Genomic DNA, 139,800 nt, shown 5'->3' with positions numbered 1-139,800 from the left:
TACATTCCTCCTTGTACCGCTGCTGCTGTTGCTGCTGCCCGTTTCCACGCTGCTTGGTCCGGGTTAGGTGGGTGGTTCTGTGACGGCAGTCTAGCTCTTCCTCCTCCTCAGACGAGGAGAGGCGAGAAGGATCGGAGGACCAATGTGCAGCGTGGTAAGTTTCCATAATTTAATGACATGAAAACTAGACAAGAATACAAAACAACAAACGTACTAACCGTCACAGTCCCGTGTGGCACAAACACTGACACAGGAGACAACCACCCACAAAATCCCAACACAAAACAAGCCACCTATATATGATTCTCAATCAGGGACAACGATTGACAGCTGCCTCTGATTGAGAACCATATTAGGCTGAACACAGAAACAGACAAACTAGACACACAACATAGAATGCCCACCCAGCTCACGTCCTGACTAAAACAAGCACAACACATAAGAACTCTGGTCAGGACGTTACAGTTTGTAGTAACATCTTTGTTGTTGTCATGTCACAAAAACGGCAGTGGCAGGGGGGTTGATGGCTTTGAATTTAAACAACAGGCTCTAGGACAGCCAAAAACAGTGTTCCTCTAGGAATCTCCTCCACACACTCATTTGTTAGCTTTAACCTCCATTCTACAGTGTATTAGTGCTAAGAGTAAGCTAGTTGAGGCATTTTATTCAATTTATTCTACCGAGTCTCCTACTATCGGTTGATACAGTGTCTCTCAGGGGTGTAATTCACAGGTGTGTGTGTGTGTGTGTGTGTGTGTGTGTGTGTGTGTGTGTGTGTGTGTGTGTGTGTGTGTGTGTGTGTGTGTGTGTGTGTGTGTGTGTGTGTGTACAGTACTAAACCTTTTTTGTCAATCAATATAATTTATATCAACCTTTTACATTTAATCACTCTCTTCCAGAGGCTGAGTGGCCGTTCGGGCAAAGGCCAGATGAGCAGAATTATATTTATTTGGCTAATAATGGAGGCCTGGAGGAAGAAAATAAGACCAGTATATTAAAAGTGCCAATTTCTGGTCCCAGTCCGTCCCTGACCTCTTCTCTAAAAGAAACCACAACCGGAAACCCAGGGCTTCAATCTATATTCATTATGTTTGTTTTGTGGTGGGCACATAAACCGAGGACTGAAAACCAACAATTGAACAAGACTTTTACATGCATATATTCCAATTTGTAAGTCGCTCTGGATAAGAGCGTCTGCTAAATGACTTAAATGTAAATGTATATTCTGCATAAATATGGATTTATTGTCTCTGTGGTCAAATTTTACAACTTGAAATGGAATCAGTATAGTTATAGATATATTGGAATACTGTACTTCCAACCATGTTATATGGCAATAATACAACGATAAAAGGGGAAGTTAGTTATAAAAAATATTCGCTAGTAATACATTTTTTTTTTACATTGAACCTTTTATTTAACTAGGCAAGTCAGATAAGAACAAATTCTTATTTTCAATGACAGCCTACCGGGGGTGGGTTAACTGCCTTGTTCAGGGGCAGAACGGCAGATTTTGACCTTGTCAGCTCAGGGATTTGATCCAGCAACCTTTCAGTTACTGGCCCAAATCTCTAACCACCTGCCACCCCAACATAGTTGTTTAACTTTAAGGCCTTAAAAAGGCCATCTGTGATTGGTACATCTATATGCATTTTTAATTAATGATAGTAGTCCTTATTGTTTTGTTAAACCAAATTAATCACAAATTATTTTTTTTGTCTTCAAAGGGTAAAGGATGGAATCAGCTCACATGCGGTAAATACTGACTTATGATTTGGTAATCCTTCAGTAAAACTATATGGGTCATGATATTTCGTAACATACAGTACATAAAACCTGTCTTACAGAAATATGAATATTTATTACAAGCAAATGTAGATCATATTTAGAGTAAAGTCATTCAGAACTATGAATATACACTTTTAGAACACCTATTCATTCAAGAGTTTTTCTTTATTTTTACTATTTTCTACATTGTAGAATAATAGTGGAGACATCAAAACTATGAAATAACACATATGGAATCATGTAGTAACAAAAAAAGTTTTGAACAAAATATACATTTGAAGTCGGAGGTTTACATACACCTTAGCCAAATACATTTAAACTCAGTTTTTCACAATTCCTGACATTTAATCCGAGTAAGAATTCCCTGTCTTAGGTCAGTTAGGATCACCACTATATTTGAAGAATGTGAAATGTCAGAATAATAGTAGAGAGAATGATTTATTTCAGCTTTTATTTCTTTCATCACATTCCCAGTGGGTCAGAAGTTTACATACACTCAATTAGTATTTGGAAGCATTGCCTATAAATTGTTTAACTTGGGTCAAACATTTTGGGTAGCCTTCCACAAGCTTCCCACAATAAGTTTGGTGAATTTTGGCCCATTCCTCCTGACAGAGCTGGTGTAACTGAGTCAGGTTTGGAGGCCTCCTTGCTCGCACACGCTTTTCAGTTCTGCCCACAAATTTTCTATAGGATTGAGGTCAGGGCTTTGTGATGGCCACTCCAATACCTTGACTTTGTTGTCCTTAAGCCATTTGCAACAAATTTGGAAGTACGCTTGGGGTCATTGTCCATTTGGAAGACCCATTTGCGACCAAGCTTTAACTTCCTGACTGATGTCTTGAGATGTTGCTTCAATATATCCACATAATTTTCCTCCCTCATGATGCCATCTATTTTGTGAAGTGCACCAGTCCCTCCTGCAGCAAAGCACCCCCACAACATGATGCTGCTACCCGCGTGCTTCACGGTTGGGATGGTGTTCTTCAGCTTGCAAGACTCCCCCTTTTTCCTCCAAACATAACGATGGTCATTATGGCCAAACAGTCCTATTTTTGTTTCATCAGACCAGAGGACATTTCTCCAAAAAGTACGATCTTTGTCCCCATGTGCAGTTGCAAACCGTAGTCTGACTTTTTTATGGCGGTTTTGGAGCAGTGCCTTCTTCCTTGCTGAACGGCCTTTCAGGTTATGCCACTATAGGACTCATTTTACTGTGGATATAGATACTTTTGTAACTGTTTTCTCCAGCATCTTCACAAGGTCCTTTGCTGTTGTTCTGGGATTGATTTGCACTTTTCGCACCAAGTATGTTCATCTCTAGGAGACAGACCGTGTCTCCTTCCTGAGTGGTTGACGGCTGCGTGGTCCCATGGTGTTTATACTTGCGTACTATTGTTTGTACAGATGAACGTGGTACCTTCAGGAGTTTGGAAATTTCTCCTAAGGATGAACCAGACTTGTGGAGGTCTCCAATTTTTTCTGAGGTCTTGGCTGATTTCTTTTGATTTTCCCATGACGCAAAGAGGCACTGAGTTTGAAGGTAGGCCTTGAAATACATCCACAGGTACACCACCAATTGACACAAATGATGTCAATTAGCCTATCAGAAGTTTCTAAAGCCATGACAACATTTTTTTGAATTTTCCAAGCTGTTTAAAGGCACAGTCAACTTAGTGTATGGAAACTTCTGACCCACTGGAATTGTGATTAAGTGAAATAATCTGTCTGTAAACAACTGTTGGGAAAATGACTTGTGTCATGCACAAAGTAGATGTCCTAACTGACTTGCCTGAACTATAGTTTGTTAACAAGAAATTTGTGGTTGAAAAATGAGTTTTAATGACTCCAACCTAAGTGTATGTAAACTTCCGACTTCAACTGTATTTTATATTTGAGATTCTTCAAATAGCCACCATTTGCCTTGACGACAGCTTTGCACACTCTTGGCATTCACTCAACCAGCTTCACCTGGAATGCTTTCCCAACAGTCTTGAAGGAGTTCCCACATATGCTGAGCACTTTGTTGGCTGCTTTTCTTTCACTCTGCGGTCCGACTCATCCCAAACCATCTCAATTTGGTTGAGGTCGGGGGATTGTGGAGGCCAGGTCATTTGATGCAGCACTCCGTCACTCTCCTTCTTGGTAAAATAGCCCTTACACAGCCTGGAGGTGTGTTTGGTCATTGTCCATCCCAAATCAGATGGGATGGCGTGTCGTTGCAGAATGCTGTGGTAGCCATGCTGGTGAAGTGTGCCTTGAATTCTAAATAAATCAGTGTCACCAGCAAAGCACTCCCACACCATAACACCTTCTCCTCCATGCTTTATGGTGGGAAATACACATGCGGAGATTATCCGTTCACCCATATCTCTCACAAAGACACGGCGGTTGGAACCAAAATTCTCAAATTTGGACTCCAGACCAAAGGACAAATTTCCTCCGGTCTAATGTTCATTGCTAGTGTTTCTTGGCCCAAGCAAGTCTCTTCTTATTATTGGTGTTCTTTAGTATTGGATTCTTTGCGGCAATTTGACCATGAAGGCCTGATTCACGCAGTCTCCTCTGAACAGTTGATGTTGAGATGTGTCTGTTACTTGAACTCTGTGAAGCATTTATTTAGGCTGCCATTTCTGAGGCTGGTAACTCTCTAATGAACTTATCCTCTGCAGCAGAGGTAACTCTGCGTCTTCCATTCCTGTGGCGGTCCTCATGAGAGCCAGTTTCATCATAGCGCTTGATGGTTTTTGCGACTGCGCTTGAAAGTTCTTGACATTTTCTGGATTGACTGACAATTATGTCTTAAAGTAATGATGGACTGTCATTTCTCTTTGCTTATTTGAGCCGTTCTTGCCAATATATGGACTTGGTATTTTACCAAATAGGGCTATCTTCTGTATACCCCCCTACCTTGTCACAACACAGCTGATTGGCAGGAAAGAAATTCCACAAATTAACTTAACACGGCACACCTGTTAATTGAAATGCATTCCAGGTGACTGCCTCATGAAGCTGGTTGAAAGAATGCCAAGAATGTGCAAAGCTGTCATCAAGCCAAAGAGTGGCTATTTGAAGAATCTCAAATATAACATATGTTGTTTTTTAAACACTTTTTTAGTTACTACATGATTCCATATGTGTTATTTAATAGTTTTGATGTCTTCACTATTATTCTACAATGTAGAAAATAGTACAAATAAAGAAAAACCCTTGATTGAGTAGGTGTTCTAAAACTTTTGACCGGTAGTGTATGCAAATGTGATTAAGTAGTAATGCATTATTCAGCAATTAATGGTAGTAGTAGGCCTCCTACTGTAGCTACACACATGTAGCTTATCACATAGAGAGAGCAAAAGTGGTAGAGAGAGAGAACGAGAAGGAGAAAGAAAAGACAAGACCAGGTTTCCACAGGCCTGATGGAAACAGCTAATTAGTCAGTAAACTTTCCAAATGTTGACAAAACAAAATGCACTAGACAAGGTGGGATTTTTTCATTTTTTTTATTTTTTTATTTCTGTAAAATGTATTTTGCGAAAAAGGGCAGTGGAAATGCCTTTATGCACAAATGTTGATATAATAACCATCATATCGAAGTGAATTTGAAGTCCCGTGATGATATGCTGTGTGGTCCTCCCACTACGACTCGGGGAAAGCATGCAGTTTATTAGGCTACAGATTAAATAAATGATGATGAACTTCACAGGGTGGTGAAAGTGCACAGTGATGAGCTTGACGCTTCTTTCCAATAGATATAGAGAGTCTTATTCTGGTGACATGATGATCGATCTCATCATGTAGGCTATATCTGCAGTGTATCTGCGAGCTGTTACAGTGCACCTGCCAAGACCAGAGTGGGCACATTCGCTATATAACACATTTGTACCGACAAAACCATCAGCAGAGTTGAAAATGCGATGCAAACCCATTTTTTATTCAGTACATGGAAATTAAATTTTTACGTGCACTACATCATCACGCACAGGCTTTTATCTGCAACAGGTCAATTTGATGGAAACACCCCTCTGGTGGGAAAATGCGCATATTGCTTTTAAGCAGATTTTAGAATATTCACAATCTGTCGCCTATTAGATGGAAATTTAGCTAGTGATGAGAAAGAAAAGGAAAGAAAGATGGCGATAGAGAGAAATTGAGATATTTGACCCACCCTGGTTTTAAGGTGCTGGGTTTGGTTTTCATCTAGTAAGGCTGTGTTTCCATGACAACTAACCCAGCGAACAATAAGGCCTCTTCCTCTCTGTGCCTCTTGTCCCTGACGGCCAGATGTGACGAGGTGAGACTCCACTCCAACCCACACTGGTGTCAATCTTGTCAATACACAGTCCACAGATACACCAGCTGCTTTCCACAGACTGCCTTTCTAACAGGACTGACAATAACGTCTATACCTGTAATAGTCAATTACACTGTTCCCAGAAACATTTTTAAATTATATAACTACTAAGTAGACACCTCTTTTCACAGCCTGGTGAAAAGAGGTGTCTGCTCATATCGTCTCTTTTGTGGGAGAACGTTGGTTGTGATGATTCACAGTTGAGTTGAGCAGATCCTCTGTATGTACTGAGCCACTGATAGAGAATGATCGAATAGAATATGATGTTCGTTTTTTTTCTTCCAGATTGGATACAAAGCTGGTTGGGGATGGTAACCATGGAAACTATGTATGCCTCATTCGCCATCACCACTTCAGCTTCAGGTAATGATTAAACTATACTGAACAAAAATATAAACACAACATGGAACAATTTCAACGATTTTACTGAGTTACAGTTCACATAAGGAAATCAGTCAATTGAAATTAATTCATTAGGCCCTAATCTATGGATTTCACATGACTGGCCAGGGGCCCTCTGGGGAGCCAGGCACAGCCAATCAGAATATTTTTTTCCCCACAAAAGGGGTTTACAACAGACAGAAATACTCCTCAGTTTCATCAGCTGTTTGGGTGGCTGGTCTCAGACGATCCTGCAGATGAAGAAGCCGGATGTGGAGGTCCTGGGCTGGCGTGGTTACATGTGGTCTGCGGTTGTGAGGCCGGTTGGACGTACTGCCAAATGATCTAAAACGACGTTGGAGGTGGCTTATGGGAGAGAAATGAACATTATTTTTCTCTGGCAACTGTTCTGATGGATATTCCTGCAGTCAGCATGCCAATTGAACTCTCTCTCAAAACTTGAGACATCTGTGACAAAACTGCAGTGTGGCCTTTTATTTTCCCCAACACAAGGTGCACCTGTGTAATTATCATGCTGTTTAATCGGCTTCTTGATATGCCACACCTGTCAGGTGGATGGATTATCTTCGCAAAGGAGAAATGCTCACTAACAGGGATATAAACAAATTTGTGCACAAAATTGGAGAAATAAGCTTTTTGTGCGTATGGACACCAAAACAGTCGTGAAGAAGGCACAACCAAACCTATTCCCCCTCAGGAGACTGAAAAGATTTAGCATGGGTCCTCAGATCCTCAAAAGGTTTTACAGCTGCACCATCGAGAGCATCCTGACGGGTTGCAATACTGCCTGGTATGGCAACTGCTCGGCCTCCAACCGCATGGCCAAGTACATCACCGGGACCAAGCTTCCTGCCATCCAGAACCTCTATACCAGGCGGTGTCAGCGGAAGGCCCTAAAAATTGTCAAAGACTCCTGCCACCCTAGTCATAGACTGTTTTATCTACTACAGTACTGCATGGCAAGATACCGGAGCGCCAAGTCTAGGTCCAAGAGGCTTCTAACCAGCTTCTACCCCCTAGCCTAGTGGTTAGAGTGTTGGGCCAGTAACCGAAAGGTTGCTGGATCAAATCCCAGAGCTGACAAGGTACAAATCTGCAGTTAACCCACTGTTCCCCAGGCTCTGAAGATGTGGATGTCGATTATGGCAGCCCCCTGCACCTCTCTGATTCATAGGGGTTGGGTTAAATGACACATTTCAGTTGAATGCATTCAGTTGTACAACTGACTAGGGATCCAACATAAGACTACTGAACATCTAAACATCTAATACCCAGACTAATTGCATTGCCTCCCCCTCTACAATGCTGCTACTCTCTGTTATTATTTATGCGTAGTCACTTTAAAAACTCTACCTACATGTACATATCACCCCGCACATTGACTCTGTACCAGTACCCCCTAGATATAGCCTCTCTATTGTTATTTTACTGCTGCTCTTTAATTATTTGTTACTTTTGTCTCTTTTTTTGTATTTTCTTAACTGCATTGTTGGTTAAGGGCTTGTAAGTAAGCATTTTACTGTAAGGTCTACACCTGTTGTATTCAGAGCATGTGACAAATAAAATTTGATTTGAACATTTCTGGTATCTTTTATTTCAGCTCATGAAACATGGGACTAACACTTTAAAATGTTGGGTATACATTTTTGTTCAGTATAGATTTGTGACCTTGGAGCTCGCACAGGTCTCTGAAAAATTGTTCAATCGTTATATGTGGATTAATGGCATTTCTGAATAGACCCTCTATATGTCAAGTGTTCCCGAACAGTCCAAGTAGGCCTATATATACATGTATCATTTACGTATTTGTGATTACGATGATATTGAGTGGATATATTGAGTGTCATATTATTATAAAGATAACTGAGTTCCAGGGTTCAATCTGATTGTCTAGGATATTGTACAGTAGGAAAACATGTTTGATTTTATGTAGCTGTATGTCACACAATAAGCATGATTTTGTTGCGTAGGCAACATGGTTCCAAACAACCATTTTTGCAGCTCAAGAGGAATTGTTGTTGACTTCTCCCTGAAACCCAGTAGAGTAAATGTATTTATTGTAGCTGGGTTTCAAATTGTTTGATTGAATAGGGGCCTTAGGAAATAACGTCCATAAGACATGAATAATACCAGTGTTCACATTGTATACTCTTGTTTCAGTGGCAGGCTGGGTCTGGCTGGTGCCTCTGGCCTTCCTGCTTGCCCAGAATCCTTTGCCAGGATACTGTTCTGCTCCGCAGTAACGTAGCCAGAGTGCACCTGCTCACGAAGGAGTGAAATAGACAGGCTGTTTACAGGGTGAAAAACAAAACATTCTCACATTTGGAATGGAAGCCATGATGCGGAAGAGTGGTCATATTTGGGCTTACAGTAGGTGAGACTGGACTTGTGGACGTGTGTGTGTAGTTAGAATAAATAGTACAACATACATGCATTCAATGACTTTGTTTTGAACAGGCCTAAAATACTCAGGCCTAGATTCAACCAGTTCAGCTTTAACCCGGAATAACCGGTACCTGCAGATCATTGCTTTTATTTAGGCGAGATGACCGAGTTGTAACTGTGTTGGAGCGGTCAAATCAGTGAGCGGCTGCTCTATGGTCGTTGTCACGAAGCCACAGCCGTCCACCTCGAGCTAGAAGTTCAAAACGAGAAAGTGTGGGCTACTAAGAAATAATCACACTCACATTGAAAAGGATTGAACTAAATAATGAGGGATTTCTATCATCCTAGTAGAGGTTTAGATTACACCACACATTCCAGTGTTCAAACTTGTGAACACGGCAGCATGGGATTTATAATGCGACGCCAGGAGCCGCGCTAATCTGAATGAATCTAGCCCTCACATATGGTATTTACTCTAACGTTGTTAGATATTGTAAACTTCTAGTAAGGGAGCAATAATTGCTATAATGAACACATTGGGGAGCATATATTGCAGTAATGAATCCAGATAAGTCAATCAATAAAATATCAGTGGACCTCTTTCAGTGTCAGAAAAATACTTGGCCAGGCAAAAAAAATCCACAGGACTTCTGTTTTCAAATGTAATAAAATGGAGATGTATAAAGAAAATAGGAGGGTTTGGCCTCATGAATAGAAGCTGTGCTTTAATTAACCATACGGGCACAAAAAGAGAGAAGTGAAAGAAAAGTGAACGGGAACACTTCACTCAAAGGGCCCCTTTAATGTAAGCAGGTGTACTGCGTTATAATGCATTGTAAGACTTGTCATAAGCACCTATGACCCACCTTTGAGCCCTTATACTGTCTTATCTAAAAAGAAAAAGTTAAAGTGGAACTGACAGCGTTTTAACTACTTTGCAGATATGAAACAATAACAGTAAAAAATATCAAATTCCCAGTTTATGCTACAAAACCAACTTAATAAGAGGTTTTAAAAATAGGTTTGTCACACCCTGGCCTTAGTTATCTTTGTTTTCATTATTATTTTAGTTAGGTCAGGGTGTGACATGGTGAAGTATGTGTTTTTTTGTATTGTCTAGGGTGTTGTTTGGTTTAGGGGGTTTAGTAGAATAGATGGTTTAATGTTCAGTGTAGGTGTCTAGGAAAGTCTATGGTTGCCTGAATTGGGTCTCAATTAGAGACAGCTGGTTATTGTTGTCTCTGATTGGGAGCCATATTTAAGGCAGCCATAGGCTTTAGCTGTTTGTGGGTCATTGTCTATGTCTAGTCTATGTTGAACGTAAGTAGTTTGTGTGTGCACTTGCGTTTGTAGCTTCACGGTCGTTTGTTGTTTTTGTTAGTTTGTATAAGTGTTTCGTGTTACGTCTTCGTATAATAAAAAAGAAGATGTATTCATATCATGCTGCGCCTTGGTCCAATCTCTCATATCAAGACGATCGTGACAGAATGACCCACCAAACCCGGATCAAGCAGCATGACAAGCGGCAACAGGATCAAGGCATCAAGGATTCATGGACATGGGAGGAGATATTAGATGGAAAGGGACCTTGGGCACAACCGGGAGAATATCGCCTCCCTCGTGAAGAGCTGGAGGCAGCGAAAGCCGAGAGGAGGCGATATGAGGAGGCAGCACGGAGGCAAGGCTGGAAGCCCGCGAGTACTACCCAAAAATTTCTTGGGGGGGGGCTAAGAGGTAGTGGGCCGAGGGCAGGTAGGAGACCTGCGCCCACTTCCCAGGCTAACCGTGGAGAGCGGGAGTACGGGCGGACACCGTGTTACGCAATAGAGCGCACGGTGTCTCCTGTACGTGTTCATAGCCCGGTGCGGGTTATTCCACCTCCCCGCACTGGTAGGGCTAGATTGGGCATTGAGCCAGGTGCCATGATGCCGGCTCAACGCGTCTGGTCTCCAGTGCGTCTCCTCGGGCCGGCATACATGGCACCAGCCTTAAGCATGGTGTCCCCGGTTCGCCTACATAGCCCGGTGCGGGTTATTCCACCTCCCCGCACTGGTCGGGCGACGGGGAGCATTCAACCAGGTAAGGTTGGGCAGGCTCGGTGTTCAAGGGAACCAGTACGCCTGCACGGTCCGGTATTTCCAGCGCCACCTCCCTGCCCCAGTCCAGTTCCACCAGTGCCTACACCACGCACCAGGCTTCCAGTGTGTCTCCAGAGCCCTGTTCCTCCTCCACGCACTCGTCCTATGGTGCGTGTCTCCAGCCCGGTACCACCAATTCCGGCACAACGCACCAAGCCTCCTGTGCGTCTCCAGAGTCCTGTGCATCCTGTTGCTGCTCCCCGCATTAGCCCTGAGATGCGTGTCCCCAGCCCGGTACCACCAGTTCCGGCACCACGCACTAGGCCTAATGTGCGTCCCCAGGGTCCAGTATGTCCTGTTCCTTCTCCCCGCACTAGCCTGAAGGTGCGTGTCCTTAGCCCGGTGCCTCCAGTTCCGGCACCACGCACCAGGCCTACAGTGCGCCTATTCCGGCCAGAGCCATCCGTCTGCCCAGTGCCATCTGAGCCATCCGTTTCCCCAGCGCCATCTGAGCCATCCGTTTCCCCAGCGCCATCTGAGCCATCCGTTTCCCCAGCGCCATCTGAGCCATCCGTCTCCCCAGCGCCATCTGAGCCATCCGTCTCCCCAGCGCCATCTGAGCCATCCGTCTCCCCAGCGCCATCTGAGCCATCCGTCTGCCCAGTGCCGTCTGAGCCATCCGTCTGTCCCGAGCCATTAGAGCCGCCCGTCTGTCCCGAGCCGTCAGAGCCGTTAGTCAGTCAGGAGCCGCTAGAGCCATTCGTCAGTCAGGATCTGCCAGAGCCGCCAACCAGACAGGATCTGCCAGAGCCGCCAACCAGACAGGATCTGCCAGAGCCGCCAACCAGACAGGATCTGCCAGATCCGTCAGCCAGCCATGAGCAGCCAGATCCATCAGCCAGCCATGAGCAGCCAGATCCGTCAGCCAGCCATGAGCAGCCAGATCCGTCAGCCAGCCATGAGCAGCCAGATCCGTCAGCCAGCCATGAGCAGCCAGATCCGTCAGCCAGCCATGAGCAGCCAGATCCGTCAGCCAGCCATGAGCCGTCCAGCCAGGATCCGCCAGAGCCGTCCAGCCAAGATCCGCCAGAGCAGTCATCCAGCCAGGATCCGTCCCTCAGTCCGGAGCTGCCGTCCCTCAGTCCGGAGCTGCCCCTTATCCTGGTGCTGCCCCTTATCCTGGTGCTGCCCCTTATCCTGGTGCTGCCCATTAGTCCGGTGCTGCCCCTTAGTCCGGTGCTGCCCCTTAGTCCGGTGCTGCCCCTTAGTCCGGTGCTGCCCCTTAGTCCGGTGCTGCCCCTTAGTCCGGTGCTGCCCCTTAATCCAGTGGGGTTAATGTGGAGGGTGGCCATTTGGAGGAGGCTACGTAAGCGGGTAGTGACTATGGTGGGGTGGGGACCACGACCAGTGCCAGAGCCGCCACCGTGGACAGACGCCCACCCAGACCCTCCCCTAGACTTGATGCTGGTGCGCCCAGAGTTCGCACCTTAAGGGGGGGGTTATGTCACACCCTGGCCTTAGTTATCTTTGTTTTCATTATTATTTTAGTTAGGTCAGGGTGTGACATGGTGAAGTATGTGTTTTTTGTATTGTCTAGGGTGTTGTTTGGTTTAGGGGGTTTAGTAGAATAGATGGTTTAATGTTCAGTGTAGGTGTCTAGGAAAGTCTATGGTTGCCTGAATTGGGTCTCAATTAGAGACAGCTGGTTATTGTTGTCTCTGATTGGGAGCCATATTTAAGGCAGCCATAGGCTTTAGCTGTTTGTGGGTCATTGTCTATGTCTAGTCTATGTTGAACGTAAGTAGTTTGTGTGTGCACTTGCGTTTGTAGCTTCACGGTCGTTTGTTGTTTTTGTTAGTTTGTATAAGTGTTTCGTGTTACGTCTTCGTATAATAAAAAAGAAGATGTATTCATATCATGCTGCGCCTTGGTCCAATCTCTCATATCAAGACGATCGTGACAAGGTTCTATTTGACTCAACATTCCATGACGTACACCAAGGCATTGTTGGCAGAATAGACGGATGCAGTTCAATGCATGATTTATTAATATAATTCACCAATACATTTCTTGGTAGTCCAAAAAATATTGCTTTCAGGTTCTACATCACAGCTGGCCTGGTACATTGTTTGCTGCCTACACTGTTTCATTTTCAATTACTCAATATTTTGGACAAAAATGAACAAATGTAACTAAGGCTGGGAATGTCAATATGATCAAACTAGTAAGGGCATTGATCACAAGTCAGTCATAATGTGGTTAATAGACTAGCATATCTATTTATGTAGCAAGCTAAAAACACAGAGCCTAACGTTAGCTAGAGCTAGCTGCTAGGAGGATGTCATGTCATTGGAGGAGTGGGTGAGGGACTTTTTTTCCCCCCCAATATCGCTTTTTGGTGGGTATACACAGCTAGAGATGCAGGCGTCATTTGGTTAACTAGCAAGAACTTGAAAGACTGTTATGCAGTTAGCATATCTCCTGCGTTAGTAAATTCACTCTGGCTATCTACTCCGATTTCAGAGCACTCTTGTCTGTGCGATTTTTAAAATGTATTTTTATTTAATCTTTATTTAACGAGGCAAGTCAGTTAAGAACAAATTCTTATTTACAATGACGGCCTACCAAAAGGCCTCCTGCGGGGGCAGGGGGGCTGGGATTAAAATTTAAATACATTAAATAAAAATATAGGACAAAACACACATCACGACAAGAGAGACAACACTACATAAAGAGAGACCTAAGACAACAACACAGCATGGTAGCAACACAATATGGCAGAGGCACATGGTAGCAGCACAAAACAGGGTACAAACATTATTGGGCATAGACAACAGCAGAAAAGGCAAGGAAGAGACAATGAATTTAGAAACGCGCAACACCTGTTGAATATGACTGGTGACAGTAAATGTAGGCAAAAAAATGTATAGTTAGTCACGAACTCTCTAGATAACATGTAAACAGTCTAGCTAACCAGCTCTGCTAGGGCGAGTAAAATGTTCAGAGTGAGGTGTTCTCTCATTTGTCTGGCAGTAGCAAGTTAGCAAGCTAGACAACTTTAGCCAGTTAGCTTGGGTGCAGGCAAGCTGCAGAAGGACGAGTAGGCTACACTTCCCCATCGTTAATCAGTGTAATTTTGATGGCCAACTAGCTGAAAAAGTTTGAGGGTTTATCTAATGTTCCTTCGTTTTTAGCTCTTGCTTTGACTGGCATTCGTTGTCGATCTTGTTGTGTGTTACTGAGGGAGAGGGAGCCTACCTTTTTATTGTTGTTTGATTAATAGGACTGTAAAGTTCCCAAATGTTATTGACATGTTTGTGTAACAGTATAACTTTTAGTACGTCCCCTCGCCCCGACCTCGGGCGCGAACCAGGGACCCTCTGCACACATCAACAACGGTCACCCACGAAGCATCGTTACCCATCGCTCCACAAAAGCCACGGCCCTTGCAGAGCAAGGTGCAACACTACTTCTAGGTTTCAAAGCAAGTGACGTAACTGATTGAAACGCTAGTAGCGCGTACCCGCTAACTAGCTAGCCATTTCACATCCGTTACACTCACCCCCCTTTCAACCTCCTCCTTTTCGGCAGCAACCAGTGATCCGGGTCAACAGCATCAATGTAACAGTATAACTTTATACCGTCCCCTCGCCCCGACACGGGCGCGAACCAGGGACCCTCTGCACACATCAACAACGGTCACCCACGAAGCATCGTTACCCATCGCTCCACAAAAGCCACGGCCCTTGCAGAGCAAGGTGCAACACTACTTCTAGGTTTCAAAGCAAGTGACGTAACTGATTGAAACGCTAGTAGCGCGTACCCGCTAACTAGCTAGCCATTTCACATCCGTTACATTTGCATAAATGTTACTGACATATTTGCATAAATCCATTCAGGTGTATTTTGTGGCTTTTGGTAAATGCGTTCTAATGATCTAAAGTCGCACTGTTGCAACTCCCTGTAAACACACATTCCAGTTCAAAGTGAATGATGGCAAGCCTGTGTGGCAAATGGTTTCTTTGCATAAAGGTCTACTGTAGCTCTGGTTGGCTATGGTGCACCGGTCCACGTAGACTCCGGTCCTGGACGAGACAGATGTTTTATTTACTGCAGTTTCTATTAATTGTCCAAAGGCACGGCCGCTTTCCCACGCTATATTGCTACAGAATTTTCACAAATGCCTTAGTATACATCATTCCCAAACATTAAGAATTTATGAAAATTACCTTACCATAAGCGCTTGCTTGCCAGAAAATGTTTTTAAAAAGTGTAATTCTTCCTGGGGGTGTAGTATATAAACAAATTTTAATAAGATTTCATGTTGCTAAAATGCTGTCAGTTCTACTTTAAGGACTTGGTGCATAAAATGTATCATATTATCCTTATTATAAGACTGTAAGGCCTGGGTGTCGGAGTGTGGAGTCAAAACGCAGGAAACAGCAGGTGCCAATACAAAATGTTCTTTAATGAACACGGGCAAACTAGGCCACCCTACTAACACACTGGGTGTACTATTTAACCATCCCCAGACACGGGGGAAAGGAACACAGTCCAGAAAACACGTAGCACAAAACCAACACCACTACTTACAAACAAACAATCCCGCACAAAGAAACGTGCGGGCCGGCTGACTAATAAGCCCAACTAATTAACCCTAATACACAACAGGTGAACCCAATAACCACATAGGGAGGGGGAGAAAAGGATCAGTAGCAGCTAATAGGCCGGTGACGACGACCGCCGAACGCCACCCGCACGGGAAGGAGAGCCTGCCTCGGTCGAAGTCGTGACAGTACCCCCCCTCTGACGCGCGGCTCCCGCAGCGCGCCGACACCGGCCTCGAGGTCGACCCGGAGGACGAGGTGCAGGGCGATCTGGATGGAGGCGATGGAAATCCCTCAGCATCGACGGATCCAAAATGTCCCCCACCGGTACCCAGCACCTCTCCTCCGGACCGTACCCCTCCCAGTCCACGAGGTACTGAAGGCCCCTCACCCGGCGTCTCGAGTCCAGAATGGCCCGTATCGTGTACGCCGGGGACCCCCCGATGTCCAGAGGGGGAGGAGGGACCTCCGGCACCTCACCGTGCTGCAGGGGACCAGCTACCACCGGCCTGAGGAGAGACACATGAAACGAGGGGTTAATACGATAATAGGAAGGGAGTTGTAATCGATAACACACCTCGTTTATTCTCCTCAGGACTTTGAAGGGCCCTACACACTGCGGACCCAGCTTCCGGCAGGGCAAGCGGAGGGGCAGGTTTCGGGTCGAGAGCCAGACCCTGTCCCCCGGTACAAACACGGGGGCCTCACTGCGGTGGCGGTCAGCGCTCCTCTTCTGCCGTCCACTGGCTTGTTGGAGAGATTCCTGGACGGCCCTCCATGTCTCCTTGGAACGCTGCACCCATTCCTCCACCGCAGGAGCCTCGGTCTGGCTCGGATGCCATGGTGCCAGGACCGGCTGGTACCCCAATACACACTGAAAGGGGGACACGTTAGTAGAGGAGTGGCGTAGTGAGTTCTGGGCCATTTCGGCCCAGGGAATGTATCTCGCCCACTCCCCTGGCCGGTCCTGGCAATACGACCGCAGAAACCTACCCACCTCCTGGTTCACTCTCTCCACCTGCCCATTACTCTCAGGGTGATACCCGGAGGTCAGGCTGACCGAGACCCCCAAACGCTCCATGAACGCCCTCCATACTCGGGACGTGAATTGGGGGCCCCGATCAGAAACGATGTCCTCCGGCACCCCGTAGTGCCGGAAGACGTGGGTGAATAATGCCTCCGCAGTCTGTAGGGCTGTAGGAATACCGGGCAACGGGAGGAGACGACAGGACTTCGAGAACCGATCCACAATCACCAGTACCGTAGTGTTCCCCTGAGACGGGGGAAGATCGGTCAGAAAATCTACGGACAGGTGCGACCAAGGCCGTTGTGGAACGGGGAGGGGTTGTAACTTCCCTCTAGGAAGGTGCCTAGGAGCCTTACTCTGGGCGCATACCGAACAGGAGGAAACATAAACCCTAACGTCTCTCGCCAAGGTAGGCCACCAATACCTCCCCCGAAGACTCCCCACTGTCCTCTTCACCCCAGGGTGACCCGAGGAGGGTAGAACGTGAGCCCACCGAATCAATTTGTCCCGAACACCAAGCGGCACGTACTTCCGCCCCACCGGACACTGAGGAGGAGCGGGTTCCGCCCGTAACGCCCGCTCGATGTCCGAGTCCACTTCCCACACCACTGGTGCTATCAGCCTTGAGGCGGGAAGGATGCGAGTGGGTTCGGTGGGCCGATCGTCCGAGTCGTAAAAACGGGACAGTGCATCCGCCTTTACGTTCTGAGAGCCCGGTCTATATGTTAACGTAAACTGAAATCGGGTAAAGAACATGGCCCACCTTGCTTGACGTGGGTTCAGTCTCCTAGCTGCCCGAATATACTCCAGATTCTGGTGGTCGGTCCAGATGAGAAAAGGGTGCTTAGTCCCCTCAAGCCAGTGTCTCCACACCTTCAGGGCACTGACCACTGCTAACAACTCCCGGTCCCCCACATCATAGTTACGCTCCGCTGAACTGAGCTTCTTCGAGAAGAAAGCACAGGGGTGGAGTTTTGGTGGCGTACCAGAGTGCTGTGATAGCACGGCACCTACCCCAGCCTCGGACGCGTCCACCTCCACTATGAATGCTAGAGAGGGATCCGGATGCGCCAACACGGGCGCATCCGTGAACAGCGCCTTCAACCTGTTGAAAGCTCCGTCCGCTTTTGCTGACCACTGCAGCCGCACCGGACCCCCCTTCAGCAGTGAGGTAATGGGAGCTGCTACCTGGCCAAAACCCCGGATAAACCTCCGGTAGTAGTTGGCAAAACCCAAAAACCGCTGCACCTCTTTTACCGTGGTCGGAGTCGGCCAATTACGCACGGCCTTAATGCGGTCACTCCCTACCACCACGCCCGAGGTGGAAATGCGATAACCCAGAAAAGAGACGGCTCGTTTGGAGAACACACACTTCTCAGCCTTGACATATAGGTCATGCTCCAGCAGTCTACCAAGCACCTTGCGCACCAGAGACACATGCGCGGCGTGAGTGGCTGAGTAGATCAGAATGTCATCGATATAAACAACCACTCCCTGCCCGTGCAGGTCCCTGAGAATATCGTCTACAAAGGATTGGAAAACGGCTGGAGCATTCTTTAACCCATATGGCATGACGCAGTACTCATAATGGCCCGATGTGGTACTAAATGCGGTTTTCCACTCGTCTCCTTTCCGAATACGCACCAGACTATACGCGCTCCTGAGATCCAATTTTGTGAAGAACTGCGCTCCGTGAAATGATTCCATTGCCGTAGCAATGAGAGGTAGTGGGTAACTAAACCCTACGGTGATGGCATTTAGACCTCTATAATCAATACACGGACGCAAACCTCCCTCCTTTTTCTTCACAAAAAAGAAACTCGAGGAGGCGGGTGAGATGGAGGACCGAATGTACCCCTGTCCCAGAGACTCAGTGACATATATCTCCATAGCCACCGTCTCCTCTTGGGACAATGGGTACACGTGACTCTTGGGAAGCGCAGCGTCTACCTGGAGATCTATCGCACAATCCCTTCCCGGTCGATGAGGTGGTAATTTAGTCGCTTTCTTTTTACTGAAAGCGATTGCCAAATCGGCATACTCGGGGGGAATGCACACCGGGGAACCCTGGTCTGGACTTTCCACCGACGTGGCACCGATGGAAACTCCCAAACACCTTCCAGAACACTCCTTTGACCACCCCTGGAGAACCCCCTGTCTCCACGAAATTTTAGGACTGTGCCGGGCCAGCCAGGGAATCCCTAGCACCACTGGAAACGCAGGCGAATCAATAATATAAAAGCTGATACGCTCCTTATGATTCCCCTGCGTCACCATGTCCAGGGGGACCGTGGTCTCCCTGACCACCCCTGACCCTAATGGCCGGCTATCTAGGGAGTGCACGGGAAAGGGAGAATCTATCGGCACAAGCGGAACCCTTAACCTAAGAGCGAGTCCGCGATCCATAAAGTTCCCAGCTGAGCCTGAATCGACTAGCGCCCTATGCTGGGAAGAGGGAAAAAATGTAGGAAAAAAAATCAAGACAAACATGTGACTAACAGGGGGTTCTGGGTGAGTTTGGTGCTGACTCACCTGGGGTGATCGAGAAGCGTTCCGCCTGCCATCTCGACTCCCAGACGGACCCCCCCAGCACCGATCGGCCGTGTGTCCTCTCCGACCACAGCTGGTGCAGGGAGAGCCTCCTCCTCCGGTATCCCTCGGCCCAGCCCCTCCCAACTCCATCGGAATAGGAGCGGAGGGGCTGGGTGGTGGAACGTACAGGACCCTCTCAGAACGCCCGCGGGCAGCCAGCAGATTGTCCAGACGGATGGACATGTCAATCAGCTCATCCAGAGAAAGAGCGGTGTCCCGACATGCTAGCTCCCTGCGGACGTCCTCCCGAAGACTACACCGGTAGTGATCAATAAGGGCCCTGTCGTTCCACCCAGATCCTGCAGCCAGGGTCCGGAACTCCAGCGCGTAATCCTGGGCGCTCCTCTTCTCCTGCCTAAGGTGGAACAGTCGTTCTCCCGCCGCTCGGCCCTCTGGAGGATGGTCAAATACGGCCCGAAAACGGCGGGTGAACTCTGGGTAATGCTCCTTCGCCGAGTCTGGGCCATTCCAGACTGCGTTGGCCCACTCCAGAGCACGACCCGTGAGGCAGGATACGAGGACACTCACCCTCTCCGCTCCCGAGGGAGTGGGTCTTACGGCGGCAAGGTACAGTTCCAGTTGGAGTAGGAACCCCTGGCACCCCGCCGCCGATCCATCATAATCCCTCGGGAGTGTCAGACGGAGAGCGCTGGAGCCGAGGAATGGAGAGTCCTGGGCTGGAGGAGCCGAAGGTGGAGAGAGGAAACCACTCCTCTCCCATCGGTCCATTCGCTCCATCATCGAATCCATCGCTGATCCAATACGGTGGAGAACAGTGGTATGCTGGAGCACCCGTTCCTCCATCGATGGGAGAGGGTTGGCCGCTGCTCCTGCTGACTCCATTCGGGTGCGGGATTCTGTAAGGCCTGGGTGTCGGAGTGTGGAGTCAAAACGCAGGAAACAGCAGGTGCCAATACAAAATGTTCTTTAATGAACACGGGCAAACTAAGCCACCCTACTAACACACTGGGTGTACTATTTAACCAACCCCAGACACGGGGGAAAGGAACACAGTCCAGAAAACACGTAGCACAAAACCAACACCACTACTTACAAACAATCCCGCACAAAGAAACGTGCGGGCCGGCTGACTAATAAGCCCAACTAATTAACCCTAATACACAACAGGTGAACCCAATAACCACATAGGGAGGGGGAGAAAAGGATCAGTAGCAGCTAATAGGCCGGTGACGACGACCGCCGAACGCCACCCGCACGGGAAGGAGAGCCTGCCTCGGTCGAAGTCGTGACAGTACCCCCCCTCTGACGCGCGGCTCCCGCAGCGCGCCGACACCGGCCTCGAGGTCGACCCGGAGGACGAGGTGCAGGGCGATCTGGATGGAGGCGATGGAAATCCCTCAGCATCGACGGATCCAAAATGTCCCCCACCGGTACCCAGCACCTCTCCTCCGGACCGTACCCCTCACAGTCCACGAGGTACTGAAGGCCCCTCACCCGGCGTCTCGAGTCCAGAATGGCCCGTATCGTGTACGCCGGGGACCCCCCGATGTCCAGAGGGGGAGGAGGGACCTCCGGCACCTCACCGTGCTGCAGGGGACCAGCTACCACCGGCCTGAGGAGAGACACATGAAACGAGGGGTTAATACGATAATAGGAAGGGAGTTGTAATCGATAACACACCTCGTTTATTCTCCTCAGGACTTTGAAGGGCCCTACACACTGCGGACCCAGCTTCCGGCAGGGCAAGCGGAGGGGCAGGTTTCGGGTCGAGAGCCAGACCCTGTCCCCCGGTACAAACACGGGGGCCTCACTGCGGTGGCGGTCAGCGCTCCTCTTCTGCCGTCCACTGGCTTGTTGGAGAGATTCCTGGACGGCCCTCCATGTCTCCTTGGAACGCTGCACCCATTCCTCCACCGCAGGAGCCTCGGTCTGGCTCGGATGCCATGGTGCCAGGACCGGCTGGTACCCCAATACACACTGAAAGGGGGACACGTTAGTAGAGGAGTGGCGTAGTGAGTTCTGGGCCATTTCGGCCCAGGGAATGTATCTCGCCCACTCCCCTGGCCGGTCCTGGCAATACGACCGCAGAAACCTACCCACCTCCTGGTTCACTCTCTCCACCTGCCCATTACTCTCAGGGTGATACCCGGAGGTCAGGCTGACCGAGACCCCCAAACGCTCCATGAACGCCCTCCATACTCGGGACGTGAATTGGGGGCCCCGATCAGAAACGATGTCCTCCGGCACCCCGTAGTGCCGGAAGACGTGGGTGAATAATGCCTCCGCAGTCTGTAGGGCTGTAGGAATACCGGGCAACGGGAGGAGACGACAGGACTTCGAGAACCGATCCACAATCACCAGTACCGTAGTGTTCCCCTGAGACGGGGGAAGATCGGCCAGAAAATCTACGGACAGGTGCGACCAAGGCCGTTGTGGAACGGGGAGGGGTTGTAACTTCCCTCTAGGAAGGTGCCTAGGAGCCTTACTCTGGGCGCATACCGAACAGGAGGAAACATAAACCCTAACGTCTCTCGCCAAGGTAGGCCACCAATACCTCCCCCGAAGACTCCCCACTGTCCTCTTCACCCCAGGGTGACCCGAGGAGGGTAGAACGTGAGCCCACCGAATCAATTTGTCCCGAACACCAAGCGGCACGTACTTCCGCCCCACCGGACACTGAGGAGGAGCGGGTTCCGCCCGTAACGCCCGCTCGATGTCCGAGTCCACTTCCCACACCACTGGTGCTATCAGCCTTGAGGCGGGAAGGATGCGAGTGGGTTCGGTGGGCCGATCGTCCGAGTCGTAAAAACGGGACAGTGCATCCGCCTTTACGTTCTGAGAGCCCGGTCTATATGTTAACGTAAACTGAAATCGGGTAAAGAACATGGCCCACCTTGCTTGACGTGGGTTCAGTCTCCTAGCTGCCCGAATATACTCCAGATTCTGGTGGTCGGTCCAGATGAGAAAAGGGTGCTTAGCCCCCTCAAGCCAGTGTCTCCACACCTTCAGGGCACTGACCACTGCTAACAACTCCCGGTCCCCCACATCATAGTTACGCTCCGCTGAACTGAGCTTCTTCGAGAAGAAAGCACAGGGGTGGAGTTTTGGTGGCGTACCAGAGTGCTGTGATAGCACGGCACCTACCCCAGCCTCGGACGCGTCCACCTCCACTATGAATGCTAGAGAGGGATCCGGATGCGCCAACACGGGCGCATCCGTGAACAGCGCCTTCAACCTGTTGAAAGCTCCGTCCGCTTTTGCTGACCACTGCAGCCGCACCGGACCCCCCTTCAGCAGTGAGGTAATGGGAGCTGCTACCTGGCCAAAACCCCGGATAAACCTCCGGTAGTAGTTGGCAAAACCCAAAAACCGCTGCACCTCTTTTACCGTGGTCGGAGTCGGCCAATTACGCACGGCCTTAATGCGGTCACTCCCTACCACCACGCCCGAGGTGGAAATGCGATAACCCAGAAAAGAGACGGCTCGTTTGGAGAACACACACTTCTCAGCCTTGACATATAGGTCATGCTCCAGCAGTCTACCAAGCACCTTGCGCACCAGAGACACATGCGCGGCGTGAGTGGCTGAGTAGATCAGAATGTCATCGATATAAACAACCACTCCCTGCCCGTGCAGGTCCCTGAGAATATCGTCTACAAAGGATTGGAAAACGGCTGGAGCATTCTTTAACCCATATGGCATGACGCAGTACTCATAATGGCCCGATGTGGTACTAAATGCGGTTTTCCACTCGTCTCCTTTCCGAATACGCACCAGACTATACGCGCTCCTGAGATCCAATTTTGTGAAGAACTGCGCTCCGTGAAATGATTCCATTGCCGTAGCAATGAGAGGTAGTGGGTAACTAAACCCTACGGTGATGGCATTTAGACCTCTATAATCAATACACGGACGCAAACCTCCCTCCTTTTTCTTCACAAAAAAGAAACTCGAGGAGGCGGGTGAGATGGAGGACCGAATGTACCCCTGTCCCAGAGACTCAGTGACATATATCTCCATAGCCACCGTCTCCTCTTGGGACAATGGGTACACGTGACTCTTGGGAAGCGCAGCGTCTACCTGGAGATCTATCGCACAATCCCTTCCCGGTCGATGAGGTGGTAATTTAGTCGCTTTCTTTTTACTGAAAGCGATTGCCAAATCGGCATACTCGGGGGGAATGCACACCGGGGAACCCTGGTCTGGACTTTCCACCGACGTGGCACCGATGGAAACTCCCAAACACCTTCCAGAACACTCCTTTGACCACCCCTGGAGAACCCCCTGTCTCCACGAAATTTTAGGACTGTGCCGGGCCAGCCAGGGAATCCCTAGCACCACTGGAAACGCAGGCGAATCAATAATATAAAAGCTGATACGCTCCTTATGATTCCCCTGCGTCACCATGTCCAGGGGGACCGTGGTCTCCCTGACCACCCCTGACCCTAATGGCCGGCTATCTAGGGAGTGCACGGGAAAGGGAGAATCTATCGGCACAAGCGGAACCCTTAACCTAAGAGCGAGTCCGCGATCCATAAAGTTCCCAGCTGAGCCTGAATCGACTAGCGCCCTATGCTGGGAAGAGGGAAAAAATGTAGGAAAAAAAATCAAGACAAACATGTGACTAACAGGGGGTTCTGGGTGAGTTTGGTGCTGACTCACCTGGGGTGATCGAGAAGCGTTCCGCCTGCCATCTCGACTCCCAGACGGACCCCCCCAGCACCGATCGGCCGTGTGTCCTCTCCGACCACAGCTGGTGCAGGGAGAGCCTCCTCCTCCGGTATCCCTCGGCCCAGCCCCTCCCAACTCCATCGGAATAGGAGCGGAGGGGCTGGGTGGTGGAACGTACAGGACCCTCTCAGAACGCCCGCGGGCAGCCAGCAGATTGTCCAGACGGATGGACATGTCAATCAGCTCATCCAGAGAAAGAGCGGTGTCCCGACATGCTAGCTCCCTGCGGACGTCCTCCCGGAGACTACACCGGTAGTGATCAATAAGGGCCCTGTTGTTCCACCCAGATCCTGCAGCCAGGGTCCGGAACTCCAGCGCGTAATCCTGGGCGCTCCTCTTCTCCTGCCTAAGGTGGAACAGTCGTTCTCCCGCCGCTCGGCCCTCTGGAGGATGGTCAAATACGGCCCGAAAACGGCGGGTGAACTCTGGGTAATGCTCCTTCGCCGAGTCTGGGCCATTCCAGACTGCGTTGGCCCACTCCAGAGCACGACCCGTGAGGCAGGATACGAGGACACTCACCCTCTCCGCTCCCGAGGGAGTGGGTCTTACGGCGGCAAGGTACAGTTCCAGTTGGAGTAGGAACCCCTGGCACCCCGCCGCCGATCCATCATAATCCCTCGGGAGTGTCAGACGGAGAGCGCTGGAGCCGAGGAATGGAGAGTCCTGGGCTGGAGGAGCCGAAGGTGGAGAGAGGAAACCACTCCTCTCCCATCGGTCCATTCGCTCCATCATCGAATCCATCGCTGATCCAATACGGTGGAGAACAGTGGTATGCTGGAGCACCCGTTCCTCCATCGATGGGAGAGGGTTGGCCGCTGCTCCTGCTGACTCATTCGGGTGCGGGATTCTGTAAGGCCTGGGTGTCGGAGTGTGGAGTCAAAACGCAGGAAACAGCAGGTGCCAATACAAAATGTTCTTTAATGAACACGGGCAAACTAAGCCACCCTACTAACACACTGGGTGTACTATTTAACCAACCCCAGACACGGGGGAAAGGAACACAGTCCAGAAAACACGTAGCACAAAACCAACACCACTACTTACAAACAATCCCGCACAAAGAAACGTGCGGGCCGGCTGACTAATAAGCCCAACTAATTAACCCTAATACACAACAGGTGAACCCAATAACCACATAGGGAGGGGGAGAAAAGGATCAGTAGCAGCTAATAGGCCGGTGACGACGACCGCCGAACGCCACCCGCACGGGAAGGAGAGCCTGCCTCGGTCGAAGTCGTGACAAAGACATTATAAAGGCTGCTTATAACATGTAATATTGCAGTCCTTTCCCTCCATCCTCTCTGTCCTCCTGGTTTTATCAACACTGTGGTCCCAGGGACCATAGCTTACCTCCACTTTTCGGTTGTGCGCATAAAATTGAAAAGAGGGCATTTTTCCACCCCCTTCTTAATTTTAAAATCCACTGAAACACTGCTGACATTGAGAAGAAAAGGGGTGATTTGGGGATAGAAAAGTGCAGCATAACGGGTTGCAGCAGTGCTTCGGAGGGCTAAGATGATGTGGCATGGAACTGGCCCAGGCCTTTGCAGACCTTGCCAAGATGCTGACCCATCCCCACACTGGGAGAGAGAAAGCAAGGCACCACCACTGCAGCTATACCACTGCTGTGGTTGCCAGGTATTGTGGGGGTCGACTGCGGGTTGCCAGTTAATGTGGGGTTTTGACATTGACGAAGGGGCCGCATCAAGCCATAGAGGTTGACCGGGTCAGGAAGGACCGGGGGGGGGGGGGGGGGTCGTGGACGTGGTGAGGGGGGTGCACATTCAGCAGGAGCGTACAGTGGGGGGTAGGGAGGTGGAGGAGGAACGTAAATAACGATAAACTACTCCCCAAGAGGCAGACCATGACTCAGCAAATTTGTCTGAATGTCCCAGAATAGTGGATAAAAATTCCTCCGGCATCAGTATGGCTGGAGATTGACTGTGCGAAAAACATTCAGTTATTTAGTTAACTATATCTGGTCAAAAGTAGTGCACTATATAGGGGATAGAGACTGTATATTTGAGACACAGACTATATATCTTCTAGCATTTCTCACCAAACTCCGCTACAGAAAGCATTGCCATGCTTTTAAGTACAGCTAGAGAGTATGTTATGGATTGTAAATTGGGTGGTTCGGTCCCTGAATGCTGATTGGCTGAAAGCCGTGGTATATCAGACCATGTACCATGGGTATGACAAAACATTTATCTTTACTACTCTAATTACGTTGGTAACCAGTTTATAAGGCACCTCGGGGGTTTGTGATATATGCCCAATATTCCACGGCTAAGGGCTGTGTCCTAGCACTCTGCGTTGCATCGTGCATAAGAACAGCCCTTAGCCGTGGTATATTGGCCATTTACTACACCCCCTCGGGCCTTATTGCTTAAATATAAGCCACTAAAATTGCAGCTAAAGATGAAAATATTTAAATCTTACCAATTTAGCTTTGTTCAAATCTTACCTTTGTACAGTACCTGCTCAATGTCATTTTGTGCAGCCTCCCTGTCTCTCATCATCTATGTTAATCTACAAACACTGTCACATTCTGTCTATCACATTCCTACCAGCTATGTTGTATTGCCTTAATGGTAACACTTTACTTTGAGCATACAGTATTAATGCATTGAGCACGAGGCCTTATAATGCTTTATAAATAACTGTGCGGTATAATATGCTACGTCGTTCTATTTGGCAATATTCCAACTGGCTCAGAATGAATGATTTAAAAAAAGGAGTGTAGTTATTTGAAGGTTACCTGCATAGTTAGCCACCCCCCCGCTCACACCAATTCTAGGCGTTATGAGCTGCTGTGAGTGTGAATTAACACTCTTGAGCTGCATAGGGCTGTGTGTGAAGGCCGCGGGGACCACTTAAAAACCATAGAGAAGAGAACCATGCGTTAGGTGCGTTGTTTTGAGGACAACGTTGTGTTGTTTAGATACATTGCCGTTATGGTATCAGCTCACATTTCACTTTACATTATGGTCCTAAGGACAAGGTAAAGTGCCATCAGAAAATATTCACACTAGGGTTGAATGGAGGGAACCCGGTTTCCGAGATCCACCAGGATTTACCGCCCAAAAACATTCCCTTTTCCTAGGATAAATAACTGAGAAACTGGTTAATTATAATAAATTATTTATATGAACAGCATGGCGTGAAATGTAACTTAAATTACATGCAATGTCTAAATCTGGCTTCTCTACGGCCTATGCATGATGAATCAATGCGCAGGGTGGGGACAGACAGCCCATCTCTGTGTAGAGCACTGTTCACAATGCATGTAGACCTACAGTATCACTCATCATGGTAACTTTTTTTCTTGTGATAGCCTATGCTACAGTAATATAAAGACCACATTTGAGTGTAATTTATCCATCTCCATCTGGCTTTCAGGGGTCACCTTGTTTTTTTAATTGCAAAGATTATATATACATTTTTTTAATTTTTTTACCTTTATTTAACTAGGCAAGTCAGTTAAGAACAAATTCTTATTTTCAATGATGGCCTAGGAACAGTGGACTAACTGCCTTGTTCAGGGGCAGAACGACATATTTTTACATTGTCAGCTCGGGTATTTGATCTTGCAACCTTTCGGTTACTAGTCCAATGCTCTAACCACTAGGCTACCTGCCGCCCCAGAGTTTTAAAACAGCCTATCATTCGAATATCATTCCTTTAAACAGTGCACACATGATCACTCTCTCGCAGTCTTTCTGTCTCTCCATCAACTCCATTCAAATTGCATCCAAAATAGATAGTCCTGTTCAAGATTGATATATAGCCCTATATATATATATATATTCTAGCCTACCTCTTTCAGGTAATACATTCAATGCAGTATTAGCCTTATATTTGTCTAATTAATGATGGGTTATGCATAATAAGCTTCTAACTTGTTGCCTTCGACTCTCCGCTGGCCTAACCTTAAAAAACGCTCCTTAGCTCTTGGAGTTCCATGCAGGAAAAGATAGACTAGAATAACTTGCTGGACATCATTTTTTTAAGCATGTCTTATACCAATAGACCAGAGGTTCCCAAACTTTGTATTGTCCCGTACCCCTTCAAACATTCAACCTCCAGCTACGTACCCCCTCTAGCACCAGGATCAGCGCACTCTCAAATGTTGTTTTTTGCCATCATTGTAATTCTGCCAAACACACACTATACGATACATTTATTAAACTTAAGAATTAATGTGAGTTTTTGTCACAACCCGGCTCGTGGGAAGTGACAAAGACCTCTTATAGGACCAGGGCACAAATAATAATATAATAATCAATACTTTGCTCTAACCATCTTACATATAAAACCTTATTTGTTCATCGAAAATTGTGAATAACTCACCACAGGTTAATGAGAAGGGTGTTCTGGAAAGGATGCACATATAACTCTGCAGTGTTGGGTTGTATTGTAGAGAGTCTCAGTATTAAATCATTTGCCTGTCTTTAGTTTTCATGCTAGTGAGGGCCGAGAATCCACTCTCACATAAACTCAGCAAAAAAAGAAACGGCCCTTTTTCAGGACCCTGTCTTTCAAAGATAATTGGTAAAAATCCAAATAACTTAACAGATCTTCATTGTAAAGGGTTTCCCATGCTTTTTCAATTAACCATACACAATTAATGAACATGCACCTGTGGAATCGTCGTTAAGACACTAACAGCTTACAGACGGTAGGCAATTAAGGTCACAGTTATGAAAACTTAGGACACTAAAGAGGCCTTTCTACTGATTCCGAAAAACACCAAAAGAAAGATGCCCAGGGTCCCTGCTCATCTGCGTGAACGTGCCTTAGGCATGCTGCAAGGAGGCATGAGGACTGCAGATGTGGCCAGGGCAATAAATTGCAATGTCCGTACTGTGAGATGCCTAAGACAGTGCTACAGGGAGACAGGACAGACAGCTGATCGTATTCGTCGGATTTGCGTTTATCGTCGAAGGAATGAGCGTTACACTGAGGCCTGTATTCTGGAGCGGGATCGATTGGAGGTGGAGGGTCCGTCATGGTCTGGGGCGGTGTGTCACAGCATCATCGGACTGAGCTTGTTGTCATTGCAGGCAATCTCAACGCTGTGCATTACAGGGAAGACATCCTCCTCCCTCATGTGGTACCCTTCCTGCAGGCTCATCCTGACATGACCCTCCAGCATGACAATGCCACCAGCCATACTGCTCATTCTGTGCGTGATTTCCTGCAAGACAGGAATGTCAGTGTTCTGCCATGGCCAGCGAAGAACCCGGATCTCAATCCCATTGAGCACATCTTGGACATGTTGGATCGGAGAGTGAGGGCTAGGGCCATTCACCCCCGGAAATGTCCAATAACTTGCAGGTGCCTTGGTGGAAGAGTGGGGTAACATCTCACAGCAATAACTGGCAAATCTGGTGCAGTCCATGAGGAGGAGATGCACTGCAGTACTTAATGCAGCTGGTGGCCACACCAGATACTGACTGTTACTTTTGATTTTGACCCCCCCTTTGTTCAGGGACACATTATTCAATTTCTGTGAGTCACATGTCTGTGGAACTTGTTCAGACAGAAACTCAGTTAATGAATCTTGTTATGTTCATACAAATATTTACACATGTTAAGTTAAGTTTTCTGAAAATAAACGCAGTTGACAGTGAGAGGACGTTTCTTTTTTTGGCACGTGGTTGCAAAGGTCATCAGCGTCTTAACACCCCAATTTTCCAAGGCAAGAAACTCTGAGCACATCCCTGTCCAGAAATCTGCCAGTGGCTTCTGATTAAATTCAATTTTCACAGAACCGCATGTTGAAGTTTTGATGAGGCTCTCTTGTTCAGATATCGGTAAGTTGACTGGAGGCAGGGAATGAAACAGATAGCGAATCCAGTTGTTTGTGTCGTCTGTTTTTGGAAAGTACCTGTGTAATTGCGCACCCAGCTCACTCAGTTGCTTCGCAATATCACATTTGACATGGTCCATAAGCTTGAGTTAATTTGCACTCAAAAATCATACAATGATGTAATGACCTGTGTGTTGTCCTTATTAATGCAGACAGAAAAGTGCTCCAACTTCTTAATCATAGCCTCAATTTTGTCCCGCACATTTAATATAGTTGCAGAGAGTCCCTGTAATCCTAGATCCAGATCATTCAGGCGAGAAAAAACATCACCCAGATAGGCCAGTTGTGTGAGAAACTTGTCATCATGCAAGCAGTCAGATAAGTGAAAATTATGGTCAGTAAAGAAAACTTTAAGCTCGTCTCTCATTTCAAAAAACGTGTCAATACTTTGCCCATTGATAACCAGCGCACTTCTGTATGTTGTAAAAGTGATACATGGTCACTGCCCATATCATTGCATAATGCAGAAAATACACAAGAGTTCAGGAGCCTTGCTTTAACAAAGTTAACCATTTTTTCTGTCGTGTCCAAAACGTGTTTCAAGCTGTCAGGCATTCCCTTGGCAGCAAGAGCCTCTCGGAGGATGTTGCAGTGTACCCAATTGGCGTCAGGAGCAACTGCTTGCACGCGCGTTACCACTCCACTACGTCTCCCTGTCATGGCTTTTGCGCCATCAGTACAGATACCAACACATCTTGACCACCAAAGTCCATTTTCCTGTTGTCCTGGTTTCCAGTGGTTTGCAGAAGAGGATGTCTTCCTTAATTGACCCCCCATAAATGTAACGGACATATACCAGGAGCTGTGCCAGGCCCGCCACGTCTGTTGACTCATCCAGCTGAAGCAGTAATTGTTTCAAAACATCTCCTGTCATGTCACTGATTCGTCGTGAAACAGTGTTTGATGAAGGGATTGTTTGTGTAGTTTTTTGGGGCCTTTTCCCAGCCATATCCACGGCAGCAGGAAGAATTAAGTCCTCCATAATAGTATGGGGCTTGCCTGTCCTAGCCACTCGGTAGCTCACCAAATAAGATGCTTCTAGCCCCTTCTTATTAATGGTATCTGTTGCTTTTATACATGTCTATTGAATACTTTTCAAATAACATTATATTTGTCACATTGACCAAATACAACAGGTGTAGACCTCACCGTGAAATGCTTACTTAGAAGCCTGTAACCAACAATGCAGATTAACAAATAGTTAAGAAAATATTTAGGAAATAAACTAAAGTAAAAAATAATAAAATGGTTAACACAATAAAATAACAAAAACGAGGCTTTATACAGGGGGTACCGAGTCAATGTGGGGGGGTACAGGTTAGTCGAGGTAATTTGTACATGTAGGTAGGGTTAAAGTGATAATAAACAGCGAGTAGTTGGGGGGGAGGGTCAATGTAAATAGTCCGGGTGGCCATTTGATTAATTGTACGCATTACCCTCTGTAGCGCCGGTGATGCAACCGGTCAGGATGCTCTCGATGGTGCAGCAGTAGAACTTTTTGAAGATCTGGGGAACCATTCCAAATATTTTCAGTCTCCTGAGGGGAAAAGAGGTTGTCATGCCCTCTTCACGACTGTCTTGGTGTGTTTGGACCATGATAGTTTGTTGGTGATGTGGACACTAAGGAACTTAACTCTCGACGCAAACGTTTTTTTTGCTGAGTTTGCCCCGGGCGGCCAGCTCTAGGAAGAGTCTTGGTTGTTCCAAACTTCTTCCATTTAAGAATGATGGAGTTCACTGTGTTCTTGGGGAAACTCAACATGCAACAATTTAAGATGTTACTTAGTTACAGTTCATATAAGGAAATCAGTTAATTAAAATAAATTATTTAGGCCCTAATCTATGGATTTCACATGACTGGGAATACAGATATGCAGCTGTTGGTCACATATACAGTGCATTCAGAAAGAATTCAGACCCCTTGACTTTTTCCACATTTTGTTACGTTACAGCCTTATCCTAAAATGGATGAAATAATTTTTTCCCTCATTAATCTACACACAATACCCCATATTGACAAAGCAAAAACAGTTTTTTTGCAGCCTTGAGTCTTCTTGTGTATGACTCTACAAGCTTGGCACACCTGTTTTTGGGGAGTTTCTCCCGTTCTTCTCTGCAACTCCTCTCAAGCTCTTTCAGGTTGGATGGGGAGCGTCGCTGGACAGCTATTTTCAGGTCTCTCCGGAGATGTTAGATCGGGTTCAAGTCCGGGCTCTGGCTGGGCCACTCAAGGACATTCAGAGACTTGTCCCGAAGCCACTCCTGTGTTGTCTTGGCTGTGTGCTTAGGGTTGTTGTCCTGTTTGAAGGTGAACCTTCACCCCAGTTTGAGGTCCTGAGTGCTCGGAACAGGTTTTCATCAAGGATCTCTCTGTACTTTGCTCCGTTCATCCTTCCCTCAATCCAGACTAGTCTCCCAGCCCCTGCTGTTGAAAAACATGCCGACAGCATGATGCTGTCACCACCATGCTTCACTGTAGGGATGGTGCCAGATTTCCTCCAGACGTGAGGCTTGGCATTCAGGCCAAAGAGTGCAATCTTAGTTTTATCAGACCAGAGAATCTTGTTAGGTACCTTTTGACAAACTCCAAGCGGGCTGTCATGTTCCTTTTTCTGAGGAGTGGCTTCCGTCTGGCCACTCCACCGTAAAGGCCTGATTGGTGGAGTGCTGCAGAGATGGTTGTCCTTCTGGAAGGTTCTCCCATCTCCACAGAGGAACTCTGGAGCTCTGTCAGAGTGACAATTGGTCACATCCCTGACCAAGGCCCTTCTCCCCCGATTGCTCAGTTATACCGGGCAGCCAGCTGTAGGACGAGTCTTGGTGGTAACAAACTTCTTCCATTGAAGAAAGATGGAGGCCACTGTGTTCTTGGGGACCTTCAATGCAGCAGAAATGTTTTGGTACCCTTCCCCAGATCTGTGCCTTGACACAATCCTGTCTCGGAGCTCTACGGACAATTCCTTCGACCTTATGGCTTGGTTTTTGTTCTGACATGTACTGTCAACTGTGGGACCTTATATAGACAGGTGTGTGCCTTTCCAAATCATGTCCAATCAATTGAATTTACCACAGGATGACTCCAATCAAGTTGTAGAAACATCTGAAGGATAATCAGGATGCACCTGAGCTCAATTTCAAGTATCATAGCAAAAGGTCTGAATACTTATGTAAATAAGGTTTCTGTTTTTTATTTTTAATACATTTGCAAAAATGTCTAAAAACCTGTTTTCATTTTGTCATGATAGGGTATTGTGTGGATTTATGTTTTTTCCTCATCATTTAATCAATTTTAGAATAAGACCTGAGTGGCGCGGTGAGAGTGGCGGTTCCTTAGACAGTTCTGTGATACAGTCCGAAATCGAACCAGTTCACTCAGCTCCTGAGTGGCGCGGTGGTCTAAGGAACTGCATCTCAGTGCTAGGCATCACTACAGACCCTGGTTCGATTCCGGACTGTATCACAACCAGCCGTGATCGGAAGTCTCATAGGGCGGCGCACATTGGCCCAGCGTTGTACGGGTTAGGGGAAGGTTTGGCCGTCATTGTAAATAAAAATTTGTTCTTAACTGACTTGCCTAGTTAAACAAAGGTTACATTTAAAAAAAATTGAAGTAACAAAATGTTAGTCAAGGGGTCTGAATACTTTCCGAATGCACTATAGCCATGGTATTTTTACTCATTTTTATTAACTGTGTATTTATTCCTCATCTCACTATTTCTAATTTGTATTTCTATCTTGAAGTGTTGTAAAAGGACCGTAAGTAAGCATTTAAATGTTAGTCTACACCTGTTGTTTACAAAGCATGACCAATACAACTTGATTCTCTGCTGCCCCCCACTGGCTCCAGTCACACAAAGATAGATTGTTGCCTAAGGGGTAACTTTTCCCCTAGGATCAGCTTTTATCTAGCATTACTAATCCTAACCCTTAGTGGGAAAATGCAAAACTGACCCAAGATCAGTGTCTACCGGTTTATAATTCCTATCTTTATTTGGAATGGGAGATTAACATAAATTCCAACTGGCCTACGCTTTTATTGGCCTATTCATATGAGAACATAAAGTTATAGCCCCATTTGACTACGTAAAACAATTACTATAATTCTACTGTAATTACATTTTTATGGGCGTGACTACCACTAAGTCTGAGTAGGGCAGTTTAGGTGAAACACAATAATTAGTTTTGGAAAGGTTAAAACATTTGTTTAAGCATGGTCGGTCAACTCTCAGGCAACACAGAAAGGTATGAAATAACATGAGTTCATCATTGTCCGTGTTTTCTGCTCATCAAGTTCTGTTTATTTAAAAAGTGATAGAAACAGACTATTTGAACTACAACTGTGTAAGAAGAGAACCACACAGCATAAAAATCATAAGAAGTTAATTAAAATCTTTATTCGTTACATTGTGTTACATTCAATATTCAATGTGTTTCTTATGGACACATAATAAAACGGCATAAATACAAACAAGCCATTTTTGTGCCTTTCGTGGAGGGACAGACGACTGAAATGTACGCTCAGTATGTACATATCTTCCAACTTTATTCAAGTTTATACCTTCAATATTTACAGAACAAAATTAGGCGTTTACGAAGAACAGGACAAAATCTAGTTCAGTTCCATGTGGCTCCATCGAGATGGTAGAATATTTGCAGAGCACAATAGCTGGCTAGAGTATCGATTTAATTTGATAATTGAGATTAATTGAAGCCATTTGATTAGCAATAGAGTGGACATTCCAGATTAAAAAAACTTGACACTAGGAAATTGACACCAGAATTAATGCCTTAAGCGACATTTTACTAGCCTGGTCGCAGATCTGTTTGTGCTGGAAAGCACAAATTCTTATGTTGGAATTAATACAGCACAAACAGATCTGGGACTGGGCTAACATTTTACTGAATTTACATTCTTGTATTTGTTTCCCCTCTTGATCCTCATAAAAACACAGGACAAAAAGCAAATAACCTAAAAAATTACTAATATTATTCTGGGGGAAAAACATAACTCAAATTAGCTTTTAGCTTCCCCAGATACAGTAAGTCTTTAAATTGGTCAGTCTTTAGTACGATTGAGCTTTTCCTTTAACAGTAAAGAACATGTAAATCTCTTCAAGTTAAATGAAACACATAATCAGTGATCTATGGAACGAAAGAGGAAATCTTATTTTCAGAAAATCCAAATGTCACAATGGATCACCACCTCAAATATCATGCAAAATATCTAGTTCTGCATTATTTTACATATAAAAAAACAGATTTATACTGACCAAAATCTAAACGCAACATGTAAAGTTGCAGGAATGTCCACCAGAGCTTTTACCAGAGAATTGAATGTTCATTTCTCTACCATAAGCCACTTCCAACCTTGTTTTAGAGAATTATTACGTCCAACCGGCCTCACAACCACAGACCGCGTGTAACCACACCAGCCCAGGATCTGGGCTGCACAAACTCTCAGATACCGTCTCAGGGAAGCTGAACTGCGTGCTCATTGTCCTCACCAGGGTCTTGACCCGACTGCAATTTGGCATCGTAACCGACTTCAGTGGGCAAATGCTCACCTTCGATGGCCACTGGCATGCTGGGAAGTGTACTCTTCACGGATTAATATGGCGTTGTGTGGGAGAGAGGTTTGCTGATGTCAACGTTGTGAACAGAGTGACCCATGGTGGCGGTGGGGTTATGGTATGCCAGGGATAAGCTACAGACAATGAACACAATGCATTTTATTGATGGCAATTTGAATGCACATAGATACTGTGACGAGATCCTGAGGCCCATTGTTGTGCCATTCATGTTTCAGAATGATGATGCACGGCCCCATGTCGCAAGGATCTGTACACAATCTAAAAACATTTCCAGTTCATCCATGGCCTGCATACTCACCCAACATGTCACACATTGAGCATGTTTGGGATGCTCTGGATCAACGTGTATGACAGCGTGTTCCAGTTCCCACCAATATCCAACAACTTCCCACAGCCATTGAAGAGGAGTAGAACAACATTCCACAGGCCACAATCAACAGCCTGATCAAATCTATGCAAAGGAGATGTGTTGCGCTGCATGAGGCCAATGGTGGTCACACTAGATACTGACTGTTTTTTTGATCCATACCCTATTTACATAAGTATTCAGACCCTTTGCTATGAGACTCAATTGAGCTCAGGTGCATCCTGTTTCCATTTATCATCCTTGATGTTTCTACAACTTGATTGGAGTCCACCTGTGGTAAATTCAATTGATTGACCTTGATTTGGAAAGGCACACACCTGTCTATATAAGGTCCTACAGTTGACAGTGCATGTCAGAGCAAAAATGAAGCCATGAGGTCGAAGGAATTGTCCGTAGAGCTCCGAGACAGGATTGTGTCAAGGCACAGATCTGGGGAAGGGTACCAAAACATTTCTGCTGCATTGAAGGTCCCCAAGAACACAGTGGCCTCCATCTTTCTTCAATGGAAGAAGTTTGTTACCACCAAGACTCGTCCTACAGCTGGCTGCCCGGTATAACTGAGCAATCGGGGGAGAAGGGCCTTGGTCAGGGATGTGACCAATTGTCACTCTGACAGAGCTCCAGAGTTCCTCTGTGGAGATGGGAGAACCTTCCAGAAGGACAACCATCTCTGCAGCACTCCACCAATCAGGCCTTTACGGTGGAGTGGCCAGACGGAAGCCACTCCTCAGAAAAAGGAACATGACAGCCCGCTTGGAGTTTGTCAAAAGGTACCTAACAAGATTCTCTGGTCTGATAAAACTAAGATTGCACTCTTTGGCCTGAATGCCAAGCCTCACGTCTGGAGGAAATCTGGCACCATCCCTACAGTGAAGCATGGTGGTGACAGCATCATGCTGTCGGCATGTTTTTCAACAGCAGGGGCTGGGAGACTAGTCTGGATTGAGGGAAGGATGAACGGAGCAAAGTACAGAGAGATCCTTGATGAAAACCTGTTCCGAGCACTCAGGACCTCAAACTGGGGTGAAGGTTCACCTTCAAACAGGACAACAACCCTAAGCACACAGCCAAGACAACACAGGAGTGGCTTCGGGACAAGTCTCTGAATGTCCTTGAGTGGCCCAGCCAGAGCCAGGACTTGAACCCGATCTAACATCTCTGGAGAGACCTGAAAATAGCTGTCCAGCGACGCTCCCCATCCAACCTGAAAGAGCTTGAGAGGAGTTGCAGAGAAGAACGGGAGAAACTCCCCAAAAACAGGTGTGCCAAGCTTGTAGAGTCATACACAAGAAGACTCAAGGCTGCAAAAAAACTGTTTTTGCTTTGTCAATATGGGGTATTGTGTGTAGATTAATGAGGGAAAAAATTATTTCATCCATTTTAGGATAAGGCTGTAACGTAACAAAATGTGGAAAAAGTCAAGGGGTCTGAATTCTTTCTGAATGCACTGTATATGTGACCAACAGCTGCATATCTGTATTCCCAGTCATGTGAAATCCATAGATTAGGGCCTAAATAATTTATTTTAATTAACTGATTTCCTTATATGAACTGTAACTAAGTAACATCTTAAATTGTTGCATGTTGAGTTTATATTTTTTGTTCAATGTATAAAAATCAGTGTCTAAGACAGATCCAGTGACATATACAGTAGTGAACGAGGCGTCAGTTGCATCCGTCCAACCCTTAACAGAACATTGCAAAAATAACTTGATAAAACTGATGTTTCAGCCCTTAATAGCGATGAGTTGTTATGACGTCTCGAATAAAGTCGAGCACAAATAAAGACACTAATTGGTGGAAAAAATGATGAGTACAACCTCTGCAGCGACACATTAGTGACTTAATGCTCTGAATTTTGATTTTAGACTGGACATATTGGCATGGAAATATTATAGACATAAAATGTTCGGCATGCATCAGCTTCTGAAGTATCACATCTGGAATGGGATGTTAAACACAGTGCTCGTGACAAATATTTTTTTTTAATCATCCAACATGATAATTTTTCCAACTGTGAATAACAAACAATCAACTGAAACTCACTTTTTATATCAATAATCAAAATGTATTTTATACATATTTTGCATTTTTATCTGATACGGGAAGAAACAAACCAATAAAGGATTCCATACCAAAAAAAGTAGAATCCATCAGTGATTTTGACTTCCTGAAGTTCCATATCGAGACTACCATCAGCTTCAGTGAATGTGAAATGCCACACGTTTTCGAGTGCACTAAAAGTGAATAATGCCTAAAACAAGGTCAGTTTGTTAGTCTCGAAAAGCCGACCCTCGGCGACACAGTGACTGGGGTCTGGTTTTAATGATGGAATATTTAGGCGTAGAGGAACTACTGTACGTCGCTGCTTACGTCGATAAGAAAATAAACACAAATAAACGCAAATAAACAAATATCCGGGGACTCTCCCAAAAAATGACGAGGCAGACATGCCAGAACGTTGCAATTCAAAATCAGTTGGCAGGCAGGGGTTTCAATTAAGGTAGTTGACGCTAACTAGCCACTTGCGAAATGCACTCATTAAAAATGACCTCCGTGATCTTCATCTTGCGAGCTACTATTTTGTATTTTAGTCAAGCGGATAAAGTAGTGGCGTAGGCAGTGACGTATTTTCTCTATGCCAAAAGAGTCCATTATTGAAAGCAGACTCTAGTCACAGTTGGTTGGGAGTGCATTGAGTACATTACCAGGGTCGCATTCATTAGGGCACTCTAGCTAAATGCTTTGCAATGGGAAACACACTTGTTCCGCTACTCTCTCCCTATTTAAGTATATATTTTTTTCCTTTTCGTGCCTAAAGAAAACAACCCAGATACCGATGAATATAAAAGGCTCAAACTACCTGAGATTTAAAGTAAAAGCAGAATTCTACATTTTCGCTAACTGGTACAATTATGTATGTGGGAAGAGAGAACCAAAAGTAAAAAAATTACAATTTACTGAAGTGAGATTTGAGTTTTGTCAATATTAGTTTTTGTAGTGTCGTTGTTTAGTCAATGAAAAAGTTGGATGTTTCGACCTCTCTTTTCCATTCCAGACCAACAACAAATAAACAAAAAAAACTGTTAGATATGGGAAATGGACAGACTGATGCATTTCATAGAAAAGCAAACAGAAGAATCGGACTTGAAAAACCACAGTGAGACGGCTGTGGGAACTAGTCACAGCCACAGAGTGGAAACCATTTTGAATTGAGCGCCGGCAGCAATCACTTTGCCACGTGCCGTGTCACAAGTTAATAGTCAGTTGTTTAAGCATATACCCTCTCCTCACAGCTAAAGGTGCTTCCTTTGCACAAGCCTGACGCCTCGCAGCCAGGTGAGGTTAGTGCCACAACCAGACTCCATCAAAGAGTCCTACAAGGCTTGGGTAGAACTAGAGTAAGTTGCAGATGAGCAGTGTTGCAGCGCGGGGTGGGAAAAAACAAAATTGTCGACTTGGAACGTGGCCACCAAGTGCTGATAATATAAATAACAAAGTAAAGAAGAAGAGAAACAATTTATAAATATAAAGAATCTTTGCAGTCCTTGTGGGGAGGGAGGTGAAATTTCAAAGTTCATCGGGGGTGGGGTCACGGTCGAGGCTGCTCACGCCAACTTCCTGGAAGAGCGCGGTGTAGAACTCGGGCTCCAGCTGCTTGTTGCGGTAGCGGTTCACCACCTCAGCGATCTTCTGTTTCCGACGCACGTGTGGCGGGTTGTACGAGTCACTCTCCAGCCGCTTCCGCCGGCACGCGTTGATCACTGTCTGCCTTACCAGGAACCCTGAGACAGAGTTGGGAGGGAGGGAGAGAGTGAGAGGTGGGATGGGGGGGGAGTGAGGGGGGTAGAGTGGGGGGAGTGGGAGGGAGAGACACACACACAGTTGAATGTGGCACTTGCAGAGCCAGGATAGTGGGTTGATTTCCCGGGACCACCCATATGTATGCACACATGACTAAGTCGCTTTGGATAAAAGCGTCTGCTAAACTGCATATATTATTACAGTCTGCCTCACCAGGAACTCAGAGCGAGAGAAAAGAGGGAATAGAAGAGAGGGAGAGAGGCGACCAATGGCTCAGCACCGACTTGGAGAGAGACGTGGTGGAGCTAGGCCTGATGCTAAGCATCTGCATCTGGGATGACTCACACCCACATTTGGCATGTGTGACAAAGAGAAGCGGGGACTGGGGTCTCTAAGATCATCACCTGGTAGCAATCTCTCTCTCTGGCATAACTAATTTATATTCCTCAACAGTGATACTGTATGTCAGCCATCACTGTTGAAGAGTGCAGCATCTCTTGCAGACACTGGCAGTTTGCTCTCGCACGCACACAGTTGTACTAGTCACAAGTCATCGTGATAGCTCACACACACCTTTCACCCCTACCCATACCTTTACACACACCCCTGCCCCAAAACACCTCCTCACCCCCAACCTCTCACCTAGTGACCTCCTGCTGACTACCATGCCGTCCACCAGGGGGACGACCATGCTGAACTTTCCCAGGGCCCCATGCAGGCGGATCCGGAACAGGCCCGTCTTCAGAGGGTGGATGAAGATCACCTGCACATCCTGACCGGACGTCGTGGGTCTGAGGAAGGGGGGGAGGAGGAGGAAGAGGGTTGGACAGGCATAGAGAGAGAGGTAGAAATTAATGTGCCTCTCTTGCAACGGCTCTATGCACACTCACTGGACTCCACTCACACATATTACACTGACCGTCCAATACACACACACACACACACACACACACACACACACACACACACACACACACACACACACACACACACACACACACACACACACACACACACACACACACACACACACACTGCTGCTACTCTGTTTATTATCGATCCTGATTGGCCAGTCACTTCTTTACCAACATACATGTACATATTACCTCAAACCACTTCACCTTGACTCAGTACCGGTACTCCTAGTATATAGTCTCATTATTGTTATTTTATTGTGTTACTATTTCCATTTTTGCTAAATTGTCTTTTTAACTCTGCATTGTAGGGAAAGTGCTCATAAGCAAGCGTTTCACAGTAAAGTCTACACCTGTTGTATTCGGCGCATATGACATAAAATTGATTTGAGAAAGAGGGAGAGAGGCAGATCGGACGACGAGGGAGAGAAGAAAGGTGGAACAGAGCAGATATGAGACACTGTCCCCGCTGCAGAGGCGCTATGAGCACCTCTTACCATCCTGCCTTCTGAGGTCAGCCACCAACCACATTAGCTAGGCTTTGGTTCTGTACGGCCTCTAGTTCGACCCCTTGCGCCTGTCTCCTGTTCTATATGCTGACCTGGCAAGATCCCCAGCCCCCTGACCTACACTGCCCTGTCTCTGCTACATAAACACTAGTACTCGCCTGACTCCGTTGGTCCCCCCGCCACCATGCTGAGCCCACATCACTACACCTTGCACTGACTTAATAATACATGCCATTTGTACAGGACTTTGCTGTAAAAGACAACTGTCTGGTCTTGGTGGTGGTATATACATGGAGCTTCTACCTAGCATGTCAGAAGAGGGTACTTTTATTTCAAGGGTTTTGTCCTTATCATTGTCACCCTCGCTTGCTAAAAAAAACATATGACCACTTCGTGAATATGAATAAGTAAAAGATAATATTGTTTGACTGATTGAGAATTCCTCAAATCTGCAATGTTCCATAATTGTTGTAGCAACTACTTTCTCAGTTCAATTCTCTATTGACTCAACTCTAAGTATGTCTGAAAAAGTTTCTAGCTGTCAAATCCTTGACGATCCAATGGTCCCTCCCTTGACCTTCTTTTCCAATGAGCTTTGAGAGGGAGGCGAGGAACAGAAGGAGGAGGAAGCAAGGACTTCACAGCTGGAAAAAATGTCAGACAGTCTCTGTGTTGAGTAGTGATGGATGGGAGCCTGTAGTACCTTGTTGAGGTGCTACTGTTGGCCGTGGTTTCCACTCCAGTGCTCGTCTCTACCAGCAGGTCAGCCAGGGGAAAGTTCTCTACAATACAACAATTCAACATACACTGCGGTTAAAACAAATTAGGTGCACAAAATCTATTAAGATGAACTGAAGTCAGTAATTACCAGAAATGAGGACATTCTATAAAATACTTCTCAATAAAATCTCAAAATGAATAGTTCTATAGAATAGACTCATCAACTGGATCCAATAATTTTATAAAGAACCAAAATGGCTGCCAATTGAGGTCAGTTTCAGCGTGACGCAGCAGGAGGTTAGCCTACCGATATCATCGTAGCGCTCCACCCAAACCACCAGTACTTTGGTCTCTGGTCCCATTGGAGGGATGGTCCTGCCGGGAGGCATCTTCTTAGACTTCACCGTAGGACTCTGAGGGACATACAAGCCAAAATCATGTAAACAAGCTAGAAAAAGGAAAGACAACAAAAGCGTTTTGTTGATGTTTGAATTCCAGATTGTCTCTATAATCCAACCTGCACATTTTTCTTTCTTTTTTATTTCACCTTTATTTAACCAGGTAGGCCAGTTGAGAACAAGTTCTAATTTATAACTGCGACCTGGCCAAGATAAAGCAAAGCAGTGCGACAAAAACAACACAGAGTTACACATGGGATAAACAACCGCACAGTCAATAACACAATAGAAAAATCTGTATACAGTGTGTGCAACTTAAGGATTTAAGGCAATAAATAGGCCAATAGTGGCAAAGTAATTACAATTTAGCAATTTACACTGGAGTGATAGATGTGCAGATGAGGATGTGCAAGTAAAAATATTGGTGTGCAAAAGAGCAGAAAAACAAAAACAAATATGGGGCCTTTACAAAAACATAACGTTGAGACCTTTACAAAGTTTTGCCTAGCTATTATTAGTGCTTGAATTGAAAAAAAAAATGCACACCCCTAGTTAGCTTAAAAATTTGAGGGGGAAAAACATATATCCCAAATATATTTAAGCGTTATGTTTTTATGCATAACGCAATGCCTGGATACAGCCCTTAGCCGTGGTATATTGGCCATATACCACAAACCCCCAAGGTGCCTTATTGCTATTATAAAGTAGTTACCAACGTAATTAGAATTGTAAAATTAAATGTTCTCACACACCTGTGGTATATGGTGTGATATACCACGGCTTTCAGCCAATCAGCATTCAGGGCACAAACCACACAGCTTATATTAACCGATCTATAACTACACTTTAATCAGCGATGCTTTAGGCTAGAAACAAGCAAATAAAATCACATTTTATTGGTCACATACACATGGTTAGCAGATGTTATTGCGAGTGTAGCGAAATGCTTGTGCATCTAGTTACAACAGTGCAGCATTTTTTTTTTATACATTGGATAAAAAAGTAGAGACTCAGAACTACAAAATGGTATATCATACACAGCATTTTTGAGGAAAAATGGGAAAGTAATTATACTTTGAAAGGTGATACACTTGTAAAGTCACTTTTGAGAAAAGGACCTTTGAATGTTTTGGTACCTACTAGAGAGCTTTCCTTTGTCTACACCCATTGTTCACACCCTCTTAAGCCAGCCCCACCCATCTCTTTAAGGATTCACATGAGGTCATGTGCTAAACAGTGAGTAGTATAGTAAAAATGAAGACTGAAAGTGGTAGTAGCCTACAATAAGGAAAAATTCCAAGTCAACAGAAAAATATTGTATGAATATTTGATGACGCTTACCCAGATACACTCTAAATTGATGGGTCATGTGAAAGAAATGCTATAACCCCCAGCCACATCCAGTGGTGGAAAAAGTACTAAATTGTCATACTTGAGTAAAAGTATGAATCATTTAAAATTCCTTATATTAAACCAGACAGCACAATTGTATTTTTATTATATATTTTTTTTATTGACGGATAGCCAGGAGCACAATGTACTTAAGTATCAAAAGTAAAAATATAAACCATTTCAAGTTCCTTATATTAAGCAAACCAGATGGCACAATTGTATTTTTATTATATATATATTTTTTTGATGGATAGCCAGGGGCACACTCCAACACAAACACAAACAAAGCATTTGCGTTTAATGAGGCTGCCAGATCAGAGGCAGTAGTCACGACCAGGGATGTTCTCTTGATAAGTGTGTGAATTGGACCATTTTCCTGTCAAAATGTAACAAGTAGTTTTGGGTGTCAAGGAAAATGTATGGAGTAAAAAGTTTTAAAAAATCTTTACAAATGTAGTAAAGTAAAAGTTGCCAAAAATATAAATAAAGTAATGTACAGATACCACAAAAACTACTTAAGTAGTACTTTGAAGTATTTTTATTTAAGTACTTTACACCACTGCCCAAATGCCTTCACACCAGAACATTCACATATACTGTTACACATGCACTTATCACAGTATCCATACATATGTTTATTTATTTTGCACATCTACAGTACATAAACAGATGCATGCTGCATATATTTGTGTGCTGGACACTTGATACGGTCACATGATATTGTTGTGGTATGTCACAAAATCATGTTACGACCACACATAAATATAAATTTTATATATATATCAATATTTTGCTAAGTCTTGCTAAGTGGATGGTCTCTACAGAAGCTGTAAATAGTACAGCCAAATGGTTACTTGCATAGTAGCAATATCAGAAATAGATAGTGTCAATATAAATCAAATATACAGAATGTACAAGAACAATATCAATAATGATATCAGTGATAGACGAGGTAGTTATATGCATACAATCGTGGGTAAAGTGGCTGAGAAGCAGGATAAACCCCAAACATTGTAGCAGCAACGTATGCCGTGTGTGATAGGAGAGAGTCATTTGAATAGAGGCACTGCAGATAGTGCTGATGACTGGTCCGTTGCAAAACACTCTGATCTTCTCAAAAAGATAAGTTTGTCTAGCTGTGTCCAGTCCAGGTGGTGCTTGTATAGGCAGACCATCTACGGGATGTCAGAGGTGCGCAGCAGCTAAAACCTGGTCCCAACTGAGTCCGAACGCTCCTTGGCGACAACACCACCAGGCTCCAGAGCATCGAAGCTGTAAAACAGGGAATAATAACAACAAATCAAAGACATTACAACATTGCACAACATCAATTCACCTCCCAAGTTTATATAAGAAGAATAACTTCATACAATGCAATGAAAATATTTTCACCCGAAGTGCTGGTACTGCTTGATCTGTGTTAGCGGCCTGAAGTACAGAGTCAGGTGTGGTTGCCAGCTATAGCTTTCCACCAGCACCGTATTATCCTCCAGTCCAACCAGCTGTGGGATGTTGACCCGTCACAATGTCCTTCACAACACCAGCAATCTCAGACAAAGTGTTCACTCTGGTCTTTCTGAATCACAGCTTGATGAGGCCGAAGCACCAGTCAGGGGCACACTTGGTGCGGCCTGTGATCAGGAAGTCCAGATTGCGGTGGAGCTTGTGCATGGTCCAACAGGCACAATACCAGAGCACAAACTTGTTCTTGTTTTGGCGACGGCAGTTATCACAATTCAGGTACACACGTGTTTTCGCAACTCTGTAGTTGGTGAAGAAATGGTGCATGTAGTTGATGACTGCGCTGCTGCCTTTGCTTGCCTGGGCCAGCTCTCTTTTTGATGACTGACTGGCGGATTAGAGTCAGGCCGGTTCTACTGATTGATGCTGAAAGACAGATTCCACATACAAATATTTTAGCATAATTATACAATAGATGCGAAATGGCATTCTGAGATAACATCACTACACACAGTTCATACAGGTAATGTTAGCTACTGTAGCTAGCCTGCCATCTAATGTCAGCTGGCTAGCTAACAGCAAGCTTTAACTGGCAATACAAACCGATTGTCATAGCTAGCTAAAGTTAACCAATAGGTTCAATGTTAGATAGTTAGCTAGCTAACATTAGGCTATAACAAGCAATGCGAAATGGCATTCTGAGAAATCACTAACGTTACACACACCTCATACACATAAGCTAATGTTAGATAGCAATCCAGCCACCTAACCTCAGCTAACATTAGCTAGCTAACAGCAAGCTGGTGTCTTCAAAATCGAATCAAATTTTGTTGGTCACATGCAGATGTTAATGCGAGTGTAGCGAAATGCTTGTGCTTCTAGCTCCGACTATGCAGTAAAATCTAACAAGTAATCTAACAAATACACAACAACTACCTTATACAAACAAATACACACAAATGTAAAGGGATGAATAAGAATATGTACATATAAATATATGGATGAGCGGTGGCGTTAGCAAGCAAAAAAAATAACTATAATACCGATCCATAGAGTAACGTTACTAGCAATACAAACGGATTGTCATAGCAAGCTAAAGTTAACCAAATAACGTTAGGTTCAATGTTAGTTAACAAGCCAGCAATCGAACTCCAGCTGGCTAGGTAACAGCAAGCTTTAGCTTGCAATGAAAACAACTTTCTGACAAAATTACAAATGTATAATATCTGAATCTATAACTAGATTCTTACCTGTATACATGGATGAAAGGTTCACGGCAGACTGCAACCCCTTTTTAAAGACACCCGGTGTTGTTCCCGTTTAGTTTGCACAGCTTGTTTGGCCCGTTGTGTTCCGCTGATTTCAAATCATTTTATTTTCAGAGAGAGTCAGCATTGCACGGCACGATCGTTGTCCAGAAAGTAGTCCATCACAACTTTTTTCCACTGACCTTTGTTGATAGCGCCTGATAAATTCAGGGCAGAAATGTTATTGAGAGCAGTAGCAAAATATTAGCAGTTCTCCACGGCTAACGTTTATCAAAAAAAAAAAAATGCAGTAGAAAGGAGTATCTAATCATTACGAGCAGCTCATTTTATCGACAAGATGCAACACTGCAGACCAATCCAAACTCATCTCTCTGCATTTCCAGTCCACTCATTATCTCAGCCAATCATGGCTAGCGGGAAGGTTGCAGTCTTTCTCTGTGGCTAAACCAACTAGGCTTGTAATTTAACAATTGAATTCGTATTTACAGAAGACATACACGTTTGATATTAAGGCACATGAAAGCATTTTCATAAAATAAACGTTCAAAAAGCTCTCCATTGAAATCGTGACTAGCGACACACGCCTAAGTTCCCTGAATCGGGCCACATATACATATAAATATATGGATGAACAATGACTAAGCGGCATAGGCAAGATGCAATAGATGGCATAAAATACAGTATATACATATGAGATGAGTCATGCAAAATATGTAAACATTATTAAAGTAACTAGGGATATCTGCATATTATTATTATTATTGGATAGAAAATACTCTGAAGATTCTAAAACTGTTTGAATGATGTCTGTGAGTATAACAGAACTCATATGGCAGGCAAAAACCTGAGAGAAAAAATTAAACAGGAAGTGGGAAATCTGAGGTTTGTAGTTTTTGAACTCACCCCTATCGAATACACAGTGGGATATGGGTTATTTTTCACTTCCTAAGACTTCCACTAGATGTCAACCGTCTTTAGAACGTGGTTTCAGGCTTCTCATGTGAAGGGGGGCCGGATGGGAGATGTCTGAGTAAGGGGGTCTGCCTACAGCCTCGTTCTCAGTCATGCGCTTTCACTTGAGAGGTTGCTCTCGTTCCAGTGCATTTCTACAGGCAATGGAATTCTCCGGTTGGAACATTATTGAACTTTTATGATAAAAACATCCTAAAGATTGATTCTATACTTAGTTTGACAAGTTTCTTCAACCTGTAATATAACTTTTTGAACGTTTCGTCCGAATGGACCAGATCGCGCTTTTGGATTGTTTACCAAACGCCCTAACAAAAGAAGCTATTGGACATAAATGGACATAAATGATGCACATTATTGAACAAAACAAGCATTTATTGTGGAACTGCGATACCTGGGAGTGCATTCTGATGAAGATCAAAGGTAAGTTAATATTTCTAATGCTATTTATGAATAATGTTGACTACCCAACATGGCTGATATTTCTCTGGCTAGTTTGGGCTCTGAGCGCCGTTCCTTTGATTATGCTTTTTCCATAAAGTTTTTTTGAAATCTGACACACTTCTCCTTAATGCAACCGCTGTATCTAAAGTTTCATGTATAATAGGTGTATTTTCATCAACATTTATTATGAGTATTTCTGTGAATTCATGTGGCTCTCTGCAATATCACTGCATGTTTTGGAATTACTGAATCTAACACGCCAATGTAAAATGGGATTTTTGGATATAAATATGAACTTTACCGAACAAAACACACATGTATTGTGTAACATGAACTCCTATGAGTGTCATCTGATGAAGATCAAAGGTTAGTGATACATTTTCTCTCTATTTGTGCTTTTTGTGACTCCTCTCTTTGGCGGGAAAAATGGCTGGGTTTTTCTGTGACTTGGTGGTGACCTAACATAATTGTTTGTGGAGCTTTCACTGTAAAGCATTTTTGAAATCAGACACTGTGGCTGGATTAACGAGAATTGTATCTTTAAAATGGTGCCTAATACCTGTATGTTTGAGAAATTTGATTTATGAGATTTGTTGATTTGTATTTGGCACCCTGCAATTTTATTGGCTGTTGGCGAGGGGTTCCGCTAGACAGGTTAACAGTCTGACGGCCTTGAGACTGAAAAACAGATTCTGTCTCTCGGTCCCATCTTTGATGCACCTGTACTAACCTCGCCGTCTGGATGGTAGCGGGGTGAACAGGCAGTGGCTCGGGTGGTTGTTGTCCTTGATGATCTTTTTGGCGTTCCTGTGACATAGGTTGCTGTAGGTGACCTGGAGGGCAGGTAGTGTGCCCCCGGTGATGTGTTGTGCAGACCGCACCACTCTCTGGAGAGCCTTGCAGTTGTGGGCGGTGCAGTTGCCTTACCAGGCGGTGATGCAGCCCGACAGGATGCTCTCAATTGTGCATCTGTAAAAGTTTATGAGGGTTTCAGGTGACAAGACAAATTTCTTCAGCCTCCTGAGGTTGAAGAGGCGCTGTTTTGACTTCACCACACTGTCTGTGTGGGTGGACCATTTCAGTTTGTCCGTGATATGTATGCCGAGGAACTTAAAACTTTCCACCTTCTCCACTGCTGTTCGTCGATGTGGATAGGGGGGTGCTCCCTCTCCTGTTTCCTTAAGTCCACGATCATCTCCTTTGTTTTGTTGACGTTGAGTGAGGTTGTTTTGCTGACACCACACTCCGAGTGCCCTCACCTCCTCCCTGTAGGCTGTCTCGTCATTGTTGGTAATCAAGCCTACGACTGTTGTGTCGACTGCAAACTTGATGATTGAGTTGGAGGCATGTATGGCCACGCAATCATGGGTGAACAGGGAGTACAGGAGGGGAATGAGCATGTGTTGAGGATCAGCGAAGTGGAGATGGTGTTTCCTACCTTCACCACCTGGGGGCAGCCTGCCAGGAAGTCCAGGACCCAATTGCACAGGGCGGGGTTGAGACCCAGGACATCTAGCTTAATGATGAGTTTGAAGGGTACTATGGTGTTGAATGCTGAGCTATAGTCAACAGCACACTTACATAGGTATCCCTCTTGTCCAGATGGGATAGGGCAGTGTGCAGTGTTATGGCGATTGAATCGTCTGTGAACCTATTGGGGTGGTAAGCAAATTGAAGTGGGTCTAGGGTGATAGGTAAGGTGGAGGTGATATGATCCTTGACTAGCCTCTCAAAGCACTTCATGATGACAGAAGTGAGGGCTATGGGGCGATAGTAATTTAGTTCAATTACCTTTGCCTTCTTGGGTACAAGAACAATGGTGGCCATCTTGAAGCATGTGGGGACAGCAGACTGGGATAGGTAGAGATTGAATATGTCCGTAAACACACCAGCCAGCTGGTCTGCGCTTGCTCTGAGGACGCGGCTAGGGATGCAGTCTGGGCCGACAGCCTTGCGAGGGTTAACACGTTTAAATCTCTTACTCACATCGGCCACGTAAAAGGAGAGCCCACAGTCCTTGGTAGCGGGCCGCGTAGGTGGCACTGTATTATCCTCAAAGCGGGCATTTAGGTAGGCTTGTTCTCAAATTTGCTTTGTTAAAATCCCCAGCTACAATAAATGCAGCCTCAGGATATATGGTTTCCAGTTTGCATAAAGTCCAGTGAAGTTCCTTGAGGGCCGTCATGATATTGGTTGAGGGGGGATACACACGGCTGTGACAATAACCGAGGAGAATTCTCTTGGGAGATAATACGGTCGGCATTTGATTGAGGATTCTAGGTCAGGTGAACAAAAGGACTTGAGTTCCTTTATGTTGTTACAATTACACTATGAGACGTTAATCATGAAACATACACCCCGTCCTTCTTCCTGGAGAGATGTTTATTCCTGTCGGTGCAACGTACAAAGAATCCAGGTGGCTGTATCGACTCCGACAGCATATCCCGAGAAAGCCATGTTTCCATGAAACAGAGCATGTTACAATCCCTGATGTCTCTCTGGAAAGTCACCCTTGACCTAATTTTGTCTACCTTGTTATCTAGAGACTGGACATTAGCAAGTAATATACTCGGAAGAGGTGGGTGGTGTGTGCACCAGAAGACCGCTCCGCCTACCTCTTCTTTGGCAGCGTTGTTTTGGGTCAGCCTCTGGAATCAGCTCAAATGCCCTGGGTAGTTCGGACAAAGGATCCGCTTCGAGAAAGTCGTATTCCTGGTCGTAGTGCTGGTAAGTTGACACTGCTCTGATATCTAATAGTTATTCCCGGCTGTATGTAATAACGCAACATTTTCTGGGCTAACAATGTAAGAAATAAAACATAAAAAAACAAATACTGCAAAGTTTCCTAAGGACTAGAAGCGCGGCAGCCCTCTGTCGGCGCCATGCCAACCGGACCCTGCTACTGTAGCTCCTATCCCTTGTTAACTTTAAAGATTCGACCCCTGGCTATCACCATTCATTAACCCCATCTAAAAAGCTGTCAGTCGGAAAAGGCACAGCATCCCTATTCAGAAGGTGAGAATGAAACGGTTAGGGTTGTTTTGGCCCTCCAGTACCAGAATCAAATAACACTGGGGTAGGGTTCAGGTGGGCTTTGGGCATTGACCAGGTGGGTCTGACTGAGGAAAATAATACTTGTATACTTAACGGGCACCTCATCACTTTTTAACCTACATATATTTTCACATACAGTGCATTCGGAAAGTATTCAGACACTTTCACTTTTTCCACAGTTTGTTAAGTTACAGCCTTATTCTATAATGTATTACATTGTTTTCCCCACTTATCAATCTACACACAATACCCCATAATGCCAAAGCAAAAACAGTTTTTTAGAATTGTATGCAAATACATAGAAAATTGGAAATAATACATTTACATAAGTATTCAGACCCTTTACTCAGTACTTTGTTGAAGCACCTTTGGCAGCGATTATAGCCTCGAGTCTTCTTGGGTATGACGCTACAAGCTTGGCACACCTGTATTTGGGGAGTTTTTCCCATTCTTCTCTGCAGATTCGCTCAAGCTCTGTCAGGTTGGATGGGGAGCGTCGCTGCACAGCTATTTGCAGGTCTCTCCAGAGATGTTTGATCGGGTTCAAGTCCGGGCTCTGGCTGGGCCATTCAAGGACATTCAGCGACTTGTTCTGAAGCCACTCCTGCGTTGTCTTGGCTGTGTGCTTAGGGTCGTTGTCCTGTTGGAAGGTGAACCTTCGCCCCAGTCTGAGGTCCTGAGCACTCTGGAGATGGTTTATCATCAAGGATCTCTCTGTACTTTGCTCCGTTCATCCTTCCCTCGATCCTGACTAGTCTCCCAGTCCTTGCCGCTGAAAACCATCCCCACAGCATGACGCTGCCACCACCATGCTTCACTGTAGAGATTGTGCCAGGTTTCCTCCAGACGTGACGCTTGGCATTCAGGCCAAAGAGTTCAATCTTGGTTTCATCAAACCAGATAATCTTGTTTCTCATGGTCTGAGTCCTTTAGGTGCCTTTTGGCAAACTCCAAGAGGGCTGTCATGTGCCTTTGACTGAGGAGTGGCTTCCGCCTGGCCACTCTACCATAAAAACCTGATTGGTGGAGTGCTGCAGAGATTGTTGTCCTTCTGGAAGATTCTCCCATCTCCACAGAGGAACTCTGGAGCTCTTTCAGAGTGACCATCGGTTCTTGGTCACCACCCTGACCAAGGCCCTTTTCTAGGAAGAGTGTTAGTGGTTTTAAACTTCTTCCATTTAAGAATGGAGGCCACTGTGTTCTTGGGGACCTTAATGCTGTAGAAAATGTTTGGTACCCTTCCCCAGATCTGTGCCTCAACACAATCCTGTCTCGGAGCTCTATGGACAATTCATTTGAACTCATGGCTTTGTTTTTGCTCTGACATGCATAATCAACTGTGGGACTTATATAGACAGGTGTTTGCCTTTCCAAATCATGTCCAACCAATTGCATTTACCACAGGTGGATGCCAATCAAGTTGTAGAAACATCTCAAGGATGATCAATGGAAACAAGATTCACCCCAATTTCGAGTCTCATAGCAAAGGGCCTGAATACTTATGTAAATAAGTAAAAACAACTGTTTTTGCTTTTTAATTATGTGGTATTGTGTGTAGATTGATGAGGGGGGAAAAATACATTAATTCCATTTAAAAATAAGGCTAAGGTAACAAAATGTGTAAAAAGTCAAGGGGTCTGAATACTTTCCGAACACACTTCATGTAGATACTGGTATGGTTGGAGATAACGATAATAATGTAAAAAAAAAATGTAAGTGTCCCTTATAATGGTTTGTAGTGCGTCTTACCCTCTGTGCGGGGGCCACGTTGTCAGAGTGGTTGGGGAAGAGCTCCAGTGTGAGGTTGGACTGTTTCAGCAGGTTGGGTAGCAGTTCGATCTGAGAGTCAGAATCCACTGTGGGGAAACTGTTCTCCGACGACTCAGCTATAGGAACAACACAAAGACAAGTGAGAACACAGTCTGCACCCTATTCCCTAGATAGTGCACTACTTTTAACCAGGGTTTTGGTCAAAAGTAGTGCACTATATAGGGAATAGGGTGACATTTGAGACACACACAGATGAACCCACGCAACTTCATCAGTCACGGCATAATGTGACTAAGTGTTTTACAACAGAAAAAAAGACGAGTCCATTTTCTTCTGTTTAGTGCCTAATGTATACACCCCTGCTCAATGACTTTCTAATGCAATTACAAAACTCTGAAAGAAAATTTGTTGAGGAAATCAAATTAATTTAAACTTATGTAAAATTCTCCCCACAAAAAGAACACTCAATATATGGGGGATTAAACAGTCAGCCCTGTGCAGACTCTGCAATGAAGAAACAGAATCAATAGATCATCTCTTTTGGTACTGTCCTTTGGTAGCTCGCTTTTGGAGTCAGGTCCAGAGTGATTGTTGAGTCATAATGTCTGTGTTCAGATGGACCTACAAACAGTACTGTTAGGAGATCTGCAAAACCACAATCAATCAATGTGAAATATGATTATATTCTTAGGTAAAGTATTTATTTTTAGGGCAAACTCAATAGAAATAGTACAAATGGAGAGGTTCAAGACCCTCGTAAGACACCACAGTAAAATAGAAGGTTGTATTGCAAAAGGAAATAGTGAAATGGCAATACTGGGAAAGATGGGTTAGTCTGTGGACATCTGAGGGATGGAATTAAGATTAGAGGGATTGGTTGATTTGACGATGCACTTGGGAGTCAGGTAGAAATAGAAGGCTACATGGGTATATATATTGAATGTTTTCTACCGGGTCCTCCAACCAGGGTGGTAGGGGTAAAAAAAAAAAGAAAAGGGGATAAGAAATGATGCAAGTAATGTTATTTTATAGACTAATCTGTCTGCTAGTTTCATAGCTGATCTCTCCCCCCAAACAACAAAATCTAGATGAGGAGTGGAGGGGAGAAAATAAGATGCGATGATGGGAGAGATGGATGAGGAGTACAGGAGAGAAAGTAATAGAGGAAGATGGGAGAAAGGGATGAGGCCCACCGGAGGAGTCTGTGAGCGAGGGAACGACAAAGGCGATCTCGGTCAGGGCGTCGGCGTAGTACAGCACCCGCTTCTCTCCGTTGAACACACCCCCGCCCGTGTCTCCCAGGGTGATAGTATCATCTGTGGGGACAGAAAGGAACTTCCTTACTACTAGGTTTGGGCATTTTAAATATTTTCACTATTCAAATAATATCATTACATTTTTATCCCGACAGGCGAAATACACACGTGCGAAAAATAAATATTGTTTGCTGCGCGACTCGGCAGAGAGTGCTGCTCTGCTTGAGGGCGCCATACTTGTGCTAGTTAGACAAACTTGTTGTGGCCATATCTATCATAACATCTGGTTGTGCCTGTCTTGACTGCATCAAGAAGCCAGCTACGCTAGTGAACTAGCTAGCAAGGCTAATTGAAGCCATTTAGCTGCGCTTCTCGTCCTTTTCTACAACAACACCATTAACTTTAAACACTACCTATTGGTTGCTCATTGAAGTCTACGCATTCTCGTTCAAATAATTTTGTAATTTTTATTCCATTTTGCATTGATTAGAAATATCCCACTTCATCTGCTAGGCTACATATGGAGTCTCTGACTGTTAAGCCTTGTTCACACTGCAGGCCTTAATGTTCAAATCAGTTTTGTTTCTCAAATCTGTTTTGGACTACTGAATGTCCAAACAGCAAGTTACAAGTGATCAAATCGGATATGTGTGTTGAGACCTCAGTCATTTGCTGACAATGCTACATTAGTTGTCATAGTAAGGATGGGTGTGTGTGCGCAGTGTTGTAGGCAGATTGGTGGTGGTGCTTGTGCTTCCCATCACTCAGAAGTTATTTAGCAAGCTAAGGTGACAGCAATGCCTGTAATGGACATTTTCCAGATGCTTTGAATGTTCAAAATCATAGGGTAAGAACAATTTTAAAGCCTCAAACAAATTCACTTTTAAGAAGGCACACCTGTTAATTGAAATGCATTCCAGGTGACTACCTCATGAAGTTGGTTGAGAAAATGTCAAGAGTGTGCAAAGCTGTCAAGGCAAAAGGTGGCTACTTTGAAGAATTCAAATATAAAATATATTTTGATTTGTTTTACACTTTTGGTTACACTTATGTGTTATTTCATAGTTTTGTTGTCTTCACTATTATTATACAATGTGGAAAAAAGTACAAATAAAGAAAAACCCTGGAATGAGTAGGTGTGTCCAGACATTGACTGGTACTGTATGAGGAGCCTGGAGGTGGAACCTAAAAATGCATTTACAATCTCGGGGAGGAAATGTGTCAAATAGGGTCGGCATTACTGTCTTACTTCAATTAGAAACAAAATCCCTAGTTTGCAAGCGACTGTTTACTGGAAGCTGTGCAGCACCATTTTGAGTAATGGAAGCTTGGCAGCCAATGAGCTTCAGTCCCTTGCCATTTGAGGAAGAGCTAGCATGATGCACATTGACAAGTTTGATTTGGATTCGTTTAAAACTTTTTCAGTTACTACATGATTCCATATGTGTTATTTCATAGTTTTGACGTCTCACTATTAAAAAAAATAAATGTAGAAAAAAGTTAAAATAAAGAAAAACCCTAACTTTTGACTGGTACTGTATATTCTCAGGTTGGCATTAATGCTCCCTCCCTCACCTGGTGGGATGCTGTCTCCGTTATTGTTGTTGTTGTGGTTGTTGATGGACCAGCTCGTGTAGACGCTGCCCGTCCAGCCCGGGTGCTGCCCCACCTCCACGGGCCAGCCCAGCGACATCAGGAACTCCAGGAAGTGATGCTGCACGTTGGCGCTCGACTCCACATTTCTCAGGATCTGGCATAGGACCATAGAGTTAGAGGCCTCATCATCGATATAACCCGTTTTTGCATGGACATGGCCATTGAGAGCGTCAACAGGGTGGGGATTCCTATGGGTTGGGAGTGATCAGCCAATGATCAGAGCATTGTCTTATACAAATTGGGTGCTATTGTTTGTAAATGTGACCCGTTTCAGGAAACTAGAAGTATGTCGCAAGTCATGACTTCACAGGAGAGCCATTTGAATGTTTTTGTATTTATTTAGAAAAATGTGTTTTTTTGGGGCAAAAATGCCTTCTTAAACATGTAAACTTTCATGTCCCTTAATAACAAACTTGTAAGCCATCTGTAAATACGAATTAAATTGTTAAATTACGAGCCTTGTTGGTAAACCACAGAAAAAGCCAGTAAACTTCCCACTAGCCATGATTGGCTGAGATAATGAGTGGGCTGGACATGCCGAGAGAGGATTCTCGTTGAGCTCAGTCTGTGTTGGTAATCCGTCAAGTGTGCGCTCTGAGAACGAAACGAGATGGGTGGGGCTAAAGTTTAAGAGGGTGTGAACGATGCTGAATGGGTGTAGACAAAGAAGAGCTCTCTCATCGAAACACTAAAATACAATTTTCTAGTTTACAAGTCTATCAACTTTCAAAGCAGAATTACTTTCCCATTGTTCCTAAAATGCAGTGTATGATATAGCATTTTGTAGCTCGGAGTCGCTACATTAATCCAATGTAAAAACAGAAATTCAAATTTTGCTACATAAGACCGAATCCAGGTTGTGAGTCACAAATGGCTTGAAACTATATCACTGCCATCTAGTGGAAAAAATGAATGAATGAAAAGATTTTTGTTCAGGACTCCAGCACTGCAGATGGTGGTGAAATCACCAATATTAGCTTTACTACTTTTTTCAAACAAAAAAGAATAAGAAAATGTACTACTTTAAAATGGAGATAAGACTCAATGGCGTGACCTTGCTCTCACAGAAGCCATAATGGGACAGGTACAAAGATCAGTCCTCTAACTAACTCTATGCATGGGACACAGGGACAGACAGTCCATTAACAGAGGAGACGTGAACATGAAATATTTTATTTTCTGTAAATAGTTTTAGACTAAAAGTTTTTGGTCAAAATTTCAGTTGTATTTCGCTGGTTTTATTCATATCTTTGAAATGAGAGGGATTCTGCAGATCTACCAATAGACCAGACTCTGGCACCTAATGTTTTTTTCCCAACCATTTTAGAATAGTTTAGCGTAACTGTCTAGAAGGAATTTCAGAGAAAGTAGACTAACTTCTTTCAAGCCCTGATATTATAATCAAGACTTTTGCACCGGTCCATAACTCCTGAGCCATGCTCATTAGGGCACATCGTAGCAAAAAGTTAAAAAGTTTCAGCAATGGAACCTCTGTTCGTTCCTAATCATATCAAATTTTATTGGTCACATACACATGGTTAGCAGTTGTGAATGCGAGTGTAGCGAAATGCTTGTGCTTCTAGTTCCGACCATGCAGTAATATCTAACAAGTAATCTAACAATTTCACAACAACTACCTTATACACACAAGTGTAAAGGAATTAATAAGAATATGTACATATAAATATATGGATGAGCGATGGCCGAACGGCATAGGCAAGATGCAGTAGATGGTATAGAGCACAGTATATACAGTTGAAGTCGGAAGTTTACATACACTTAGATTGGAGTCATTATTATAACTTGTTTTTCAACCACTCCACAAATTTCTTGTTAACAAACTATAGTTTTGGCAAGTCGGTTAGGACATGTACTTTGTGCATGACAAGTCATTTTCCCAACAATTGTTTACAGACAGATTATTTAACTTATAATTCACTGTATCACAATTCCAGTGGGTCAGAAGTTTACATACACGAAGTTGACTGTGCCTTACAGCTTGGAACATTCCAGAAAATTATGTCATGGCTTTAGAAGCTTCTGATAGGCTAATTGACATCATTTGTGTTAATTGGAAGTGTACCTGTGGATGTATTTCAAGGCCTACCATCAAACTCAGTGCCTCTTTGCTTGACATCATGGGAAAATCAAAATAAATCAGCCTCAGCCAAACATTGTAGACCTCCACAAGTCTGGTTCATCCTTGGGAGCAATTTCCAAATGCCTGAAGGTATCACGTTCATCTGTACAAACAATAGTATACAAGTATAAACACCATGGGATCACGCAGTCGTCATACCGCTCAGGAAGGAGACGCGTTCTGTCTCCAAGAGATGAACATACCTTGGTGCGAAAAGTGCAAATCAATCCCAGAACAACAGCAAAGGACCTTGTGAAGATGCTGGAGGAAACAGGTACAAAAGTATCTATATCCACAGTAAAACGAGTCCTATATCGACATAACCTGAAAGGCCGCTCAGCATGGAAGAAGCCACTGCTCCAAAACCACCATAAAAAAGCCAGACTACAGTTTGCAACTGCACATGGGGACAAAGATTGTACTTTTTGGAGAAATGTCCTCTGGTCTGATGAAACAAAAATAGAACTGTTTGGCCATAATGACCATCGTTATGTTTGGAGGAAAAAAGGGGAGGCTTGCAAGCCATCCCAACCGTGAAGCACAGGGGTGCCAGCATCATGTTGTGGGGGTGCTTTGCTGCAGGAGAGACTGGTGCACGTCACAAAATAGATGGCATCATGAGGGAGGAAAATTATGTGGATATATTGAAGCAACATCTCAAGACATCAGTCAGGAAGTTAAAGCTTGGTCGCAAATGGGTCTTCCAAATGGACAATGCCCCCAAGCATACTTCCGAAGTTGTGGCAAAATGGCTTAAGGACAACAAAGTCAAGGTATTGGAGTGGCCATCACAAAGCCCTGACCTCAATCTTATAGAAATTTGTGGGAAGAACTGAAAAAGCATGTGCGAGCAAGGAGGCCTATAAACCTGACTCAGTTACACCAGCTCTGTCAGGAGGAATGGGCCAAAATTCACCCAACTTATTGTGGGAAGCTTGTGGAAGGCTACCAAAAACGTTTGACCCAAGTTAAACAATTTAAAGGAAATGCTTCCAAATACTAATTGAGTGTATGTAAACTTCTGACCCACTGGGAATGTGATGAAAAAAATAAAAGCTGAAATAAATCACTCTACTGTTATTCTGACATTTCACATTCTTAAAATAAAGTAGTGATCCTAATTGACCTAATACAGGGAATTTTTACTGGGATTAAATGTCAGGAATTGTGAAAAACGGCGTTTAAATAGATTTGGCTAAGGTGAATGTAAACTTCCGACTTCAACTGTACATATGAGATGAGTAATGTAGGGTATGTAAACATTATATAAAGTGGCATTGCTTAAAGTGACTGGTCCTACTGAACACAACCCTGTTGACGCCCTCCCCTTAAATTTCTCACCTCCTGGCTGCTCTTCTGGCCGGCCTTCATGTAGAAGAGGAAGACAGTGTCACAGGGTCGGCAGGGCAGCAGGTCCAGGTAGCTCATGTCGTCAAAGAAGCCCGGCAACCCAGAGTCCAGTGCAATCAGGTGGGGAGGTAGTCGACTGTTGCCGGGCTCCTGGAAGGCAGGAAACATCAATGTAATTGGCTGGTTCATCAGCTAATACAACCTTAAAATGACTTTACGTATGAATTGGCCGGTTTAGCTGCTGTATTTGGTTAACTATAATTTGCTACTTGGTGATTACACCTAGGATCAAAATAAGCTAAATTAAGTGAAGCCATTTCAGACGGGAAACTCAAGTATTTGTGATAGCATCAGCTGAGATTGCACCAATCAGATTCACCTTAATATGGCGTTCTATTTAAGTTGACCAGCTCTGCATCCACATCCTCTGCTGTTGCCTTGCTGCTGCGCTAAGCTATGCAATAGGCTTTTTTTGTCTGCTTAATATTGCTGCAGCTGTAACATTGCTGCCACCAGATGTGTACTGTTATTGGCTAGCCCTCCACCACCCCAGCTTCCACCTGTTTGGTTCTTCTTTTTTCCCCCCCATCAGGGGGATTGGTATCTTGCTCACTGCCTGTAGTTGATAATGGTAATAATTGACACATTGCTCTAGCAGCAGGCTCCCCTGAAGGAACAAAGCCAAAAACAGTTTGTCTTAAATGATGTTTTAACTGAATAAATAGTCATTGATTGATTGCATACTTTCTAGTTGATATAAACTGAACAAAAATATAAACCCAACATGTAAAGAGTTGATCCCATGTTTCATGAGCTGAAATAAAAGATCCCAGAAATGTTCATACGATGATGAAACTGAGGAGTATTTCTGTCTTGTAATAAAGCCTTTTTGTGGGGAAAAACTCATTCTGATTGGCTGGGCCTGGCTCCCCAGTGGGTGGGTCTGGACTATGCCCTCCCACGCCCACCCATGGCTGCACCCCTGTTCAGTCATGTGAAATCCAGATATTAGGGCCTAATGAATGCATTTCAATTGACTGATTTCGTTAAATGAACTGTAACTCAATAAAATGGTTGAAATTGTTGCGTGTATATTTTTGTTCAGTATAGTTTGAAACAATTCGCAGCGATTCGGTTTGATTAGAGGAACAATAATAGATGCGATTCGGTTCGATACACCATTTGTTTTTGTTGCATAAAAACATTGTCCATTTTTAAATGATTTATCTGCTGCCAATGGGAGCTCAGGAGCTGGGCCTCTCTGAGCTGGATCTGTCTGAGATTACTTCTCTAAGCTGAGTGGCCCTCAGTGTGTGTGTGTGTGTGTGTGTGTGTGTGTGTGTGTGTGTGTCTCAATGGTATGTGTAGGCACCTAAGCAGCCTTAGAGCAGGCTGAGCACGTACCACCCCACTATCCCCCCAGTTTTTTATGTGAAATCACTGTAATTTACTGATTCACTTGTCATTTTGCAGATATTTGTTTTTGAGCTAGTACTATGTCAATATTTATCTTTAGAAATTAGAATGACATTTAGCCAATTAATAAAATGCAACTGGATTTTACCCCCATCTCAAAAGCTAAATGGTTTAGACTTTTGGGAATTTTGTCATAGCTCGCAAAAATGATTGTCCTTCATGAAATTACCTGTTCATGTAAAAATGACCAAATAAACTGACTGTTTAAAGCAGAACTACGAAAACTATGTCTTATGGTGAACCTGAACAATGCTAATAAAATTTGAATGATTGGTGTTTTCAATCAGCAGTTAAATGTAAAAAAAAAAATAAGAAGTTTAATAGTCTAAAGATCTGAAGGAGAGGACGCATCAATTCAGTCAAAACAGATAAGAGGTATTTTCGGAATCAAATATGAATAAAAAAAAAAACATTAGGAACCTTTTGAAGTGGTTTTCTGATTGATGCATGCTTCATTTGGATCGGTTTGGGCTCCTGCCGACCGATGCACTTGTATCTTAAACATTTGAACCCCGGATGATGCGTATAGGTGAATTGTTACATCCTAGTTCCACTACACATGTACATCCTTTTAAATCCCTTAGAGCCACTGAACACGCCGATTGGCATGTGTGTTTTTCTGTTGCTCATTAGGAAAACGAGATTTCAGCCTTGGAGGTGTGTTTCCTAAACGATTCAGTCTTTGGTTAATGTTTGTCCCTAATGAGACACTGTAGATGTGGAAGCCTATTTCAATAACTGAAAATCCCCAGAATGAATTTAAGATAACACAAGAAATCTGTAATTAATTTAGACGTTTTTACCGAGGATGTTTCAGTTGCGCAATTTTTCATCTAACTAAGGTGTTTGGTGCAGTATTGCGCGACGTCTTGTCTTATGTAAACAGTTGGCGCTCCTGAGCAGGTCTGTCACACTGTCTATGCTATTGGACAGAGAGCAATCACCGCAACTGTTCACCCCATGTTAGTGGGCAAATGGACATCGTCAAATTAAAACCCAACCTTCGTTTACCTGTTGTGGAGCATGGATTTTCCAAAATCAGTTTTAGATGACTGACTTTTTGACCAGAATGATCATCTTTACACTTTGTAGTCAATTTTGCCACTAGAATAACCGTTTGACTCATATCGATGCCACATAGGCAGTTTTCAAACCTCTCATCTCTTTCCCCAGTACCTTGAGTGCCTCCAGCGACAGGAAGCCAAAGTGCGACAGGAAGAGGCGGGCCGTCTGGAACTCCTGCGAGGGAGACGGGGGCTTGCAGTCCGTCAGCACGTCTGGGAAGCTCTTGCTGCCCCAGCGCTCCTCGCTGCCGTGCTCCAGCGTCGTCTCGTACTCGATCTGCTTGGCCATCACACCTCGCAGCTTGTCGTGCTGCATCTCCAGCTGAGAGGGAGGAATGGATGATGGTATCGCCCCTTGACACTTATCCAAGGTCAGTTTGACATTTTTCACCCTCTAAAAATGGTTAAGATTAGAAGTGGCTGGTCCTAGATCTGTGCCAAAGGTCAATGGGAGAGGATCCTATGGCTGTTACTCATTCTGATCTTCATCTTATAGTAGTAATGACAAATAGTAGTCATTACTGTAGATACCCCCCAAAAAAAGAGTGCCATTGCATTGCTGGCAAGTGTCATTGCATACATCCCATCGAAATTCACCCATACACAGACAATCCCCTCCTCAAAGCACCTCACAAAACATCAAACACCCACAACCACTCACCTGACATGAACGAACCATCAACGCAGACAAACCTTCCCAAAACACTCAATAAACTCTCACAAAATCAATACAGTGCGCACCCAATCCCAACACCTTTTCGCTCCCACAGTTATAGTCAAACTGGAAAATACTGAGGAGTAACCAATATCAGCTGGCTCTGATGAAGAGCAAAAGGTTTGGTGGTAGGTGTTGTTAGTGAATCATGTCACGTTTTGTGTGTGAGGACAACTCGCGTCCGGATCACTGTACACCAGTGTAGTAGCTATGTGTCATGAAGTGTCTGGCTTCTCAGTTGAGAATATATATATATTTTTTATATACTAGTTGTGCAAAGTGGATTCAGGTGTCCCATCACTCCTATGGGCACATAGCGGTGCTGATCTTAGATCAGTTTTTACTAAATAATAAATAACAGGGGGGACCTTGATTCTAGATAAGCACTCCTTTTTGAGTCACTTTGTAAATACAGGCAATGGCTGATGCAAACACCACCTCCACGCTACAATACAATTCTCATTAGGGCAATGGAGACATTATTATTCTAATAAGGATGGACAAACAATGCCAGCCTACCTCCTTATCTACGATATCGTGTAGGTCCGGAATGCTCAGGTCTGCTTTCACAAATGGAATCTTGTCCACTTCTTCCGGGAAGGGTCTGTGTTTGACGTTTAACCGGATCCCCACATCATTTTTGGGAGTGGGCCGACTCTCTGGGATAAACACCTGCTACAGAGAGGAGCGAGAGAGACAGAGAAGGGGGGGGGGATACTTCTGATGAGATACAGACCCCTGAGAAAGGAACTGGGAAAACTCAGCAAGAAACACGGACTGACATGTGATCATTTAGCATTGTTAAAGGTCTACGATAAGCATCTGATGAATATCAATTCCCTGACGCAGACATTTTCCCCCAAACAGATCTGGAACCAGCAATCATAGTTAACATTGAATGAGATTAGAGATAATTTGTTAATTACGGCAATGTGAAAACCTGGTTCCTAACAATGGAGTTGCTAGTTAATAAGACATTAATGTGAACCTTGACACTAATAGAAATGTGCTGAAACATACTAACATAATTCATATAAAGGGTTAACTACGGTGTGTGTTACCTTGTGACTGGCGCGTACTAGAAATGTACGGAAACATATCAACATAACGAATCTAAAGGGTTAACTAAAGTGTGCGTGTTACCTTCTGGCTGGCACGGGCCCCCCTGGGTTGGTGGAAGAGCTGCATGGTCCAGGCGTGTCTCCCAGACATTCCCCTGATCAGCATGGTCACGGATGGACAGGGATCTGCTGACACACACACGGCAACCAGGTCAACAGGGTTGTGTTCATTAGGCACAAAACGGAAGACATTGGACATGTCCAATGAGAAACTCCAATTTTCGTTTTATAGTGCAAAACCACTTTTAAACATTTAAAATGTTAATAAACATGATAACGTGAGGATGATGACTGAAAACGTGGTTGATGACTGATAACATGTGGATGACGACTGTCAAAATGGTTCTGGGATAACATGTGAAGGATTGCCAATAATATGTCAAAGATATTTGTTGAAGTGGATTTGGGATAACATAACTGACTCTGTTCGTTGCCCAGCGGCTGCTCCAGCATGGCCAGGATGACAGAGTTGTCTAGGACGAAGTAGCGGAAGTTCTTGCGGCTTGTAGAGGTCAGCCTGGAGTACTTGATCAGGGTGTCCTCGTTCAGCAGGCTGCAGGGGGAGGCGGGCCCACTGGGCGACGGGAACGCCCCCAGGACCTGCATTATGCTGACAGGGACAGAGGTGCTGTGCATTCAAAAGACAAAATATATACGAGGCAGGAATCCCCACTATAAAACATTTCCAAAGCAAAATTGTAGGAGTATGAATAAAAATAGCAACCCTGAACTAAGCGGATAAAAATACAGGATTGGTCAAATAATTTTTTTGGGGGGGGGAATTACCCATAAATACTGGCAGATAAAATGGTTGAAACTAATATAACGCTACAGTCCGCATTTGGTACATACTTTTTTTTTTTTTTTTTTTACTTTTAAATGAATAATATATAGCCATAGATTCTTGAAAAAATATAACTTATAATTGCCTCATGAGCTTAGTTCAACTGTCTTACCCAAACAGAACCCAAAATATATGCTTGTTTTAATTCATTGTTTGCAAAGAGTGTAATTGTTAACAAAGACTTGATAGACTGAGCTATGGATGCAAAGCTATGAATTTGATAGTGGTTACATTCCTCCGGCCCGATCCCTAAGCGGTTTCCCAAAACAAGTGACCGAATACCAAATTGCTGCCCCTTTAAGGAGAAGAGACTTTAAACTGAGTTACAGGTTTGATTTTCTCATGTCCTTAAAACACCTCATATCTTTAACCTGTGTTGTGTTACATCACACATCGTTCTTGGTAATGTGCTTTATTAGTTGAGTGACAACCTATGTAATTTGCTAGGTTATTATCTATGCGCTGTTGAAAACTGTTTTACCGGAATAAAAGTAAGCTACCGGAGACAACTCACCTGGCTATACCTGCTGAACGGGGCATACAATATATTTCAATTGGATTGTTCAGGTTCACCATCAACAATAGTTTTTGTCATTTTTCTTTAAACAATCAGTGTACACTGAGTATACAAAACATTAATAACACCTACTCTTTCCATGACAGACTGACCAGGTGAATCCAGGTAAAATCTATGATCCCTCACTGATGTCACTTGTTAGATCCATTTCAATCAGTGTAGATAAAGGGGAGGAGACAGGTTAAAGAAGGATTTTAAGCCTTGAGACAAGGATTGTGTATGTGTGCCATTCAGAGGGTGAATGGGCAAGACAAAATATTTAAGTGCCCTTAAAAACAGGGGTATGGTAGTAGGTGCCAGGCTCATCGGTTTGTATCAAGAACTGCAACGCTGCTGGGTTTTTCACACTCAACAATAAAAAAAAATATTTTTGCATTACATTGCATCAATTCTTTCTCTAATCAAACCGAATCGTTTCAAACTAAAACTTATCGTACCTGAATCGGAGCCCATGTATCTAGATGCGTATCGAATTGCGAATTGTCTTGAAAGGGAAAGATGCACATCACTACTAGTAGAGCCATATAAAATCCACCACATTTTCCCCCAAATGCCATTTTCTGGTTTTCGCTCTAAAATAAATAAATAAATATTTTATAGAAAATTCGAACTAGTTGTTTTTCTAAGTTTACAGCAAAGCTTAAACCACATTAGGAACCCACTTTTGAGGTCTGGGAGAAATAAAATAAAAATACTATCATTCTTGGGTGTAGTAACCTTTTAATTCCAGCGCACACCAACAAGAGTTTATTAGCAGTGTTTTTGCATACATGTGAGGGTAGAGTTTGCAAAACAAATACCCACTGGATTGATATGTAACTTTCAGAATACAGAATACGGGGTTGATTTCTGTATTTTGAAAGTTACACATCTTCAACTTGATTGCTGACAAACAACATTTTGGGAATATTTTAACAATGGACTAATGAAACAAAAACCCAAAGATAGTTTTGGGTTGGAAATTTCCTTTAACTACAAAGTAGTCTATGCTTACCTGGCAGAATGATATCATGATTATTTGCATCAATCCAGTGGGTATTTGTTTTGCAAACTACCATCACATGTATGCAAAAACACAGCTACAAAAACAGCCTCCTGCTGGTGCACACTGGAATTAAAGGTTTACACAACCCACACATTTTAATCTAAATTGAGTTTTCCTTGAATATTTAATTGAGGTTTTTGAGAAAAGTCTTCCGGTAGATGGAAAGGTTTCCATTAGCATCATCGCTAATGGCTACACAATGGTAGATCTGCACACATACACAGAAAAGGAATTCTCATTGCCTCTTCAGAAAGTTGCAGGAAATACAAATCACTGATGCATTCTGTTCATGTCTTATGATAAACTGTGTTACTAAGTTCAATCTCCTGCTAAGTTGAATGAGCAAAAAAAAAATATGTGAATTCCATTTTAATATCTGGGTTCAGTGATTCCGTCCGCGTTCTCTATATTGCAGAATTTATAGGGCCATATACTAGCTTCACTTCTTCTCAGCTTAAAAAGGACAACTTCTAAATGTTATGCAGTGAAATCAGCTAAATATATCCACATTTGCACTTTAATAACCACATTGTGGGCCTGTTATTACAATACATAAATCATGATGGATTATTACGAATTTCAAATTTGTTGAATGTGTGCCATTGAAAGCATCCTGCGTTCCATGGATAAGTTATATTCTTCAAGAATCAATGGCTTTATATCATTAAAAGTAAAAACAAAATTGGATATACCAACCACAGATTGCCCCTTTAAGAGAGAGCAAAAGGCAATGCATCTTTCCCTAAGAAACGTAACTGTATATTCCCATTACTTCTGTCAGGTGGCACTCACCATGACAGGGTGGCCTCGGCAGCATCCTTCACCCTCATGGAGGCCGGATTGTGCTCCTTGTCCCCTTTGTACCGCACTTCCTGGTCACTGGTCTTAGACTTGCTGCCCGATATTCCCAGTTCCACGATCTCCAGCACCTCTATCAAACAGTCCTGCAACAAAACACTATGTAATTGCATGGCACAAAAGTCGGGAGGTGAGTTTAGTCTTTAGAGAGCTCATCAGCTCATAAGGCAGCGAATAATGACGATAAAATAGTAAATCATGACATTATGTCAATGGAGGACTTGTGACCATTTGAATGATTCAAAGGGAAGATTTGACCCACACCTCAAAAGGTTGATATTTGCATCCATAGTATTTAGTAGCAGCAGCATAGTCCAAGGGGTGAATCCTAACTTCCCTTTAAGTCTAATTTCCACCGTCATACATTGAAATCAATGAGAGACTAAGTGAAAAATCAACTTAAACGGAAGTTACGATTCACCACCACATGCTTAGATGGACAGAACAGTAAGACTAGCAGGCAATACTGTAGGTAGAAAGCAGGTGGTGTTGTTGTTCCCCTACCTTTTCGTTGAGCATGTCGGGGTGCTCTGTCAGCCACACACACAGGCACTGGAAGGCCGCCACGATCATAGAGTGCAGGTCTCGGGAGTGGAGGGGGGCCGGCCGGCTGCACTGATACACGATATAACTGCACACAGAGCTGACTGCACGTTTACGGTCCGCAGACTCCACACTCGCCCTCACCTGAGGAAGAGGGACACACAGGGATCAGTGAACTATGACTGGTTCTTATTCACTTTTTTTGCTTACTCCTTCATTTTCATTGCAGCACTTGTGGTTATTTTCGTAGCCTTTCCATATGTCCCACCACCCTATAGGAAATGGAAATTCCTTTGGTCTCTACTGAGTTAGATAAATCAGCGTGTAGTTTTTTTGCATCTTATTTGTGGAACCATCTTTAAAATGTTCTTAAATTTGATGTTTTGGTGCCTCGAGGACAATTCAGAAAGCGGATTGAGGACCTTACTGATGAATGTCTTAATTTAAAAAAAAATCTTTCTGCTTGCAATTTGTAATTATATTGATGTGTGTATTTCCTGTAATTTATGTAATTCTGTAAAAGAGACCTTGGTTCAAATGTTGCAAACCCTAAGGAAATACGCATGTCAACCTACCTGAAACACTCATTCTTGATCCCGTTGCAGGACGTTTTAAAATGTTGCGTGCCTTAATGAACAAGACCCCGGGGGCTCTTACCTTGGCTAGGCCGGCCAGCAGCTCCAGGGCGGCCAGGGAGATGCTCATGTCGGGCCTCCACTGGGAGTTGAGCCTCTGGGTGACCAGGTGGATGCTGCGGATCAGTAGGCCGGCGGCTGTATCTGTGTGGAGAGCTAGGGATATGACACCCCCAGATGACGACACCATACCACGCCACGCCACAAGCAGAGAAGGAGAGCTGGGGTTAGTAACTACCGGACCAGGCAGAACACGTCTAATAAGCATCAGATACACAGCAATCAGCATGTCGACAGTACTGTATGAGGACAAACAGGCACACTCAAACCATTGGTAATTGAAGTAATGGCTTTTTTGTTAGGTATGAGGTTAGATATTGTGGTTGTATTAAACCAGGGTTGGGGGTCAAATTCAGTTTAACTCATTGAAATCTAAAAATCCTCACTAGAAATGTTAAATTCGTGAATTCACACCAACACTGGTATAAAGCATGTCCAACCGTGCATGTTGCCAATAAAGTGGTAGCCAAAACTTGGACAATTTTATCGAACATGCATCTTTACAAAAAAATAAATAATAATAATAAGCAAAGAATCAACAAATAGTGTTGCATGTAAGTGTTTCACTTGACTTTCAGATGCTTGGGTGTTAAAATGAAGATGGACAAACACTTAACATTTCAACAAAGTGTTTAGAAGATTCTGTTTGAAATTCACTTGTCAGAGAACACAAGAAATTGCAGTACAACTGCTGCACACAAGAGGGAGCCTGCATTTAGTGGATTTTTGTGGATCTTCAGGATCTTTGCCCATTATCTACTTATTTTATCATATATTTGCGGCCAGTCAGTGGGAATAACATGGGATGAATCTCAATTGTAAGTGTGCTTGATTCCTTGTGTCCTCACCACCTACTCAAAATGCATTGGAGGAGAAGATCCTAGGGACGGAACCAATGTGCTTTGAGAAGGAGACAAGCAAGGATTATGTGAGGAATCAAAGAAATACTTAAACATTCAACTCCAGGTCTTGGTTCATAGTCCAGCTCCCATAAAACGACATGCATATGCTGAATACCATAACGCATGCAGTTAAAGAAGACGTTAATGAACAAATTACACACACTGTATAGGGAGAAGATCTAGCAAGTGACAATACACATAACTGTCTCCATTCTGATAACAGTAGTATAGTATCATTCAAATGACACGGCATCACTGCAAATATGAGAATAACAATGCATTTTTGGTTCATCATGGAATCACCTTTAGTCAACGTCATATATGTCCACTATACAATTAAAGCATGGCTGACCGGAATGAAAAAGGTGAAAACAGTGTCAACATTCAGAACTAAAAAAACAATTTTGATTTTACATTGCGCACGTCTAGCTTGTTACACTAGTCAAGAAACTTTGCTAAGGCCTCATCTTCAGAGCTACTAACAAGGAAGGGCTGACGGTTGGTTGATGTTTGGCACACCTAGGTCCAAATATAATTGGTTTCCTTTTAAGACTCATCAGGTGCGCATGATTGAACTTCCCTGTCACAATTTTGCCAATTAAACAGGTGCACATGATTGAACTTCCCTGTCACAATTTTGCCAATTAAACAGGTGCGCATGATTGAACTTCCCTGTCACAATTTTGCCAATTAAACATATTAACCCAGGTCAGGATTTTGGAAAAAGGGCTCATGAGTGCGTTCTCGAAGGGGCTCACCGTAGTCTCTGAGGAGGGCCTGGGTGGGCCTCTCGCTGTCGGGGGTGGTGGCCTCAGAGCTGCCCCCGCTGGCGTTGCTGATGCCACTGTTGTTCCTGCTGTGGCTTTTAGCCAGCGCATGGCTGCCATCCACACTGCCCTATTGGGATGGCATTAGAATGTTCAGCGGTCATAGTCTGCTCAGATGATTAAAAGTGATATTTTACTCAAAAAGCATTTTGTTCATAAGTCCACTATTAATATGGTCCCCTAACCATTTTTGGGGATAAACACTGGACTAATGAACAAAATAAAAAAATATATGTTTGAGTAAAATATCCTTTAAATACTGATTTATTGATGTCCTCTTGCCAGGTCACCCCCATAAGAGGTTTCTAACCTCAAGGGTCTTTCATTGTTCAATAAAGGTCACATCCTTTTTTTTTTAACGATCTCTCTTAGCTACATGTGTAGTTAAGTTTACTGTATTTACACATTTCTTTCCAGTTGAGTGAGCGCTTCTACAGCGTGGAGTACAAAAGTATTAGTTCTTACCACCTCCGCTTGGGCACCGATGGACTCCAGGAGAGCAGAGTCTTGGACAATGTTGAGCATGGCACCTGTACAGAAAAAAAAGGCCTTTAGTCATTCCATTCTAGTTATGGAATAGTTATTACAATTCATTGATTCTGTATTACTTAAAAGAGAAAGATGTCAAATGACAAAACAATACATTTCATGTATAACACATTTTTCAGTGTAAACAATCAAAGTAAAAAATTGCTGCAGATAAAATTGAGATCAACTTAACCCAGGATCATCTGCGTATTGGTGGGGTCCGTCTCCGTCTGTAGCGCTCCTATTAGGATGTTGACCAATCGCAGCTTGAAGGAGAGGAAGGTGACGGCCTTGTCGTGCAGCGAGTTGTCATCATTGCTAAACTTGCCCTCCAAGAGCACCTGGAACATACAAATAATACACAAGGGTTACTTGCATTTAGGCCGACGTCAGAACTATAGGGCATTGCAAATTATTAACTAAAAAACAGACGGTTTAGTCGAAAGTCAGAACAAAACACTAATGTTGCGATAAGTCCAAGTCCCGGTCCATCTATTGTATCTGCCTCAATCGAAATTGAATGTTAAATATAATAGCTATATCATTTCCTCATTTTATGCTAATATTTTCCATGTATTTAGGGTTGATATGAAGCATATTAGCGGTCTCTACACAACCGATGGTGTGATTCAAATTTCAATTTTGAAGTGTGATGTCCCTTTAAACTCTTATAATTAACAGGTTTACCTCTGACTTGACCTTGCCAAAGTGGTGTGGCAGAGGCAGCATGGACAACAGGATGTTAATGGAGGCTCTCCTCAGGTCAGTGGGGTTCACGTATGTCTTAAACTTTGACAGCTCTCTGGGGGGAGGAAACAACAAGTTAAGTTAACTCAAATGTCAAACATTCAAAAGATACAGCAGTCAGATTCCATGTTTAACCAACACCAATTGTCCACTGATAAGACTCCTCAAACAATTGCTTACATTTGAGCTCATTTTAAGCATATACCGTTTTTTAATGTTAATTTCTGGGCATTTCCCTTGCGTGACACTAAGAGACAAACATACAAAAGGCGGCATACTTCACCCTAAGGGCTAAACAAGTCCATTCTGGTCAAAACCGCATTCCTTATGCATGCAGATGTCCTTAACACAGGAATAGAAAGACCATTTGACTTGAACTGTCTTTCATACATCATAAGACTAATTAGACAAGGTACATTTCTGTGTGCTTGCGTCAGCTGTACAAGCAGTAGTGATGTCACGATACCAGAATTTTGCTTCAATACTGATACCAGGTTAAGTATCATGATCCTCGATACCAAAATTAAACCACGGCAAAAAATAATGCTTATTAGCCAAAGGTTGGCATGCTGTCTCTCTACATACATTTTTGCGTCAAATTACAAAGAGTATCGTTGCCATTTAATAAGATATTTTAAAGGGAAATTTCAAAAAATGTCAACTTCATATTCATCATCTCCAGCACCACCCTAACATCAACATGTGAAAATAGAACATTTATATTTTGTAGTAAAGATTGTGGATAAGTGTTTCCAATGACATCAACCAATTAGTAGGCCATGCCTACTCAAAACTGGTTAAAAATCACACGATGCACACCAACGATGTCAACGGAAACATCTTGCTCTATGTCAAAATAGGGCTCCAGAATTATCTGAATCATTTGTTCAATAGAGATGAACTTGCTTAAATCTTTATGGGCACCAATATCATAGGCTAATTTATTTTGGGGCCAATTCACCGCATGAGTAAGTGGAAACTCAAAACACATTAACTAGATCGCTAACGCTAAACATAATACCCACTGCTGGTAGCCATGTATTAATCGAACAGAATATTAAAGGTCTTAAAACTTTGCAATTGTAGCCCACTACCCAATGAGTCCTATGCAATCGCAAAGGCTGTTGCGAATTTCGCGCACTGCGTATTTCAAAGCCATATCAAATATCTTGGTTGTAAAATAGTTGCTATAGAGTAGTTGCTACAGTGACAACAGTAGTTGCTTCCAAAGCTGTATTCCCCCCCCCAAATGGATTTTGAACTGTTATAGCCTACAAATGCATTTTCTCTCAGAGTGCGGGGGAGAGGAAGAGAGTGGCACTCTCATCACAGCAGCAGGCCTGAGTGAAACAGCCGCAGGGCAGAGACTTTCATTACAGGAATCATAAGGATCATGCACATTACTGTTTGACCAAATCATGTTTTTAGCCTCCTAAAATAATAGGACGTTTGAAATGAGGTGAACGTGCAGCTCGCGCCGATGCGACCAATTATAAAAAAATGTAAATCGCACAGCCAATTTAAAGGGTCGCAAATTACGACTTAATGGTCACTGTCGGGAGCCCAGCCTCTTGATGACCCGGATGGAATCATGTGATCCTTCCTTAACCCATATGGGTTTCAGCCCATTCTAAAAATGGCTTTTGGGAACTAGAGTCCTCTATCCATCTCTATGATCTGGCTACAGTAGCCAAGACGAATTTTAGGCGTCTTTCTGGAGCCTATTCCTAAGTTGCTACTATATTAATAATTGAAAGTGTTGCTAGTCTGGACAGTTCCTGTGTGCCGTGTTGAATGCATCAACTCATGTACTGCTTATTAAAATTGTGACTCGCGTGGTGGTGTTTGAATAAATGGCCAATCATATTGCTCAATTCTAGATTTTTCCATGTGTAATCTAAACAACGCAGCGCTGACTAGGAAGCGACACTAGCAGTTTTCTGTGGCAGACTGTGACAGAGCACATAAATGTCTAACTAGAACGCCAAATGTGCTGAAACATTACTGGCCTGGTCGACAAATTACTAGACAGACTTGATCCTGTCATTCAGTGTATGGCGTGAGACATTTAATAGAAGAACCAAAAGTAACAAATCTTTTACTGAACCGTTTGTTGTAATATCGTTTCTTATAAGCAGTATAAGTGGTGTCAGCGCAGGAGAGTGCAGAATAATGAGAAGTATGGGGAATAAGTGTTCTTTCAGCAAGCACACCAAATATAGACGGTGCATTCCTCACCGGTCAGGGAGGACGTTCTCCAGGGCTGAGATGAAGTAGGGGACCACCACGTTGATGCCCTTAATATCGGAGCAGAAGAGGGCTGAGGAGTTGAGGATGATGCTGGCCAGCACCGGTCGGCAGATGTAGTCGGAGATCTGGAGGCCCTGGATCAGAACCATGTAGAACCTGGGGGAGGAAAGAGACTGGAAGAGTCAGTCTGAACACAGGCATGTGGAACAGATTTAGAAACTTCATAGTAGTCTGGGTAGCCATTTGAAAGTAGTCTGGGTAGCCATTTGATTACATGTTCAGTAGTCTTATGACTTGGGGGTAGAAGCTGTTTAGAAGCCTCTTGGACCTAGACTTGACTCGCCGGTACCGCTTCCCGTGCGGGAGCAGAGAGAACGGTTTATGACTAAGGTGGCCGGAGTCTTTGACATTTTTAGGGCCTTCCTCTGACACCGCCTGATATAGAGGTCCTGGAAGGCAGGAAGCTTGGCCCCAGTGATGTACTGGGCTGTACGCACAACCCTTTGTAGTGCCTTGCAGTCGGAGGCTGAGCAGTTGCCATACCAGGCAGTGATACAATCAGTCAGGATGCTCTCGATGGTGCAGCTGTAGAACCTTTTGAGGATCTGAGGACCCATGACAAATCTTTTCCGTCTCCTGGAGGGGGAATAGGTTTTGTTGTGCCCTCTTCACGACTGTCTTGGTGTGCTTGAACCATGTTAGTTTGTTGGTGATGTGGACACCAAGGAACTTGAAGCTCTCAACCTGCTCCACTACAGCCCCGTCGATGAGAATGGGTCATGCTCGGTCCTCATTTTACTGTAGTCCACAATCCTCCTTAGTCTGACCTCTTCCCTATATGCTGTCTCGTCGTTGGTGATCAGGCCTACCACTGTTGTGTCATCGGCAAACTTAATGATGGTGTTGGAGTCATGCCTGGCCTTGCAGTCATGAGTGAACAGGGAGTACAGGAGGGGACTGAGCACGCACCCCTTAGGGGCCCTCATGCTGAGGATCATTTTGGCGGATGTGTTGTTACCTACCCTTACCACCTGGGGCGGCCCGTCAGGAAGTCCAGGATCCAGTTGCAGAGGGAGGTGTTTAGTCCCAGGGTCCTTAGCTTAGTGATGAGCTTTGAGGGCACTATGGTGTTGAATGCTGAGCTGTAGTCAATGAATAGCATTCTCACATAGGTGTTCCTTTTGTCCAGGTGTGAAAGTGCAGTGTGGAGTGCAATAGAGATTTCATAATCTAGGGTTTCTGGGATAATGATAATGGCTAGAGACGTGAGTGCCACGAGTCGGTAGTCATTTAGGGTCGGTTACCTTAGTTTTCTTGGGCACATGGAATATGGTGGTCTGCTGTGTTTTTAATGTCTCGTTGGTAGGATATACGTGCTTTTACCATTTTAGCATGTTAACTACGTTACTGCACTGAACGAAAATATAAAACGCAACATGCAACAATTTCACAGATTTTACTGAGTTACAGTTCATTGTAAGGAAATCAGTCAATTGAAATAAATAAATCTATGGATTTCACATGACTGGGAATACAGATATGCATATGTTGGATGAATGGCACGACAATGGGCCTCATGGTCTCGTCACGGTATCTCCGTGCATTCAAGTGGAGCTCCCGAGTGGTGCAGCGGTCTAAGATAAGACACTGCATCTCAGCGCTAGAGGTGTCACTACAGACACCCTGGTTCGAATCCAGGCTGTATCACAACCGGCCACCATTGGGAGTCCCATAGGGCGGCGCACAATTGGCCCAGCGCTGTCCGGGTTTGGTCGGTGTAGGCCGTCATTGTAAATAAGAATTTGCTCTTAACTGGACTTGCCTAGTTAAATAAATGGTTAAACCAAATAAAAATTGCCTTCGATAAAATGCAACTGTGTTAGTTGTCAGTAGCTTATGCCTGCCCATACCATAAACCCACCATAGGACACTCTGTTCACAACGTTGATGTCAGCAAACCGCTTGCCCATACGACACCATACACAGTCTGCCATCTGCCCGGTACAGTTGAAACCGGGATTCATCCGTGAAGAGCACACTTCTCCAGTATGCCAGTGGCCATCGAAGGTGAGCATTTGGCCACTGAAGTTGGTTACAACGCCAAACTGCAGTCAGATAAAGACCCTGGTGAGGACGATAAGCACGCAGATGAGCTTCCCTGAGACGGTTTCTGAGAGTTTGTGCAGAAATTCTTCAGTTATGTGAACCCAGTTTCATCAGCTGTCCGGGTGGCTGGTCTCAGACCATCCCGCAGGTGAAGAAGCCGGATGTGGAGATCCTGGGCTGGCATGGTTACAGTTGTGAGGCCTGTTGGACGTACTGCCAAATTCTCTAAAATGACATTGGAGGCGGCTTATGGTAGAGATATTAACATAAAATTATCTGGCAACAGCTCTGGTGGATATTCCTGCAGTCAGCATGCCAATTGCGCGCTCCCTCAACTTGAGACATCTGTGGCATTGTGTTGTGTGACAAATCTGCACATTTTAGAGTGGCCTTTTATTGTCCCCAGCACAAGGTGCACCTTAGTAATGATCATGCTATTTAATCAGTTTCTTAATATGCCACACCTGTCAGGTGGATGGATTATCTTGGCAAAGGATAAATACTAACAGGGCAGTAAACAAATCTGTTCACAAAATTTGAGTGAAATAGGCTTTGTGTGAGTATGGAACATTTCTGGGATCTTTTATTTCAGCTCATGAAACATGGTACCAACACGTTCCATGTTGCTTTTATATTTTTGTTCAGTATACTTACAAAAACAAAATACGTAATCTGTGGAGATTTGGGTACTCATTTAAAAAGAATACTTATATAATACTACTATATTGCCTTTCTGTTTTGACTGTATCACGGTAAAACATGTGGGTACCTGGACAGATAAACGGGCAGTATCTCCTCGCCGGTCTTCTTGCTGCAGAAGATCCTACAGAGGGTTCCACAGGCCTCGGCCCGGCCCGACTCGTAGTTGTCGGGGAACTCGTTGGCGTCGAACATGGGATTGGACACCATGGTATCTGTGGACATCTGGGAGCCCTTCCTCCTCAGCTCCACACCTGTCTGAGTGGCCAGGGCTGGCAAAAGAGAGAGAGAGAGAGAGAGAAGGGGGGGGGGGGGGGTTCATAGGAAGAGAGGGAGTAGAAATAAGGGAGAGAGAGGACACAAATGGAGGGGGTGAAGGAGAGAGGGTGGGGGTAGAAAAGAGAGGACGGATAGAGAAAGGAGGAAAAGGAAAGTGGTGAGAGCAGACAGAAGACGGGAAGAATGAGAGAAGAATTGTGTGTTAGGTCATAGGTCAAAGGCAGAAACCACTGACACAAAGTGGATATGTAAAGTACCTGTTTTTCAATTGAAAAGAAACTGCAAAAGTTGGGGGTAATTTTCCATAATTTCCAATAAGGCCTCTGAGCTCAGTGGTAGCTCGGTGGTAAAATGAATAATTATTTCCAAAACATGATGTTGTGCTAATGGATTCATCCAATGGAGGATATTTACTTTCAAGTCCATTGTTACTTACTTTGGCCTGACTGCTCTACTGCTGCAACCTTGATGAAATGTCCTGCCAGGATGGTCTCCATCCCAAATGGCACCCTATTCCAAAATAGTGCACTTAAAACCTCTTGACACTAGGGGGGCGCCATTTCGACTTTGTAAAAATTCGTTCCCAAATTAAACTGCCTCGTACTCAATTCTTGCTCGTACAATATGCATATTATTATTACTATTGGATAGAAAACACTCTCTAGTTTCTAAAACCGTTTGAATTATTTCTCTGAGTGAAACAGAACTCATTCTGCAGCACATTTCCTGTCAGGGAGTGAGATTTCAGAAATCGAGGTCCCTGTTCTGAGGTCAGTTTATAAGTCCCCATGTAAGCCATCGGGCTACATGCACTGCATACGTCTTCCTCTAGATGTCAGTAAGCGGGGAGAATTTGAATGGAGTGGATTGCGCAATCTGGGGCCCTATATAAGACCGTGGAACGGAAGTACCATTCTTTTCAACGGGGCGCCTGGCGCATCAGGGACATCACAATGGCCTCCTGCAAAGCTTTCGTTTTAGCAGTTCTGTATCTCCGGTCATGTTTTTATTCGTTATAGTTGTTAAAGACATCATAAGGTAGTTAATTTAAACCGATTTATAGCAGTTTATTGCGATTTTCCTGGATTTCTTTGTGATGCGCTTTCACGAGTTGGACACCTCTCCAGTGGGTGGCTATCGTTAGCTGCTATTTCCACATGAGAAGAGGACATCTTTCAACCAAAAGACGATTGTTCTGGAGAAAGGACACCTTGCCCAAGATTCTGATGGAAGCTCGGCAAATAGTAAGCAGTCTTTATGCTGTTAATTCGTACTTATGTTGACAAATGTCAAATAATAATTCCACCATGAATTATGGTGCGGTCTCGCTTTAGCGCACGCTGTATTGCGCAGTAACGTTAGATTTTTAAAATTAACACAGCGATTGCATTAAGAACTAATTTATCTTTCATTTGCTGTCCAATCTGTATTTTTTAGTCAAGTTTATGAATAGTTTTCGATTAGATTAGGTGCCTCTCCAAGATGGCGCCGGACAGATTGCTTGAAGTTTTGGCCACTAATCACATTGTATAACCACGATTTGTGCCGCTAAATATGCACATTTTCGAACAAACTCTATATGCATTGTGTAATATGATGTTATAGGACTGTCATCTGAAGAATTCTGAGAAGGTTAGTGAAAAAATTAATATATTTTGGTGGTTTATACGTTATCGCTATTTTTGGCTTGAATCAATGCTGTTGTGATGTTTGCTATTGTGGTAAGCTAATATAACGCTATATTGTGTTTTCGCTGTAAAACACTTAGAAAATCTGAAATATTGTCTGGATTCACAAGATCTGTGTCTTTCATTTGCTGTACGCTGTGTATTTTTAAGAAATGTTTTATGATGAGTAATTAGGTAATACACGTTGCTCTCTGTAGTTATTCTAGTCGCTTTGGTGAGAGTTGTGATGGTGGCTGCAATGGTAAACTATGATTTATACCTGAAATATGCACATTTTTCTAACAAAACATATGCTATACAATAAATATGTTATCAGACTGTCATCTGATGAAGTTGTTTCTTGGTTAGTGGCTATTTATATCTTTATTTGGTCGAATTTGTGATAGCTACTGATGGAGTAAAAAACTGGTGGAGTAAAAAAAGTGGTGTCTTTTGCTAACGTGGTTAGCTAATAGATTTACATATTGTGTCTTCCCTGTAAAACATTTTAAAAATCAGAAATGATGGCTGGATTCACAAGATGTGTATCTTTCATCTGGTGTCTTGGACTTGTGATTTAATGATATTTAGATGCTAGTATTTACTTGTGACGCTATGCTAGGCTATGCTAGTCAGCTTTTTTACTGATGGGGGTGCTCCCGGATCCGGGTTTGGGGAGAAGTAGAGTTAATAAGGAACAGGGTGCCATTTGGAATGCACCTCATACGGTTTGAAAAGGGAGCATTTACAATACTTCTGTCTGGGCATTTTGCTCTGCCGACAACAACCGATTTGGATTACGTAAAGTTTCATTATGTTTTCGGCGCCAAAAAGAGATATGTAAAACACACAGCAGCCTCTTTGTGAGCTCTGTGTAGCAGCCCACAAAGAGCTGATACAGGTGAATATATTTTCTCATCAATGGCAAAATTCAGTTTGCAATGTCTACTTATTAGTTCCTTGGAAGTTCACACGAGGCACGATATATAGCATAAATATGGAACAGACATCCACCACATACATGTGTAACATACAGTACATACAAATTCAAGGTCATCAACTGAGGAGCAAAGAAAGCTACGGCAAAAAAAACGGAACGTTTGTTGGTTTCTTTGGAAAATAAGTATTAGTGTGAGAGATCCTTTGGGAAGGAGATTACATGGGTATGATCCAGGTGTAGCAGGTCAGTTTGATTCCAGGCAGAATGGGGGGTGGTTTGGGACTGGCAAGTTCAGGGTGGTATTCATTAGAGCATACCATAGCAAAATGTTTTGCGACAGAAAACAAGTGTTTCTTATCGGACAGGTTCAGGTAGTCCCTTCTCCTTGTTTCCATCTGTTTTCTTCCATTTGGTGCCTAATGAATACACCCCTGGCAACCTAATAACGACTCAGTGGCGATGACAATGGGCACAAAGAAAATTCTAAATGTTAAAAAAGGTACGAGAAGCTTGTATTCCTACTTACAAGACTTATAAGAAAGAAGAATTTGGACAAATGTAGCTGCAAAATAGAAAATGATATTTCTAAGTGCTCTTAACATCAGTGTCAACAAAGACAGTCGAAACAACCATCATGACAAATAACCAACATACAAAAACTGAAATTTAAAACTAAACCAGAAGATAATGAAATATAACAGCCTAGATTAGGGGTCGGCAACTTTTATGACTGGAAAAGCCAAGTGTTCAGGGAGCCGCACAATATATTCAAGCCCTTTTCATGTGCAAAGGGGGCAATAGCACCACAGATAACAGTCAGATCAAATTACCACTAAATCTGACATTCAGGGTAACAGTGGCTGTCTGGTGAAGTTGTAGAGAATCGAATCTTGTGAACATACAATAACATAGTGATATTACTTTTTTATTTAAAAACCTACCAACAAAAGGAATTAATTGAAATACCCACATCAAGCCCAGCAAGAAATGTAATAATCAAACACAGATACACAAGTATTATAATGAAAAAAATTATGTTTGATGGTAATCAGTATAGAGTACCAGTCAAGTTTGGACAGAAATCAAAATCAAATTTTAATTTGTCACATCACATGTGTTAAACAGATGTTATAGCGGGTGTAGCGAAATTCAAGGCTATTTATTTATTTTTACTATTTTCTACATTGTTGAATAATAGTGAAGACATAAAAACTATGAAATAACACATACAGTGCATTGCGAAATTATTCACTCCCTTCGCATTTTTCCTATTTTGTTGCCTTACAACCTGGAATTAAAATAGATTTTTATTTGGATTTCATGTAATGGACATACAAAATAGTCCAAATTGGTGAAGTGAAATGAAAAAAATAACTTGTTTAAAAAAATTGCAGACCATTTTCAGCACCTTTGGCCTCGACAACGACCGTATTGTTTTGGAGAAAGTGATCTCTCGTGGAGCTGCCTATTTTGATTACAATGGCTGTCCTGATTTGTTAATCACATTTTTTGTTTACATGGTAGGCGATAAAAAATAGAATTAAAAAATGTTGTTCTTTTTACCCCTTTTTCGTGATATCCAATTGGTAGTTACAGTCTGTCCCATCGCTGCAACTCCCGTACGGACTTGGGAGAGGCAAAGGTCGAGAGCCATGCATTCTCCGAAACACGACCCCGCCAAGCCGCACTGCTTCTTGACACACTGCTCGCATAACCCGGAAGCCAGCCGCATCAAAGCGTCAGAGGAAACACCGAAGTCAGCGTGCATGCACCCGGCAACCACAAGGAGTCGCTAGAGCGCAATGGGACAAGGACATCCCAGTCGGCCAAACCCTCCCATAACCCGGACGACGCTGGGCCGATTGTGTGCCGCCTCATGGGTCTCCCGGTTTCGGCCGGCTACAACACAGCCCGGGATCGAACCCTGATCTGTAGTGACGACTCTAGCAATGCGATGCAGTGCCTCAGACCGCTGCGCCACTCGGGAGGCCCTAACCATTAGTATGGTTTTCTAAGATGGGTCCACCTTTTTTCTTTCCTCACCTTTGCTCCCCTCTGAGTGCCAGCTGTGAGCCTATAAAACAAATGATTATGTCAGCTAGATTACAAATATTCTATTAATTCACATCTAAACAAAAACTGGTATTTATAACAGTTATGGAAAAAAAAATCTTACAAATGTATTAATAAATAAATAGCATAATTTACTGGTGATATCTGGCACGAGATTTTGCAGGTCCGTTCTCAGGGCTTTGAATTTCGACACCCATATGTCCTTGTCCTTCCTGTATGTTGGCGAGACCGGACACTCTGTATTGCATATTGCCGCCTTTTGCAACTTGGCGTGAGAATATATCTAAGCCTCACACCAGTAGGTGCAGGTGCCTGGCTTCATTCCTAATGAAATTAAGTATTTTTTTTGATTAACCTTATTTTTTTGGGGGGGGGGGGGGGTTACTAACTTTTCCGATTTGAAAAATGTCATTAAAATAATAATAATAATCTACATAATATAATAATCTACACACAATACCTGATATTTGTAAATGTATAAAAAATAAAAAACAGAAATACCTTATTTACTTAAGAATTAAGACTCTTTGCTATGAGACTCGAAATTGAGCTCAGGTACAGCCTGTTTCCATTGATCATCCTTGAGATGTTTCTACAACTTGATTGGAGTCCACCTGTGGTAAATTCAATTGATTGGACATGATTTGGAAAGGCACACACCTGTCTATATAAGGTCCCACAGTTGACAGTGCACGTCAGAGCAAAAACCAAGCCATGAGGTCAAAGGAATTGTCCAAAGAGCTCTGAGACAGGATTGTGTCGAGGCACAGGTCTGGAGAAGGGTACCAAAAAATGTCTGCAGCATTGAAGGTCCCCAACAACACAGTGGCCTCCATCATTCTTAAATGGAAGAAGTTTGGAACCACTAAGACTCTTTCTAGAGCTGACCGCCCTGCCAAACTCAGCAATCGGGGGAGACGGGCCCTGATCAGGGAGGTGACCAAGAACCCGATGGTCACTGACAGAGCTCCAGAGTTCCTCTGTGGAGATGGGAGAACCTTCTAGAACAGGGGTGGGCAACTCCAGTCCTCCAGGGCCTGATTGGTGTCACACTTTCTCCATCCCTAGCAAACTCAGCTGATTAATCAAATGTATTCTAAACTGAAGATCACGATTAGGTGATTATTGGAGCCAGGTGTATTAGCTGGGGCTGGGGAAAAACCGTGACACCAAATCAGGCCCCCCTGTTCTAGAAGGACAACCATCTCTGCAGCACTCTACCAATCAGGCCTTTATGGTGGCCAGACGGAAGCCACTATGGTAGAGCGGCCAGACGGAAGACTGACTATTAAACAAGATTTTCTGGTCTGATGAAACCAATATTGAACTCTCTGGCCTGAATACCAAGCGTCATGTCTGGAGGAAACCAGGCACTGCTCATCACTTGGCCAATACCATCCCTACGGTGAAGCATGGTGGTGGCAGCATCATGCTGTGGGGATGGTTTTCAGCAGCAGGGACTGGAAAATCGAGGGAAAGATGATCGGAGCAAAGTACAGAGAGATCCTTGATGAAAACGGGCTCCAGAGTGCTTAGGACCTCAGACTGGGGCGAAGGTTCACCTTCTAACAGGACAACGACCCTAAGCACGCAGCCAAGACAACGCAGGAGTGGCTTCAGGACAAGTCTCTGAATGTCTTTGAGTGCCCCAGCCAGAGCCCGGACTTGAACATCTCTAGAGACCTGAAAATAGCTGTGCATCGACACTCCCCATCCAACCTGACAGAGCTCGAGAGGATCTGCATAGAAGAATAGGAGAAACTCCCCAAATACAGGTGTGTCAAGCTATTAGCGTCATACCCAAGAAGACTTGAGGTTGCAATCACTGCCAAAGGTGCTTCAACAAAGTACTGAATAAAAGGGTCTGAATAGTTATGTAAATGTATTAAATCCGTTAAAAAAATATATAAATTTGCAACAAAAAAAACAACTTGTATTTTCTTTCTTATTATGGGGTATTGTGTATAGATTGATGAGGGGGGAAAAAAGTATCTAATCAATTTTAGAATGAAGCTGTAACGTAACAAAATGTGCAGAAAGTTAAGGGGTCTGAATACTTTATAAATGCACTGTAATCTATAAATAACCAGGGAGCCGCAAGAGAAGGGTTGAAGAGCTGCATGTGGCTTAAGAGCCGCGGGTTGCCGACCCCTGGCCTAGATCAACTGAAAAACCACAGTCCATCAAAATGGAGGATAGAAACAATGATACTGGCAGCCATCCTACCCATTTCTCACAATTGAAGATGAATACTAATATTAGCATAATCTGCAATAGGTGGCGGAAAACACATTAAGATTGACTGAATTCCCAACTGAAATTCCCTTTGGTAACTTGACACTATGAACTGTCCATTACTAAAAGTAAGACCAGCTCAGGGTTTTATTTGTAGAGGCGCGAGTGGAAGACAGCTCGGCCTACAATCCAGGATAAATCAACACCATTACCGTCACACACCTTTTTGCCTGCTACTTTATCCAATTTAAGACCACCATTTCCTAATTTCCCATGATAAATGAAACTGGCTCAATAGTGTGGCTTGTGTGGTCCAGCAGTTAGTGCCGCAGACCCAGCCACACATGTATACAGATGTAGGATCTTAATTTGATCACTCTTGTTGCTGAGAATTTTCCTGTACTGCAGGAAATGCAGATGAGCTTCATGATTTACATACATTTACTGAAAACACACAACAACATGGTTATATTAACAGTATTTCCTTTTTCATGTAGCCTAATTTTGGCTAGTTAATAGCCTAACCACCGACAAAGTGGTTGCAGGATTGTTTTGCTGCTGCGATAGTACTGATCAAATTAAGATCTGACATCTGTATACCATTGACTTGATCTCTCTGCAACCTTTCCAGTCTACTCTTCACAGTCCGATCCCAATAAAACCACCAAGACGAAAAAAGAAACCTGTTCAATGATGTAAAGAAAGAGGCTGAATACTAAAATGTATAAGGAAATTAACTTGAACAAAAATAACACTATAGGTGCATCTCAATAGCTTAAGGTGGATTAATATTGTCTCATTTGCTTCATATCCACTGGTGTGAAAGAGCCAAAATGGCAGATGAGCATCCTTACCCTTACCAAATGGGCCACATTCAGCAGGCAAATGTGGAACATTCATTTCAAAATTGAAATAGAGCTGACATTGTTGTTCTATATAATACAGTTCTATGCTGAACAAAAATATAAACGCAACATGTAAAGTGTTGGTCCCATGTTTCATGAGCTGAAATTAAAAAAAATCCCAGAAATGTTCCATACGCACAAAAAGCTTATTTCTCTAAAATGTTACAATTTGCATACTGACTGCAAGAACGTCCACCAGAGCTGTTACCAGAGAATTGAATGTTCATTTTTCGACCATAAACTGCCTCCAATGTCGTTCTAGAGAATTTGGCAGTACGTCCAACAGGTCTCACAACTGCAGACCACGTGCAACCACGCCAGCCCAGGACCTCCATTTCCGGCATCTTCACCTGCGGGATTGTCTGAGGGGGGGTGGGGGGCCTTATTCTAAAAATGATTAAATTGTCCCCCCCCTCAACCTACACACAATACCCCATAACGACAAAGCAAAAACAGGTTTTTAGAATAAATAAATGTATTCAAAATAAAAAATACTGAAATATTTTATTTACCTAAGTATTTAGACCCTTTACTCAGTACTTGGTTGAAGCACCTTTGGGAGCAATTACAGCCTCGAGTCTTCTTGGGTACAACGCTACAAGCTTGGCACATCTGTATTTGGGGAGTTTCTCCCATTCTTCTCTGCAGATCCTCTCAAGCTCTGTAAGGTTGGATGGGGAGCATTGCTGCACAGCTATTTTCAGGTCTCTCCAGAGATGTTCGATTGGGTTCAAGTCCGGGCTCTGGCTGGGCCACTCAAGGACATTCAGACACTTGTCCCAAAGCCACTCCTGCGTTGTCTTGGCTGTGTGCTTAGGGTCGCTCGCCCCAGTCTGAGGTCCTGAGCACTGTGTAGCCGGTTTTCATCAAGAATCTCTCTGTTCTTTGCCTCGATCCTGACTAGTCTCCCAGTCCCTGCCTCTGAAAAAACATCCACACAGCATGAATGCTGCCACCACGCTTCACCGTAGGGATGGTGCCAGATTTCCTCCAGACGTGACGCATGGCATTCAGGCCAAAGAGTTCAATCTTGGTTTCATCAGACCAGAGAATGTTGTTTCTCATGGTCTGAGTCTTTACATGCCTTTCGGCAAACTCCAAGCGGGCTGTCATGGTTGTTGGTCATCTCCCTGTTCTTGGGGACCGTCAATGCTGCAGAAAGTTTTTGGTACCCTTCCCCAGATCTGTGCCGTGACACAATCCTGTCTCGGAGCTCTACGGACAATTCCCTCAATCTCATGGCTTGTTTTATCTCTGACATGCACTGTCAACTGTGGGACCTTATATAGACAGGTGTGTGCCTCTCCAAATCATGTCCAACCAATTTAATTTACCACAGGTTGACTTCAATCAAGTTGTAGAAACATCTCAAGGATGATCAATGGAAACAGGATGCACCTGAGCTAAATTTTAAGTCTCATAGCAAAGGGTCTGAATACTTATGTAAATAAGGTATGTGTTTGTTATTTTTAATACATTTGCAAACATTTAAAAACTTGTTTTTGCTTTGTCATAATGGGGTATCGTGTGCAGATTGTTGAGGATTTTTTATTTTTAATACATTTTAGAATAAGGATGTAATGTAACAAAATGTGGGAAAAGTCAAGGGGTCCGAGTACTTTCTGAAGGCACTGTATATGAATGTTCCACAACATGCCCTGCTGAACACATTTTTCAAAGCTAAAGAAGAGGCTACAATAAAGGAGAGGAAGACTCTTTAGACTATTGAGTACAGTACAACACAATTCTAGTCAAACCAGTTTTTGACCAATTGTTGACCCTTAACCTCTGACCCTTGCCTTACCAGTCATGCTGTTGTCCCGGCTCAGGCCTGCGTGGAGCTTGCAGTGCACCAGCGCGGCGTCAAAAAGCCACTGGCCAAAAAGGTTGAGGACACTGTTGACCTTGGGCCTGGTGGGGGCAGGCAGCGGCCGGGGCTCCGAGCTGGTCTGGTTGGGGCTGGACAGGGGGGAGGTGGAGGACGGCTGGTGGGACACTTTGGGTTGGTGTGTTATGCTTGCCTGGGTGGGTAGGGGAGGGGGGTGGTAGATAACCAGGAATTTATTAAATTAACTATCAAACAGGCACAGTAAAAATAGGAATATTCATTAACATTTACTCTTTTTTTTTTAAGATTGGAAAAAACATTATTTGGCAAAGGTATGAAGTCTTTTCCCCATTTTACTTCAGTTCTCCATTTTAAATCTGATACAAATGGGCCAAATTAGGAAAGACTAATAAACAGCAGCTCAAAAGAAGTACAACAAACTCTGTGGTAGGAACCTACCGTTGAGGTTTTACTGGCCGTCTTTGTTACCCCTGTGGGTTTGTGGCGACGGCTGTGAGGGGGCGTGGTGTTGGTGGTGGGCGGCGGCATGCTCAGTCTGTTGACAGGGGTGGGCGGGGCACTGTCCGACCGGGGACGGGAGACACCTGAGGGAGAGAGAGAAGGAACGAGGCACAGAGGACATTCAAGTGTTTGAAGTGAAAACAGCAACAACCAATCATGGCCAATTTCCCGATGTTAGTAAAGTCAACATCGGCAGCGTGTAATTTTTGTGTTTCTGCTTTCCTCCACAAACAGAAAAAAATCTGCTTAAAATGCACAAGCCATCTCATATGGATGGATGTCTTCTTTGTTGCAAGATACTCACCACAGATAAAGTAAGGTTAAAAATAAAAATCTACAGAAAAAAAGATTCACATTTTCGCTTCATTGCCTTTACGACCAATTTTGATTGACAACAGTTCACTTATTCAGTAGCTTGGCATAGCCTATCAAACATTACAGGCATATACAGTTGAAGTCAGAAGTTTACATACACTTAGGTTGGAGTCATTAAAACTTATTTTTCAACCACTCCACAAATTTCTTGTTAACGAACTATAGTTTTGGCAAGTCGGTTAGGACATCTACTTTGTGCATGACACGTAATTTTTCCAACAATTGTTTACAGACAAATTATTTCACTGTATCACAATTCCAGTGGGTCAGAAGTCTACATACACTAAGTTGACTGTGCCTTAAAACAGCTTGGAAAATTCCAGAAAATTATATCACGGCTTTAGAAGCTTCCGATAGGCTAATTGACATAATTTCATTCAATTGGAGGTGTACCCGTAGATGTATTTCAAGGCCTACCTTCAAACTCAGTGCCTCTTTGCTTGACATCATGGGAAAATCAAAAGAAATCAGCCAATACCTCAGAAAAAAAATTGTAGACCTCCACAAGTCTGGTTCATCCTTGGGAGCAATTTCCAAATGCCTGAAGGCACCACGTTCATCTGTACAAACAATAGTACGCAAGTATAAACACCATGGGACCACGCAGCCGCCATACCGCTCAGGAAGGAGACGAGTTCTGTCTCCTAGAGATGAACGTACTTTTGGTGCGAAAATTGCAAATCAATCCCAGAACAGCAAAGAACTGTGTGAAGATGCTGGAGGCAAAAGTAGCTATATCCACAGTAAAACGAGTCCAACATCGACATAAACTGAACGGCCGCTCAGCATGGAAGAAGCCACTGCTCCAAAACCGCCATAAAAAAGTAAGACTACGGTTTGCAACTGCACATGGGGACAAAGATTGTACTTTTTGGAGAAATTTCCTCTGGTCTGATGAAACAAAAATAGAACTGTTTGGCCATAATGACCATCGTTATGTTTGGAGGAAAAAGGGGGAGGCTTGCAAGCTGAAGAACACCATCCCAACCGTGAAGCACGCGGGTAGCAGCATCATGTTGTAGGGGTGCTTTGCTGCAGGAGGGACTGGTGCACTTCACAAAATAGATGGCATCATGAGGCAGGGAAATTATGTGGATATATTGAAAGCAACATCTCAAGGCATCAGTCAGGAAGTTAAAGCTTGGTCGCAAATGGGTCTTCCAAATGGACAATGACCCCAAGCATACTTCCAAAGTTGTGTCAAAATGACTTAAGGACAACAAAGTCAAGGTATTGGAGCGCCAATCACAAAGCCCTGACCTCAATCCTATAGAAAATTTGTGGGCAGAACTGAAAAAGTGTGTGCAAGCAAGGAGGTCTACAAACCTGGCTCAGTTACACCAGCTCTGTCAGGAGGAATGGGCCAAAATTCACCCAACTTATTGTGGAAGCTTGTGGAAGGCTACCTGAAACGTTTGACCCAAGTTAAACAATTTAAAGGCAATGCTACCAAATACTAATTGAGTGTATGTAAACGTATGACCCACTGGGAATGTGATGAAAGAAATAAAAGCTGAAATAAATAATTCTCTACTATTATTCTGACATTTCACATTCTTAAAATAAAGTGGTGATCCTAACTGACCTAAGACAGGGAATTTTTATTAGGATTAAATGTCAAGAATTGTGAAAAACTGAGTTTAAATGTATTTGACTAAGGTGTATGTAAACTTCGACTTCAACTGTACTTACTGTTCCCTTACTGTCCACACTGACAACACATTACCGAGTACCACTCCATATTTTCAAGCATGGTGGTGGCTGCATCATGTTATGGGTATGCTTGTTCTCGTTAAGGACTGTGGAGTTTCAGGATAAAAAAGAAACTGAATGGCACTAAGCATAGGCAAAGTCCTAGAGGCAAACCAGGTTCAGTCTGCTTTCCACCAGACACTGGGAAATGACTTCACCTTTCAGTAGGACAATAGCCTAAAACAAGGCCAAATCTACACACGAGTTGCTTACAAGACAGTGAATGTTCTTGAGTGGCCAAGTTAGTTTTGACTTAAATCTGCTTGAAAATCTATGCAAGACATAAATGGTTGTATGGCAATGATCAACAACCAATTTGACAGAGCTTGAAGAATAGATGGGCAAATGTTGCACAATCCAGGTGTGGAAAGTGTTTAGAGATTTAGCCAGAAAGATTCACAACTGTAATCGCTGCCAAAAGATGATTCTAACATGTATTGGGGGTTGAATACTTATCTAATCAAGATAGTTTTTTTCATACATTTTAGACGTTTTTTTCCACTTCGACATTCATATTGTGTAGATCGTTGACTAAAAATTACAATTAAATCAATTTTAATCCAACTTTTTAACACAACAAATGCGGAAAAAGTTGAGTGGTGTGAATACTTTCTGAAGGCACTGTATATAAAAATAACAAGAAATACAGGGGTAGAGAAGAGAGGTTTTCAGGATTGAGACCGTTTGTCACTGCTGTCCTGATAGTGATTATGGATTCAATTGATTTGGACACAGCCACTAAGTGCATGCACCAGCTAGCTTCACCACACAGTCAGATTTTTGCGAGCCCCAGGAAATCCAACAAAATGCTTCAGCTCCCTTTATGATTGGTTGGGAGCACACTACTACGGATTACCATAGGAGGGCATGGAGGGAAGCCTTTCTCTAAAGTTGTTCTTAGACACAGCGAAACCTGAAGGAAAGAAAGCTGTCAAAGCACAGCCTGGAAAATCACAACACAGTCCAACTAACCAACCAGCCATGACAAAATTGACCAATTCTTCTGGCAGCTGACACGGCCATCGATCAAAATTAAGAATCAAAACAGCTTCGCAGCTTGTCTTTCTGACACAGTGAATAATGTGTTTTTCCTAGATGTGTATGAATAGGTTGTTTTTGTGACTGTAGAAGTGTGGCACCACACTATAGGGAATCTTGTTTGTTATGTACATAATGTTAGTGATTGGATTTCATTGGGTTAGATCTGGTTAAATAGTGTACCTAAAGGGTGAAGGTTGTCACGTATATTGGTCCTAGGAGACAACACTAGTGGTGTTTCTGGGAAAGAAGAAAAATAACAAAAGCTGAAGCAGAAACACAAAATGGCGGGTTAGTTATTGGGCTAAATGACTGTTCAACAACTCAAGCCATGTTAGGTATTTATTAGAGACATTCTGTGTGTTTGGGCACTGTAGAACATAATTGGCCACATAGCTAATACTAGTTTCTGATTTTCAAAATGAAAACTGATACATTAACCAAAAGAAAAATCAAAGTAGACTTGCGCTGCCGTTCCATTAAACATGGGGATGTCAAGAGATTTAGGGAGGTATATAGCCTTCACTGTGACAGTGCTTAGATGAAGTATAGGGCAAAAACACAGGGAGGTCTGCTTGATGTTTTTTTCTTTTCTTCACATTATCAATGTCCACAAAATCTAAACCATTTTACTCCTGAATTGAATGCCGAAGTTTATTAAGTCCCATAAGGCAGTTTCTCTCTAATCTCTCTCTTTGCGAGTCCGACACCTAGCCAGAAGGAAACATATACGTGGCCTCTTATTTCAGATGTGATCCAGCAAAACATGAGGATATGAAAGTATTGGATAGGTTCAAGCAACAGGGCAAAATCTCCAGCCTATTATGGGAGAAGGAACTACTACCATACCTATCCAATTTTTTCACGGCCCGTATTCAGAAAGCGTCTCATAGTAGGAGTGCTGAGCTACGATCAGGTCCCCCTGTCCATGTAATCTTATTCATTATGATCTATGAGGCAAAACTGATCCTAGATCAGCACTCCTACCCAGATGCCTACTCTGAACTGTTTCATGAATACGGGCCCAGATCTACATGAAGTGCCTAGGGGAAAGGGCTAGGGGTTGTCTCTGGACAGTGCCAAAGTGAAACGTAACAGTATATGCAATGGAGAAAGAAAAATGATAAAGTGAGGTAGTCTTACCCAGGAAGGCATCCACCAGGCAGCTGACCCCCCGCATGGCCCTGAAGAAGATCTGGGGCAGCTGATTGAGACAGGGATGCTGCTGGATCACCTCCTGGGGCACGCCGCTCACCCCCAGCAGCTGCTCCTGGAACTTTGGCGTAGAGCTGACCGTCAGCGGGTTGCTAAGGTCCACCGGGTTACTGCAAGAGGAAGAGAGGTAGAGGGAACTGTTAGCATAGGGGTGCAAAAACGTTGGTTCTGGTCTGGATTTCCCAAAGTCTGTAGGTAAAGTAATATGTTATTTCTCTCCACAACCTAGACAAAAACAACTGCTAGAGAGTAACAGTTAAATTGATGTAGCCTAAGATCTTTAGGTTACAATTTTGGAGGTCCATTAAGAGTCTAGAATCATTTTCAGACCCCATTTTTTGATTTTATGTATATTTTTGTATGTTCTTCATCAAAAAGACCCAATAAGCTACTTCCAGGATACGTTTCTTAAATGATGATTGAAGAAAGTTATACTATTTCATCGGGGAGCAATTACACAGAATACAGTATAGATTTGAACAGCAATACCTCCCATGCTGTGCCACACATATACAGATAGCTAGCTCCGTGGGACTCACCTCAGCATGTGAAGAAAGCGGAACCAGGTCTGAGCCACACAGTCGTTGTCCATCTCAGTAGGGATCATGTTGGCGTCCTCCTCTGGGACTTTGAACGGAGGGAAGGATGGACCGTAGGTGAACCGCAACAGTCTGTGCCAAAACAGAACATTTAATGAATCTTATGAATACATTTACATAATTAATGTTTGATATGAATTTGTGCTTATAAATCAGCTAATAATCCATTATCAAATACTTTAACCATTAGTAACGTGTTTATAAATATTCCTACATGTACAGTGCCTTCAGAAACTATTCACAGCCCTTGACTTATTCCACATTTTGTTGTGTTACAAGCCTGAATTCAAAATGGATTAAAATGATGGTTTTTCTACACATAATACCCCATGACAAAGTGAAACATGATTTTAGAAATGTTTACAAATGTCTTAAATAAATGAGATGTTTCTTTTTCAAGTCAATACTTTGTAGAAGCACCTTTGGCGGCGATTACAGCTTCGAGTCGTGTGTCTGTATCAGCTTTGCACATCTGGATTTGGGGATTTTCTCCCATTCTTCCTTACAGATTTTCGCAAGCTCTGTTAAGTTAGATGGGGAATGGCAGTGAACAGCAATCTTCAAGTCTTTCCACAGATTTTCAAATGGGATTCAAGTCTGGGCTTTGGCTGGGCCACTCAAGGAGTTTCACATTCTTGTTCTGAAGCCATTTCAGCGTTGCTTTGGCTGTATGCTTGGGGTTATTGTCCTGTTGGAACGTAAATCTTCGCCCCAGTCTGAGGTCATTTGCACTCTGAAGGTTCTCATCAAGGATTTTCCTGTATTTGGCTCCATTCATTGTTCCCTCTATCCTTACCAGTCTCTCAGTCCCTGTCGCTGAAAATCTTCCCCATAGCATGATGTGCCACCACCATGCTTTATGGTAGGAAAGGCATTAGACGGGTGATGAATTGTTCCTGGTTTTCTCCAGACAGCACTTTGCATTTAGGCAGAATCTTTTCCACTGTGCTCTAAGTCTTTCAAATGCCTTTTTGCAAACTCCAGGCATGCTGGCATGTGCATTTTTCTCAGGAGTTGCTTCGGTCTGGCCACTCTCCCAAAAAGGTCAGATTGGGTTAGTGCTGTAGAGACAGTTGTCCTTCTGGCAGGTTCTCCAATCTCAGCCAATGAACTCTGTGGTTCTGTTAGAGTGGTCATTGGGGTCTTGGTCACCTACCTGGCCAAGGTCCTTCTTGCTCAGTTTGGTCGGACAGAAAGCTCTAGGCAGTCTGTGTAGTTTCATACTATTTCCATTTCCCAATTATGGAGACCACTGTGCTCTTGGAAACGTACAACACTCTAGAAATTGTTTTATACCCTTACCCAGATAGAATTGTGACGAGCCATCTGTCTCCGAGATCTACAGACAGTTCCTTAGACTTATATAGACAGGTGTGTTTCCTTCTAAATCATGTCCAAACAATTTAATTGGCCACATGTGGATTCCAATCAAGTTTTAGTTACATCTCAAGGATGATCAAAGGAAATTGGATGCACCTGATCTCAATTTGGAGCATCATAGCATAGAGGTTTGACTACTTAATGTCCAAATTAGATAATTCTAATCAAGAGAAAACAGGTTAAAGGTTAAAAAAAGAATTTAAAAAATACAGAAAATAGTCCTGATCATACAGTATAGGCCTAGACCATATCCAAAACTCATACATTTTCAGTAATTTAAATTGTGAACACTATGTCACAACTAATTTTTCCAATCTGGGAGGTAAAACCAGTAAACCCAATTCAATCATTTCACTGTGTATTTCGTATGGAATCAAGGCATTAGAATGTACCAGAGGCTTGTCTTAACAACCTGAGGGGGTTCTGGCTGGCTGATTTTCTATTTGGCTGGATACTCCATGTGCTTGTAGAAAACACAGGTTAGTGGTTGACAAAAAAAACTCCTACTGCCTGTTATCCAATTAATTTGGTCTTACCTGAAGGTGTCCAATAAATCCACGCACATTGTTTAAAAAAAAGCTAATCATATGTTTAAGCACTGAGCTTAAACAAAAGCCTGCAATCCCAGGGTTGGCAACCCCTGTTCTTGTTGTGGTGTGGCTACCTGGAGGTGAGGGCGGCGATGACCTTGCTCCACTGCTCCACCACGGGCGGGTGGTGCCTCCAGTTGGCCAGCATCTCCCTGGCCGTCTTCCAGTAGGGCGGTGTGGGGAAGCAGCGCATGCAGGCCAGGAACCACACCTCAAACAGCACGCTGATCAGCTTCTCAGCCAGCTTCTCCGCTATCCCACCTGAGCGAGTTTGGGGGATGGGGGACAGGGTGGAGTAAGGATGAATTTGCATCATCCAAAATGTCTAGATGGGGAAAAATGCTCCCACACAACATCGTCATTTGCTTCTAAATAGTAATATTAACAGCAAAGTTACTTAATTTATCAAAGCCAAAAAGATTATGCGGCGAATCCTAACATCCACATATTGGTCATGGTATGATATCAATGGAAGACTAAAATGTGACCGAAGTGGATGTGAGGAATTGCCCCACAACACTACAAAAAGTACTCTAATTGCGTCTGTTCCAGTTGGCTGACCTCCGACTGTGGGCGGGGCCAGCAGGGTGTCGTTGATGCGCAGCAGGAAGAGCAGCAGCACCTCCCAGGTCTCCCGGGCCATGCCGCCGCCCGATTCCCTGGCCAGCTTTTGCACCGCCGTCAGCACCTGTTGGCACAGCCGGAAGTGCATGGGGCTGTAATGCTCCGGCCTGAGGGAGGGAGGCAAAGAAAGAGACAGTAATGGACCGCATTTGTAAAAGGAAGCGGAAATATACACTCCATTGACCATTCCCTCTTCAATGCTCCGTTCCCCTAAGCCTTGTGATTTAGTTTGATGAACTAATGGAGGGTATCTGTCCCTATTTAGAATTACCATGCTATTTAAGAAAAAGGAGGTTCAAATCAAATCTTATTAGTCGCATACACATATTTAGCAGATATTGTTGGTAAGGCCTTAAAACAGATAATTCACCCAACTTACAAAATAAACAAAAACAACAAAATAACAGATTGTTTATCTAAAACAAAGTCACAGATTTGTTAATGACGTGCAAAATATGCTAATTTAAGTACAATGACTAGCATGGGATTTGTGCAACAAATGCAAAGAGCCTGACACCGTTGCCCGAGCTCTCCTACAATCGAATTAGATGCGAACCGCACATACTGAACAACGACGACATTCAAGGGAAGGCAACAGGCTCCATGGTGCGACAATGGGAAAAAGTCGACCCGAGCCAAAGACAGGGTTAGGTAAATAAACCTGAAAACCCCCTGGGAAGACTGCAGGCGCAAACAGTAGCTGATAGGGCACATGTGACCCGTTTCAGGAAACTATGTAGCAAGTCACGACTTCACAGGAGAGCCGTTAGAACGTAATTTTTTTTTAAATCAAATTGCGTTTTTTGGCAGAAATGCATACTCGAACATGTGAACTTTCATGTGCCTTAATAACAAATGTTTATGCCATCTGTGAATACGAATAAAATGGTTAAATTAGGAGCCTAGTTGGTTAAGCCACAGAAAAAGTAGGCAACCTTCCCGCTAGACATGATTGGCTGAGAATGAGTGGGCTGGACACTACTGTCTATTTGAGCTGGTCAGTATGTGTAGGGTGGGTAATCCTGTCTAACGCAGGTTTGTTTTTTTATGTATCGCGTATTAAAAAACTTAACAAAAAGACTCCGGTATGCAAGTATCCATATTATAGTTCATTGTTTAGCTAGCTAACGTTAAACGTCTAAACAAAAGACCAAGTTAAAGCTTGCTGTTAGTTAGCTAACGTTAGCTGAGGTTAGATGGCTGGCTTGCTAGCTAACATTAACTTAAGTGTATGAACTGGGTGCAATGCAATTTTGCATAGCTTTTGTTATAGCCTAATGTTAGCTAGCTAACATTGTCATAGCTAAAGTTAACAAAATAGGTTAAATCGGTTTGTATTGCTAGTACTCTATGGTTTGGGATTATGGTTAATTGTTTAGCTGGCTAGCTAACTACATGTCTAAACAAAAGACCAAGTTAAAAATAGGGATAGGGTCTAGTTTCCTGAATTTCCACCTGACTGACGTGCCCAAAGTAAACTGCCTGTTACTCAAGCCCAGAAGCCAGGATATGCATATAATTGGTATCATTGGATAGAAAACACTTTGAAGTTTCTAAAACTGTTAAAATAATGTCTGCGACTATAACAGAATTGATATGGCAGGCAAAGATCTGAAGAAAAGACAACCAGAATTTTTTTAATTTTTATAATGGAAATGGAAATCTATTGTTTCTATGTAAATCCGTCTCCCAGATTGTAATTCCTATGGCTTCCACTAGATGTCAATAGTCTTTATTCAAGGTTTCAGGCTTGATTTTTGAAAAACAAGCACGAATTTGGAGTTTGGGTGAGAAGAGCACCGGAAAAATATCAGTCTTTCAGCGTGCGAGGGAGAGTGAGCGTGATTACAATTTTTCCTTTCCTATTGAACATACTACTTTCCATATGAAATATTATAGTTTATTTACATTTTAGAGTACCTGAGGATTAAATAGAAACGTTTGACTTGTTTGAACGAAGTTTAGCGGTAGCTTTTTGGATTACTGAAATCGATGGTGCCAACTAAACAGACTTTTTGGGATATAAAGAAGGATTTTATCTAACAAAACGACCATTCATGTTGTAGCTGGGACCCTTGGCATTGCAAACAGAGGAAGATCTTCAAAAGTAAGTGATTTATTTAAATCGCTATTTGTGATTTTATGAAGCCTGTGCTGGTTGAAAAATGTTGATTTGGGGCGCCGTCCTCAGACAATCGCATGATATGCTTTCGCCGTAAAGCCTTTTTGAAATCGGACAACGCAGTTAGATTAACAAGAATTTAAGCTTTTAAATTATATAAGATACTTGTATGTTAATGAATGTTTAATATTGCGATTATTTATTTTAATTGTGCGCCCTACAATTTCACCGGATGTTGTTGGCTGGTGTCCCGCTAGCGGGAAGTCTATCCCTAAGAAGCTTGCTGTTAGCTAGCTAACATGACGTGTATGAACTGTGTGTAGTGATGTTCTCTCAGAATGCCATTTCACATCCATTGTATCAGTAGAACACGCTTAACTCCCCTCCACCAGTCATACAAAGAGAACGGTCTAATGCCTCTCATCAAAAAGAGAGCTGGCCCAAGCAAGCACAGGTTACACCTGAAGCATGACGACTTGCAGCGAGTGGTGAACTTCAACAACTACGCAGAGGATAATGCAATAGTATTACCAGGACGTCACCCAGAACAAAAACACTTTGGTGGAAAGCTGCTGCCATCCCATGTGACAAAAGCAGCAGTGTGGCGTCTCTACAAGGAATCGATGACAACACTTGGTATGTAAAGCAAAAACATTTTGATTATTTAATTGAGCTGCAACATGATTGAAACTACTTTTATTGATCTCACATTACTTCTGTATTTTCCAGAAGCTGTTAAGTCAGCCAAGCTGAAGAAGCAAGAGCAGCATCTCCTGCTTGTTCAGAGTGAGCGGTCCGTCTACCAGAAGATGGTTGCTGACTGCAAAACCACCTGTCAAGACCTGCAGTTGTCTCTGGGGGGCCCCACTGAACCAGCAAGCAAAGACATAAGATTGCATTACAGCTTTGATTTTGCTCAACAAGTAAGCAACATTTGATATATATGGGAGGGAGGCAAATACCTTTCACTGAACAGTGTGCAGAAAGACTGACAGGGGTGAGACAATTCATTGTAATTTCTCTTACGGTTCTTTTGTTGTTTTCAGGTGCACTATTGTTTCCAGGTCCCATCTACTTTTTAACTCGTCGCAAGTGTGGCTTGTTTGGTGTTTGCTGTGACGGAATACAACAAGTCAACTACTTGATGAAGGCATGTCATCCAGCAAAGGCAACCACACCAAGTTTGCCCCCGGCTGGTGTCAGCTTCATCAAGCAGCGCTTCCGAAAGACCAGAGTGAACACTTTGTCTGAGATGTTGTACAGGGGTCAACATCCCACAGCTGGTTGGACTGGAGAATAATACGGTGCTGGTGTAAAGCTATGGCTGGCAACAACACCTGACTCCGTACTTCAGGCCGCTGCCACAGATCAAGCAGTACCAGCACTTCAGGTGAAAATAATTTTTCATTGAAGTGTATGAGGTTATTCTTCTTATATAAACTTGGGAGGTGAATTGATGCTGTGCAAGGTTGTAATGTCTTCAGATTTTTTGTTATTATTCCCTGTTTTACAGCTTCGATGATCTGGAGCCTGGTGTTGTTGTCAAGGAACGTTCGAACTCAGTCGGGACCAGGTTTCAGCTGCTTCACAACGCTGACATCCTTCCTCCCATAGATGGTCCGTCTATACAAGCACCACCTGGACTGGACACAACGTATCTTTTTGAGAAGATCAGGAAGTTTTGCGACGGACCAGTCATCAGCACTATCTGCAGTGCCTCTATTCAAATGACTCTCTCCTAACACACAAGCCATAGGTTTCTTCTACCATTTTTTTTGTTTATCCTGCTGCTCAGCCACTTTACCCCTGATTGTATGCATAACTACCTTGTCTATCACTGATATTGTTATTGATACTGTTCTTGTACATTCTGTATATTTATATTGACAGGATCTATTTCTGATATTGCTACTATGCAAGTAACTATTTGGCTGTACTGTTAACACCTTCTGTAGAGACCCATCCACTTAGAAAAATATAGATATATAAAATAAAATAATTGATACGTGTGGTCATAACATGATTTTGTGACATACCACAACAATATCATGTGACCGTATCAAGTGTCCACCACATAAATATATGGCACATGCATCTGTTTATGTACTTTACATGTGCACCTCACTCAGGTTATCTCAGGTTGCATGGCCTTAACTTATATGGAATACTATGTAATAGGTGCATTTGTAACAGTATATACACTGTATGCTAATGTACTGGTGTGAAGGCATTTGGGCAGTGGTGTAAAGTACTTTAGTAAAAACACTTGAATGTACTACTTCAGTGTTTTTTTTGGGGGGGGGGGGGGGGGGGGTATCTGTACATTACTAATTTATATTTTTGGTAACTTTTACTTCACTACATTCCGAAAGAAAATGTACTTTTTACTCCATACAATTTCCCTGACACCCAAAAGTACTTGTTTTATTTTGACAGGAAAATTGTCCAATTCACACACTTATCAAGTGAATAATCCCTGGTCATCCCTACTGTATTTGATCTGGCAGACTCAATTTACAAACAAAGCATTTGTGTTTAGTATGTCTGAGTGTTGGAGTGTGCCCCTGGCTATCCGTCAATAACAGAAAGAAAAATTGGGCAGTCTGGTTTAACAACGAATTTGAAATGACTTATACATTTAAGTTTCTCAAAAGTGAGTATACAAGTTTATCAACTTTCAAAGCAGAATTACTTTCCCATGGTTCCTAAAAAATGCAGTGTATGATATACCATTTTGTAGCTCTGAGTCTAAGTTAAGCTACATAAAAAAAACTATTTCAAATTTTGCTACATAAGACCGAATCCAGGTGGTGAGTCACATATGTGACCGACCGGCTCGATCTTAAGTAGCAAATTTTGAAATTGTATTTTTTACATTGGATAAAAGTAAAGACTCAGAGCTAGAAAATGGTATATCATACACTACAGTTGAAGAACAATTGGAAAGTAAGTCTGCTTTGAAAGTTGATAAACATGTTAGCTCACTTGAGAAAATGGCCCTTGAATATTTTTGGTACCTACTGGAGGGCTCTTCTTTGTCTACACCCATTCAGCATCGTTCACACCCTTTTAAGCTTTAGCCCCAACCAATCTCTTTAAGATTTCAAGACTAAAGGCGGGCTTATACTACAGGTGTGTTCATAAATTTAATCTGGAGTGCCAGAGTGTGCTCTGGGCATTCGTAAACTCAAGAGGGTTGTCAGATTGTATGTTCGTAAATTCAGAGTGTTCCACTCTCGGAGAGTTCAGAGTGCACACTGGACGCTCTGGCCGAGGAGTAGCGTTGATCCAAGCGTTCTGACCTAACAGCAGCAGTCAAGCACCCAAGCTAACTGGCTAACTTTGGCTAGCTACTTCCAGACACAAATGAGAGAACAGCTCACTCTGACCATTTTACTTGCCCTAGCAGAACTTGTTAGGCTGTTATGTTATCCAGACCGTTGGGGACTGCAACTGTGCTGCTGGCAAAAATATAATTACTTTTTTGCCAAAGTTTACTGACACCGGCCATATTGTGTTGAGCGTTCGTAAATTGGTCAGTTGTTCTGCACTGTTAGCTAGCTAAGATGAAGATAACTAGCTATGCAAATGGATCTGAGATATGAATAATATTGCTACACAGATCAGACACGTAACGCTAGCCAGCCAGATAACATTAGCTAGCTAACAGTACACTAACTTGAAATGAAAATGACTGACAAAATTTGTAATATCTGAAAATGTAGCTAGCTAGACTCTTACCCTTATACATGGATGGACGCTTCTCCCTCTGTCACGGATGCCATGGCTGCCTTAGTTTGAAGATGTAATCCGGATACAGGTGTTCTATAAAAACACCAGCCTTCTGTGTGTTCTCTTTTCAACTCAGTCTGCATATTTGCAATCAAATGCCATAATTTCTCCATCTCCTTAGCTATCATACTCTAATTCCACTGATTTCAAAAAAAGAGTTAGAAAGGATTACCTATACATACCGGACAGCTCATATTATTGACAGAAGCGTGCTACATGGCAGACTAATCCGAACTCATCATCTCTTGGCATGTACAGCCCACTCATTATCTCAGCCAATCATGGCTAACAGGAAGGTTGCTCACTTTTTCCATGGCTAAACCAACTAGGCTCGTAATTTAACAATTGTATTGGTATTTACAGATGGCATACAAGTTTGTTATTAAGGCACATGAAAGTTCACATGTTCAAGAAGGCATTTCTGCCATGAAATACATTTTGATTAAAAAACAAAGTTTAGGTTCAAATGGCGCTCCTGTGAAGTAGTGACAGGCGACATACGCCTAGTTTCCTGAAATGAGTCACATACAAATCAGGGATGCCAAGGACAGTAGTAAAGCGAAAGACGGAGGCATATTACATTAGACACTTTTCAGAAGATAAAAGCTGCTATGAAAATTATTCTTAACCTGTTTTGGCTGCAGGGGCAGTATTGAGTAACCAGATAAAAGGTGCCCATTTCAAACGGCCTCGTACTCAATTCTTGCTCGTACAATATGCATATTATTATTACTATTGGATAGAAAACACTCTCTAGTTTCTAAAACCGTTTGAATTATATCTGTGAGTAAAACAGAACTCATTTGGCACAAACTTCCTGACCAGGAAGTGGAAAATCTGAAATCGATGCTCTCTTCTAGGTCCTGCCTATAAATGGGCATGATACCTATTAGTATACATGCACGTCATACACCTTCCCCTGGATGTCAAGAGGCGGTGAGAGAAGAAATGGGGTGTTTATCTTGGTCTGAAGTGGAATAAAAGCTCTTGGAATGACGTGTCACCCATTTCCTGTTTTCAGGAAGGCGCGGGGAGGGACCTGGATTTGCCTTCTGTTTAGCTGCCGTTATAGGCGACTACTATCTCCGGCTTTGATTTTATTTGATACATGTGACCATATCATCGTAAAGTATGTTTTTTCAATATAGTTTAATCAGATTATTGAAATTTTTTCGGGAGTTTTGCCGTGTTCCGTTCTCTTCCGTTTGTTGACATGGAGAGATTCGTGCCACTTGGCTAGTGTGCTTGCTAAATCGAGAGGGAAAGAGGCCGTTCTAAATCCAAACAACGATTGTTCTTGACAAAGGACCCCTTGTCCAACATTCTGATGAAAGATCAGCAAAAGTAGGAAACATTTTATGATGCTATTTCATATATCTGTCGTACATGTGAACTAGTCGTCGGCGCCCAGCTTTTGGGTACTCTAGCTATACCGAAGCTGTATGTCGTAATGAAGTTATTTTTAGAATTCTAACACGGTGATTTCATTAAGAACTAATGGATCTATCATTTCCTATACAACATGTATTTTTTAGTTATGTTTATGAATAGCTATTTGGTCAGAATATGTGTGTCAGAAAAAGTGTCAGAAAAATATCCAGACGTTGTGGGAAAAAGTAGCTACGTTAGCACAATGTATAACCACTGATTTCAGCTCTAAATATGCACATTTTCGAACAAAACATAAGTGTATGTATAACCTGATGTTATAGGACTGTCATCTGATGAAGTATATCAAGGTTAGTCAAAAATTATATATCTTTTGCTTGTTTGTTACGATCGCTAACTTTTGCTACTGGGAAATGGCTTGTGTTTCTGGCTATTGTGGTAAGCTAATATAACGCTATATTGTGTTTTCGCTGTAAAACACTTAATAAATCGGAAATATTGGCTGGAATCACAAGATGCCTGTCTTTCATTTGCTGTACACTATGTATTTTTCAGAAATGTTTTATGATGAGTAATTAGGTATTTGACGTTGGTGTCTGTAATTATTATGGCTGCTTTCGGTGCAATTTCTGATTGTAGCTGCAATGTAAACTATGATTTATACCTGAAATATGCACATTTTTCGAACAAAACATAGATTTATTGTATAACATGTTATAAGACTGTCATCTGATGAAGTTGTTTCTTGGTTAGTTTGGTTGGTTCTTGGTTAGTGAGGTTGGCTTTGTGCATGCTACCTGTGCTGTGAAAAATGTCTGTCCTTTTTTGTATTTGGTGGTGAGCTAACATAAATATACGTGCTGTTTTCGCTGTAAAACATTTTTTTTAAATCGGACATGTTGGCTGGATTCACAAGATGTGTACCTTTCATTTGCTGTATTGGACTTGTTAATGTGTGAAAGTTAAATATTTCTAAAAAATATATTTTGAATTTCGCGCCCTGCACTTGAAGTGGCTGTTGTCATATTGTGGGCGGCCTCGGGCTTGCAGCCAGAAGAAGCACAATAGACACGTACCAGAATGAGCTTAAAGAGACTGTGTGTAAGTGACGTCCTCCCCCCCTTAGAGATGGCACAACAGTCATGGTAAACTGTATAAATGTAGCGGCCTTGGCAGGCCGAGAAAGCGGTTAGAGGACCTAACAATTATGAACCTTCTCTTCATCCAAAAGATCCTACAAGGAGCATAGGACCATTGAAAACAGAATGTAGGAAGGAACAATCTATATAGTCACACCACAAAAAAAAAAACTGACCAAATATAAAACAGAGTGTGTGCATAAGGGGCCGGTACTCTTTTCCAAGAGTCCGTCTCTTTCCTTGCTTCGTTCACTAGGGTATGACGATAGCTGCAAGGATTGTAATGGCCAACCGGAAAAACACTGTTGTTTTGGGGTGGAAACTAGGAGGGGTAGGAGTAGCAACTATTAAACCCAAATAGAGAGGGTAGGGCAGAGGCCCTGCACACCATCCTCCTTAACCGCAAGGGATCCACCCTAGGTTGACCAACCCCTCTTACCTCCCTTAACTTCTTGGTGACATGGGGGCAGTATTGAGTAGCTTGGATGAATAAGGTGTCCAGAGTAAACTGCCTGCTACTCTGTCCCAGATGCTAATATATGCATATTATTAGTAGTATTGGATAGAAAACACTCTGAAGTTTCTAAAACTGTTTGAATGATGTCTGTGAGTATAACAGAACTCATATGGCAGGTGAAAACCTGAGAAAAATCCAACCAGGAAGTGGGAAATCTGAGGCTTGTAGTTTTTTTTTACTCATCCCCTATTGTAGATAGGAAGTGCAACATAACCAATATCCCACTAAGGCTTCCACTAGATGTCAACCGCCTTTAGAAACTTGTTTGAGGATTCTACTATATAGGAGGGGCTCATAAGAGCTGTTTGAGTCAGTGGTCTGGCAGAGTGCCTTGGGCTCATGAGTTAGCTCTCGTTCCATTGCTTTTCTACAGACAATGTAATTCTCCGTTTGGAACATTATTGAAGATTTATGTTAAAAACATCCTAAAGATTGATTCTATACTTAATTTGGCATGTTTTTACAACCTGTAATATAACTTTTTGTCCGACGTTCGGCTGGACCTGAACGCACGTTTGGATTTGTTTACCTAACGCCCTAACAAAAGAAGCTATTTGGACATAAATGATGGACATTATCGAACAAATCAACCATTTATGGTGGAACTGGGATTCCTAGGAGTGCATTCTGATGAAGATCATCAAAAAGGTAAGTGAATATTTATAATGCTATTTCTGACTAATGTTGACTACCCAATATGGCGTATATCTTTTTGGCTGCTTTGTTGTCTGAACGCTGTACTCAGATTATTGCATGGTGTGCTTTTTCTGTAAAGTTTTTTTGAAATCTGACACAGCGGTTGCATTAAGGAGTATCTCTCTAATTCCATGTGTAACACTTGTATTTATCAACATTTATGATGAGTATTTCTGTAACTTGATGTGGCTCTCTGCAAAATCAATGCATGTTTTAGAACTACTGAACGTAACGCGCCAATGTAAAATTAGATTTTTTTATATAAATATGCACTTTACCGAACAAAACATACATGTATTGTGTAACATGAAGTCCTGAGTGTCATCTGATAATGATCATCAAAAGGTTAGTGATTAATTTTATCTCTATTTGTGCTTTTTGTGACTCCTCTCTTTGGCTGGATTTTTCTGTGACTTGGTGACCTAACAATCGTTTGTGGTGCTTTCGCTGTAAAGCATTTTTGAAATCAGACACTGTGGCTGGATTAACGAGAATTTTATCTTTAAAACTGTGTAAGATACTTGTATGCTTGAGGAATTTTAATTATGAGATTGTTGTTTTGAATTTGGAGCCCTGCACTTTCACTGGCTGCGCTAGCGTCCCACATATCTCAGAGAGGTTAAGAGTGTTAGAGGGGCAGATCCTTGTTGTGGCGCAAAACTGCTTCCCTACAGGTTTGGCCTGGTTCAAGGGCTTAACCTGAGTCTTGGCAGACAACTGCATCGCCGGGGACCTCAGTGCCCCAAGGCCAGTCTGTTGCCCCCTCCCAGCTGTGAGGCTGGGGCGAGATGCAGGAACCAATGGAATGCCACAGGGCCCAGGTCTGCAGGGCTGGCAGTAGTTGAAGGCTTCGCTTTCTTTCTTGCGCATTGGTGACTTTTGTCGAGTCGCCGTTGGCTATTGAACGGCTTTCTGTGTCACTGCAACCCTATTATCTGCCCCGTGAGTTCCCCCCAATTGTTTGTTACCGTTGTGTACATTCAACCAAAAGCTAATATACAAAAGCATCAGAGATTATTTATTATCCGTCACAGAAACTGGAATTCATCTCCCTGACGCACCCGAATTTGTTTTAGGGGATTTTAACAACTGTACTTTGGTCCTGAGCATGTACCACCAGTATGTGAAATGTCATACTAGGAAAAATAAGACTCTTGATTTGTGCTATGGGACAATACCAAATGCTTTCTGACACCACCAGACCTCCTCTGGGGAAATCAGACCAATGTTGTCTACCTCCGGCCAACCTACTGTCAGCTCCTGGAGGGAGAAACCTACAGTTAAAACTGTCCAGATCTGGAACGACAATAGTATCACTCGTCTCTCCAAGGGTGTTTTGACTGTACTATGGTGGGAGGTATTCGAGGACAGCAGCTCTGATCACAGATGTTTTTTCAGACGTAAACTTGTGTTGAGTCAGTTGTGCCTAATAAAATCTGTAAAATCTTCCCTAACAATAACCCTTGGGTATCAAAAAAAATCTAGAATCACTACTTAATAGGAAGAAGGCAGTTTATGCTGAGGGTAATAGACAGGCTTTAAGAGATGTACAACGTGAGATCAAAAGACAGATACTGGTTGACAAGGAGGCATACAAGAGAGGAAACTTAAGGGTGGCCTGGCAAGGGATTAAATCCATTGGAGGGGGGGGGGGGGGGGGGATGCTGACCTTGGGAGACATGAGGGCCAGAACATGGCTAATGAACTGACTGTTTGTCTCAAGATTTGAATCTGATGACTTTGTGTCAGAGGTAAAACAAATGGAAGCATCATTACAAAATGTTTGAGAGAGTTGTTGTTAAACCGGCTGATGTTTGAAGTTGTTTAAGGAAAGTAACGCACACAAAAGCCCAGGCCCAGACAAAATATGTGTGTTAAAGCACTGTGCTGAACAATTGTCTGGTGTTTACAGACATTTTCCAATCCTCTCTCGACCAACAACGTGCCAGTTTTGTGGAAAAACTCAATAGTTATACCCATTCCTAAAGCATCTAATCCATCTGTGCTGAATGACTACCGCCCTGTCACTTTGACATCCTTAGTAATTAAATGCTTTCGAGAAAATTGCGCCACCCAGAAGCTCCTCGACCCGTTTCAGTTTGCCCATCAGAAGACTTGATGATGCCATTCTTACTCTCCTCTACATGGTCTATAAACAGCTAGAGGGTCAGGGTTCTGTATGTTGACTTTTCTTCTGCCTTGAACACAATCCAGCCTTACAATCTGGCACAGAGACTCATAAGGGACTTCTCCTTAGATAGGGGGCTGGTTTTGTAGGTGTTGGACTTCATGAGCAAGAGGTCACAGCGGGTCAAAGTAGGTCCCCACGTGTCAGACATACGCACCACCAACACAGGCTCTCCTCAGGGATGTGTTTTGTCCCCACTCCTGTACATCTTGTACACTAATAGTTGTACTAGTTCCCATCCTGACAAACACCTCGTTAAGTTTGCTGATGAAACTGCTTTGATCAGCCAGTTGCATGATAATGAGGAACACTATGGCCCGGTCCTAAATTACGACTTTGTAGAGTGGTGTGACGAATCACACTTGGTCCTCAATAACAACAAGACCAAAAAGATGTTCATATACTTCAGGAAGTGTACAGCACCTACCTCTGTTAGAAGTTGCAGCTCAGAACATCGAGATTGTAAAGGAATATAAATATCTGGGTGTCCTCTTGGACAATAAGCTTCAGTGGAGTAAATGTACAGACCTGATCTTCAAAAAGAGTCAACAGAGACTCTACTTTCTCAAAAAGCTGGGATCTTTTAATGTTGACTGTACTATACTGACTCTGTTTAACAAATCTTTCATTGAGAGTATGAACTTTTTGTATTGTTTGTTGGTTTGGAAATGCCACCGTCAGCCAGAGAAATATGCTGAGAAGGATTATCACCACAGCAAGCAAGGTACATGGAGTCAAACAGACAGGCAGGCCTGGATGAGATCTTTAAGGTCAGGGCCCTCCGCAAGGCTCACTAAATAATTTTAGACCCAAGCCACTTTCCAGAACGCTAGCCACTGTAAGCTAGCTAGTAGAAGCCTTATGGCTAATGCTAGCTAGGATGAGCATAGTAATGTGTAAGCTAGCTACAGCTATCTCGTGGCTAAGGTATGCTGTAGCTAGCATAGTGCTGGCTGAAGGGAACCACGTGGGGGCAGTTTGACGTCAGGTAGGTATTCTCTCACAACCACAGAGCCGTGAGGCTAGCCAGTAAGTCTAGTTAACACAAACAAATAAAACATAGGTTTAACTACTCTAGAGAAGGGAGCCAGCAATTTTACTGTGTTGCAGGTAGCAATGCTGGTTTGGTTAGCTTGCCTGTGTGTTAGCTAACTAGCAGCTACCTCAGGGTGAAGGGAGCTAACAATGCTACCATGTTGCGGGTAAGCTAGCCGTGGAGCTAGTTACCGACGGTAACTGAGAAGTAAAAATACATTTCAACACAAAAAACCTTCCGGTTAGTACTCAACAGGGTCTGAAGACCTACGCTCGGCAGCAATATTCTTCACTGTTCACTTGTGAGCAGGTATCCAGTCAATATGAGAATAGAATAGAGATACTCTTTGTGAGGAAGAGAAATTAGAATTACCAGAGGCCTGGAGAGTGGCTCCTTTTATGGAAGTGAAGGTCTCACCTCATTTACCATTCTACCTGTCTCCAACAAACGTTTTGATTGGTACTTCTGGGATTAGGCGGTCCTTAGTGAACCCCCATATGTGATACATTGAAACAAGTATTTGAAAGAGAACCAATATGTAATTTTGGGTGAGCTATCCCTTTAAGGTCAAGAAATTGTAATACGTTACATAAGATACCCTCCATTAGTTCATCAAACCAAATCAATACACAACATCATCCATCCATCCGTCAACAGCATTTGTGAGTGGCTAGTATCTATTAAGAAAATGCAACACACAATCTAGACACACCGTTAGAGGTTACCAGAGCGTAGGCACACAATTAGCGGTTAGCCAGAGCGTAGGCACACAGTTAGCTTGTACCTGGGCAGGAAGAGGTTGTGGAGGTGTTTGAGGATGGTCTGCACGTAGAGGTTGGGCTCCTTGGCGATTGGCTGGGGGATGGAGTCGCGCGGAGCGACCAGCGCCATTATCCAGTCCGTGTAGACGTCCACGCACAGCTTGACCGTGTCCCCGTCCAAAGGCAGGGTCAGGCCGTAGCACAGCACCTCCATTGTCCACTTCACCTGTCAATCACACCACACCAAGAACTCTGCCGTTAGAAAGAGACATTGCGCACTGGACTGCAGCAAGCTAGACAGTCAGATGTCATGTCATGACTTAACACTTGAAAGATGACCACAATAAGATGAACTATTGCTGCATTGAGGTAAACAATTTTCTTTATGCTTAATTATGCTGATTGTAGTGAAATTAACTTAATTTCAGGTCATTATCAATTTTTAGTGTGACCAAATCATGTGCTGGTGCCGCCAACTGAAAAAGTTAGCGTAGAGTGATTGTTCATCCACATGAGTGACCGTGACTATATGTAGCATTCGAAACCTAGAGTGTGGATCAAAGCTACTTTCAAAAATGAATTCAAATCATTCAGAAATGTAGGTGAACTAGGCCTATTGCCTGGTGGAACCAGCCTGATTGCGGTGTTCACCATTCTATCATGTCTCAAAACACAGCAATCAGGGTGGTTAGCCAAGCTAGGTGAACTACCCCTTTATAAACTACAGTGTTCTACACTAACTTTTTCAGTTGGCGGCACCAGCACATGATTTGGTCACACTAAAAATTTATAATGACCTGGCCTGTGTCCCATAATGCGCCTGCATTCCATACAGAACCAGGCGAATAATGACTAGCCATCTTTTAAATGAGCATGTCTTTGTGTTCTTACATTGATTTGGAAAGATTTACTGTAACAGCAAAAGAAGAGACAAATAAAGTGTGAAATGCAAAATCCTCTAGAGTGCAGAATCTAAACGATACTTGATACCAAAACGAAACCAAAAAAGAATAATAATAATTACGTGCATAATTTCAATAGCAGGTGATTTTATCTTTCACTTACAGGCCAGGCAAGTAGCCTATGCAGGGTTCATACTGCCAAGTCAAATTCAAGGACTTAAGGACTTCAAGTACTTAACTGTAATTTTCAAGGACCTACATTCTATATTTAAATTGTTGTAATAGCCTATAGAATTTTTTATTTTTTTTAATATATATATTTTTAAATCAACCAAAATGTACAGTGGTTCCTCCTTTAAAAGTTGTCATACTGCAGCACACCTTGCGGGCTGCTGCAGCATTCTGTGGCACGTTATTTATTTGTCAGACATTTTTTCTGTTAGTGCTAGTTTGACCACCAGAGGGCATCTTTGAGAAGCATTTGACTTCCATATTGGCATTAACAGAGAATTTAAAACCTTTTTTGTAATAACATAGTAAGTGGGATTGATTAAGAAATGTGTCTTAATTCATTTGATTAATATACTATGGTGTTTCTATTCTGAGAAAAACAAAAAATGAAACCAACAGGGTTTCCGTTGGGATGGAATGGAAAATATGGCGCTGTACAACGTGACGGTCGGGAGTAGGCTACAGCATAAGAGGATTGGAGGATTCTAAATTAATATCTAAGGGGCATAACCGTGGAGCATGGGGGTAGCAGCATCCTGATGTGGGGGTGCTTTGCTGCAGGAGGGACTGGTGCACTTCACAAAATAGATGGCATCATGAGGGGGGAAAATTGTGTGGATATATTGAAAGCAACATCTCAAGGCATCAGTCAGGAAGTTAAAGCTTGGTCGCAAATGGGTCTTCCAAATGGACAATGACCCCAAGCATACTTCCAAAGTTGTGGCATAATGGCTTAAGGACAACAAAGTCAAGGTATTGTAGTGGCCATCACAAAGCCCTAACCTCAATCCTATAGAAAATTTGTGGGCAGAACTGAAAAAGCGTGTGCGAGCAAGGAGGCCTAAATACCTGACTCAGTTACACCAGCTCTGTCAGGAGGAATGGGCCAAAAGTCACCCAACTTATTGGGGGAAGCTTGTGGAAGGCTACCCAAAACATTTGACCCAAGTTAAACAATTTAAAGGCAATGCTACCAAATACTAATTGAGTGTATGTACACTTCTGACCCACTGGGAATGTGATGAAATAAATAAAAGCTGAAATAAATTATTCTCTACTATTATTCTGAAAATGTACATTCTTAAAATAAAGTGGTGATCCTAACTGACCTAAGATAGGGATTTTTACTCAGATTAAATGTCAGGAATTGTTAAAAACTTATTTTAAATGTACTTGGCTAAGGTGTATGTAAACTTCCGACTTCAACTGTATATATATAAATAAACAAATAGGTCAAAAGTTTTAGAACACCTACTCATTCTAGGGTTTTTCTTTATTTTCTACATTACACATATGTAATTCTGTAATACCAAAAAGTGTTAAACAAATCAAAATATATTTTATATTCTTCAAAATAGCCACCCTTTGCCTTGATGACAGCTTTGTACACTCTTGGCAACCAGCTTCAACCCCTACTCATGAGGTAGTCACCTGGAATACATTTAAATTAACAGGTGTGCCTTGTTAAGTTCATTTGTGGAATTTCTTTCCTTCTTAATGTGTTTGAGCCAATCAGTTGGGTTGTGTCAAGGTAGGGGTGGTATACAGAAGATAGCCCTATTTGGTAAAATACCAAGTCCATATTATGCAGGAACAGCTCAAATAAGCAAAGAGAAACGACCGTCAATCATTAGCTTAAGACATGGTCACTCAATACACAACATTTCAAGAACTCTGAAAGTTTCTTCAAGTGCAGTCACAAAAACCATCAAGCGCTATGATGAAACTGGCTCTCATGAGGACCACCACAGGAAAGGAAGACCCAGAGTTACCGCTGCAGAGGAGAAGTTTATTAGAGTTACCAGCCTCAGAATATGCAGCCCAAATAAATACTACATGGAGTTCAAGTAACAGACACATCTCAACATCAACTGTCCAGAGGAGACTGTGTGAATCAGGCCATCGTGGTCAAATTGCTGCAAGAAACCACTACTAAAAAGGACACCAATAAGAAGAAGAGACTTGCTTGGGCCAAGAACCACGAGCAATGGACATTAGACCAGGGGAAATTTGATCTCCGCATGTGTGGTTCCCACCGTGAAGCATGGAGGAGGTGTGATGGTGCTTTGCTGGTGACACCGTCTGACTTATTTAGAATTCAAGACACACTTAACCAGCATGGCTACCACAGCATTTTGTAGCGATACACCATCCCACCTGTCTTGCACTTGGACTATCATTTGTTTTTCAACAGGACAATGACCCAACACACCTCCAGGCTGTGTAAGGGCTATTTGACCGAGGGTAATGGAGTGCTGCATCAGATGACCTGGCCTCCACAATCACCAGACCTCAACCCAAATAAGATGGTTTGAGATGAGTTGGACTGCAGAGTGAAGGAAAAGCAGCAACCAAGTGCTCAGCATGTGGGAACTCTTGAGAGAATGCAAAGAATGTGCAAAGCTGTCATCAAGGCAAAGGGTGGCTATATATTTTTTTATTTGTTTAACACTTTTTTGGTATCTACATTCCATGTGTTATTTCATAGTTGATACCTTCACTATTATTGTACAATGTAGAAAATAGTCAAAATAAAGAAAAACCCTTGAATGAGTATGTGTCCAAACTTTTGACTGGTACTATATAAATAAGTGCACGAAAAGAGACTTATCTGGCAAACTAAAATTAGCAGGAAAGAAAAAGAGAAGGGACTTAAGGCCATGCATACATTCTTTGGCAGATGGTTTACATGTTCCTTCGCCTACTACAAACAAGCCTTATCTGGCTGCTGAGACTGGACTGGGGGTGAGCTCAAAGAGACGTTTTCCACTAGGGTGGAGAAACACTGTCACTATAAAGCCGCAGGGGTCGAATGCCCCGGAGGTATACTCAGGAAATCCTGTTATGTTATCAAGCAAGCCCAGAGGCCTGGGGGTATCCGAGCTACGAGGCAAACATGATGGGGAAGTAAGCAGTACATTTTCCACAGACAAAAGGGGGTGGAAAATGCTATTTTTCACCCAGCAGCAATCAGAGAGAAGAGATTTGAAAACACAACATAATTTAGAGAGGGAGGTGGTGGCGTATTTTTCAATCAAGCACAGTAGAAAAAAATTATAATAATATTTCAATTTCCAGGATGTAGCCTTAGTCCAAATGTGCAGGTGACCATTCAGCCTCCTTGGTTTTCTAAAAATAAGGGACTGACAAAGCCTAGCCTATGAAAGGTGTGTTGGATGTATCATGTAGCCTGTTTTTGAGGAAATAGGCAGAACAATGTCAGAAGAACTTGGAGCTAAAGAGGGAAGAAACTTTTCAATTCTAATGAGTGGCAATGAAGTAGAGCTTGACATTAGTATACTCTCCCCGTATCTACAGCAAAGAATCAAGTAGGACTAGTTGGGAAACTACCCTAGAAATCCAACATTCCAACTTCACTTTCAACTGACAGCTGTAGCTAGCTTATTCCCCTTGAACGTAAAATGCAAGATGGGATGTTGGGTTTCTAGGGTAGTTCCCCTAGATGGGCCAAGTCAAAAAAAAAAAGTATTCACCTGTATGGCTTACACATGCATCTACATACACATCTGATTCAGCCATGCAAAAGAATCTGGGTTGTTTTCAGCACAGTCTGCCTACCTCTTTGTCGGTCTTGAGCAGGCTATCGGTGGACAGGGTGCCCAGGGTCACCCCCAGAGGTCTAACCACTGCATTGGCCACGTCGCGCCCCACCACCGGAGGGTACGAGTGAAGGACACTCAGGTGGCCTAGGTCGCTCTGCACCACCAGGTGCAGAGACCTCCATTCCGAATACATGGCGGTGGCTTTTGCTTCTACTGGGTCCAATTGTTACCTGTGTGTACAAGGAGTGGAGTCAGCATATGCGTAAACAGAGTGGGACTCAGAGCCAGGCTGAAGTAGACTTATTAAAGCAACAACAAATGCCCATTACATAAGGTGGACCCTGATGCTTGATATTCCCATAAGTTAAAATTCAGTTTGACCTTTTCATGTAGCTTCAAAAATACAAACATGTCAAAGGCAAACTGTGTGAAAAGGCACAATTGAAGTAGACCCACGCTGTGAATACGACATTGAACAGAGAGAGAGCCTTGACGTGTTATCGCCAGAATTATCTAAAAGGAATGCTAATATTAACAAAAAGGGCTTCACTGAGAGTGCCAAATGCACTTTGCAAGTGCCAAATAGTGGACTGGAGACAGATACTGTTCAGGTGCACAACAGTAAAAGGTCATCTTGAAAAGCATAGAAGACGTGCACAGCAATAACTTAGTGCACAGCTCTTTCTAGAGATAAGTTAGCTAGCTAGCTAGCTGAGCCTAAAAACAAAATAGAAGTAACATATTAGCTAGCCAGCCAAGTTGCCTAAAGATGTTTTGACTCAAGGTTAGGCAAAACCAAATTATTGCTGGGTAACGTCAAAAAATAAAAGGCAACCCTGAACCCATTGACAACTGCATGATAAACAGACAACAGGCCCAGATTGCATGAGCAACAGACACACACTTGCTGTTTTGCTATACTAGCTACACTAAAAAGAAATACAAATGCAACAATTTCTAAGATTTTACTGAGTTGCAGTTCATAGAAGGAAATCAGTCAAATTAAATACATTTATTAGGCCCTAATCTATGATTTCACATGACTGGGCAGGGAGCCAGTACCCCCGATCCCCCCTCCCCGGCTGCGGATGTGAGGCCGGTTGGACATACTGACAAATTCCCTAAAACGACATTGGCTTATGGTAGAGAAACTAACATTCAATTATCTGGCAACAGCTCTGTTGGATATTGCTGCATTCAGCATGCCAATTGTGCAGTACCTCAAAATTAGAGACATCTGTGGCATTGTGTTGTGTGACAAAACTGCACATTTTAGAGTGGCCTTTGATTGTTGCCAGCACAAGGTACAGCTGTGTAATGATCATGCTGTTTAATCAGTTTATTGATAGACCTTCCACCTGAGAGGTGTAGCATATCTTGGCAAAGGAGAAATGCTCACTAACAGGGATGTAAACAACTTTGTGCATCGTGAAATTATTCAGACCCCTTGACTTTTTCCACATTTTGTTACGTTACAGCATTATTGTAAAACGGATTAAAATTGTTTTCCCCTCAATCTACACACAATACCCCATAATGACAAAGTGAAAACAGGTTTAAGAAAACGTTGCACACTTGTTAAAAAAAATGTTAAAACAGAAATAACTTATATACATAAGTATTCAGACCCTTTGCTATGAGACTTGAAATTGAGCACAGGTGCATCCTGTTTCCATTGATCATCCTTGAGATGTTTCTACAACTGGATTCCAGTCCATCTGTGGAAAATTCAATTGGTTGGACTTGATTTGAAAAAGGCACACACCTATCTATATAAGGTCCCATAGAGCATATAAGAGCAAAAATAAAGCCAAGAGGTTGAAGGAATTGTCCGTAGAGCTACAAGACAGGATTGTGTTGAGGCACAGATCTGGAGAAGGGTACCAAAACATTTCTGCAGCATTGAAGGTCCTAGAACATAGCGGCCTCCACCATTCTTAAATGGAAGTAGTTTGGAACTACCAAGACTTCCTAGAGCTGGCCACCCAGCCAAACTGAGCAATCGGGGTAGAAGGGAGGTGACCACGAACTGACAAGAGATCCAGAATTCCTCTGCAGAGATGGGAGAACCTTCCAGAAGGACAACCATCTCTGCAGCACTCCACCAATCAGGCCTTTATGGTAGAGTGGCCAAATGGAAGCCATTCCTCAGTAAAAAAGGCACATGACAGCCCCCTTGGAGTTTGCCAAAGGGCACGTAAAGACTCAGACCATGAGAAACAAGAATCTCTGGTCTGATGAAAACAAGATTGAACTCTTTGGCATTAATGCCAAGCATCACATCTAGAGGAAACCTGGCACCATCCCTACGGTGAAGCATGGTGGTGACAGCATCATGCTGTGGGGATGTTTTTCAGTGGCAGGGACTGTGAGACTAGTCAGGGTCGAGGGAAGGATGAACGGAGCAAAGTACAGAGAGATCCTTGATAAAAGCCTGCTCCAGAGCACTCACTACCTCAGACTGGGGGTGAAGGTTCACCTTCCAACAGGACAACAACCCGAAGTACACAGCCAAAACAACACAGGAGTGGCTTCGGGACAAGTCTCTGAATGGCCCAGCCAGAGCCCGGACTTGAACCCGATCTAACATCTCTGGAGACACCTGAAAATAGCTGTGCAGTGACGCTCCCCATCCGACCTGAGAGGATCTGCAGAGAAGAATGGGAGAAACTCCCCAATTACAGTTGTGCAAAGCTTGTAGCGTCATACCCAAGAAGAATTGAGGCTGTAATCGCTGCCAAAGGTGCTTCAAAGTGCTGAGTAAAGGGTCTGAAAACTTATGTAAATGTAATATTTCGGTTTATTTTTTGGAAATAATTTGGAAACATAAAAAATAATAAAAATGCAGCTCGATTAGACAATTGTAATCAGAAGATACTATTAACGTAAATATTGGCAGACACGAGAGGTATGTGGCAGGGTCTACAGTCAATCACTGACTACAAAAGGAAAACCAGCCCTGTCGCGGACCACGATGTCTTGCTCCCAGACAAACTAAATAACTTCTTTGCTCGCTTTGAGGACAACAGTGCCACTGACACAGTCCGCTACCAAAACCTGCGGGCTCTCCTTCACTGCAGCCAACGTGAGAAAAACATTTAAACGCGTTAACCCTCGCAAGGCTACCGGCCCAGACGGCATCCATAGCCGCGTCCTCAGAGCATGCGCAGACCAGCTGGCTGGTGTGTTTACGGACATATTCAATCAATCCTTATCCCAGTCTGCTGTTCCCACATGCTTCAAGAGGGCCACCATTGTTCCTGTTCCCAAGAAAGCGAAGGAAACTGAGCTAAATGACTATCACCCCGTAGCACTCACTTCTGTCATCATGAAGTGCTTTGAGAGACAAGTCAAGGACCATATCACCTCCACCCTACCTGACACCCTAGACCCACGCCAATTTGCTTACCGCCCCAATAGGTCCACAGACGACGCAATCGCAATCACACTGCCCTAACCCATCTGGACGAGAGGAATACCTATGTAAGAATGCTGTTCATCGACTACAGCTCAGCATTTAACACCATAGTACCCTTCAAACTCGTCATCAAGCTCGAGACCCTGGGTCTCGACCCCGCCCTGTGCAACTGGGTCCTGGACTTCCTGACGGGCCGCCCCCAGGTGGTGAGGGTAGGTAACAAAATCTCCACCCCACTAATCTTCAACACTGGGGCCCCACAAGGGTGCGTTCTCAGCCCTCTCCTGTACTCCCTGTTCACCCTTGACTGCGTGGCCATGCACGCCTCCAACTCAATCATCACGTTTGCAGACGACACTACAGTGGTAGGCTTGATTACCAACAACGACGAGACGGCCTACAGGGAGGAGGTGAGGGCCCTCGGAGTGTGGTGTCAGGAAAATAACTTCACACTCAACGTCAACAAAACAAAGGAGATGATCGTGAACTTCAGGAAACAGCAGAGGGAGCAGCCCCCTATCCACATCGACGGGACAGCAGTGGAGAAGTTGGAAAGTTGAGTTCCTCGTACATATCACGGACAAACTGAAATGGTCCACCCACACAGACAGCATGGTGAAGAAGGCACAGCAGCGCCTCTTCAATCACAGGAGGCTGAAGAAATTTGGCTTGTCAATAAAAACACTCAAACTTTTATAGATGCACAATCGAGAGCATCCTGTCGGGCTGCATCACCGCCTGGTACGGCAACTGCTCCGCCCACAACCGTAAGGCTCTCCAGAGGGTAGTGAGGACTGCACAACGCATCACCGGGGGCAAACTACCTGCCCTCCAGGACACCTACACCACCCGATGTCACAGGAAGGCCAAAAAGATCATCAAGGACAACAACTACCCGAGCCACTGCCTGTTCACCCCACTATCCTCCAAAAGGTGAGGTCAATACAGGTGCATCAAAGCGGAGACCGAGAGACTGAAAAACAGCTTCTATCTCAAGGCCATCAGACTGTTAAACAGCCATCACAAACATTGAGTGGCTGCTGCCAACATACGGACTCCTCTTTAGCCACTTTAATAATGAAAAAATGTATGGAATAAATGTATCACTAGCCACTTTAAACAATGCCACTTTATATAATGTTTACATACCCTACATTACTCATCTCATATGTATATACTGTACTCTATACCATCTACTGCATCTTGCCTATGCCGTTTGGCCATCGCTCATTCATATTTTTTTTATGTACATATTCTTATTCATTCCTTTACACTTGTGTGTATAAGGTAGTTGTTGTTAAATTGTTAGGTTAGATTACTTGTTAGATATTACTGCATGGTCGGAACTAGAAGCACAAGCATTTCGCTACACTCGCATTAACATCTGCTAACCATGTGTATGTGACAAATAAAATTTGAAGAATAAATGCAGATAAAATAATGCTGTCATTGAAAAGTGTACACCCAATGTAGGCTACTGCCCATTTAAGAGCTAGAATTAATTTGGTACCCAATGTTGTGATTCTCACCACTCATGTTTTTGTCTTCACACTATTCATACTCCACAATCTAATAAACAGTTTAGGAAGCTCGCTTAGCCTATAGGTGGTCCTGTGTAGCTCCGTTGGTAGACCATGGAGCTTTCGACGCCAGGGTTATGGGATAATTGCCCACGGGGGATCAGTTCGAAAATGTATGCACTCACTACTGTAAATCGCAAAATTATTAAAATGTTTTTTTTTTTTTACATATAGATTACATATTGCAAACAAACAATCAGAACTAAAAACTCCACACGTTGACAATCGCTAATCAATACCCAAAAACAGCAGACATTTTTTTCTGCGAACCTACACATCATCTTCTGTCTTGTGGCACCATCTAGTGCAGGGTTTCTCAAACTCGGTTCTGGGGCCCCCACTGGATACAAGTTGATTGTTGCCCTAGCACTACACAGTTGATTTCAAATATTCAAAGCTATGGTTATTTGGTTGGTTATTTGAATCAGCTGTGTAGTGCTAGAGCAAAAACTAAAACGTGTACTCTAGGACCGAGTTTAGGAAAACCCTGGTCTGGTGTGGGATTAATGACAGGCGAACCTGGGGGGCTTTGTGTTCACAATGCCCTAAAAAAAGTGAACCGGACCGCGGAATTCAAGCGAACCGAACTCAGACCAACTCTCGGAATGGTCTCAGTTCGGTTCGCTTCGGGGGCCCTTAATGGGTCTGAGTTCCGTTGCAGTGCTCACACTGAACAAAACATTAAGAGAACCGCACTGAGTTCACTAAATTTGTCTGAAAGGAATCAATTGTGAAAACACCCTTAACCCGAACTAATGGGAGGGACCTACCTGAATTTGTCTAATAGAAACTCGTTCTTTCTGCAAAACCCAAATGTTTGGACTAATGATTCACGTTAGTTACACCCATGTTAACTAGCTGATGATATCTTCAACAGGCGCGAACTAGCTATGTCTTCAATGGTACCAAATGCATTGGGACATTTAGCTAAGTAGCAAAATTAGCGTTATGGCAGGTAGCTAACACAGTCGAAAATGAACATAATGCATGGCTAGCTATAGGCAACTTACGCTGTCACAACCTGTACAACCAGCAAAGCGGGCTAGCAAGCAAGTTTCAGCCAGCGTTGTGTGAAGCAGTGTCTCACTGTTATTGAAGGCCGCACGGGCTAGCTGGAGCTAACGGTAGCTAGTTTGCTAAGCTAATGAAAACAATAACACAACAGATCAACCGCAGCTGGCTGTATATTGCTATTTACCTGTGTCGGAAGGAAATACTGTCATATCAACCGTCCGTTTTCTCAGCAAACTACACTAACTAGGATATTGCAGGACCATCTTTGAAGCAAATTCACATCCAATGACAAGCATACATTCGACGTCAATCGTCGAATCGTCATCCGGTTGACGGCTAGCCTCAGTAGCTACTGGCAACTGAACATAGAGATAGATAGATAGAGGAATCATCATGGATATAACACGTTTTAGAATGAAAATTGCCATTGCGGGCTTCAACCATTTTAAAGTAGTCAACTGGGTGGGGATTCCTATGAGTTGGGAGCAGAGATAGCCTCAATGGCACTTCCCATCCTGTCACAGACGCAAAAATACCACAGATACAAATATACGTTCTCTATCTATTTCTATGCAACTGAACCAGAGATAGAAGAAAAAGCGAGACATTTCACTGACTCCTTTTTCTGGTTCATATAGACAGGTTATATGATTCCATGTGTTTTGACTCATGTCATGTCTATGCTAATATGGCAAAAATTCCCTAGCTAGCTAACCAACAACGGTAACGATGTATTTGAGCGACAACAAATGCTCATTGTATGTATTTATGTTTTCAATAAACATTTGGAAGTAAAATATAGTTTACATGTTGTCAACAATCTAAGCCAACTCTGTATGTTTGAAGTACCCCTGACTGCAGTCTTGCAGTTTGGGGCGGGGCTCAATGTGGGCGGGGTCACAAGTGTTTATTATTATTTTATTATATTTTAGTCACACACGTTTGTGCAAGGCACACGTTGAACACAAACGTATTTCATTTGTGAAGATCGTAAGAAATATTATATGAAGTGGTACCAGCACAATTTTTGCTTTATGCTATATCTGAGACAAGCTACTGATATTGTTGCAGTGAACAACAGACTTGTTATGTATGTCGTGTACTGTTCAAATTGTGTTGATAAATGTTACAACTTTGTAATTATATTATTTCATGGGAGCATATATACACACAGTTACTACCTATCATGATTTATAATGCTATTTACTCTCCTCGTGAGAATGGAGACAGAGTATACCATATAGACATACTGACAAGCTGAATGTGCTTTGTACATTAACTGCTTCTGTTCTAGTTTCCATGAGAAATATTACCGTGATGAAAATGCCAGATTGTCTGCCTAATCAAATAACATTCAGCTTAGACACCCATACTTACCCCACAAGACATGTCACCCGGGATGTCTTCACAGTCCCCAAGTCCAAAAACAAATTCAAGACAACACACAGTATCATACAGAGCCATGATCACATGGAACTCCCTTCCATTTCCAATTTTGTATTTGTATTTATTATGGATCCTCACTTCCTGGGGCCCAGCAAAATTAAGACAGTTATATACAACAACAAAAAATTTAACATTAAATTACATTTCACAACAGATTTAAAAACACATTAAGTGTGTGCCCTCTTGCAACTACTCTACTATCACATATCTACAACACAAAATCCATGTGTACGTGTGTGTATAGTGCGTATGTTATCATGTGTGCGTATGCACGTGTCTGTGCCTGTGTGTGTGTCTCTTCACAGTCCCTGCTGTTCCATAAGCTGTATTTTATATCAGATTTTACTGCTTGCATGAGTTACTTGATGTGGAATAGAGTTCTATGTAGTCATGGCTCTATGTAGTACAGTGCGCCTCTCATAATCTGTTCTGGACTTGGAGAATGTGAAGAGACCTCTGGTGACATGTCAAGGGGGGTATGCATGGGTCTCTGAGCCGTGAGTAGTTTATTGTAATTCAACATGACAATACTACTCACAACTACAAGTAGTGATGAAGTCAATCTGTCCTCTACTTTGGGCCAGGAGAGATTGACATGCATGTTAGCTCTCCTTGTGCATTTAAAATTTCTTCAGGATCGGTGTTCCCTCCACAGGACGGTTGAGCTAATGTAGGCTAATGTGATTAGCATGAGGTTGTAAGTAACAAGAACATTTCCCAGGACATATCTGATATTGGCAGAAAGCTAAAAAAAACTCAAATTATAACAGCACTGTCCAATGTACAGTAGCTATTACAGTGAAGGAATACCTTGCTATTGTTTGAGGAAAGTGCAGAATTTTGAACATGAAAAATTATTAATAAACAAATTAGGCACATTTGGGCAGTCTTGATACAACATTTTGAACAGAAATACAATGGTTCATTGGATCAGTCTAAAACTCTGCACATACACTGCTGCCATCTAGTGGCCAAAATCTAAATTGCACCCGGGCTGGAATAATACATTATGCCCTTTCTCTTGCATTTCAAAGATGGTACAAAAAAAATCCAAAAGAACGGTTGTTTTTTTCATTGTATTACCAGATCTATTGTGTTATATTCTATTCATTCTTTCAAATGGTAAAAAGAGTATGCATATCCTTGCTTCAGGGCCTGAGCGAAAATGCGAAAAATAAATAATAAAAGGGGTGGATCTTTAAGAGGTTTTAATTAAGTTATACCAGCTCCAGTAAAGAGATCAGAGACTCGGGTGACTTCTACATCATCTTTACTAAACAACATAACACAATTAACAATTGAAACAATTAACACAGCAGACAAAACAAGGTTTGACCACTCCTCAAAAATGTCTTCACTCCTGCTCCTCAAAAGAGGCAAAGACAGTAATTTTCTTGTTGTCAACTGCATCCACATAGAACATCTCATAATCCCTCTGTAACTGGAACGAGAACATGAATGGTTCCTTGAGGAGAATATTTTGCTCTTCATCCAGGCCATCATACAACCGTAGTTCTTTAAGGGTTGTAATGTGGTCTTCCCCGTCCATCCCAATTACATTAGGGAGGGAAACAGTGCCTTTAAATGTTTGGCGTTCGCACCACCTTGCTGCCTCTAGGGTATCCCTTAGAAGAACATCTGCTTCTGTAACGGATGTGAAATGGCTAGCTAGTTAGCGGGTACGCGCTAGTAGCGTTTCAATCAGTTACGTCACTTGCTCTGAAACCTAGATGTAGTGTTGCCCCTTGCTCTGCAAGGGCCGCGGCTTTTGTGGAGCGATGGGTAACGACGCTTCGTGGGTGTCAGTTGTTGATGTTTGCAGAGGGTCCCTGGTTCGCGCCCGTGTCGGGGCGAGGGGACGTACTAAAGTTATACTGTTACATTGATGCTGTTGACCCGGATCACTGGTTGCTGCGGAAAAGGAGGAGGTTGAAAGGGGTGTGAGTGTAACGGATGTGAAATGGCTAGCTAGTTAGCGGGTACGCGCTAGTAGCGTTTCAATCAGTTACGTCACTTGCTCTGAAACCTAGATGTAGTGTTGCCTCTTGCTCTGCAAGGGCCGCGGCTTTTGTGGAGCGATGGGTAACGACGCTTCGTGGGTGTCAGTTGTTGATGTGTGCAGAGGGTCCCTGGTTCGCGCCCGTGTCGGGGCGAGGGGACGTACTAAAGTTATACTGTTACACTTCCTGAATAAATATTAAGAGTAGTGCTTCATTGGGTGAAGACAAATTACACCCCACTTTCACAATACCACCATGCAAACAAAAGCCACTATTACTAACGGGGTTTTCAGTGATATCTACTCAACAAGTCTAAACAACTATTATATCTTGCCATGCATCAAGCCTTCAGCATTACACACAGAAGACTACATACCCAGTTCACAGCTCCCAGTTCGCCATGAATATTGTTTTCAGTATCGTCTGGAAAGAAAACAGATTGTGGTGATTAAGTAATGTAGGGGAACCTCTAGGGATGTGTGTACAAGAATGCACCTTACTTTAGCTAATAGCAGTACAGTACCTGATCCTGCAGAGCTGGAGGCTGATGTGACATGCTATGTCTTCTTGGGGGGAAGCGTCTTCTACATCATCCTGAAATATATTGGGGGGGGGGGGGTTTAAGTCATTCAAACATTGGTTTAAGACCATACCACTCATCATATGATGCCTCCTACCTGTAGTGTGTTTTGTTTTCGCCGCCTTTTTCGATCTTTCAATCTCTCTTCTTCAGACCTTTGTGAGTGAATGACATACATTACATACATTCAATATGAAAATATATTCGGGTCAGTCTGGCCACAGTGAAACAAGTGATTTTAAGGATGCAAATGATTTTTTTTTAAATTATGTTCAAGACTTACGGCATGGGAAAGTTCTGCAGGAGAACTAGGCACCACCATCGCCTAAATTGCGGGATGTTTTCCTTTGAAAAAGAAAAATCACACAATCGGATGGGTATCCCAAAAAAAACTTATATCCACTAGTGATGAGACTTTTATAATTTATACATACCTCAGTGAAATCACAGTGTGCTTCCATTGCAATGTACAGAGCGTACTGTAAGTTAAGAAAGAGTAGGTTGTTAAGTTTGATAGTTCTGATAACAACAATAATAATAGTAGTAAAAAATGATAACAATAATAATAATACCCCCCCACCCCTGCCTGTGTAAACACAGCCTAAAAGATACATGTGGTTCTAGGAGATGAACTATGTAGTGTTTTTTGGTTTAGGACCTGTACAGGATGAAATTTAGGAAATGTTGTATTTTTGCAACGTTGGGACTCACATGGTTAAATGTCTGCATGCTTTTCTCCTTTGAGAAAAAAACAGCTGATTCAAAGGGGGTGTGATGGGTATTAAAACACTTCTGTTCTTACCATCGCAAGGATACTCATGTGCTTCCTCTACCGAAGTAGGTAATCGAGGAGGGGAGCAGACCCCTTCATTCGGCCTACTAACAAATTGACACTCTCCTCAACCCCTCAACCACTTATCGGTTTCTGGGTCACGGAGGAGAGAGGACGGAGGAGTCAAGGAGAGAACTGACTTTTTTCCAAATGAAAATCTCCCTATGATAGTCATCCTAAATCGACCCCTATGCACTTGTGGAGATTTGACAGGTGCAATCAATATGGTAATATTTACAACTTACCATCTGATAGGCTGGGTGGAAGTTTTGCCATATTGCGCAGACCCATCAAATCATCTCAGATCTCCAAAAGTGTATATAGGGCAAGGCGTAGGGTCTAGAGGTTGATTTGGGATTGGGCCTTAGATACTCATTTACTACTTCCCACAAATCTAAAAGCATTGCATTGGAGGAGACATTGGCTAGAGTGCTCAAATTGAGTCTTATCTTTTCAGCAAGAGCCATTTGCTTTCCAACCTGTGCTTTTCCCGTGATTGTATTTGAAGCATTGCAAAAGGCCTGTTTTGGATGCTGTTCAGACAACTGCAACTCAACATCAGCTGATTTTATAGCCTATTTGCTGTGCATTCCTGACTGTAGGCTGTACTTTTCTATTGGGCTACACTGTAGGATCTTAATTTGGTCACACTTTTGTTTCAAATTAGGATCTTGATTTACTATAGATACTATAAATTCAGTGGAAACCCACAGTTCTCTCTCTCTCCATGTGGGGGCAATCTGGCCATTTCGGACCAGGGCCTGCTATCAAAATCCTCCTCTCTTGCTCGCTCAAACGCTAAAGCATTAATTTTATTAATAAATGTCCTATTGCTACTGTAGACCTAGGTCCTATTACTGCAACATTCAAATGTACAAACATGTATCTGAAATGCATCCATACACATCAACCACTGTTGTTTTATATAGCTTAAAGTGTCACTCCAGCCTCCTTTTCACCTCATCTAACACTTGATTTACTTAGCAAAAGGAACATCTCAATAGGTGGTCATGACATAGCACAAGTTCTCTATTGCTCCTCTATTGTTACTCAAGTAAGAGGGAGGCCGATGAAATCACGGTCCTGGGAGTTTGGGAAACCCTGGTCTAAAAATCACTTTTTATCTCAAAATATGTTTGTTTTTTACCCTTTAGGGTGTGTACTTTACTGGGGCTGGAGAAATGTAACCACTCTCAAACCAACTATGGATGCAAGGACCATTCATGATATCAAAATGATAGTTTTAACCATGTTTTGAGGCTATATACTGCTTGTGGACATTTACTTTGTTTACAAACATTGGAGCAAGATAAGCTTATATTTTGAGTTCTGATGGGGTATGACAGTTGAGTTAAGCGCATGACATTTAGAAGTTATATCCGTCAAGAATCAGTGGGTTCATTTAATTAATTCAGAAGGCCAAAAATAGATAAGCAACTCAGCAACTGCTGATTGCCCCTTCAAAGTTGCACTTCAGTCTCCTTTTCCGCTCATTTAACACCTGATTTACTTAACAAAAGGCACATCTCAGTAGGTGGTCCAGATAAGTCATGACATAGCACAAGTGGGGGGGGTGGGCCTGTCTTCTTTTGTTCTCTATTGCTCCTCTATAGACGGGTTAACTGGCAACTACATGAAAACAATGCACACGCTTCAATGGGGCAGAAGTCCATGTGTTGTTGTGATTCTGGATAGCCAGATAGCTAACAACAATGACAAGAAGCTGCCATGTGGCTTGTTTCAGCTAGTTTTATCTTGTGCTTGATACCATGTCTTGTTTTGAGGTGTTTTGACTGATGTTACATATGTAATAATATGGCAAAAAATTCGCTAGCTAACTAACCAACAAGTGTAACAATGTACAGTGCATTCGGAAAGTATTCAGACCCCTTAATTTTTCCACATTTTGTTACGTTACAGCCCTATTTTGAAATTAATTAAATCGTTTTTTTGCCCCTCAATCTACACACAATACCCCTTAATTCTTGCCACTATAGGGGGTGCTGTTTCACATTAGCATAATTTCCTCTACAGATTAAACGGCTTCCTACTCAATTCTTGCTCGTACAATATGCATATTATTATTATTATTGGATAGAAAACACTCTCTAGTTTCTATAGCCGTTGGAATTTTGTCTCTGAGTGAAACAGAACTCAATCTACAGCACTTTTCATTATAGGGAGTCAGATTTCAAACATTTTGGCCACTGATCTGGAGTCAGTTTAAAGGTCCGTGTAAATGCTATGGAGAAACAGACACGTCTTACGTCTTCCCCTGGATGTCAGTGCGTGATCACGCTTTGAATGGAGTCGATTGCGCAATCAGGGGCTGTATAAAACAGAAAATACCGGAAGTAGCTTCCCTTTGCTGCCTGCGCCTTGCGCGCGAAGGACATCGGACTCGCCTCCTTCCAAGCGTTAGTTTAGCAAGTAATATTTCTCCGGTCATGTTTTTACCCGTTATAGGTGTTAACAGCATCATAAGGTAGTTAATTTGAACCGTTGTATAGCAATTTATATCCTTTTAGTGCGATTTTGAGGCATTGCTTTGTTGTGCACTTTGAAGCGCTGGGCACGTTTGGGGGTCCCGGTCGTACGTTAGTGGGCATTTCGACGGACAAGTGGACATCTTTCGACCAAAAGAAGATTAGACCCAAGAAAGGATTCTTTGCCCAAGATTCTGATGGAAGAACAGCTCACAGTAAGAACAATTTATGATGATAAATCGTGTTTCTGTCGAAAAATGTTACACGCTTACGCCGCCATTTTGTTTTGTATAGCTTCGCTCGGCGCAACCTGTATTGAAAAGTAAGGATAATTTAAAAAATGTAAATCAGCGATTGCATTAAGAACTAGTTTGTCTTTCGATTCCTGTCAACCCTGTATTTTTTAGTCAAGTATATGATTAGCTTTTGATTAAACTAGATCACTCAAAGATGGCGACCGACATTTCCAGGCTTGTTTTGCTACTATTTTCATTGTATAACCACGTTTTTTTATGGCTAAATATGCACATTTTCGAACAAACTGTATATGTATGTTGTAATATGATGTTACAGGAGTGTCATCTGAAGAATTCTGAGAAGGTTAGTGAAAAAATTTATATATTTTGGCGATGATACGATATCGCTCTCTTTGGCTAGAATCAGTGCTCGGGTAACGTTTGCGTATGTGGTATGCTAATATAACGATTTATTGTGTTTTCGCCGTAAAACACTTAGAAAATCTGAAATGTTGTCTGAATTCACAAGATCTGTGTCTTTCCATTGCTATGTGCTGTGTATTTTTAAGAAATGTTTTATGATGAGTAAATTGGTAATACACGTTGCTGTCTGTAGTAATTCTAGGAGCTTTGGTGAGATTTGTGATGCTGGCTGCAATGGCAAACTATGATTTATACCTGAAATATGCACATTTTTCTAACAAAACCTATCCTATACCATAAATATGTTATCAGACTGTCATCTGATGAGGTTTTTTCTTGGTTAGTGGCTATCAATATCTTAGTTTAGCCGAATTGGTGATAGCTACTGGTGTTGAGAGAAAATGGTGGACAAAGAAAAATGGTGATTTTTGCTAACGTGTTTAGCTAATAGATTTACATATTGTGTCTTCCCTGTAAAACATTTTAAAAATCTGAAATGGTGGCTTTATTCACAAGATCTGTATCTTTCATTAGGTGTCTTGGACTTGTGATTTAATGATATTTAGATGCTACTATTTAATTGTGACGCTATGCTAGCGATGCTAATCAGTGTGGGGGGGGTGGGGGGTGATCCCGGATCCGGGTTTGAGGCTTGGTAGAGGTTAACCTTTTCTCAATCTAGGTGGTGCTGTTTCCACTTTGGAAAATATCGTCTCCAAATTAAACTGCCTCATACTCAATTCTTGCTCGTACAATATGCATATTATTATTACTATTGGATAGAAAACAATCTCTAGTTTCTAAAACCGTTTGAATTATGTCTGTGGGTGAACCAGAACTCTTTCTGCAACGAAATCCATGACAGGAACTGCGAAGGTCTGAAAACGAGGCTCTGTTCTCAGATCAGTTTAAAGCTCTGTATGTATCCTATGGGTCGACATGAACTGCACCCGCCTTCCCCTGGATGTCAGTAACCAATGAGAAGTGGAATGGAGTGTTCACGTAGTTCTCAGAGCTTATAAAAGGCCAAGGAACGAAGTGAGCACTCTTTTCGTCGTTCGTCATTGCGCAAAGCAAGACCTCAAGATGGCATTTTGAAACGCTCAGTTATCGGCCTTAGCTATATCCGTCTGTAATTTGATTCGATATAGGTGTTAGAAACATCATAACGAAGTTATTTTAAACCGAGTTATATCAGTTTATGCGAGTATATTGCTATTTTCGGAATTTCCTTAGTATTGCGTTTTGGGGATTTGGGCATGTTGTGGCCACATAGCTATTGTTAGCTGCTAATTCCGAAGTTGAAGACGACGTTTTACAACCAAGCAACGATTCTTTTGGACAAAGGACACCTTGCCCAAGATTCTAATGGAAGCTCGTCCAAAAGTAAGAGCTATTTATGATGTTATTCCGTATTTATGTGGAAAAATGTAAACGCATTTGTCCGCCATTATTGCGGCACTAGTCTGGCTGTAACGCACACTGTATGTCTAGTAACGTTAATTTTAAAAATCTAACTCAGCGGTTGCATTAATAACTAATGCATCTTTCATTTGCTGTCCAACCTGTATTTTTTAGTCAATCTAATCGATAAATAATCGTAAACTTAGGTGCCTTTCCAAGATGGCGCCGGCCAGAATGCATGACCTGTTGCCACTGATCACATTGTGTAACCACGATTTGTGCTGCTAAATATGCACATTTTCGAACAAAACCTATATGCATTGTGTAATATGATGTTACAGGACTGTCATCTGATGAAGTATATCAAGGTTAGTCCAAAATTATATATCTTTTGCTGTATTGTTACGATCGCTAACCTGTGCTGCTGGTAAATTGCTTGTGTTTCTGGCTATTGTGCTAAGCTAATATAATGCTATATTGTGTTTTCGCTGTAAAACACTTAAAAAATCTGACATATTGGCTGGATTCACAAGATGTTGGGCTTTCATTTGCTGTATGCTGTGTATTTTTCAGAAATGTTTTAAGATGAGTAATTAGGTATTTGACGTTGGTCTCTGTAATTATTCTGGCAGCTTCGGCACTATTTCAGATTGCAGCTGCAATGTAGAACTGTGATTTATACCTGAAATATGCACATTTTTCTAAAAAAACATATGCTATACAATAAATATGTTATCAGACTGTCATCTTATGAAGTTGTTTCTTGGTTAGTGGCTATATATATCTTTATTTGGTCGAAATTGTGATAGCTATCCATGCAGGAAAAAAATGGTGGGAAAAAAAAGTTGTGTCTTTTGCTATCGTGGTTAGCTAATAGATTTACATATTGTGTCTTCCCAGTAAAACATTTTGAAAATCAGAAATGATGGCTGGATTCACAAGATGTGTATCTTTCATCTGGTGTCTTGGACTTGTGATTTAATGATATTTAGATGCTAGTATTTACTTGTGACACTATGCTAGGCTATGCTAGTCAGCTTTTTTACTGTGGGGGGTGCTCCCGGATCCGGGATGCTGTGCAAGTAGAAGTTAAAGTTCTTGAGTCCAGCCTCTGTGGACGTTTCACACCAGGAGCATGCTGTTCAACTGTGTATTCCCGTTAACTGCCATAACATGAGCCAAAATGCAAACCAGAGAGGAAGTGCAGTGTGTCATGGACTCCAGATTAATTTACGGTATTGAGCAGCGTCCAGATCCTGTTGATCACTGCACAGAAAGGTCACCTTGACCACAAGGGGCCAGAGCTGGACAGCAGACCTGGGTTCAAATACTATTTGACATAATTTCAAATACTTGCTAAGTGTGCCTGATTGAGCTGGGATGTTGCAATGGAACCAGTAGAAAAGTCCCAAATATGCAAACCCCGCCCACCTGGCATTTCAGACAGGCTTTACCCTAAAGCAAAACCTCAAGGTATTTGAAAGATTTCAAATAGTATTTGAACCCAGGTTTGTTGGACAGGGCTAAATATATGACAGAGCTACTGTAGAAGCAAATAACAATTCATGAGAATTTTGCAGTCACTATGTCTTAATCCCCCCTCATTAACTCCATACTCCTTCCTGTTTTACTTCGGGTGATTCATGTGTTTTGGGGGAGTATTTGCTCACTCGTATTGTTTTATTTCCCAGAAACGTGTAAATAGTGACTATTTCCATTTCAGGTGAAATGAAAATACCAGCTTGGCTTTCGTTTACAGTCACAGCTGGAGATGAGCAGGTGTTTCCCTTTTCTTGCATGGCCACCCAACCCATCATAACACTGTACACACACTACATGCCTATTTCCTTGGCACTTGTCTAGTGTAATAGTTAAGGAGGTTTATTGTAGCCTGGGTACCAGTCTGTTTAGCTATCATTCCACTCCTTGCCACTCATGTCATGCTAAGCATTGGTGGATGTAATAGCTGAACAGAAACTGGCAATCAGGCAAACAACTTAACACGTGTTTCTACAAGGTTTAGATAAATGAGTACATGGAACTCCGCTGTACAGTATGTGTGACTGATAGAAGTGCCCTAAACTGGTCTCAGATCTATTTGTGCTATCATGTGAACTCCTTTGTCACTCATTGTCATGCTGTCAATGGCAAGTTGTGGTTTGACAGTTTTCTTGAACTGCTAACCGCAAGGGAAATTGCGTTGATGTCATCCTCTATCAATAAATGACTTAGGTCATAGATTCAAAACATTGCATTGCAGATTTCATTTGCCACTGTCTTCTCATAACACAAACATTTATCTGTTAGGACTGGCACTAATAACAACCCCAGCTGCCTCAGTAATTCTCTCAGTGGTCTGTGAAGGTAACGTCGCTTAGGGCCCCCAAAAGGCTAGGGCAGGCTCTGACTGAATGTGTGGGTACGGACGCAGACCCACAAGCCATTTTTAATTTAACCAGGGAAGTCAGTTACGAACAAATTCTTATTTACAATGACAGCCTACCGGGGAACAGTGGGTTAACTGCCTTGTTCAAGGGCAGAACGACAGAGTTTCTTTTACCTTGTCAGCTCGGGGATTCAATCCAGCAACCTTTCGGTTACTGACCCAATGCTCTAACCACTAGGCTACCTGCAGCCCCTCATGATGAGTTCAGGTTATTTATGGCCCCCAGCCCCATCAAAGTTGCGCATCCCTGCCCTAGATGGTGATCTTGGGTCAGGTTTGTATCTCCCCCACTAATGGTTATGGTTAGGATTGGGGGAGAGGAAGCTGATCCTAGATCTGTGCCTAGGGTAAACTTAATCCCAAAGCCACGGAGAGAGGCACGATAGTGATTGTTTTCCTCCTGCCACTCAAACCAGGTTAATCCTAATCTCATTGGTCCTATACAACAGGATGGGGCTAGGATTCAAGTTCCTGGTGGTAAGGATCATTGGATAAAGAGGGACACTGACTGGAGCAGTGATTACTATGTTCATATGTTGGGCCTATAAGTAGCCTTGCACAAGCCTTGGCTAAGTGTACAAGTAGAAATAATTTCAAATTCCTTATATTAAGCAAACGGACCCATTTTTTATTTATTTTATTTATGGATACCCAGGGGCACACTCCAACACAGACATAATTTACAAACGAAGCATGTGTGTTTAGTGTGTCAGCCAGATCAGAGGTAGTAGGGATGACCAGGGCTGTTCTCTTGATAGGTGCATGAATTTGACCATTTTCCTGTCCTGCTTAGCATTCAAAATGTATCAAATACTTTTGGGTGTCAGGGAAAATGTATGAAGTAAAAAGTACATTATTTTCATTCGTGAAGTAAAAGTAAAAAGTTGTCAAAAATATAAATAGTAAAGTACAGATACCCAACAAAAACTACTTAAGTAGTACTTTAAAATATTTGTATTTAAGTACTTTACATCAATGATAATGTTTCCTACATGGTTTTATTTAAAGTACTGTTCTCAAATTGTTCCGAGAACGTTAAGAAATAACATTCTTCTGTGGGAATTTCAGTACTTCAGCATAACATTTTACTTCCGCATAACACTGATATGTTGTTTCCATTACTTGTCACGTTCCTGACCTTGTTTTCCTTTTGTATAGTTGTGTTTAGTGGGTCAGGACGTGAGCTGGGTGGGCAGTCTGTGTTGTTTGTTCTATGTTAAGTGTCAGTGTTAATTGACCTTGTATGGCTCTCAATCAGAGGCAGGTGGTAGACGTTTTCCTCTGATTGAGAACCATATATAGGTAGGTTGTTTCACATTGTTTGTTGTGGGTGGTTGTCTTCCGTGTCTGTGTATGTTGCACCACACGGGACTGTTTCGGTTTGTCGTTCGTGTATGTAGTCTGTTCCTGTTCGTGCGTTCTTCGTATATTGTAAGTTCTCAAGTCCAGGTCTGTCTACATCGTTTATTTGTTTTGTAGGTTGTTGAAGTGTTTTCGTGTTTCGTCTTTACTTTAATAAACATCATTATGTCCACATTCCACGCTGCGCTTTGGTCCAATCCCTACTCCTCCTCTTCAGACGAAGAGGAGGAGAATGACCGTTACATTACTTCAGGCCCTTGTACCTTCCTCGTTATTATTTGTGATTGTGCAACAGGGAATTGTAATAGATGTGATTAAATGGAGTCCCCAAATATTCTTACTGTGTGGTAATTGATAGCATGTCAGCGTCACTACAGCTGGAGTGTATTTCTTTCATTCTCAACCTTTATGTTGCTTTTGTCAGTAAGCATGTAAAGAACATACATTTTATTCAATCACATGAAGGACAAAACACTTACTGTACAGAAAAGGATTAGACTATACATGTACATCAGTTCACATACTGGGTAAACAATATGAAAAGGATTAGACTACATGGACATCAGTTCACAAAAACAATATGCCAATCAATATGCCAAGCAGTCAAATGCACTTGGTATTGACCCCACGACTGGTGTCTGGGGTGCTTGCTCATTAAGGGCTGGTATCCCGGACATAGATTAAGCTTGTAAAATTGCCAGTGTAGACATCCCCCACAATAACCAATGTTTAGTCAACAATATGTATTCCATTTTATTCACACTTAATATTATAATATTAATAATAATATAATAATAATATATTATATTAATAATAATATAATTATATTATAATTATAATCAACAAATTTGAATTTATTTGGTGACAACAATATTACAGACAGGACAGATTTTGGGTCATAACATGGGACACAACATCACAGTAACATCTCGATAAATGCATTAGCTATATTGTAGGATATTTCATTTATTTATGTTAGAAATTTGGATCACATCTAAGCCTATGTAATTATGTTGTAAGGATGTAAGGATAAAGATGTATTCAAGCTCTAAATAGTCATCCCCAAAAAAAGCAAACATGTATTGATAATAACCAATGATAGGTGGCAACAACAACCATTTATGAGCATTTAGGGCCTTCAGCTTCCAAAAAAACAAGGAAGGTTGTCTCCCACAATGCTTTGGTTCCAATTTCAAGTTTCAGTTGGTGGGGAGAAACTGCAGAAATTTCTAGTTGACAGCAGTCGAATGTTTATGACCTTTGATCACATGGTTGTTGTAAAGGTCATGTAGTCGCAAGTCGGACATATTTTATACCCATAATGCAACACACTTTGAAAGACAATGACCAACATTGGTAAACTTCTTGACAAAAGTGATCCGCTTGAACGCGCCCAATGGGCTTGTTCGACATTGCAGCCGACAGTGCCGACTACCAAGAACCTTGTATCATAAATAACTACTCATTATTATTTGTAGATCATTCAGTCACAATTTACCAATGATGCATTATGGTTTTGATCCTCTCGAACACAGCCAATGTCTTTCTGCAAGAGAAAGACATGACTCTGGTGTGGGCAGGGCTTTTTCTTCCAACCAATTAGGTGAGCGCATTACCTTTTTCTCCGACCAATCACATGAGCGCATTGCCTTTTCTTCCGACCAATCAGTTGAGGTGTTGTCATTCTGCGCCCATAACCTAACTTAGCAGGCATAAAAGATATACCTGAAAATAGATTCCCTACATCAGGGCTATTCAACTGGCGGCCTGCGAGCAAGATCTGGACTGTTTCTTTTATATTTAGACTGGCCCTTTGATCAATTCTGAACAGTAATAAATTATCGGCAAAAATATTCCACCCATAATCTGACGTTGAGTGCCAAAAATAAAAGGACTATGGTGGTTGTCTATAGCAGTGGAGCCCAAACTGCTGGAAGGGGGTCCCGAGTGAAACATTTTGGGAACCCTGGTCTATAGTGTAGTTTCTAGAGTTTTGGGGGGGTTTCTACTACCTATGTAGCATGTTGATTATTTTGTCTTCATCTGAATTTGGCTCTAGTATTGTAACGGTTTAAGCTACAAAATATTATGACCCCATTCCTGAAAGCTACGACTCTCAGGAACACGTATGTGTCTCTCTGACGCTCTCAAGCACTTGTTAGAAGTGAGTGACCAAAACATACAACTAATGACTGAGGGAAATGAATTCAAAGCATACTTCCTTCAGTCTGGAATTTGACATTACCTGATTTTGACATGTCTTTGTGTTATTTATTGAAATCCTTCGTTTTCAGATGATTTTAAAACAACCAAACTACTTTTAAGAAGCTTTTAATAGTTAAACTGGTGAGCGAGCGTTGCGCCTTTGCCTTTTCAATGATGAGCTAATGTTTTGGTTGCACCTCGACTCACGTTGGTTGAACGCCTTCCACTTCTTAACCAATTACTTTTAGCAACATTTAATTTTAAGAAAAGGTATTTATTGGTGTGTTGCTTTATTATACAGTTCTTCCGATGAATAACCACTTGTGGGAAATGCCCTGCACTTAACCTTTTATACATCTGGCATCTGTAAGAATATACACTGAACAAAAATATAAACACAACATGTAAAGTGTCAGTCCCATGTTTCATGAGCTGAAATAAAAATATCCCAGAAACTTTCCATATGCACAAAAAGCTTATTTCGCTCAAATTATGTGCACAAATTTGTTTACATCCCTGTTACGCACGCCTCTATGGAGAGGGAACGCAACACCCTGCTACAACTCAACTTTCCGTGAAGTGAAAGAGGTATGGACTGTAGGTGCGAGTAAGGATGACAAAGGCAGAGAGAGTGGTACCGTTTATAAGGAATTTATTCCGTCACACGGTAATATGGGGAAAAGGGGCTGGACGGAACCAAAGCAAAGAAAGTATATGTCAAAGCCCCCTCTCCTACCTTACCTGCCTACCCACCACTTACCTAATTCAACACCACCTGGTGCCCTAACCAAAATACAAGGGGTGGTCCGCCCAGGTCTTACCTAGTGTGCCTAGACAGTGAATATACTACGGGTATATGTATGCCCGCGGGCCTCTTGCCTAAGCACTCCCTAGGTGCCTTCCCCTTACCCCCTGGGAACAAATGAAACAGAATAACAAACAATTTCAATAATCAAAACAGTGCGTCCTATAACACATTACAGACATAACCAATCAGCTCCCTCAGCAACAACTAACATAGTACATACCAAATCGCTTTCTGAGAAACAACCAACACTATACACCTCAGCTCCCTGAAAAACGACCAACACCGCTCTCAGCAATTGAATTCTCTCTATCATAACCAATCTCCCCTGAGCAACAGAACACTGGTTTATATACAGCTGTAAAAAGTGTTGGTAATTGACAACAGCTGCGTTCTGACGAGAGGGCGGGGTCAGCTCTCCAATTAGCCCTGGAGTCGACCAATTAGCTGCTTGAGGGATTTCAGGAAGCCATCTTCTGAAACACACACTCAAATACACAAACTACAACACAGAAACTGGGGAACGTAACAATCCCTGTTAGTGAGTATTTCTCCTTTGCCAAGATAATCCATCCACCTTGTGCTGGGGACAATATAAGGCCACTCTAAAATCTGCAGTTTTGTCACACAACACAATGCCACAGATGTCTCAAGTTTTGAGGGAGCGTGCAATTGGCGTGCTGACTGCAGGAATGTCCAACCGAGCTGTTGCCAGATAATTGAATATTAATTTCTCTACTATAAGCTGCCTCCAATATCATTTTAGAGAATTTGGCAGTACGTCCAACCAGCCTCACAACCGCAGACCATGTGTAACCATGCCAGCCCAGGACCTCCACATCCGACTTTTTCACATGCGGGATAGTCTGAGACCATCCACCCGGACAGCTGATGAAACTGTGGGTTTGACCAACCGAAGAATTTCTGCACAAACTGTTATAAATCGTCTCAGGGAAACTCATCTGCATGCTTGTCATCCTCACCAGGGCCTTGACCTTACTGCAGTTCGGCGCCGTAACCAACTTCATTGGGCAAATGCTCACCTTTGATGGCCACTGGCACCCTGCAGAAGTGTGCTCTTCACAGATGAATCTGTTTCAACTGTACATGGCAGATGGCAGACTTGTATGGCAGACTTGTATGGCCACACAACGCTTGTATGGCGTTGTGTGGGTGAGCGGTTTGCTGATGTCAACATTATGAACAGAGTGCCCCATGGTGGTGTTATGGTATGGGCAGGCATAAGCTACGGACAACAAACACAATTGCATTTTATCAATAGCAATTTGAATGCCCAGAGATACCATGACGAGATCCTGTGGCCCATTGTCGTGCATTTCATCCGACGCCATCACCTCATGTTACAGCATGATAATGCACAGCCCCATGTCACAAGGATCTGTACTCAATTCATGGAAGTTGAAAATGCCCCAGTTCTTCCATGGCCTGTATGCTGTCGTGAATTAGCCTAGTCAATATTACCTGAATATGACTCCTCTAGTCCACAGAATAAACTCTGGTAATAAACAAGAAAGAACAAGAAGAAGCGGAAGGTCAGGAAGTAGCCTCAACCACAAGCAGCGAGCGAGCAGCAGGGTGAACTGTATGCAGATTTTCCTCTATTGGAGGGCAGAGGTTATCTTGGCAACACCCCCTTCAAACTCAAGCCCTGGGTTTGAGCTGGTAGAGTTGCCTGATGGCACATGGGCCATGAAGCAGATGATATGACGGATTATCGTTACCTACGAAGAAACGAATGTGTTACCTGACTCCGGGTAGACATCACATTTAAATGAGACAGTGTGTTCTGTAACTTTTCTTAAATGTTATGTGTAAGGGGAGGATGTATTGTGTGGCTGTAGTCAAATGAGGCATGGGCTTGAGCAAAACGTGTATAAAACCCAGGGGTGAAAGTAAGGCAGTGCGGTCTGGTACGGCGTCCCGGTAAAGCATGAGCCTATCACAATAATGAAAACAAAATGTCAAGAAACCGCTAGGCTATTACATCATTATCTATCATTACTGCATGTCAAAGGCATGAAACACTTGCAAATGGACTTGAAAACAGGTGGTATATCCTATGCAAAAGCAGTGGGGTCATTCATTTTGTCCTAATGACAATTGCCAAATGTCATTACACGTTTTGTTGTTTTGTGTAACAGACGTCTCTTTCCATTCACCACTTTGTTTGGAGGCTTCAAATACTGTCACGTTCGTCATAAGGATCGGACCAAGGCGCAGCGTGGTATGCGTACATTCTTTTAATTAACTGAATGAACACAGAACAAACTAACAAAATAACTAAACGAAACGTGAAGCTATACAAATGAGTGCTGACAGGCAACTACACATAGACAAGAACCCACGAACACAAAAGGGAAAACGGCTGCCTAAATATGATCCCCAATCAGAGACAACGATAAACAGCTGCCTCTGATTGGGACCCATATCAGGCCACCATAGACATACAAATACCTAGACCTACAAAACTCCTAGAATTACAAAAACCCTAGACAATACAAAAACTAACATACCCACCCTCGTCACACCCTGACCTAACCAAAATATAAAGAAAACAGAGATATCTAAGGTCAGAGCGTGACAGTACCCCCCCCCCCCCCCCCCACCCCCCAAAGGTGCGGACTCCCGGCCGCAAACCTAAACCTATAGGGGAGGGTCCGGGTGGGCATCTACCCTCGGTGGCGGCTCCGGTTCTGGACGCAGCCCCCCTCCTTACGCTGATCCCTCCGCCTTTGTAGAATCGGACCGTGGATCTTCGCCAGAGGCTCTTGACCGTGGATCATCGCCGGAGGCCCCGGACTGGGGACTGTCGCTGGAAACTCCGGGCTGGGAACCGTCGCTGGAGACCCCGGGCTGGGGACCGTCGCCGGAGGCCCCGGACTGGGGACCGTCGCCGGAAGCCCCGGACTGGGGACAGTCGCCGGAAACCCCGGACTGGGGACAGTCGCCGGAAACCCCGGACTGGGGACCGTCGCCGGAGACCCCGGACTGGGGACCTTCGCTGGAAACCCCGGACTGGGGACCGTCGCTGGAGGTTCCGGACTGTGGCCCGTCGTTGGAGGTTCCGGACTGTGGCCCGTCGTTGGAGGTTCCGGACTGTGGCCCGTCATTGGAGGTTCCAGACTGTGGCCCGTCGTTGGAGGTTCCGGACTGTGGCCCGTCGTTGGAGGTTCCGGACTGTGGCCCGTCACTGGAAGCTCTGGACTGGGTACTGTCGCCGGAAGCTCTAGACTGGGTACTGTTGCCGGAAACTCTGGACTGGGAACTGTCGCCGGAAGCTCTGGACTGTGAAAGCGCACTAGAAGCCTGATGCGTGGTGCCGGAACTGGTGGTACCGGGTTGAGGACACGCACCTCAGGGCGAGTGCGGGGAAGAGGCACAGGCCGTACTGGACTGTGGAAGTGCACTGGAGGCCTGATGCGTGGTGCCGGAACTGGTGGTCCCGGGCTGAGGACACGCACCTCAGGGCGAGTGCGGGGAAGAGGCACAGGCCGTACTGGACTGTGGAAGCGCACTGGAGGCCTGATGCGTGGTGCCGGAACTGGTGGTACCGGGCTGGGGACACGCACCTCAGGGCGAGTGCGGAGAGGAGGCACAGGACGTACTGGACTGTGGAGGCGCACTGGAGACCTGATGCGTGGGACTGGTATAGGTGGCAGGTACAGGTGGCCCGGCCTCCATAATTCTTAAGAAGAAGTTTAGAACTACCAAGATTTCTCCTTAGAGCTGGCTGCCTGGCCAAACTGAGCAATCGTGGGAGAAAGGCCTTGGTCGGGGAGGTGGCCAAGGACAGGAGCTCCAGAGATCCTCTGTGGAGATGGGAGAAACTTCCAGAAGGACAACCATCTCTGCAACACTCTACCAATCATGCCTTTATGGTAGAGTGGCCAGACGGAAGCCACTCCTCAGTAAAATGCACATGACAGCCTGCTTGGGGTTTGCCAAAAGGCACCTAAAGGACTCAGACCATGAGAAACATTCTCTGGTCTGATGAAATCAAGGTTGAACTCTTTGGCCTGAATGCCAAGCATCATGGTGAAGCATGGTGGTGGCAGTACCATGCTGTGGGGATGTTTTTCAGCAGCAGGGACTGGGAGACTAGTCAGGAGCAAGGTAAAGATGAACGCAGAAAAGTACAGAGAGATCCTTGATGAAAACCTGCTCCATAGCACTCAGGACCTCAGACTGGGACTAAGGTTCACCTTCCAACAGGACAATGACCCTAAGTCCACAGCCAAGACAACGCAGGAGTGGCTTCGGGACAAGTGTCTGAATGTCCTTGAGTGGCCCAGCCAGAGCCCGGACTTGAACCCAATCGAACATCTCTGGAGAGACCTGAAAATAGCTGTGAAAATGATTTTCCTGCATTGCATTATTCATCAGGAAGTGCTCTGTAAATGTGCTCTGAAAATGAGCCATGTTGTGGATACAGTCACTAAAGTGGTAAACTTCATAAGAGCAAAATCTTCAAACCACAGGCAGTTTAGTTTGTCTCACTGTTGGAAGAGACAGACTCGAGTCATGCAGAACTCCCTTACCCCACAAACGTGAGATGGCTGAATTTGGGGTAGGTGCTTAAAAGGGTGTGGGACCTGAAGTCAGAGATTACTGAGTTTTTGCAAATGAATGGAAAATATGTGGATTTCCCTCAACTGCAAGATAAAGAATGGTTGGCTGAATTTGCCTTCACTGTGGACATCATGACCCTCAATAATGAACTGAATTCCAAACTACAAAGGAATGGCCTTTTTGCACATCAGATGTACAGCCTTGTCACGCCTTCAAGGGAAAATTACTCCTCCTGACCCGCCAAGTAGAAACCAACAATCTCACCCACCTTCCGACACTACTAGTCTGTTCCCTATCAGATGACCAGCGGGAGAAGTATACATCGCTGCTGCGTGCTTTGAACGGTGAGTTTTCTCGTCAATTTGAGGATTTCAAAGTGTTGGAAAATGACATGCTGTTGGTTTCCTCTCCTTTCACCTTCAATGTGGATAACGCTCCCACTGACCTGCAACTTGAGCTTATCGATCTTCAGTCTTATGCATTGATTGGAGAACTATTCAAAACAATGTCACTGATGAGGTTCTATGCATCTCTTGATGAACAAAACTTTCCAAAGATTAGGAGTCATGCTCAGAAGATGTTTGTACTGTTTGGGTCAACCTATGTTTGGGTCAACCTAAATATCGTTATTTTGGCAAAATATCAGCTGCTTCGGTGTCAAGTGTCAATCATAGAGATAAATGGAGGATATAATGGAAGATATAACTCGTTTTAGTATAAACATTTCCATTGAGGGCTTTCCCCATTTAAAAGTAATC

At 43.2% G+C, this 139,800-nt stretch overlaps 1 protein-coding gene across 1 annotated transcript; it reads right to left on the bottom strand.

Moving 5' to 3' along the window:
* Window positions 1-37,721: 37,721 nt before the first annotated feature.
* Window positions 37,722-118,523, bottom strand: LOC120064336 (ral GTPase-activating protein subunit beta-like). Its single transcript, XM_039014851.1, has 30 exons — window positions 118,412-118,523; window positions 112,232-112,445; window positions 107,543-107,745; window positions 93,817-93,986; window positions 93,330-93,516; window positions 91,226-91,357; window positions 90,615-90,796; window positions 86,244-86,389; window positions 85,761-85,977; window positions 75,928-76,129; window positions 73,041-73,208; window positions 70,743-70,857; window positions 70,249-70,396; window positions 69,993-70,057; window positions 69,459-69,597; window positions 67,761-67,894; window positions 67,065-67,247; window positions 66,495-66,646; window positions 63,659-63,846; window positions 63,259-63,362; window positions 62,635-62,790; window positions 61,513-61,722; window positions 58,852-59,010; window positions 55,290-55,464; window positions 53,652-53,774; window positions 52,438-52,574; window positions 42,010-42,115; window positions 41,686-41,764; window positions 40,202-40,350; window positions 37,722-39,540 (listed from the first exon to the last, which is right to left on the bottom strand). The coding sequence occupies exons 2-30, from the start codon at window positions 112,406-112,408 to the stop codon at window positions 39,326-39,328; spliced, it is 4,521 nt and encodes a 1,506-aa protein (XP_038870779.1). The 5' UTR covers window positions 112,409-112,445; window positions 118,412-118,523; the 3' UTR covers window positions 37,722-39,325.
* Between the last annotated feature and the right edge of the window lie 21,277 nt (window positions 118,524-139,800).

The sequence above is a fragment of the Salvelinus namaycush genome, chromosome 2, assembly GCF_016432855.1.
Source record: "Salvelinus namaycush isolate Seneca chromosome 2, SaNama_1.0, whole genome shotgun sequence".
Classification (NCBI taxonomy): Eukaryota; Metazoa; Chordata; class Actinopteri; order Salmoniformes; family Salmonidae; genus Salvelinus; species Salvelinus namaycush.
The sequence above is the reverse complement of the archived record's forward strand: the minus strand, read 5'-3'. Positions and strand labels throughout refer to the sequence as shown.

Coding starts and splice junctions, on each gene's coding strand:
- LOC120064336 (XM_039014851.1), bottom strand. CDS start 112,408: ATGTATTCGGAATGGAGGTCTCTGCACCTGGTGGTGCAGAGCGACCTA. Junction 73,209..75,927: donor CTGCCCGTTTATCTGTCCAG/GTACCCACATGT, acceptor TTCCTCCCCCAG/GTTCTACATGGTTCTGATCC. Junction 59,011..61,512: donor TGTCGCTGGAGGCACTCAAG/GTACTGGGGAAA, acceptor CCTGCCTTCCAG/GAGCCCGGCAACAGTCGACT.